General features: G+C 37.2%; 1 long non-coding RNA gene across 1 annotated transcript; it reads left to right on the top strand.

Moving 5' to 3' along the window:
• The first annotated feature begins 11,230 nt into the window (after window positions 1–11,230).
• LOC111183756 (uncharacterized) lies at window positions 11,231–118,611 on the top strand. The gene is made up of 3 exons (XR_002647104.2): window positions 11,231–15,137; window positions 63,266–63,348; window positions 110,493–118,611. It is a non-coding gene; the product is annotated as an uncharacterized LOC111183756 (long non-coding RNA).
• The last annotated feature ends 25,568 nt before the right edge of the window (window positions 118,612–144,179 follow it).

Here is a 144,179-nt window from a genome sequence, read left to right on the forward strand (position 1 = left end):
AATGAAATTCACAAATTATCTCCAAGCATCTTATTAAAACCATTTTCAAGTTACCCTATTTCCAAGCTTTAGCTAACATCATTACCTATTCCTTTTTTTTTAACTGAAGTGTAGTTGGTTTACAATATTAATTTAGTTTCAGGTATACAGCGATTCCGATTTTTTTGCAGATTATATTCCATTATAGGTTATTATAAGATATTGGGTATAATTCCCTGTGCTATACAGGAAATCCTTGTTGCTTATCTATTTTATGTATAGTAGTTTGTATCTGTTATTCCCACACCCTAATTTGTCCTTCTTCCCCTCCCTCTCCTCTTTAGTAACCATAAGTTTGTTTTCTATGTCTGAGTCAGTTTCTGTTTTGTATATAGATTCATTTGTATTATTTGTAAGATTCTACATATAAGTGATATCATACAGTATTTGTCTTTCTCTAACTTACTTCACTAAGCCTACTATTCTCTAGGTCCATCCACGTTGCTACTAATGGCTGAATAATATTCCATTTTATTTATATTTATATATATATATATATATATATATATATATATATATATATGCCACATCTTCTTAAGCCAATTGTCTGTTGATGGGCACTTTGGGTTACTTTCATGTCTTAGCTATTGTAAATAATGCTGCTATGAACATTGGGGGTGCATGTATCTTTTTGAATTAGTGTTTTTGTATTTTCTGGATATACACCTGGGATTGGAATTGCTGGATCATAAGGTGATTCTTTTTAGTTTTTTTTTTTTTTTTTAGCGGTACGCGGGCCTCTCACTGTTGTGGCCTCTCCTGTTGTAGAGCACAGGCTCCGGACGCGCAGGCTCAGCGGCCATGGCTCACGGGCCTAGCCGCTCCACAGCATGTGGGATCTTCCCGGACCGGGGCACGAACCCATGTCCCCTGCATTGGCAGGCGGACTCTCAACCACTGCGCCACCAGGGAAGCCCTCTTTTTAGTTTTTTAAGGAACCTCTATACTGTTTTCTTCAGTGGCTGCACCAATTTACATTCCCACCAACAGTGTAGGAGGGTTCCCTTTTGCCCACATCCTCCCCAACATTTGTTTTTAGTAGACTTTTTGGTGATAGCCATTCTGATAGATGTGAGGTGATGCCTCATTGTGGTTTTGATTTACATTCTGTAATAATTAGCAATGTTGAGCATCTTTTCACGTGCCTGTTGGCCATCTGTATGTCTTCTTTGGAAGAATGTCTGTTCAACTCTTCTGCCTGTTTTTTGATTGGATTTTTTTTTCTTTTTATATTGTGTCGTATGAGCAATTTGTGTATTTTGGATATTAACCCCTTGTCAGTCACATCATTTGCAAATATTTTCTCCCATTCCATAGGTTGTCTTTTTGTTTTGTTGATGGTTTCCTTTGCTGCGGAAAACTTTTAATTTTAATTAGGTCTCATTTGTTTTTATTCGCTTTTGTTTCACCTTTCCCTTTTTTTATCTACCCACTACTGCTAGGATAAGATGCCTCTAGCTCATGTGTAATCTAAAAAATGCTGCCATTACCCAGTCATTAACAAATCTCTGTAGAAAAAAAAAATGGATATTATACTGACACTGAAAACTTAAGGTCGAAATTGTTGCTAATGTATGTAACAAACTTCTACAAGAAAAAGACCAAGGTCATAAATGGCTGGTGGTTTGTTCCCATGTGGTAGGCTGAATATTGCCCCCCTTAAGATATCCATATGAATATGTTGCCTTACATGAAAAAGGGAACTGGCAGATGTAATTACATTAAGGCTCTTGAGATAGAGAGACTATCCTGGATTATTCATGTGGATCCAATGTAATCACAAGGGTCTTCATGAGAAGGAGTCAGGAGGGTCAGGGTTTTAAAAAAATGTAGGTATGATAATAGAAGGAGAGGTAGGAATGATGCAGGGTCATGAGCCAAAACAACAGATTTTCCCCCAGAGGCTCTAGAAAGAATGGAGTCCTTCCAACAACTTGATTCTAGCCCCTTGAGACAGACTTTGGACTTCTGCCTTCCGGAAGTCCAAAATTTGTGTTGTTTTAAGCCACTAAATTTTTTGTAATTTGTTACAGTAGCAATAAGACATAGGTGTATCTGTGAAGCCAGAATAAGTGCTTATGAAAATTTCCTTATAGAACACAGAGACATCTCTTTAAGAAGAGTGACAAAAATAGAAATATCAGAGACATTTAAATCAGTGGAAAATTAATTGAAAATGAAAAGACGACTTTGCATAACCAAGAGGTCATGTCAGTTTTTCTTTAGCATAATTCATGCTCTTTACTAGACAAAAACTTGCAGGAACAGACATATAGCACAAAAGAATATCCATCCGCAAAAGGAACCATATTTATACCATTCCTGTTTTATGTCTTTGAACAAGGACCATATATCTTTGTTCAGATATACAAAATATTCCTGATGTCAGTCCATCAGGTAGAGACTTATGGAGGGGTATAAATGATACTTGGGATCAAAGTCCCTACTTGAAGAAGATATTTGATGAGTTTTCTGGGAATTGATAACTGTCATTGTAAAGATGGCAGCCATATTGAGGGTAACATACATTTGAACTCTCTTTCCTTCTACCCCTTGTTTTTCAACCTTGGAAATTTATTTATACCAGGAGAGTAATGTCTAAATATTCAATAAGTCATCTCTGAATGACTGCTTTGGGAACATGCTTTCCTAAGAGATAAAATGCTAGTCTTTGAGAAACTGAATGCAATAAATTGTACTCTGATTTGCAACCTGAATATGCCTTATAATGTCAAGTTTTGCCTGTTGCTTATCACTCTGGCTCTCACAGTATGAACTGCAATTTACTTCTTGTCTTCTTTGCTAAGATTTTCATGTATGTTAGTCTTATTTCTCTCCTTAAAGATGCAGACCATATGTTCTGAGTCCTTAAGAAGCACTATAAATGTATGATCAGTTAAAAATAGACTGTTTCATTTAAACCATAGTTATAGCTGTGCTTTTGTTTAGGATAGGTCAGTCATCATTCTTTTGCCCTAATGATGTTGAGGTTAAGTGGCTGAAATGAGTAACATCTTCGGGATTAAGTTTCATAAGGTACTTTTTCTTCTGGATTTATATTAATTATTTTGACTTTTATCTCTCAAGAAAAGGATTTTACTGTATTAAGGAATAACGAATTCTAAAAATAAGTCTTATTCTTCCTTGAAAGGGAATTAGGTGTGTATTGTTCTTCTTAATCCTTATTTTAGTATTATTATGACATGAAACTGACACGTTGACTTCTAACACAATGGCTTCTGACCTTGAGTCATGGACTCCAGAAGATCTGTGAAAGGGTTGCATGCAAGTTTTGTAGATGCCCAGGGTGCCTGCAGGTTTGAGGGTATGAGCAGAAGCTATGGCTGGTGCCACAGAGTCCACAAGCCTCCCTTGCTTCTTGCTCCAGCCAGAATTGCACGGGTCACTTCATAATCCATGAGCCCTCATGCCACATACCAGTTACCTTGGTTAAGTTTGGTTGTGAGCTATATGCTTAATGAGGTTGTAAAGTATATATGATGTGATAGTCTCAGAATGTGTCCAGATAATGAAAGGGCCATATCTATGTATCCACGTGGCTACATTTAAGAAATTCAACATTATTCCTTAGTCTCTCTTCAGACCTTTAAATATGAGATTTCTTCCCATTTCATAGAAATTCTCCAATGAACAATAGCTACAGTCCCTGGGGTTGTTGTTTGGAGACACAGCAAGAATATAAGCTATCTATTTCACTGACCATGAATAAATAGGTACATACATAAATAATAAAAACAGGAACAAAAGCTGCATGGTTCTGTGTCAGCAGCAGTAACAGTGACTTCAGTGTTGCAGAAGCAGCAGCAGCTCTGTGGTTCACCACGCAATGTGGACGTGGGGTATATTTCTGTAGGATCAGGCTAAAGACTGTTTCCTTAGCCCTCCAAAGATTCTGTGAACTACTTACACCCTTTAGCTTCCATGGTCTGCCATGAAGAGCCCTGAATAACACACCATTTAATCCAGGGGAAAAATAAAGCTTACACAGCACAAAGAAAAGCAGGACAACAAAAGAATTAAACTTTTTTTGACAGTTGATTTTCTTCTGATCACAGTCATTAATTCTACTGTCAGCAGGAATAAAGATACTTCCTGAGCAAGGTGTAAAGCTGAATTCTTGTAATACTGAGCAGTGGTGACATGCAAATGAGAATAACCCTTCAGAGCATCTCACCTCCTTTTTGTTAACTTTGCTCCAAGCCTGTTTCAAAACTTCAGTAAAATAAGTTTTGTTGTTGTTTTTTCTTTTCTTTAAGTTACAGAAATTGTTAATCTTTTGGGAGACAATGAGGTCACAGAAAATCTAAAATATTTTTATTGACTGTCTTTAAAAAAAATGTTTATGGGAGAATATAATAGATTTTGTTAAGAAAATAATGAGGAATGAAGAAGAGAAAAGTTTACTTTAAGTCCCTTCAGTCTCAACCCCCTTTAGAACAACAAAACAACATATTTCCCACAGGTATTCCTTTATCCCCTCAGGACTGACTTATGCTTTGCCCAAATTCCCTATCTCTGCCTCTTTGCCCCAGCACTACTCAGATCTCTCTGCACTGTACAGGATGGCCATCTACCTCTACGATAGTCTTTGTCAGACTCAGTAACTAAGGCCACCCTCAAGTAGTTTGATTCTCACTAACAACTAACCACAGCTTCACTGCTGCTTCCTCCTTCACACCATCCCCGAAGATAATGCCAGGTGTGTGTCCAGGCCTTGTCCCCCACAATACCCACTTTAGCCTTCTTCCAGTATCAGTCTGAACTCATTGATGCTAATCTGAAAGCCATCTCGCAGCTGTCCACCCCTCCGCTCATGCCCTGTGATTCTCCCCATTATTCTTCCTCTTGGGTCACTGGAGTGAAACAGTGAGCTCTGAAACATACAAGCTCTTCTCGATTTCCAGCAGCCCCTACATCAGTCCGAATCAACACATTAACCACTGTTCTTTTCAGGCAAGTGCAGATTCAAAACAAATTCCCTAGTTGCTCTCTCTGACCAGACGGCTACTCGTAGGACTTTTCTTTCTAGATATTCTAAAGCCACTACCTAATTATATGTGAACTCCCAATCCAAGTGTCAGGCTATTCTTCCCAAACTCCCCACATTCAGTGACACTAATGTTTGATCAGTGCACATTCACCAGAGAGCCTTTTGCAAAAACCACTAAGTTGTGTATTTTGAGGGGATGGAAGCAGGAACACACACACAAAATAATCCTGACCTCAAGTCCCTGGCATGCATCTCTACAAAGGGAATTTTTTTCATGTGCCTGTGACCTGCCTTCTTTAACCCTGTGCTATCATACATGTTTAAATGTTGACTATCCTATTTAGAACAATTCCCCTCTCATCTGTCAACTCTCACTCATTCTGCTTCAGGTTAGCATAGATGAGTAGAAACTGTACAGTTTGGAATCAGGCAGACATAAGATCAAATTACGGCTGTTCTACCTATAAAATGTGTGATATTGAACCAATAATTTAACGTTGTATCTTAGTTTTCTCAAATGTAAAAGCAGAAGTGACATGTCATGATTTAGCTGACATTTTGATGAGAATTAAAATTTAAATGAGATAATGAACATATTACCTTCCATATTGCCATTATGCTCACATAAATAACTTATTATTTTTCTGTATTAATAAGAAATCAGCTTTACTCTCCTAGAGCTGGTATATTTCACCTAGGTAATAGAAGCTTGGGAACACAGGTGAATCATGATGAAAAACAGATAAAACACACATCCTGCTCAGTGCATCAATGAGCAGGAAAAGTCAAGTTAGCAAATTCTTCCACTTTCAGGTTGCAAATTTCCAAAATCCAAATTAATTAGGTTTATTTTAAATATGGGCAAACAGGGTGCCTAGGGTACAAGAAATGAATCACTTAAAACCAATAAATACTACAGTGGTATTTATTAGAACAAAAATGTCCAAGAATTAGCAGAATCTTCTACTTTCTTAGACACACTTAAACCTATGTGGCATATACCTTCTGGGAAGATCTCTGTTTATCATACCGGTTGATTTCCTGCTGTATTATTTTGTTTTCTCAACTATTTTAATCTAGTCCCTAAGTAAAATTGTTTCTTTCTCCTCTATATTTATTAGGATACAGAAATTTCCTCTATCATTTCACCTCCCACTCCCAATCCTCTTCCTCAAAGCAGTGTATGTCAAAAACCACTTTCTGCCTTAGTATTTGGGAGCCTCGTGTCACAGTAGAAAAATACCCACTGTCTGTTGCTGCTGTTGGCTGTAAATAAGGCTGATGTATTTTGGAAACTACCTGTCCAAAGCCACTGTAGTTTGGCTAATGGATCTGAACAGTGATGTCTGTCGTATTCTCTTCTTTGAAGATGCTCACTGGCAAAACAGTGGTTCCTTTTTCTGGGTAGCCCATGTAGTAAAATGCAGTCATCTAAAAGCAACTTGACATGGATACAACATTCTTTTTTCAGCTTTGGGCATCCCACGATCTAGAATGAATAAATTCATAAATTTGGAGTGTCAATATTTATTTTTTTAAATTATTTCTAATATATACAATGAAATGATCAAACCACTTACTGACCCACATGTGATTCACCTGTCTGGCCTAGAGAAGTGCATCAAAACTCCCTCCAGAGCTGCCAGCACCAGAAAAGTTTTCCTCTCTCTGCTTATTCTCCATCACTTGCTGGGCCCTACGGGATCCACCAGGCCACCCCCAGGGATTCATCCCATGACTGTGGTGGCTTGTTCTAGCTTATGAGTTTAATTTGTAAAAATATTTTGTTCGCTTGAATGTTGTGCTCCATAAGTGTTTTACATGCCTCAAATCTATACCAATTATCATAGCCCAGGAACAGAATGCATACTTGTTTTTCCTGGCCTGACCTAATGTTTTTTTAAATCAAATTAGTTACCAATACATAATAAACAGATGATTGTATGTTTAAGAAAAATATTGATAATTCTCATTACTTTTAAAAAAATCAGGAACGTTGCCCCATGTAAAGGGCATACGTTCTCCATTTCCTGAGTCTTTATGATCCTATTGTTTCTCTGAAAAAGAGGGTGAGTTTCAGTTGCCATTCGTCACTACACTGGCATTGGTGTTTTCCTTAGAGTTCAGCAACATGTCTCTGGACAAGTGTCTCTATCTGAGGTGAAAACTGAAGAGAAAGACAGGAGACGCTAAAGAAAGATGGGCAAGGATTTTTCTTCATGGAAGTGAGAGTATATCAGATGTCTCACTCACTTGCATCATTGCTCATTCCCTACAGATATTTCAGTTTGCAATGCCAGTTCTAAACCCTTCTGGATTTAGGAACACCAGACTTGCCTTACTAATCCATCACTTTCTCCACATAGATTACAGGTGCTGCTTGAAACTCCTTCCTAACTAAATCTTTTACATCTTGTTGCAGTCTCACAAAGTATCAATTTCTACTTAAACAGCTCTTTCAGAACTTTAAATAATAAGATAATGTTTGTACTGTTAGGAAAGCGGAGGCATATTATAGAGTAGCTAATTACTCTTAAGATCATCTGCCATCTCCCTAACCTTGTGCACTTGTATGAGTTGGTTTTCTTTGGTTGTAAACAATACAAACAAAGCCTGGCTAATTTAACTAAAAGAGAATTTATTAGAAGGGTATGAGGAGGTACTATAATTACTAAGAGGACTGAAGAGAACTAGGTCTGGCAGGGTGGGAACAGTTACAGCTCAGAGGAATTGGATGACAGGGGTGAGTGACAGTTTTATCCACATGCTGCTGATGACAAGTAACATCTCTAAAACGTTGTGATTTTTATTCTTCTATCCATGAACTCAAGACTCAAAGTTCAGATGTCCAGATGGCCTGAAGTGAATGACACTTGTCCCTAAGGGAAGTCAGTATACTACCCTGATTAACAGTTGCACCAAAACTACAAACAGTGGAGGAAAGATAATTTTGCAAAAGAAAGTCCAAATGCCTATGACCAGAAGAAAAAGAGAATGATTGCCAAAAGGACAAGAAAAGCCCACTCTAGGATCTGTTCACTATAAGCTAGCAGATAACTTCTAATGTCTTTAAGTTGTGCCATGTTTTGATAAAAAGAAAAATAAGATGACCCACTTTGTGCTTTTGACACATTCTGTACTTAATTTGTATTCTCAGTTTTATATTATTCTTCATAAAAATTCCCCCAAATTGGATAAGCTTTACGACTCACATACCTAGATCTCTCCTGAAGGAATTAAAACACTTCATTCAGAGTGCAGTTTTTCAAATCAAGGAGACATTAAGATAGACATAAGGTAAATCCTACATGGACTCTGTATCAAACATGTTTTCTCACTCCACCATCTTTCACCTTCTCTGCCACCTTCTATCTCTCTTTTTTACTCAAGAAACAGAGGTAGAGATAAGGGGAGGAGGTCAGTACAAGGCAGAGTAGAGTCAGAAAGCAAGGAAGAAGCCATGCTGGAGACAAAGAATTTGGGAGGATAGTAGAGAAAGAAAAGGAATTTTGAAGTATATTATAGGTTAAGCCTCTAGCAAATGTAGATGTTGCAGTTAAATTCATGTATTACAGTTTGCTGTGTTCCACATTTGAAACACCAGGATGGCAAGATGGTGGAGGGGTGGGGGAGGGTAGGCAGCCCACAGGGAGTGTGGTACAAAGAGGGCTGGAGAGAGGAAAGTGAAGTTGTGGTCAAGGTGCAAAATAAGAACGAAACTAGATTGAAAAGTCCTTCACCCAGCCCACAATCCATATCGCTGTTTTGGTCTTGCAACTAATTCTTCCTTGCCTTTTCTATCCCCCAGTTAGAGGACTTCCCTAAAAGTACAGCCTGTCCCTGATCAACACATTCCCCTCCTCCCACACTTCCCATCCTCACTCCCATCCCACTCCACACACAACTGAAAATCAGTTAGGAGATCTCTTCAGCTCTCCGTGACAGGCCCAACCTGCACATGGAATAGTTGCAGCCCACTACAGGATCTGTTCACTATAATTTAGCAGATGACTTCTAATGTCTTTAAATTCTGCAGTGCTTTGATATAAAGAAAAATAAGATGACTCACTTTGTGCTTTTGACAAATTCTCCACACACTGCCTTCATGGATATAAAGACATACACTGTCAGCCTGACTCCTTACATAGGTTTTGAATAGAAAATAGAAATAGGTGTGAATAGAAAAGGATCAGTCTTGGTACTTCAATACTGGAGAAAAAAAATTTTTTTGACTTGGGGAACAGTGCATGAAGGTTTATTATTATCAAGCATACATTGTATGACATACATCAGGACTGACTAAATTCAGATTAAGGAGGAAATGTGGCATGAGAGAGAGGGTAGTTTTTTTTTTTTAATTTAATTTAATTTAATTTATTTTCTTATACAGCAGGTTCTTATTAGTTATCTGTTTTATACATATTAGTGTATACATGTCAACCCCAATCTCCCAATTCATCCCACCACCACACCCCTCTCACGTCCCCCACTTGGTATCCATACGTTTGCTCTCTACATCTGTGTCTCTATTTCTGCCTTGCAAACCAATTCATCGGTACCATTTTAAACATTTATTTATTTTTGGCTGCATTGGGTCTCCGTTGCTGCGCACAGGCTCTTCTCTAGCTGTGGGGAGCGGTGGCTGCTCTTCGTTGCGGTGTGCAGGCTTCTTATTGCAGTGTCTTCTCTTGTTGCAGAGCACAGGCTCTAGGCACAGGGGCTTCAGTAGTTGTGGCACATGGGCTCAGTAGTTGTGGCTCATGGGCTGTAGAGCACAGGCTCAGTAGTTGTGGCACACAGACTTAGTTGCTCCGTGGCATATGGGATCTTTCTGGACCAGGGCTTGAACCAATATTCCTGCATTGGCAGGTGGATTCTGAACCACTGCGCCACCAGGGAAGCCTTTTACCATTTTTCTAGATTCCACATATGTGTTAATATACAATATTTGATTTTCTCTTTCTGACTTACTTCACTCTGTATGACAGTCTCTAGGTCCGTCCACATATCTACAAATGACCTAATTTCATTCCTTTTTATGGCTGAGCGATATTCCGTGGTATATACATACCACATCTTCTTTATCCATTCGTCTGTCGATGGGCATTTAGGTTGCTTCCATGACCTAGCTATCGTAAATAGTGTTGCAATGAACATTGGGGTGCATGTGTCTTTTTTCAATTATGGTTTTCTCTAGGTATATGCCCAGTAGTGGGATTGCGGGGTCATATGGTAATTCTATTTCTAATTTTTTAAGTAACCTCCATAGTGTTCTCCATAGTGGTTGTATCAATTTACATTGCCACCAACAGTGCAAGAGGGTTCCCTTTTCTCCACACCCTCTCCAGAATTCGTTGTTTGTAGATTTTCTGATGATGCCCATTGTAATGGGTGTGAGGTGATACCTCATTGTGCTTTTGATTTGCATTTCTCTAATAATTAGTGATGTTGAGCAGCGTTTCATGTGCTTCTCAGCCATCTGTATGTCTTCTTTGGAGAAATGTCTATTTAGGTCTTCTGCCCATTTTTGGATTGGGTTGTTTATTTTTTTAATATTGAGCTGCATGGGCTTTTTATATATTTTGGAGATTAATTCTTTGTCCATTGATTCATTTGCAAATATTTTCTCCCATTCTGAGTGTTGTCTTTTCGTCTTGTTTATGGTTTCCTCTGCTTTGCAAAAGCTTTTAAGTTTCATTAGGTCCCACTTGTTTATTTTTGTTTTTATTTCCATTACTCTAGGATGTGGGTCAAAAAAGATCTTGCTGTGATTTACGTCAAAGAGTGTTCTTCCTATGTTTTCCTCTAAGAGTTCTATAGTGTCTGGTCTTATATTTGGGTCTTTAATCCATTTTGAGTATTTTTGTGTGTATGGTGTTAGGGAGTGTTCTGATTTCATTCTTTTACGTGTAGCTGTCCAGTTTTCCCCGCACCACTTATTGAAGAGACTGTCTTTTCTCCATTACATATCATTGCCTCCTTTGTCATAGATAAGTTGACCATAGGTACATGCGTTTATCTCTGGACTTTCTATCCTGTTCCATTGATCTATATTTCTGTTTTGGTGCCAGTACCACACTATCTTGATTACTGTAGCCCTGTAGTATAGTCTGAAGTCAGGGAGCCTGATTTCTCCAGCTCCATTTTTCTTTCTCAAGATTGCTTTGGCTATTTAGGGTCTTTTGTGTTTCCATACAAATTGTAAAATTTTTTGTTCTAATTGTGTGAAAAATGCCACTGGAAATTTGATGGGGATTACATTGAATCTGTAGATTCCTGTGGGTAGTATAGTCATTTTCACCGTGTTGATTCTTCCAATCCAAGATCGTCGTATATCTCTCCATCTGTTTCTGTCATCTATGATTTCTTTCATCAGTGTTTTATAGTTTTCTGAGTACAGGTCTATTACCTCCTTAGGTAGGTTTACTCCTAGGTATTTTGTTCTTTTTGTTGAAATGGCAAATGGGAGTGTTTCCTTAATTTTTCTTTCTGATCTTTCATTATTAGTATATAGGAATGCAAGAGATTTCTGTGCATTAATTTTGTATTCTGCAACTTTACCAAATTCATTGATTAGCTCTAGTAGTTTTCTGGTGGCATCTTTAGGATTTTCTGTGTATAGTGTCATGTCATCAGCAAACAGAGACAGTTTTACTTCTTCTTTTCCAGTTTGTATTCCTTTTATTTCTTTCCCTTCTCTGATTGCTGTGGCTAAGACTTCCAAAACTATGTTGAATAATAGTGGCGAGAGTGGACATCCATGTCCTTTTCCTGATATTAGAGGAAATGCTTTCAGTTTTTCACCATTGAGAATATTGTTTGCTGTGGGTTTGTCATATATGGCCTTTATTATGTTCAGGTAGGTTCCCTCTATGCCCACTTTCTGGAGAGTTTTTATCATAAATGGGTGTTGAATTTTGTCAAAAGATTTTTCTGCATCTATTGAGATGATCATATGGTTTTAGTCTTCAGTTTGTTAAAAAGATGTATCACATTGATTGATTTGCATATATTGAAGAATCCTTGCATCCCTGGGATAAATCCCACTTGATATTGGAGTATGATCCTTTTAATGTATTGTTGGATTCTGTTTGCTAGTATTTTGTTGAGGATTTTTGCATCTACATTCATCAGTGATATTGGTTTGTAATTTTCTTTTTTCTGTGATATCTTTGGTTTTGGTATCAGGGTGATGGTGGCTTTGTAGAATGAGTTTGGGAGTGTTCCTTCCTCTGCAATTTTTTGGAAGTGTTCGAAAGCATGGGTATTAGCTCTTCTCTACATGTTTGAAAGAATTCACCTGTGAAGCCATCTGGTCCTGGACTTTTGTTTGTTGGAAGATTTTTAATCACAGTTTCAATTGCATTACTTGTGATTGGTCTGTTCATATTTTCTATTTCTTCGTGGTTCAGTCCTGGAAGAATGTACTTTTCTAAGAATTTGTCCATTTCTTCCAGTTTGTCCATTTCATAGGCATAGAGTTGCTTGTAGTAGTCTCCTATGATGCTTTGTATTTCTTTGGTGTCTGTTGTAACTTCCTTTTCATTTCTAATTTTATTGATTCAAGTCCTCTCCTTTTTCTTGATGTGTCTGGCAAAAGATTTATCAATTTTGTTTATCTTCTCAAAGAACCAGCTTTTAGTTTTATTGATCTTTGCTATTGTTTTCTTTGTTTCCATTTCATTTATTTCTGCTCTGATCTTTATGATTTCTTTCCTTCTACTAACTTTGTGTTTTGTTTTTCTTTTTTCTCTCGTTCCTTTAGGTATAAGGTTAGATTGTTTATTTGAGATTTTTCTTGTTTCTTGAGGCAGGGTTGTATTGCTATAAACTTCCCTCTTAGAACTGCATTTGCCGCATCCCATAGGTCTTGGATCATCATGTTTTCATTGTCATTTGTCTCTAGATATTTTTTGAGTTCCTCTTTGATTTCTTCAGTGATCTCTTGGTTATTTAGTAACGTATTGCTTAGCCTCTATGTGTTTGTGTTTTTTACATTTTTTCCTCTGTAATTGATTTTTAATCTGATAGCGTTGTGGTGGGAAAAGATGCTTGATAAGATTTCAGTTTTCTTAAATGTACTGAGCCTTGATTTGTGACCCAAGATGTTATCTATCCTGGAGAACGTTCCATGTGCACTTGAGAAGAAAGTGTAATCTGCTGTTTTCAGATGGAATGTCCTATAAATATCAATTCAATCTATCTGGTCGATTGTGTCATTTAAATGTTGTGTTTCCTTATTAGTTTTCTGTCTGGATGATCTGTCCATTGGTGTAAGCAAGGTCTTAAAGTCCCCCACTATTATTGTGTTACGAGCGATTTCCTCTTTTAGAGCTGTTAGCATTTGCCTTATGTATTGAGGTGCTCCTATGTTAGGTGCAGAAATATTTATAATTGTTATAACTTCTTCTTGAATTGATCCCTTGATCATTATGTAGTGTCCTTCCTTATCTCTTGTAACAGTCTTTATTTTTAAAGTCTATTTTATCTGATACGAGTATTGCTACTCCAGCTTTCTTTTGATTTCCATTTGCATGGAATATCTTTTTCCATCCCCTCACTTTCAGTCTGTATGTTTCCATAGGTCTGAAATGGGTTTCTTGTAGACAGCGTATATATGGGTCTTGTTTTTATATCCATTCAGCAAGCCTGTGTCTTTTGGTTGGAGCATTTAATGCCGTCACATTTAAGGTAATTATCGATATGTATGTTCCTATGACCATTTTCTTAATTGTTTTGGGTTTGTTTTTTTTAGGTCTTTTTCTTCTCTTGCTTTCCCACTTAGAGAAGTTCTTTTAGCATTTGTTGTAGAGCTGGTTTGGTGGTGCTGAATTCTCTTAGCTTTTGTTTGTCTGTAAAGCTTTTGATTTCTCCATCGAATCTGAATGAGATCCTTGCCGGGTAGAGTAATCTTAGTTGTAGGTTCTTCCCTTTCATCACTTTAAATATATCTTGCCACTCCCATCTGGCTTGTAGAGTTTCTGCTGAGAAATCAGCTGTTAACCTTATGGGAGATCTGTTGTATGTTATTTGTTGCTTTCCCTTGTTGCTTTTAATAATTTCTCTTTGTCTTTAATATTTGTCAGTTTGATTACCATATGTCTCGGCATATTTCTCCTTAGGTTTATCCTGCCTGGGACTCTCTGCCCTTCCTGGACCTGGGCTATTTCCTTTCTAGTTAGGTAAGTTTTCGACTATAATCTCTTCAAATATTTTCTCAGGTCCTTTCTCTCTCTTCTCCTTCTGGGACCCCTAAATGCGAATGTTGGTGCGTTTAATGTTGTCCTAGAGGTCTCTTAGGCTGTCTTCATTTCTTTTCATTCTTTTCTCTTTATTCTGTTCCACGGTAGTGAATTCCTCCGTTCTGTCTTCCAGGTTCACTTATCTGTTCTTCTGCCTCAGTTATTCTGTATTGATTCCTTCTGTGAATATTTTCATTTCACTTACTGTATTTTTCAACTCTGTTTGTTTGTTCTTTAATTCTTCTAGGTGTTTGTTAAACGTTTCTTGCATCTTCTCAATCTTTGCCTCCTTTCTTTTTCTGAGGGCCTGGATCATCTTCACTCTCATTATTCTGAATTCTTTTCCTGGAAGTTTGCCTATCTCCACTTCATTTAGTTGTGTTCCTGGGGTTTTATCTTGTTCCTTCATCTGGTTCATACTTCTCTGCCTTTTCATTTTGTCTGTCTTTCTGTGAATATGGTTTTTGTTCCACAGGCTGCAGGATTGTAGTTCTTCTTGCTTCTGCTGTCTGCCCTCTGATGAGGCTATCTAAGAGGCTTTTGAAAGCTTCCTGTTGGGAGGGACTGGTGTTGGGTATAGCTGGGTGTTGCTCTGTTGGGCAGAGCTCAGTAAAACTTTAATCTGCTTGTCTGCTGATGGGTGGGGCTGAGTTCCCTCCCTGTTGGTTGTTTGGCCTGAAGCAACTCAGCACTGGTGCCTACAGTCCCTTGGGTGGGGCTAATGGCAGACTCAGGAGAGCTCATACCAAGTAGTACTTACTAGAACTTCTGCTGCCAGCGTCTTTGTCCCCACAGTGAGCCACAGACATGCCCCACCTCTGCAGGAGACCCTCCAACACTAACAGGTAGGTCTGGTTCAGTCTCCTATAGGGTCACTGCTCCTTCCCCATGGGTTTTGATGTGCACACTACTTTGTGTGTACCTTCCAAGAGTGTAGTCTCTGTTTCCCCCAGTCCTGTCAAAGTCCTGTAGTCAAATCCTGCTAGCCTTCAAAGTCTGATTCTCTGGGAATTCCTCCTCCCATTGCCGTACCCCCAGGTTGGCAAGCCTGAAGTGGGGCTCAGAACCTTCAGTCTAGTGGGTGGACTTCTGTGGTATAATTGTTCTCCAGTTTGTGAGTCACCCACCCAGTGGTTATGGGATTTAATTTTATTGTGAATGTGCCCCTCCTACTGTCTCATTGAGGCTTCTCCTTTGTGTTTGGATATGGGATATCTTTTTTGGTGAGTTTCAGTGTCTTCCTGTCAATGATTGTTCAGCAATTAGTTGTGATTCTGGTGCTCTGGCAAGAGAGAGTGGGTGCATGTCTTTCTACTCCAGCATCTTGAACCAGTCCTTCTGGAGAAAATTTTATGTAATAAATCTCTTAGACTGTGAGCAGAATTAGACAGTCTACATAAACTACCATAAGGTAGAGAACTAGGTCTGAGTGTTAAAATCTTTTTGACAGTTTTCCCCCAATGTGAATGACTCTCTTTATCATTACTCTCAGCCAGACAAAACCTACTAATCTATGGTGGCGTTGGGATAGAACACTCGTTTTCCCCCTCAGGATTTTCTGGGATAACTAATGATGCCCCATATTCTTGTTTTGATCTGTAGTTTCAGCTCTCCATAGATTGTCTGAAGCTAAAACAGTTGCTTGGCAGAGAGCTGCCAGGGACCATTCATAGCTCAGGAGATTTAAAACTGATATCAGAGGATATCTAAAGCTTGTGAGCTGCAGACCTGCTACAAAGATTTGTTAAAAGTAGAGGAATTATTTATGCTGGAGGGAAGAATTACAATAGGAACACATAGGGATTTGAGCTAATGAATTCAAAACTGAGTTGAATTTTGTATATTCTAGGAACCTCTATTTCTTAATATAACCCAAAAGCCTTAAAAAAAACAGTAAACTGGAACTATTATTCTGTGTGCAGCTTGGGCCTGTCAGGGAGAGCTGAAGAGATCTCCTAACTGATTTTCAGTTGTGTGTGGAGTGGGATGGGAGGTGAGGACGGGAAGTGTGCGAGGAGGGGAATGTGTTGATCAGGGACAGGCTACAGGCTGTACCTTTAAGCAAGTCCTCTAACTGGGAGATAGGAAAGGCAAGGAAGAATTAGTTACAAGACCAAAACAGCGATATGGGTTGTGGGCTGGGTGAAGGACTTTTCAATCAAGTTTCGTTCTTATTTTGCACCTTGACCACAACTTCACCTTCCTCTCTCCAGCCCTCTTTCTACCACACTCCCTGTGGGCTGCCTACACTCCCCCTCCCCTCCACCACCTTGCTGTCTTGGAATTTCAAATGTGGAACACAACAAACTGTAATACATGAATTTAACTGCAACATCTACATTTGCTAGAGGCTTAACTTATAATATACCTCAAAATTATTTCTCTACTATCCTCCCAAATTCTTTGCCTCCAGCATGGCTTCTTCCTTGCTTTCTGACTCTACTCTGCCTTGTACTGACCTCCTCCCCTTATCTCTACCTCTGTTTCTTGAGTAAAAAAAAGAGAGATAGAACATGTCAGAGAAGGTGTTAGATGATGGAGTGAGGAAACATGTTTGATGCAGATTCCAGGGAGGATTTACCTTATGTCTATCTTAGTGTCTCCTTGATTTGAAAAACTGCACTCTGAATGAAGTGTTTTAATTATTTTAAGAGAGAGCTAGGTATGTGTGCCATAAGGCTTATTCAATTTGGGGTAATTTTTATAAAGAATAATATAAAACTGGGAATGCAATTTTAAGTTCAAAGGTAGATATTTAATTGACTTCTACTTCCAGTTTATATGGAGAATAACCAAAAATTTCCTTCCAAATCATGATAAGAACAACATCATCAACAAAGTGGATGAAATAAATATTATCTTCTAAGATGATAATGAGGATTAATAGATAAAATGGAGCCTTGATGAACTGAATTCCAGAGAAAAACAAGTGCTGCACAGATGGACAGAGTACCATATAAACTTCTCTACTTGAGGGATGGTTCTTTGTCTCAATGTGGATGGATGGAGAGGTGGGCCTGCCATAGATAAAGAGACTCTTCAGGGGCACAAAAAAGATATCTGAGTTTTCAAGGATCTCATTCAGATTCGATGGAGAAATCTAAAGCTTTAAAGACAAGCAAAAGCGAAGAGAATTCAGCACCACCAAACCAGTTCTACAACAAATGCTAAAGGAACTTCTCTAAATGGGAAGTACAAGAGAAGAAAAGGAACTACAAAAAAAACCCCCAGGGCTTCCCTGGTGGCGCGGTGTGAGAGGGAGAGTCCGCCTGCAGTGAGAGTCTGCCTGCTGATTGAGGGGACATGGGTTCGTGCCCCAGTCCGGGAAGATCCCACATGGTGCAGAGCAGCTAGGCCCATGAGCCATGGCCGCTGAGCCTGCGTATCCAGAGCCTGTGCTCCACAACGGGAGAGGCCGCAACAGTGAGAGGCCCGCGTACCACAAAAAAACAAAACAAAACAAAACAAAACCCAAAACAATTAAGAAAATGGTCATAGGAACATACATATCGATAATTACCTTAAATGTGATGGCATTAAATGCTCCAACCAAAAGACACAGGCTTGCTGAATGGATACAAAAAGAAGACCCATCTCTATGCTGTCTACAAGAGACCCACTTCAGACCTAAGGACACATTCAGACTGAAAGTGAGGGGATGGAAAAAGATATTCCATGCAAATGGAAATCAAAAGAAAGCTGGAGTAGCAATACTCATATCAGATAAAATAGACTGTAAAATAAAGACTGTTACAAGAGATGAGGAAGGACACTACATAATGATCAAGGGATCAATCCAAGAAGAAGTTATAACAACTATAAATATTTCTGCACCCAACATAGGAGAACCTCAATACATAAGGCAAATGCTAACAGCTCTAAAAGAGGAAATCAACAGTAACACAATAATAGTGGGGGACTTTAACACCTCACTTACACCAATGGACAGATCATCCAAAATGAAAATAAATAAGGAAACAGAAGGTTTAAATGACACAATAGACCAGAGAGATTTAATTGGTATTTATAGGACATTCCATCCAAAAACAACATATCACACTTTCTTCTCAAGTGTGCATGGAACATTCTCCAGGGTAGATCACATCTTGGGTCACAAATCAAGCCTCAGTACATTTAAGAAAATTGAAATCATATCAAGCATCTTTTCTGACCACAATGCTTTGAGATTAGAAATGAATTACAGGGGAAAAAAAGTAAAAAAACAGAAACACATGGAGGCTAAACAATACTTTATTAAATAACCAAGAGATCACTGAAGAAATCAAAGAGGAACTCAAAAAATACCTAGAGACAAATGACAATGAAAACACGATGATCCAAAACCTATGGGATGTGGCAAATGCAGTTCTAAGAGGGAAGTTTATAGTAAGAGAAAGAACAAACAAAACCCAAAGTTAGCAGAAGGAAAGAAATCATAAAGATTGGAGCAGAAATAAATGAAATGGAAACAAAGAAAACAATAGCAAAGATCAATAAAACTAAAATCTGGTTCTTTCAGAAGATAAACAAAATTGATAAATCTTTCACCAGACACATCAAGAAAAAGAAGGAGAGGACTCGAATCAATAAAATTAGAAATGAAAAAGCAGAAGTTACAACAGACACCAAAGAAATACAAAGCATCATAGGAGACTTCTACAAGTAATTCTATGCCTATGAAATGGACAACCTGGAAGAAATGGACAAATTCTTAGAAAAGTACATCCTTCCAGGACTGAACCAGGAAGCAATAGAAAGTATGAACAGACCAATCACAAGTACTGAAATTGAAACTGTGATAAAAAATCTTCCAACAAACAAAAGTCCAGGACGTGATGGCTTCACAGGTGAATTCTTTCAAACATTTAGAGAAGAGCTAACACCCATGCTTCTCAAGCTCTTCCAAAAAGTTGCAGAGGAAGGAACACTCCCAAACTCATTCTACAAAGCCACCATCACCCTGATACCAACACCAGACAAAGATACTACTAAAAAAGAAAATTACAGACCAATATCACTGATGAATATAGATGCAAAAATCCTCAACAGAATACTAGCAAACAGAATCCAACAACACATTAAAAGGATCGTACACCACGATCAAGTGGGATTTATCACAGGGATGCAAGGATTCTTCAATATACGCAAGTCAACCAATGTGATACACCATATTAACAAACTGAAGAATAAAAACCATATGATCATCTCAATAGATGTAGAAAAAGCTTTTGACAGAATTCAGCACCCATTTATGATAAAAACTCTGCAGAAAGTGGGCATAGAGCGTACCTACCTCAACATAATGAAGGCCATATACGACAAACCCACAGCAAACATCATTCTCCACGGTGAAAAACTGAAAGCATTTCCCCTAAGATCAGAAACAAGACAAAGATGTCCATTCTCACCACTGTTATTCAACATAGTTTTGGAAGTCCTAGCCGTGGCAATCAGAGAGCAAAAATAAATAAAAGGAATACAGATTGGAAAAGAAGAAGTAAAACTGTCACGTTTGCTGATGACATGATACTCTACATAGAGAATCCTAAAAATGCCAGCAGAAAACTACTAGAGCTAATCAGTGAATTTGGTAAAGTTTCAGGATACAAAATTAATGCACAGAAATCTCTTGCATTCCTATACAATAATGATGAAAAATCTAAAAGAGAAATTAAGGAAACACTCCCATTGACCACTGCAACAAAAAGAATAAAATACCTAGGAATAAACCTACCTAGGGAGACAAAAGACCTGTATGCAGAAAGCTATAAGACACTGATTAAAGAAAGTAAAGATGATACCAACATATGGAGAGATATACCATGTTCTTCAATTGGAAGGATCAATATTGTGAAAATGACTATAGTACCTAAAGCAATCTACAGATTCAATGCAATCCCTATCAAATTACCAATGGCATTTTTTATGGAACTAGAACAAAAAATCTTAAAATTTATATGAAACACAAAAGACCCTGAATAGCCAAAGCAGTCTTGAGGGAAAAAAACGGAGCTGGAGGAATCAGACTCCCTGACTTCAGACTATACTACAAAGCTACAGTAATCAAGACAATATGGTACTGGCACAAAAACAGAAGCATAGATCAATGAAACAGGATAGAAACCCAGAGATAAACCCACACACCTGTGGTCAACTAATCTATGACAAAGGAGGCAAGGATTTACAATGGAGAAAAGACAGTCTCTTCAATAAAGGGTGCTGGGAAAACTGGGCAGCTACATGTAAAAGAATGAAATTAGAACACTCCCTAACACAATACACAAAAATAAACTCAAAATGGAATAAAAATCTCAGTGTAAGGCTGGACACTATAGAACTCTTAGAGGAAAACATAGGAAGAACAGTCTTTGACATAAATCACAGCAAGATCTTTTCTGGTCCAATCCCCAGAGTAATGGAAATAAAAACAAAAATAAACAAATGGGACCTAATCAAACTACAAAGCTTTTGCACAGCAAAGGATGCCATAAACAAGATGAAAAGACAACCCTCAGAATGGGAGAAAATATTTGCAAATGAATCAATGGACAAAGGATTAGTCTCCAAAATATATAAACAGCTCATGCAGCTCAATATTAAAAAAACAAACATCCAATCCAAAAATGGGCAGAAGACCTAAATAGACATCTCTCCAAAGAAGACATACAGATGGCTGAGAAGCACATGAAACGCTGCTCAACATCACTAATTATTAGAGAAATGCAAATCAAAAGCACAATGAGGTATCACCTCACACCCATTACAATGGGCATCATCAGAAAATCTAAAAACAACAAATGCTAGAGAGGGTGTGGAGAAAAGGGAACCCTCTTGCACTGTTGATGGGAATGTAAATTGATACAGCCACTATGGAGAACAGTATGGAGGTTCCTTTAAAAAACTAAAAACAGAACTACCATATGACCCAGCAATCCCAGTACTGGGCATATACCCAGAGAAAACCATAATTCAAAAAGACACATGTACCCCAATGTTCATTGCAGAACTATTTACAATAGCCGGGTCATGGAAGCAACCTAAATGCCCATCGACAGTTGAATGGATAAAGAAGATGTGGTACATATATACAGGGGACTATTACTCAGCCACAAAAAGGAATGAAATTGGGTCATTTGTTGAGATGTGGCTGGATCTAGAGACTGTCACACAGAGTGAAGTAAGTCAGAAGGAGAAAAACAAATATCATATATTAGTGCATATATGTGGAACCTAGAAAAATGGTACAGATGAAGTAATTTGCAGGGCAGAAATTGAGACACAGATGTAGAGAACAAATATATGGACACCAAGGGGGAAAGCCGCAGGGGGATGGGGATGGTGGTGTGCTGAACTGGGTGATTGGGATTAACATGTATACACTGATGTGTATACAATTTTTGACTAATAATAACGTGCTGTATAAAAAAATAAAATAAAATTCAAAAGAAAAAAAAAGTAAAGTTAATTGTGTTTACATTTACATAACCAATTTGTATTGATGAGCTGTCTCAGTTTTACAGTTGATGTTGCCTTTGAAGGTCTTTGCCTTTTACATTTATGTGTTAATTGTATATCTCACATTTCCTATCAGAGGTTGGGATCCTCTCTATGATTTCAAATAATACATGGTTTTTAGAAAGATACAATGCCATTGTAAGCTAATAAAATGTTTATAATGACATTGCAGTTAGAATAAAAAAAAAAATCTGAGTTTAGGTGATACTGAGATGGCAGGAGATATCTAAGTCTAAAAGATTCCAAACAAAAAATAGATTGCGTAGTCAAATAAGTTTGCTCTACTTAAATACCATCAAGAAATCAGCCATGGAGGAGGGGCTGATAAGCAGAGAAAAATCACATATTCTTGTGTTACTTAGATCCCAGAGCACTGCCAAAGTTGAATCCAAAAGTGAAACAAAAAACCTTAAACTGAAAGTTAACCTTCTCCTGGCTCAAACATGGGCAAGATAAAAAAGACAGTAGTGACACAGAAAAATTGAGGAAGGACTAATTAATATAACTAAAGCTGTGCTATAGCACAAGTCCAGTTTGGCGCTACACAATGCCAGTGCCCTCACCTTAACTGCCAAACAGGGCAATGGCTTGCATTCTCTGGAACAATTTTATATTGTTATTTTATACACAATATTCAGCATATAATAAAACATTATGATATGTGATGAAGCAGGAAAGTATGTCTCGTTACCAAGAGAAAAAAATCAATATAAACAGAATTAGAAATTTCCCAGATACTAGAATTAGCAGCTCCACGACTTAACTATGAAAAATATGTTAAGAAACTAATGGAAAAGATGAATAAAATATTAAAGAGATGAACTATTTGGGGAGAGAAGTGGGAATTTGAAAATAAAAAAATCAAATTTCTACAATTGAAATGCATAATATTTGAAAACAAAATTTCATTGTATGGGCATTAAAATAAGTTGGATAGTATAAAAGAAAGACTCAGTAATTTTAAAGATATACCAATGGAAAATTTCCAAATGAAGGACACAGTGGGAAAAAAGGTAGGAAAAAAATAGAGCATCTGCAACTTCTGGGTATTATCAGGCTGTCTAATACATGTGTCTTTGGAGTTCTAAAAGGAGAAAACTGAAATTATGTGGAAGAAAACATGTTTTATGGCCAAAATGTTTAAAAATTTAACAAAAACTATCAATCCACAGGTTGCAAAGCTTAACAAATGCCAAGTAACAGGTCCTGAGTAGAATAAAGAAAGCCATATCTAGGCATATCATAGTCAATTTGCTGAAAGCCCAAAAGAAAGAGACAATCTTAAAGCAGAGGGGAGAAAAACACATTAAGTACAAAGGAATAACTAAGAATGATAGCTGACTTCTCATCAGAAACACTGCAGGCCAAAAGATGGTGGGATGACTCATTCATACAAATATTGGTGAAGATATGGAGCAAATAGAACCCTCATACATTGATGATGTGGGTGTAAAATGATACACCAACTATGGAAGTTTTTTTTGTTTAGTTCAACTTCTATTTATCTATAACCTAGACATTATACTACTAGTTGTCTACCTGGAAAAATGAAAATATTTGTCCACAAAACATCTTGTATGACAATGTCTAGTGCCCAAACTGGAAGCAATGATCAATAGGGGAATGTATAAATAAACTCTGATGTAATCACATAACATACAGAGCAGAAACAGAGACATCTAAGTAACTCCCACTTAGGCCAGCTGAACCCCAAATGACCTTCTGCTACATGCACATGATAAATGAGTTGTTTTAAACCACTGAGTTTTGCACTGATGTTATGCAACATTATTGTAGCAACAGGTAACCAATAAACTCAATAATAAAATGTTACACTAATTTCATCTACTTGTGCCTATCTTCCTGTTAAGATCCATAATTCACTTCGTTGTTACTTTGCAAACATTGAAGTTGTAGGTATTCTTCCAATAATGAACATTTGTTTCACTGACATCTAAGTTATGCCCTGCTGTTCTGTTTCTCTGTCTTCCTGCACACAAGCTAACTTGTTTCAGCTCCAAATCCTAGTGTTACCTTTTTGAAGACATTTTAACTAGCAATGCGATGCAACTTGTACAGAGCCAACAGCACACACAAGAGAAGAGGGGTTGGTGGTGAACAGCTACGATCAAGTTTGTGCCTGCGCAGGCATTGACAACCATGTCACAACTGTTTCTTGGCTGGTGGCCATTGTAAAGTATCATCAATTATAGGAAACAGTCCAATTTCAAGATGTTAAAATGTAAAATAAACGTGCTTTTAGAATCAGTGGGAAATGGTACATCTCCAGTCACCACATTCACAGCCTGAGTTGCTGTTGCTGGAGTTTGGTTTCTCTTTCTGGAAGAGGTTCATTCTTTTCAAAATGCCTGATTTTAAGAAAGGTATTAGAGATAACCTTATGTGTCACTTCCATTCCTCTATCTGTTGAATATCTTTTAGCCCCTACTGTATACTGTTTCTCTTTCAGGTTTGGGATGGCCTCTAACTTTGGACGATTTTTCTCTCTAGTTGTAATTGAGGGATTTGGAATCAGTTTCTGGTGCACATTGCCACTCACCAGTACAGGCAAGAAGAGCTCTTACTCTAGGCTGCAGGAGCAAACACTGCTCTGGTCTTCTGGCCAAGGTCTTCTCTATGGGGCAAGGAGTTGATTGTGCTAAAGCGATGTGTCCACCTAAAGCCCAGGCCCCTTCCCCAATTATACCATGCTTCAAGTACTGGGAGGGTGGCCCATGTAGCTGATGTCTATAACTCTTGGCCTGAGGAGTGTGCAAGGGGTGTCTGTTTACAAAGGTGTATGTAGATGGAGCTTGATGATGTGGCTGACAAAATGCATGTGCCTTAGGCCTCTTGCAGTACAGGTCAGAGACATATGGTGGGAAAGAAGGGGGTGGGTGAGAAGCAAGGGACAAGGCCTACTTTCTCTGCCCCACCAGGTTCTAGCATGGAACTGCATGCTAATTCTAAATTCAAGCCTGGCCTTCCAGTTCATTGTAAGTGTGTAGGTTTCAAACCAAAGATATAATAAAAATAGAATTAAAAGTTAAAATTAAAAAAAATCTTAAGTTTGTTAGCTTGATTTGTATCATTGAAATATTTATGCAGATGGCATACGGGCCTCTAGTTATAGCCTTCACCCAAATCCCACAAATATTAGGTGCAAGTACACAGATTAGGAACACTCAAGGACCCCATAAATAGTGGAATCAAAAATTTACTCACACTAAACTTAATGTACAAAAAATTAGCTTTTAATTTTTTTTTTTTATACCTGATTGTCTGTTTTCCCCTAACCCATGTTCACTTAGGTGGCAAAAGATGGAAGCTTTAGAATTGCCATGTGAAGGGGGGTGACTTAGTGTCTTTAAGCAGTGCTGACAAATATAGGTTTGATCACTCTCCTCCCATTCCCTTTTCAGTAATAATGATACTTGTAATAATTATAATAATAATAACTGACATTTTTGAGGACTGTGTGTCAAGTGTTGTGTGAGGATTTTCATGTGTACAAACTCATTAAATCCTAAGACAAAGTGAGGTGGGTATTATTTTTATTACTACATCTTAAGGAGTGAAACTAATGTACAGAGAAGTTAATTAACTTGTTGAGATTTACACAGCTAGAAGGTAGAGAAACCAGAAATTTAAAACAAGGTAGACTGGCTTCAGAATGCGTAGTCTTTCTTTATTGTGGTGCTGTTCTGCGTCTCTCAGGTGAAATCTGTAGGTACTGTTTCTTCGGACATCATTTTATCATCCTTTATGAAACCTTCTCAGCCTACAGGAACTTTTCGCACCCCTAGCCAGTCCCACACAAGAAAGAGAAATGAGATGGACACTCTCAATTCATCCATCCATCCAGCTACTTCCTTGCAGATGCTGCAATACCATTCCTGTGCCATGCTGGATAAAAAGGATGAGTTGTTTTCCTAAAGGCCTGTATCCTTCCTGTCTACCCCAGGGAAGTTTGCCCTGATGTTCCTAGCTCTTTCCGTACCCTTCCTGGATGTTTATGTCAGGTCACATCCCCAGAGAAGAAACAAGAACACATGTATAGGACCTCTCTTCATATCAATGCTTCTCTTTCTCTTTTCCAACTTTTCCAGGGTTCAGTGGTATAATGTCTACTTTCTTCATTTTTCTATCAGTAAGAGACATCCCCTTTCTTTCTCATTCTTGATATGATATTCACCATCTCGTCTCTTTAAATATATATATAGTGGTAGAATACATATAGCATAATATTTACCATCTCAATCATTTTTAAGTGTACAGCTCAGGAGTGTTAAGTATATTCACACTGATGTTCAACAAATCTCAGGAATTTTTTCATCTTACAAAACTAAAACTCTGTATACATTAAACAGCAGCTCCCTATTTCTTCCTCCCCTCAGGCACTGGCAAAATGCTATTCTACTTTGTTTCTATGAATCCAATTACTTTTTAATCTCATATAAGTGGAATCATACAGTATTTGTCTTTTGTGCCTGGCTTATTCACTTAGCATAATGTCCTCAAGGTTCGTCCATGTTGTAGCATATGACAGAATTCCCTTCCTTTTTAATGCTGAATACTATTCAATTAAATGTATAAACCATAGTTTGTTTAGTCATTCATCCATCAATGGACACTTGGGTTTCTTCCACCTTTTTACAATTGTGAATAATGCTGGTATAAAAAAGAGTGTTCCCTCTTCTCTTTGAGTACCATAATATTTAAATGATGATAAAGGAGCATGATATATGGGGGGAGAATAAAATCCACAATCTATTTACCTGAATACTTTCAAAATATTATTCTTGTTACATCTTGTGTCCCATCTCCTTAGTGCTTTGATCTCAGAACTCTTAAGAGCTTTGATCTCAAAGACACAGAAATAAATTGTCAAAAAGACCCACTCAGTTTTCAAGGATATTAATGCATACATGAGAAAGAATGGTATTTGTCAATTCTTCCCACAGAGGAATATAATTTTAACATTAAAAACGCAAGTCAATAGAAGAACCAATTACATTTGATGCTGGAGACATTGTTTTAAACTTCTTCCTACAGCAGGAAATAATTGGGAGTTCAACCCTGAACAATCCCATCTCTTGAAAATATTGTTAGAGGAAAACTGCTGCCAAATCCAACCAAACCTATTTTCTTTGCCATTGATATGGCAGCTACAAAGTGAATGGAAACCACGGAAACACCTACATGTATGCACTGTAAGAGCTCCACTGAGCCCCTATTTCAATTTCCACATCTCTGCTTGGGTTGAAGCAATCATGGCCATTGACATGTCGAATATGTGCTCTTCTTATTGAGAAGGAAAAAGAAAAATTAAGACTGCTGTATCAGCTTCACAGTAAAAATAAAGTGGCCAAACTCTTTCTTTTGAACAGAACAACAATAACAAGAAGCGTATCCTTCTGTAGCATAAAGCTATGTATATTTTTAATTATAATTCACCCTTTTCCAATAAAAGTTTAACACAGCTGAGAAAACTTTAAGAAGTTTTTGGTTTTTATTTTACTTTTAACAAGTCAGTTTCATACTTTCCATAAATTTCTGAATGTTTCCAATGGAAAGATACTTAGATCCATCCTTGTTTTATGTTATAAAGTATCTAAGGTATTAAGCTGAGATCCTTTCAGCTCCTAAATCACAGTTTTATAATTTGTTAAGTTCTAATCAAAGCATATTAAACTTCTGGTAAGCTGAATATCAGCTTCAAAAGAAAGAAATCATTACATTTTTTAACATAAGTTTCAAAGCATTACAGATTAGGCTAAGTGTGTGTGTTTGTTTCATCATCCCCTACAGTAGTTTCCCATCACTCTCAGTAAACTAAGTCCAAATCTGGAACCACGGCTCTCATAATTCTACCTGATCTGGCCCAAATTTACCTAATTTTATTTTCCTTCATATCCCTCTGGGATCTACTCTCCTACAGCCCCACAGATGCTTCCTTTTGTTTGAACAGACTAAACTGACTTCTCTCACACCAGGATAGGCTGTTATTCTGTAGTAATGAATTAACTCCAAAAATCTCAAATTCTTAAAACCTGAAGGCTTTGTCTTCTTGGGTCCATCATTTTTATTAAGAGAGTCAAGGGTGAGAGAGGACTCAGTATTTTTTTTTCTTTGTTTAGTTTTTATTTGGTTTATTTGTTTTAGATTAAGGGATTTCTTAAGGTTAGACATTATATTTCTCTATATCCATGTTTTGATCTGGTCTTTCCTTAGGTACCAATAAAATAGCTGTTTATAATGAGAGTTCTCTAAAATTTACCAGATTAGAAGTTTTTCCAATTTTAAAGGATCCATCATCTGGCCATTGATGACTGACATCTTTATTTTAATTCTTATTTTATATTGGAGTATAGTTGATTAACAATGTTGTGTTAGCTTCAGGTGTACAGCAGAGTGATTCAGTTATACATATACATGTATCCTATTTCAAATTATTTTCCGATTTAGGTTATTACAGAGTATTGAGCAGAGTTCCCTGTGCTATACAGTAGGTCCTTGTTAGTTATCTATTTTTTAAATTTTTATTGGAGTGTAGTTGATTTACAATGTTGTGTTACTTTGGTTATCTATTTTAAATATAGTTGTGTGTACATGTCAATGCCAAACTCCCAATTTATCCCTCACCCCACCTTTCACTTTTGGTGACCATAAGTTTGTTTTCCAAATGTGTGAGTCTTTCTGTTTTGTGAATAAGTGAATTTGTATTATTTTTCTTTAGATTCCGCATATAAGCAATATCATATGATATTTGTCTTTCACTGTCTGACTTACTTCACTTAGTATGATAATCTCCAGGTGCATTCATGTTGCTGCAAATGGCATTATTTCACTTTTTAATGGCTGAGTAATGTTCCATTGTATATATGTACCACATCTTCTTTATCCATTCATCTATCAATGGACATTTAGGTTGCTCCCATGTCTTGGCTATTGTAAACAGTGCTGCAATGAGCATTGGGGTTCATGTATTCTTTTGAACCACGACTTTCTCTGGATATATGTCCAGGAGTGGGATTGCTGGATCATATGGTGGCTCTATTTTTAGTTTCTTAGGAAGCTCCATACTGTTCTCCATAGTGGCTGTAACCAATTTACATTCCCACCAACAGTGTAGGAGGGTTCCCTCTTCTCCACACTCTCTCCATCATTTGTTGCTTCTAGATTTTTTGATGATGGCCATTCTGACAGGTGTGTGGTGATACCTCACTGTAGTTTTGATTTGCATTTCTCTAATAATTAGCAATGTTGAGCATCTTTTCATGTGCCTCTTAGACATCTTTATGTCTTCTTTGGAGAAATGTCTAGTTAGGTCTGGTGCCCATTTTTTTATTGGATTGTTTGTTTTTTGATATTGAGCCACATGTGATGTTTGTAAATTTGGGAGATTGATCCCTTGTCGGTAGCATCATTTGCAAATATTTTCTCCCATTCTGTTGGTTGTCTTTTCATTTTGTTTATGGTTTCCTTTGCTGTACAAAAGCTTTTGAGTTTAATTAGGTCCCATTTATTTATTTTTTGTTTTTATTTCCATTACTCTAGGAGACCGACTGAAAAAAAATATTGCTGCAATTGATGTCATAGAGTGTTTTGCCTATATTTTCCTCTAAGAGTTTCATAGTATCCAGTCTTTTTTTTTTACATGCAGCTGTTCAGTTTTCCCAGCACCCTTTATTGAAGAGACTGTCTTTCCTCCATTATATAGTCTTGCCTCCTTTGTCATAGATTAATTGACCATAGGGGCAAGGGTATATTTCTGGGCTTTCTACCCTCTTCCATTGATCTTTATTTCTGTTTTAGTGTCAGTACCATATCGTTTCGATGACTGTAGCTTTGTAGTATAGTTGGAAGTCAGGGAGTCTGATTCCTCCAGCCCCTTTTTTCTTTCTCAAGATTGCTTTGGTTATTTGAGGTCTTTTGTGTCTCTATACAAATTTTAAGATATTTGGTTCTAGTTCTGTGAAAAAAGCCATGGTAATTTGATAGGGATTATATTGAATCTGTAGAATGCCTTGGGTATTAGTCATTTTGACAATATTGATTCTTCCAGTCCAAGAACTTGGTATATCGATCCATCTGTTTCTGTTAACTTCAGTTTCTTTCATCAGTATCTTATAGTTTTCTGAGTACAGGGCTTTTGCCTCCTTAGGTAGGTTTATTCCTAGGTATTTTATTCTTTTTGATATGGTGGTGAATGGGATTGTTTCTTTAATTTCTCTTTCTGATTTTTTGTTGTTAATGTATAGAAATGCAACAGATTTCTATGTATTTATTTGTAGCCTGCAACTTTACTGAATTCACTGATGAACTCTAGGAATTTTCTAATAGCATCTTTAGGATTTTCTATGTATACTATCATGTCATCTGCAAACAGTGACAGTTTTACTTCTTCTTTTCCAATTTGGATTCCTTTTATTTCTTTTTCTTCTCTGATTGCCATGGCTAAAACTTCCAATACTATGTTAAATAAAAGTGGCAAGAGTGGACATCCTTGTCTTATTCCTGATCTTAGAGGAAATGCTCTCAGCTTTTCACCATTGAGTATGATGTTAGCTGTACGTTTGTCATATATGGCCTTTATTATGTTGAGGTAGGTTCCTTCTATGCCCACTTTCTGGAAGGTTTTTATCATAAATGGGTGTTGAATTTGTCAAAAGCTTTTTCTGCATCTATTGAGATGATCATATGGTTTTTATTCTTCAGTCTGTTGATGTGCTGTATCACACTGATTGATCTGCAGATATTGAAAAATCCTTGCATCCCTGGGATAAATCCCACTTGATCATGGTGTATGATCCTTTTAATGTGTTGTTGGATTCTGTTTGCTAGTATTTTGTTGAGGATTTTTGCGTCTTTGTTCATCAGTGATATTGGCCTGTAATTTTCTTTTATTGTGGTATCGTTTTCTGGTTTTGGCATCAGGTTGATAGTGGCCTCATAGAATGAGTTTGAGAGTGTTCCTTCCTCTGCAATCTTTGGAATAGTTTGAGAAGGATAGGTGATAACTCTTCCCTAAATGTTTGATAGAATTTGCCTGTGAAGCCATCTGGTCTTGGACTTTTGTTTGTTGGGAGTTTTTAAATCACAGTTTCAACTTCAGTACTTGTGGTTGGTCTGTTCATATTTTTTATTTCCTCCTGGTTTAGTTTTGGAAGTGTACGTTTCTAAGAATTTGTCCATTTCTTCTAGGATATCCATTTTATTGGCATATAGTTGCTTATAGTAGTCTCTCATGATCCTTTGTATTTCTGAGGTTTCAGTTGTAACTTCTCCTTTTTCCTTTCTAATTTTATAGATGTGAGCCCTCTCCCTCTTTTCCTTGATGAGTCTTGCTAAAGGTTTATCAATTTTATTTATCTTTTCAAAGAACCACTTTTAGTTTCATAGATCTTTTCTATTGTTTTCTTTTTCTCTATGTCATTTATTTCTGCTCTGATTTTTATGATTTTGTTTCTTCTACTAACTTTGGGGTTTGTTTGTTCTTCTTTCTCTAGTTACTTTAGGTATAAGGTTAGGTTGTTTGAGATTTTTCTTGTTTCCTGAGGTAAAATTGTATTGTTATAAACTTCCCTCTTAGAAATGCTTTTGCTGCATCCCATAGATTTTGGACCATCTTGCTTTTGTTTTCATTTGTCTCTAGGTATTTTTTTATTTTGTCTGATTTCTTCAGTGATCCATTGGCTGTTTAGTGGCATATTGTTTAGCCTCCACGTGTTTGTGTATTTTTTTTACAGTTTTTTTCTTGTAGTTGATTTTTAATCTCATATCATTGTGCTTGGAGGAGATGCTTGATATGATTTCAGTTTTCTTAAATTTACTGAGGCTCTCTTTGCAGCCCAGCATGTGATCTATCCTGGAGAATGTTCCATGTGCACTTGAGAAAAAAAGTGTGTTCTGCTGCTTTCAGACAAAATGACCTGTAACTAACAGTTAAGTCCATCTTGTCTAATGTGTCATTTAAGGCCTGTATTTCCTTATTGATTTTCTGTCTGGATGATCTGTCCATTGATGAAAGTGGGGTGTTAAAGTCTCCCACTATTATTGTGGTACTGCCTTCTCCTTTTACGGCTGTTAGTATTTGCCTTAAATATTGAGCTGCTCCTATGTTGGATGCATATATATTTACAAATGTTATATCTTCTTCTTGGATTGATCCCTTGATCATTATGTAGTGTCCGTCTTTGTCTCTTCTAACAGTCTTTATTTTAAAGTCTATTTTCCCTGATATGAGTATTGCTACTCCAGCTTTGTTTTTATTTCCATTTTCATGGAATACCTTTTTTCATTCCCTCACTTTCAGTCTATATGTGTCCCTAGAGCTGAAGGGGGTCTCTTGTAGGCAGCACATATACGGGTCTTGTTTTTGTATCCATTCAGCCAGTCTGTGTCCTTTGGTTGGAGCATTTAATTTAATTATTGATATATATGTTCTTTTTGCCATTTTGTTAATTGTTTGGGATTTGTTTTTGTAGCTCTTTTTTTTTTCGCGTCCTCCTTTATTCTTTTCCCCTGTGAGTTGATGACTAACTTCAGTGTTGTGTTTGGATTCCCTTTTCTTTTTGTGTGTGTATCTATTGTAGCTTTTCAGTTTGTGGTTACCATGAGGTTTTGACATATCAGTCTATATATAAACAAGATTGTTTTAAGTTGCTGGTCTTTTCATTTCAAGTGCATTTCCAATATCCTGCATTTGTGCTCTCCTCTTCTCACAATTGCTGGTTTTGATATCATATTTGTGTTTGGATGATTTCCTACCTTTATGTTTGCCTTTACTGCTGAGCTTTTCCATTCATAAGTTTCTTGTTTCTAGTTGTGGCCCTTTCTTTTCTTCCTAGAGAAATTCCTTTAGCATTTCTTGCACAGCTGATCTGGTGGTGCTGAATTCTCTTAGCTTTTGCTTGTTTGTAAAGCTTTTGATTTCTCCATTGAATCTCAATGAGAGCCTTGCTGGGTAGATTATTCTTGGTTGTAGGTTCTTCTCTTTCATCACCTTAAATATATGGTGCCACTACCTTATGGCCTGCAGAGTTTCTGATGAGAAATCAGCAGATAACTTTATGGAAATTCCCTTGTAGGTTATTTGTTGCTTTTCCCATGTTGCTTTTAATAGTTTTTCTTTATCTTTAGTTTTTGTCAGCTTGATTACTATGTGTCTCGGTATGTTCCTCCTTGGGTTATCCTGCTGAGACTCTCTGTCCTTCCTGGAGGTGGGTGACTGTTTCCTTTCCCATGTTAGGGGAGTTTTCAGCTATTATTTCTTCAAGTATTTTCTCAGACACTTACTCTTTCTCTTTTCCTTCTTACCATCTCGTTGTAGCTTCTTTGTCTTTGGATGTAGGGTACCTTTTTTGGTAGGTTCCAACATTTTTATGTCAGTGGTTGCTCAGCAGTTAATTGTGGTTTTGGTGTTTCCATAAGAAGGAGAGTACTCAATATCTTGAACATTGTTAACTATTGTTCTGAAGGGGGATAAAAGAAGCACTGTAAATTTTCAAGCCAATTACTACATGCTTTAGTCCAGAAATGACACACATCATTTTCTTTCACAGTCCGTTGGCCAGAATTTGCCATATGACCCACCACAACACAACTGTGCCACAAAAGTACAGTGATGCTATGTGCCTGGAAGGGGGAAGAAGCAGAAATATTTAGCAAAAAGCATGAATGACTACCCCAGGAATTTTGCATTTGCTATTAACACTGCCTGGAATGCTCTTTCCCCCAGAAATTCAGATGCCTCACTCTCTCTTCATTTCAATTTTGCTGAAATCCCTTGAAGGATCATCCCTAATGTCCCTTGCTAAAACAGTCCTTCCCTCCTCACTTTCTCCTTTGTTTTTATCCCTCACTTATCCCAATCTGAAACTATATCATATTTTGATACTGGTTTTATGCACACAGACACACATTATTTTTAATATGTAGAATGCTATATTTTCTGTCATGTTCATTGATTCTTTTATATAACCCCAGTGCCTAAAAGAGTATCTGGAACTCAGAAGGAAGTCAATAAATGTTAGTTGAATGAATGAATAAATGAAGGCATATATCAGATTGGTAATTAGCTGTTTAGACTGTCTATCTCTCCATCTATATCTGTGTGTTGAAATGTCTGTTTCATATCAGTGTTGCAAGGATTTTAATTTAAAGAGAAAAGTTAGTTTCTGAAGTTTCATAAATTGGATCATCTTCAATAAACCTCCTCTACTGGTTATCTTGGGGCAGGGCAAAGATGAAGCTCAGTCTAACTTAGTTTAAAAATTATCCAAATCTAGGAAATCAAGAGAGCATTTAAATATTAACTGGTTTCTTTTGGATAACTGCTTTGCATTATAGCTCCCCACCCCCGATTCTCTTTTCCAAGATGGTGTTTGACTATGTGGAGGAGAGAGGTATGACCTATGTAAGGCCGTAAAGGAAAGACTGGGACCTTAAATCTTCCCAGTGTCCTCTGGATCCTCTGTGGCTTCTACTGTAGAATGGGTGAACTGGTGTGCTTTCTGTACTAATGTTCCCTGATGTTGATTTAATCCTCTCTAGCAATTTGGGCTTAGTGTGCTAACTCCAGATACCTGGCTTCCCATCTCCACCCCATGATTGCATGTGTCATTGGAAATGGCTGCATACAACACCTCTCCCTTCAACTTACTGACTTACCAGTTCCCCAGCAGTGCAGGAGTTAATGCTACTAACCTGATGTGTGCAGGCTCTTTATCTATCTGGATGTTTATAACCACCTCCATCCCTTGATATAGGGGTGAGTATATCAAGCACCCTTAAATCTATCCCTTCTAACTCTCTTACTCTCCACACAATCTCTGCTTGGAATAGGGTTGGAACCTCTCTTCCTCAAGACCGTCCTTTCCTCTCCTCCAGGGCCATAAGTCTCATGACCTAGTGATCATGTTGGAGCATGTATACTTTGCAAGGAATTCTACTATATGTGTCCTCTAGCCATTGCTTTTTATTAGGATTCTTTTGATTGGAAAGCCACATGAAAATTTAGAGCTAGAGATGAATAGGATTAAATATATCTGTGTAACATAAAAAATATGCCATAACTTATAATCCCTATAAAAATTCATTTTCTAAAGGCTTCAGTATGCTCACAAGAATAACTTATATGTAAGGAAAAAATATAACAGACTCGGTTAATAAACCTGAAGTCAGGTAACTTGTGAATTGCATTGTTTTCTAATAGATGACCAAGATGATTCTTCTTTCTTGCAGCATTTTCCCCGCCCCTGCCCTGATTCCAGTATTATAAATACTGGCTTTTATGTCAGTTACAATGGGGCTAAACTACATTTTATTTTGTATATGTTATGTATGACGTACAAGCCTTTTGAATTTATAATAGCTATGTAAAGCAGTGAGCAGATGGTAAGCTCCATGAGAGCAGGGTCACCATTACAACCACAGCACAACAAAATGGACAAGTTTCTCTAAAAATGAGAGTTTAATTTTAATTTTTATTTTTATTTTACCCTAACCCTAACCCCATATATTTTTATATAAATATCTTAAGCACTCTTTAATATCATTCATTCATCCATTCATTCAATTATTTCAGAAACACATGTTGAGAGCTTGCTGTGGACTAGATACTCTTTTAAGTTCTGAGCAATACATAATTGAGTAATACAAAATTTTTGCTCTTAAGAGTTTAGTCTCGTTCTCTTCATCATCCTTGTGACTGTTACCATTTTCAATCTTAACTAAACATGCTAATATAATTGCATATTTACTGTCTTACAGTGCTCAGGAAGGCATGACTGGGAGTCAGATAAGGCAGGTTCAAAAAGCTTACTTACTAGCTGTTCAATTTTAAGCAAGTACATTGGCCTCTTCAAGCCTTAGATCCTCATTTATAAGAAGATAATAGTACATACACCCAGAGTTTCAAAAAGGTAATAATTAAATGAGAAGCATTAACACAGTATTTAGCCCAGAGTAGGGCATAAGGGTTCATTCAATACACATTGGCTTTTATCATCATCATCACTATCACCATCACCAAGTCGACATTTCTGCTTACTCTTTTCTTCTTTAAAATTGTTGCCATGTTATTCATTTATCCAGAGTAAGCTTAAGGTGACAAGTGAAGCAGGAAATACCTGTTTCAATTCCCAAAGGGTGTTTTGCCATCCCTGGAGGAACAGACAAGTCTTCATCTACAAGCTTGGCATTAATACTCTATTTCACCTTTCAGTGGCATGTTTTGTTTGTTTGTTTGTTTTGTTGTTTAAACAATAAAAATTTATTTTTCACAGATCTGGAGGCTGAGAAATCCAAGATCAAAGTGCCAGCAGATTGGGTGTCTGGGGAGAGCCCTCTTCCTGGTTTGCAGACAGCCATCTTCAAGTTACGGCTTCACATGGTGGCCAGGGGGTGGCAGTGGTGGCAGGAATATATTATTTAGGGATGTAAAAATAAGTTATAGCTAGAAATATTAAAATATTGTGGAACCACCTTTTCAACATCGTTGGGTAAAATGTGAATTCTGGAGATGCCTCTAAGGCAAAATATGACCAGATTATAATAAAGAACAAAGTTAACAACAGAATTTAAAATTTTTCACCTAAAAAAAGTAAATTACTGAAAAATGAAAAACTTGCAGAGTTAACATCTGAATGTTAAAATGTCTGTCTTGTCTAGAAATGTATTACTAGGCAGTAGCTACACAAAGGTAGCAATTAATGTGACAGCAGTTGAGCGTTAAGACCAAATTAGGGGGAATTATTTACTCTCATTACTATAATTGGAAGGGTACCCAGAAGCTATGATAAAGGGGATTATGGATAAACACATACTACTTTGTTTTTTCAGAACTTAAAATTTAATTATATATTGTGAAATACTGACAGGTTAGTGAAAAGCTGATACTAGCTTGAAAATGGAATTATGATTTTTGTTTGTTGGTTTAAACTTTTGCAATTCAGGAAGCAATGTCAAAAACAATAACATCAGACAAAGGGCCACTTGAGAGAGGCAAAGAATAAAATATGAATTTGAAAAGAAAAGGAGAAACTTCAAATATTAGAAAGGTAACAGTGATTATATTCACAATTATAAAAGTAATGATTAGTACTGAATGATCTTATAAAGTAGAAACTCAGCAGGTAAAAATGGGTTGTGCTTTTTTTTTAACATCTTTATTGGAGTATAATTGCTTTACAATGGTGTGTTACTTTCTGCTTTATAAGAAAGTGAATCAGCTATACATATAAATGTATCCCCATATCTCTTCCCTCTTGTGTCTCCCTCCCTCCCACGCTCCCTACCCCACCCCTCTAGGTGGTCACAAAGCACTGAGCTGATCTCCCTGTGCTGTGAGGCTGCTTCCCACTAGCTATCAATTTTACATTTGGTAGTGTATATATGTCCATGCCACTCTCTCAATTTGTCCCAGCTTACCCTTCCCCCTCCCCATGTCCTCAAGTCCATCCTCTAGTACATCTGTGTCTCTATTCCTGTCCTGCCCCTAGGTTCCTCAGAACCTTTTTTTTTTTTTTAGATACCTTATATATGTGTTAGCATACAGTTTTTCTTTTCCTCTTTCTGACTTACTTCACTCTGTATGACAGACTCTAGGTCTACCTCATTACAAATAACTCAATTTTGTTTCTTTTGATGGCTGAGTAATATTCCATTGTATATATGTGCCACATCTTCTTTATCCATTCATCTGTCGATGGACACTTAGGTTGTTTCCATGTCCTGGCTATTGTAAATAGAGCTGCAATGAACATTTTGGTACATGACTCTTTTTGAATTATGGTTTTCTCAGGGTATATGCCCAGTAGTGGGATTGCTGGGTCATATGGTAGTTCTATTTTTAGTTTTATAAGGAACATCCACACTGTTCTCCATAGTGGCTGTATCAATTTACATTCCCACCAACAGTGCAAGAGGGTTCCCTTTTCTCCACACCCTCTCCAGCATTTACTATTTCTAGATTTTTTGATGATGGCCATTCTAACTGGTGTGAGGTGATACCTCATTGTAGTTTTGATTTGCATTTCTCTAATGATTAATGATATTGAGCATTCTTTCATGTGTTTGTTGGCAATCTGTATATCTTCTTTGGAGAAATGTCTATTTAGGTCTTCTGCCCATTTTTGGATTGGGTTGTTTGTTTTTTTGATATTGAGCTGCATGAGCTGCTTGTAAATTTGGAGATTAATCCTTTGTCAGTTGCTTCATTTGCAAATATGGTCTCCCATTCTGAGGGTTGTCTTTTCGTCTTGTTTATGGTCTCCTTTGCTGTGCAAAAGCTTGTAGGCTTCATTAGGTCTCATTTGTTTATTTTTGTTTTTATTTCAGTTTCTCTAGGAGGTGGGTCAAAAAGGATCTTGCTGTGATTTATGTCATAGAGTGTTCTGCCTATGTTTTCCTCTAAGAGTTTTATAGTGTCTGGCCTTACATTTAGGTCTTTAATCCATTTTGTTTTTGTGTATGGTGTTAGGGAGTGTTCTAATTTCATTCTTCTACATGTCCATTCTTCTACATGTCCAGTTTTCCCAGCACCACTTATTGAAGAGGCTGTGTTTTTTCCGTTGTATATTCTTGCCTCCTTTATCAAAAATTAGGTGACCATATGTACGTGGGTTTATCTGGGCTTTCTATCGTGTTCCATTGATCTATATTTCTATTTTTGTGCCAGTACCATACTGTCTTGATCACTGTAGCTTTGTAGTGTAGTCTGAAGTCAGGGAGCCTGATTCCTCCAGCTCCATTTCTCTTTCTCAAGATTGCTTTGGCTATTTAGGGTCTTTTGTGTTTCCATACAAATTGTGAAATTTTTTGTTCTAGTTCTGTGAAAAATGCCACTGGTAGTTTGATAGGGATTGCATTGAATCTGTAAATTGCTTTGTGTACTATAGTTATTTTCACAATGTTGATTCTTCCAGTCAAGAACATGGTATATCTCTCCATCTGTGTCATCTTTGATTTCTTTCATCAATGTCTTATAGTTTTCTGCATACAGGTCTTTTGTCTCCTTAGGTAGGTTTATTCCTAGGTATTTTATGCTTTATGTTGCAGTGGTAAATGGGAATGTTTCCTTAATTTCTCTTTCAGATTTTTCATCAGTATATAGGAATGCAAGAGATTTCTGTGAATTAATTTTGTATCCTGCTACTTTACCAAATTCACTGATTAGCTCTAGTAGTTTTCTGGTAGCATCTTTAGGATTCTCAATATATAGTATCATGTCATCTGCAAACAGTGACAGCTTTATATCTTCTTTTCCGATTTGGAGTCCATTTATTTCTTTCTCTTCTCTGATTGCTGTGGCTAAAACTTCCAAAACAATGTTCAATAATAATGGTAAGAGTGGGCAACCTTGTCTTGTTCCTGATCTTAGTGGAAATGGTTTCAGTTTTTCACCATTGAGGATGATGTTGGCTGTGGGTTTGTCATATATGGCCTTTATTATGTTGAGGTAAGTTCCCTCTATGCCTACTTTTTGGAGGGTTTTTATCTAAATGGGTGTTGAATTTTGTTGAAAGCTTTCTCTGCATCTATTGAGATGATCATATGGTTTCTTTTCTTCAATTTGTTAATGTGGTATATCACATTGATTGATTTGCATATGTTGAAGAATCCTTGCATTCCTGGGATAAAACCTACTTGATCATGGTGTATGATCCTTTTAATGTGCTGTTGGATTCAGTTTGCTAGTGTTTTGTTGAGAATTTTTGCATCTGTGTTTTCATCAGTGATATTGGCCTGTAGTTTTCTTTCTTTGTGACATCTTTGTCTGGTTTTGGTATCAGGGTGATGGTAGCCATGTAGAATAAGTTTGGGAGTGTTCCTCCCTCTTCTATATTTTGGAAGAGTTTGAGAAGAATAGGTGTTAGCTGTTCTCTAAATGTTTGATAGAATTTGCCCGTGAAGCCATCTGGTCCTGGGTTTTGTTTGTTGGAAGATATTTAATCACAGTTTCAATTTCAGTGTTTCTGATTGGTCTGTTTATATTTTCTATTTCTATCTGGTTCAGTCTCAGGAGGTTGTGCTTTTCTAAGAATTTGTCCATTTTTTCCAGGTTGTCCATTTTCTTGGCATATAGTTGCTTGTAATAATCTCTCATGATCCTTTGTATTGTTGCAGTGTCAGTTGTTACTTCTCCCTTTTCATTTCTAATTCTATTGATTTGAGTGATCTCCCTTTCTTTTTGATGAGTCTGGCTAATGGTTTATCAATTTTGTTTATCTTCTCAAAGAACCAGCTTTTAGTTTTATTGATCTTTGCTATTGTTTCCTTCATTTATGTTTCATTATTTCTGATCTGATCTTTATGATTTCTTTCCTTCTGCTAACATTGGGGGCTTTTTGTTCTTCTTTCTCTAATTGCTTTCGGTGTAAGGTTAGGTTGTTTATTTGAGTTGTTTCTTAAGGTAGGCTTGTATTGCTATAAACTTCCCTCTTAGAATTGCTATTGCTGCATCCCATAGGTTTTGAGTCATTGTGTTTTCATTGTCATTTATTTCTAGGTACTTTTTGATTTCCTCTTTGATATCCTCAGTGATCTCTTGGTTATTAAGTAGTGTATTGTTTAGCCTCCATGTGTTTTTACATTTTACAGATTTTTTCCTGTAATTGGTATCTAGTCTCATAGCGTTGCGGTCAGAAAAGATACTTGATATGATTACAATTTTCTTAAATTTACCAAGGCTTTATTTGTGACCCAGGATATAATCTATCCTGCAGAATGTTCCATGAGGACTTGAAAAGAAAGTGTATTCTGTTGTTTTTGGGTGGAATGTCCTATAAATATCAATTAAGTCCATGTTGTTTAATGTGTCATTTAAAGCTTGTGTTTCCTTATTTATTTTCATTTTGGATGATCTGTCCATTGGTGAAAGTGGGGTGTTAAAGTCCCTCACTATTATTGTGTTAATGTCGATGTTCCCTTTTATGGCTGTTACCATTTTCCTTATGTATTGTGGTGCTCCTATGTTGGGTGCATAAATACTTACAATTGTTCTATCTTCCTCTTGGATTGATCCCTTGATCATTATGTAGTGTCCTTCTTTGTCTCTTGTAATAGTCTTTGTTTTAAAGTCTATTTTGCCTAATATGAGAATTGCTACTCCAGCTTTCTTTTGATTTGTATTTGCATGGAATATCTTTTTCCATCCCCTCACTTTCAGTCTGTATGTGTCCCTAGGTCTAAGGTGGGTCTCTTGTAAACAGCATATATATGGGTCTATTTTTGTATCCATTCAGCCAGTCTTTGTCTTTTGGTTGGAGCATTTAATCCATTTACATTTAAGGTAATTATCAATATGTATATTCCTATTACCATTACCTTAATTGTTTGGGGTTGCTTATTGTAGGTCTTTTCCTTCTCTTGTGCTTCCTGCCTAGAGAAGTTCCTTTAGCATTTGTTGTAAAGCTCATTTGTTGGCGCTGAATTCTCTTAGCTTTTTTTGCCTGTAAAGCTTTTGATTTCTCCATCGGATCTGAATGAGATCCTTGCTTGGTAGAGTAATCTTGGTTGTAGGTTTTTCCCTTTCATCACTTTAAGTATGTCCTGCCATTCACTTCTGGCTTGCAGAGTTTCTGCTGAAAGATCAGCTGTTAACCTTATGTGGATTCCCTTGTCTCTTATTTGTTGTTATTCCCTTGCTGCTTTTAATAATTTTTCTTTGTATTTAATTTTTGATATAGTTTGATTAATATGTGTCTTGGTGTGTTTCTCCTTGTAATTATCCTATATGGGCCTCTCTGCACTTCCTGGACTTGAGTTTTCAACTATAATCTCTTCAAATATTTTCTCAGTCCCTTTCTTTTCCTCTTCTTCTTCTGGGACCCCTATAATTCGAATAATTCAAAAGTGCATTTAATGTTGTCCCAGAGGACTCTTAGACGGTCCTCAATTCTTTTCATTCTTTCTTCTTTATTCTGCTCTGCAGTAGTTATTTCCACTGTTTTATCTTCCAGGTCACTTATCCGTTCTTCTGCTTCAGTTATTCTGATATTGATTCCTTCTAGAGAACTTTTAATTTCACTTATTGTGTTGTTCATCATTGTTTGTTTGCTCTTTAGTTCTTCTAGGTCCTTGTTAAACGTTTCTTGTATTTTCTCCATGCTATTTCCAAGATTTTGGATCATCTTTTCTATCATTACTCTGAATTCTTTTTCAGGTAGACTGCCTATTTCCTCTTCATTTGTTTGGTCTGGTGGGTTTTTAACTTGCCCCTTCATCTGCTGTGTGTTTCTCTGCTTTCTCATTTTGCTTACCATACTGTGTTTGGGGTCTCCTTTTCACCGGCTGCAGGTTCGTAGTTCCCGTTGTTTTTGGTGTCTGCCCCCAGTGGCTAAAGTTGGTTCAGTGGGTTGTGTAGGCTTCCTTGTGGAGGAGACTAGTGCCTGTGTTTTGGTGGATGATGCTGGATGTTGTCTTTCTGGTGGGTGGCTCTGCATCCGGTGGTGTGTTTTGGGGTGTCTGTGACCTTATTATGATATTAGGCAGCCTTTCTGCTAGTGGGTGGGGTTCTTCCTGTCTTGCTAGTTATTTGGCATAGGGTGTCCAAAACTATATCTTGCTGGTCATTTAGTGGAGCTGGGTCTTGGCGTTGAGATGGAGATCTCTGGGAGATTTTCACCATTTGATTTTACGTGGAGCTGCTAGTTCTCTGGTGGACCAATGTCTTGAACTCAGCTCTCCCACCTCACCCTCTCTTCCAGACGGGTCAGAATAAAAGGCAGAAAAGAAAGAAATAAAGGAGGGAAGGAAGGAAGAGAGAAAGAAAGAAAGAAAGAAAGAAAGAAAGAAAGAAAGAAAGAAAGAAAGAAAGAAAGAAAGAAAGAAAGAGAAAGAAAGGAAGAAAAGAAAGAAAGTTATTAAAGTAAAAAATAATTATTAAAAATTTTTAAAAAGTAATGAAAAAGAAAGAAAGAAGAGAGCAACCAAACCAAAAAACAAATCCACCAATGATAACAAGCACTAAAAGCTATACTAAAAACAAAACCCAAAAAACAGACAGACAGAACCCTAGGACAAATGGTAAAAGCTAAGCTATACAGACAAAATCATACAAAGAAGCATACACATACACACTCACAAAAAGAGAAAAAGAAAAAACAATATATATATCGTTGTTCCCCAAATCCACTGCCTCAATTTGGGATGATTTGTTGTCTATTCTTGTATTCCACAGATGCAGGGTACATCAAGTTGATTGTGGAGATTTAATCCACTGCTCTTGAGGCTGCTGGGAGAGATGTCCCTTTCTCTTTGTTCACACAGCTCCTGGGGTTCAGCTTTGGATTTGGCACCGCCTTTGCATGTGGGTCGCCTGAGGTTGTCTGTTCTGCACTCAGACAGGATGGGGTTAAAGGAGCAGCTGATTAGGGGCTCTGACTCACTCAGGCCGGGGGGAGGGAGGGGTACCGAATGCGGGGTGAGCCTGCAGTGGCAGAGGCTGGCGTGACGTTGCAACAGTCTGAGGCATTCCGTATGTTCTCCCGGGGAAACGGTCCCTGGATCAGGGGACCCTGGCTGTGGCGGGCTGCACAGGCTCCCGGGAGGGGTGGTGTGGATAGTGACTTGTGCTTGCACACAGGCTTCTTGGTGGCAGCAGCAGCAGCCTTAGCGTCTCATGCCAGTCTCTGGGGTCCGCGCTGATAGCTGTGGTTCGTGCCCATCTCTGGAGCTCCTTTAAGCAGTGCTCTTAATCCCCTCTCCTTGCGCACCACAAAACAAAGAGGCAAGAAAAGGTCTCTTGCTCAGCAGCTCCAGACTTTTTCCCGGACTCCCTCCTGGCTAGCTGTGGCGCACTAGCCCCTTCAGGCTGTGTTCACACCACCAACCCCAGTCCTCCCCCTGGGATCCGACGGAAGCCTGAGCCTCAGTTCCCAGCCCCCACCCACCCCAGCGGGTGAGCAGACAAGCCTTTTGGGCTGGTGAGTGCTGGTTGGCACTGATCCTCTGTGCAGGAATCTCTCCACTTTGCCCTCCGCACCCCTGTTGCTGCGCTCTCCTCCACGGCTCCGAAGCTCCCCCCACCCCCCCACCACCTGCAGTCTCCACCCAAGAAGGGCCTTCCTAGTGTGTGGAAAGTTTTCCTCCTTCACAGCTCCCTCGCAGAGGTGCAGGTCCCGTCCCTATTCTTTTGTCTCTGTTTTTTCTTTTGCCCTACCCAGGTACGTGGGGAGTTTCTTGCCTTTTGGGAGGTCTGAGGTCTTCTGCCAGCGTTCAGTAGGTGTTCTATATGAGGTGTTCCACATGTAGATGTATTTCTGATGTATTTGTGGGGAGGAAGGTGATCTTCACGTCTTACTCTTCCACTGTCTTGAAGGTCTCCCCCCCAGTGGCATGTTTTTAATAAAACCATCAGTGCTCTTGCAAAGTAAGGTGGTGCTAAAAATTACGTGTGTTATATTGATGTAGAATTGTTACAGACATAAGAATAGGAGCTTGGAAAGCTGAGTTAAAATCCTAGACTTGCCTTTTGAATTTTGGGGCCTTATATCTAGCTGCAATTATTACCAAAACCCTTTTTGAAAACTGATTTTCTCCAAGGTTCAAACACTATCTAGTTGACAAATACAATGACATGGACTCAAGGAATAGGGAACTAGCCTCCATTTGCCTGAATTGAATAACTCTGCAAGGACACAGAAATGGCACAACCAAAACTTTTCTCACTGGCTACACCTCCATTTCCCAGGCATAATTTACTCTTATCAAACCATCAAAATCATAACTGTAAAGTGGAATGAGTAGAGAGTAGCATCTTACTATATACACTCTTGAATGATTACTAAAAACAATCATGATTTCACATACATTTCATGAATTGTCAAATTTTTTAAGAACTTTAACTTTTCAATTCTTTTGAGAGCTCATCTAAAGCTGCACTATCAATTCAACTTTATATACTTCCATTTTTACTTCTGTATTGTTAGTGTATATTCATAAATGGCATTATATGTTTGGACAGATGAAGCCTCAGAATGGTATCATAGTATTGGCTGCAGAACGCCAAGAGCTGGGGCCCTGTGTAATATTCCTGATTGTCACTATTTTGCCAAATCTCTGAGGGACCATGGTGTGGTGCTTAAGAGCCCACAGACCCTCATCTTTTACTTAAATGACATTTTGGCACATTACTTAACCTCTAAAAACCTCTCTGTTTCCTCATGATTCAACAGAAATTATTGTACCTACATCATAGTTTAGTTGTATTGAATGAACTAATGAATATCTCATGTTTAACTTGTTGAATTTCAAGTGTTCAGTTTTCTCATCTGTAAAATGAGAGCATTAGATTATTAATTCTAAGATCTCTTCTAGGAGTAACATCTAATGAGCTATTTTATTCCTCTTGTCATCTCCCTATTCTCATGAGCAAGGGCTCTGTGTTGGCTCCAAGGGTTGTAACTGGTTTTCAAGTTTTTCTTCAAGGAACTTCAAACATTTATTATTTGGTAATTAAAGAACAACGGTTTTAGTTTTCTTTTCACCCTCCTCCCTCAACCAGGTATGGGGAATGACTGACAGTTGTTTAACTTAATTGAAAGACAATTTCTGAGCATTATATTTCTCTTTCTTTGACTTTTGGCTGAAGTGGGCCTACCAGGAAGATACCTATAATCAGTCTTCCTGAGAATTTAGCACTTGTTCAACTTCAATTTTCCAATGAAATAAAGCTATGAATGTCCTTAAAAAGAAACTTGAAAGTAAATGGTCAAAGCATCACTGGATTTCTAATAGGATGACTATGTATTTTAAAAGTTACACTGGCGGGCTTCCCTGGTGGCGCAGTGGTTGAGAGTCCACCTGCCGATGCAGGTACATGGGTTCGTGCCCCGGTCCGGGAAGATCCCACATGCCGTGGAGCGGCTGCGCCCGTGAGCCATGGCCGCTGAGCCTGTGCGTCCAGAGCTTGTGCTCCGCAACGGGAGAGGCCACAACAGTGAGAGGCCCGCGTACCGCAAAAAACAAAAAGTTACACTGGCGATTCTAAAATGTTTTACCTCCATCTTGTTCATTAATACATAAAAGAGGCTCTGCCTTTTCCAAAATAGCGTTGACTTGGGAAATTTCGCTAGAAAGTTGGATACCACAATGATCTTCCAACTAAAAAATGCTTTGGAAATGCATTTCTTTTTGTTTATTTTTGGCTTTGCAATGAAGCAGGAATAAATAAATAACAAGGCACTAGGTATTATGTAAATAGGTCCCTTAGCTAGAATGATTGGAGGAAAAAGTAAGCTCGAATAACATTAAAGCCAAATTATCCTTGAAATCTATGTCACTATGAAAAATGCATGTAGCTCAAAAGTAACCAAATCATCAACAAAATTTGCAAAACTATATAACTACATGAATTTATGTTATAGAAGATGATAATTTAAAATGACTTTTGCTCTAAGTTTCCAAACACATACTTCATGTCAGAGAAAATGGCTAGAATTAGTAAAAGGAGCCTTACAAACACTGTTAAGTCTCAAGTGACCAGCCTAAGGCTGAGAAGCACAGTGTGGGCTGAATTTATTACTAGATATGTCTTTTCTACATAGGCATTGGCAGAGCAGGTTTTCATAACTTCCTATCATTTTTGCTTTTATCCCACAGGGAACATGGTAAATATCATTGATTAATCACATAAAAAACAAACAGGGGTGCCCTTGTTCATGTTGCCACTTCAGCAAATGGAGACGTAAGGAGGGATAAAGAGGCTTCGTGAGACCCATGGTGATTTTAATTGAGAGTCACTGGCTGACCAAAAGTGAGAGCTTTTGTGACCAATTGTGTGAGTAGTGGACGAAATTTGGACGCAACCTGAAAGAAATTGCTAAGAAATTAACCTTGAAGTGGGGAAGTCAAGTTTAATTAAAGTATAGAACCTTTGTTCTTAACCAGGAGCGATTTTGTCCCTGGGGTACTTTTGGTTTTCAGGACTCATAGGGGACAAGGGATGGGGCTGCTATTGGTGTCTAGTGGTTACAGACCAGAGGTGCAGCCAAACAGCTTTTAATGCACAAAATGCCCCACCCCCATAGTAAATAACTCTCCAGCCCCAAATATTAAAAGCACTACTGTGATAAAACCCTGCTATAGACCCTTGTGGTATGAACTAAATGGGATGAATATGATGGTATATGGGAAAGAAAGAACTGTACTTACTAATTAAGGAGTTTTAAGCAATACAAGAATTTATAGATGATACACTAACTTTCTTTGGATTTTTTTGAATTGAAGTATAGTTGATTTACAATACTGTGTTAGTTTCAGGTATACAGCATAGTGATTCAAAGTGTAGTTTTATATCTATCTACATATATATATACATATATACACATATTTTTTAGATTATTTTCCCTTATAGCTTATTGCAAGGTATTGAATATAGTTCCCAGTTCTATACAGTAAATCCTTGTTGCTTAAGTATTTTATGTATAGTAGTTTGTATCTGTTATTCCCATACTCCTAATTTATCCCTCCCCTTTCCCTTTCCCCTTTGGTAACCATAGTTTGTTTTCTATGTCTGTGAGTCTGTTTCTGTTTTGTATATTGACTCATTTGTATTATTTTTTATTTTATTTTTATTGGAGTATAGTTGACTTACAATGTTGTGTTAGTTTCAGGTATACAGTAAAGTGAATCAGTTATACATATAACCACTTTTTTTTAGATTCCTTTCCCATATAGGTCATTACAGAGCACTGAGTAGAGTTCCTGTGCTATACAGTAGGTCCTTATTAGTTATTTATTTTGTGTATAGTAGTGTGTATATGTCAATCCAAATCTCCCAATTTTTCGCCCTCCCCTTTTCCCCCCAGTAACCATAAGTTTGTTTTCTACATCTGTGACTCTATTTGTTTTGTAAATAGGTTCATTTGTGTCATTTTCTTTTTAGATTCCACATATAAGTGATATCATACGATATTTGTCTTTCTCTGTCTGACTTCACTCAGTATGACAATCTCCAGGTCCATCCATGTTGCTGCAAATGGCATTTTTCATTCTTTTTATGGCTGAGTAATATTCCATTGTATATATATACCACATCTTCTTTATCCACTCTTCTGTTGGTGGACATTTAGTTTGCTTCCATGCCTTGGCTATTGTAAATAGTTCTGTAATGAATATTGGGGTGCATGTATCTTTTCAAATTATGGTTTTCTCCAGATATATGCCCAAGAGTGGGATGGCTGGATCATATGGTAACTCTATTTTTAGTTTTTTAAGGAACCTCCATACTGTTCTCCATAGTGGTTGTACCAAGTTACATTACCACCAACAGTGTAGGAGGGTTCTCTTTTCTCCACACCCTCTCCAGCATTTATTGTTTGTAGACTTTTTGATGATAACCATTCTTATTGGTGTGAGGTGATATCTCATTGTAGTTTTGATTTGCATTTTTCTAATAATTAGCAATGTTGAGCATCTTTTCATGTGCCTCTTGGCCAACTGTATGTCTTCTTTGGGGAAATGTCTAGCTAGGTCTTCTGCTCATTTTTTGATTGGGTTGTTAGTTTTTTTTGATATTGAGCTGTATGAGATGTTTGTATGTATTGGAAAGTAAGCCCTTGTAGGTCGCATCATTTGCAAATATTTTCTCCCAGTCTATAGGTTGTCTTTTCATTTTGTTTATTGTTTCCTTTGCTGTGTAAAGCTGTTAAGTTTAATTAGGTCCCATTTGTTTATTTCTGCTTTTATTTCTTTTGCCTTGGGAGACTGATCTAGGAAAATATTGCTATGATTTATGTCCAAGAATGTTTTGCCTATCTTGTCTTCTAGGAGTTTTGATGGTGTCATGTCTTAAATTTAGGACTTTAAACCATTTTGCATTTATTTTTGTATGTGGTATGAGGGAGTGTCTTAACTTTACTGATTTACATGTAGCTGTCCAGCTTTCTCAACAGCACTTGTTGAAGAAACTGTCTTTTCTCCATTTGTATATTCTTGCCTCCTATGTCACAGATTAATTGACCATAGGGGTGAGTGGGTTTATTTCTGGGCTCTCTATTCTATTTCATTGGTGTGTATGTATGTGTGTGTGTGTATATATATATATATATATATATATATATATATATATATAACGTATATCTATATAAATGTGTGTATATATATATATGGTTTTGTGCCAGTACCAGACTGTTTTGATTACCGTAGCTTTGTAGTATAGTCTGAAGTCTTTAAGGATTTTGCATCTAGCTTTGTTCTTTTTCCTCAGGATTGCTTTGGCAATTCTGGGTCTTTTGTGATTCCATATAATTTTAGGATTATTTGTTCTTGTTCTGCGAAAGATGTCATGGGTATTTTGATAGGGATTGCATTAAATTTGTAGACTGCTTTGGGTAGCAAACAATATTAATTCTTCCCATCCAAGAGCATGGAATATCCTTCAATTTCTTTGAATCATGTTTACATTCCTTAATGGATGTTTTATAGTTTTCAGCATATAGGTCTTTCACCTCCTGGGTTAAGATTAATCCTAGGTATTTTTTCTTTTCTTTTCTTTTCTTTTTTTTTTTTTTGTGGTACGTGGGCCTCTCACTGCTGTGGCCTCTCCCGTTGCGGAGCACAGGCTCCGGACGTGCAGGCTCAGCAGCCATGGTTCATGGGCCCAGCCACTCTGCGGTATGTGGGATCTTCCTGGACCGGGGCACGAACCCATGTCCCCTGCATCGGCAGGCGGACTCTCAACCACTGCACCGCCAGGGAAGCCCGATCCTAGGTATTTTTTTAATGTGATTTTAAATAGGATTGTTTTTTAAAATTTCTCTTTCTGATATTTCATTGTTAATGTAAAGAAATGCAACAGATTTCTGTATATTCATCTTGTATCCTGCTACCTTGCTGAATTCATTTATTAGTTCTAATATCTTTATGTGAAGACTTTAGGGTTCTCTGTATAGAGTAACAGGTCATCTGCAAATAGTGACAGTCTTACATCTTTCCTTCCAATTTGGATACTTGTTATTTCTCTTTTCTGATTGTTGTTGCTAGGACTTCCAATACTATGTTGAATAGAAGTGGTAAGAGTGGGCATCTTTATCTTGTTCATGAATTTAGTGGGAAGGATTTCAGCTATTCACTGTTGAGTATTATGTTGGCTGTGTGTTTGTCATAAAAGGTTTTTATTATGTTGAAATATGTTCCCTCTATTCCCATTTTGGTGAGAATTTTTATCATGAATGGATGTTGAATTTTGTCAGATGCTTTTTCTGCATCTCTTGATTATGAGGTTTTTTATCTTTCATTTTGTTAATGTGTTGTATCACACTGATTGATTTGTGTACATTGAACCATCCTTGTGACCCTGAAATGAATCCAACTTAATCACGGTTAATGATATATTGTTGGATTCAGTTTGCTTATATTTTGTTGAAAATTTTGCATCTATATTCATCAAAGATGTTGGCTTGTAATTTTCTTTTTTGTACTGTATTTTTCTGGTTTTGGTATTAGGGTGATGGTGGCTTCATAGAATGACTTTGGGAGTGTTCCTTTTTCTTCAATCTTTTGGAATAGTTTGAGAAGGATAGGTATAAATTACTCTTTGTATGTTTGGTAGAATTCCCCAGTGAAGCCATACAGTCCTGGATTATGTTTGAAGAAATAAAAAATTTATTACAGATTCTATTTCACTTCTAATGATCAGTCTGTTTAAATTATCTATTTCTTCTTGACTCAATTTTGGCAGGCTGTATGTTTCTAGAAACTTGTCCATTTCTTTCAGGTTGTCCAATTTGGTGGTGTGTAAGTGTTCATAGTATTCTCTGAGGATTTTTTGTATTTCTCTGGTGTCAGTTGTTATTTCTTCTTTCATTTCTTAATTTATTGGGTCCTCTCTCTTTTCTTCTTGGTGAGCCTGGCTAGAGCTTTACCAATTTTGTTTATATTTTCAAAAACCAGCTCTTGGTTTTATTGATCTCTTTTATTTTTTTGATCTCTTATTTATTTCCTCTCTGATCTTCATTATTTTCTTCCTTCTGTTGAATTTGGTTTTCGTTTGCTCTTCTTTTTCTCATTCTTTTAGATGGTAGGTTAAATTGTTAATTTGAGATTTTTCTTATTTTTTCTTAATTTATATTAAGCACTTATTTATTTTTAATGGAAGTATAGTAGATTTACAATGTTGTGTTACTTTCAGGTGTAGAGCAAAATGATTCAGTTTTTTATACCCAGATATATTCTTTTTCAGATTCTTTTCCCTTATAGGTTATTACAGAATTTTGAGTATAGTCCCCTGTGCTATACAGTAGGTCCTTGTTGATTATCTATTTTATATATAGTAGTAATTTCTTCTTTTTGTTTTTCCTTTTGTGTTTTGATGGTTTTCTTTTGTACTATGCTTGAGTTCTTTTTGGTTTGTGTGAATCTGTTGTATATTTTTGATTTGTGGTTACCCTGGATCTCAAGTATGTCAAGCCTTAACTATATCTGCTTGCTTTAAACTGATAGTCACACAAGTTCAAACACATTGTAAAAGCTCTACATTTTTATACTCCCCTCCCCCACATTTTGTGATTTTTTGATGTCCCATTTTACATCTTCATGCTTATTCTTTTGTTAATTGTAGTTATAAATGCTTTTACAATTTTTGATTGTTTTTAGATCTTTTTATTGGCCTATTTAAGTCATCTTTAATCCTTTCCTATTGTGATTTTCCCTTTCCTATAGATTCTTGCTTCTTTTCTATTTAGAGAAGAACTTTCAGTATTTGTCTTAGGGTAGGTTTGGTATTGCTGAATTACTTTGGTTTTTGCTTTTTCTGAGCAGTTCTTTATCTCTCCTTCTATTCTAAATGATAATCTTGCTGGGTAGAGTATCCTAGGTTGCAAGTTTTTCCCTTTCAGGACTTTGAATATATCTTGCCACTCCCTTCTAGCCTGCAAATTTTCTGCAGAGAAATCAGCTGATAGCCTTATGGGGGTTTGCTTGTAACTGACTCTGTTTTTCTCTTGCTGCCTTTAAAATCATCTCTTTAACTTTTGCCATTTTAATTGTGATATATTTTGGTGTGGGTCTGTTTGGGTTCATCTTGTTTGGGACCCTCTGTGCTTCCTGTACCTGGATATCTGTTTCCTTTCTTTAGGTGTCAGACTTTCAGCCATAATGTCTTCAAATACATTTTCAGTCCCCTTTTCTCTCTCTTCTCCTTCTGGAATTGCTATTATGTGTAGGTTGGCATGTTTTATATTATCCCTTAGATCATGTATGTTGTTTTTTTTCATTTTTCTTCCTGTCTGCTGTTGTGATTAGGTGATTTCCATTATTCTGTCTTCCAGATCACTTATTCTTTCTTCTGTGTCATTTAGTCTGCTATTCATTGCTTCTAGATTGGTTTTTATCTCAGCAGTTGAATTGTCTAATTTTGAATGGTTCCTCTTTATAGTTTCTAGTTCCTTGTTACAGCGATCTGCATTTCTATCAATAATCTTAATTCCTTTAGCATTTTTAGTGCCTCCTTTTTGAATTCAGGGTCTAGTAGATTGGTGAGGTCAGTTTCATTATTTGTTCTTTCAGGGGATTTCTCTTGTTCTTTTAATGGGGAGTAGTTCCTCTGCTTTTTCACTTGACTTCAGTTTCTCTGTCTCTGTGAATTTAGGAGAAACATTTATCTACTGTGGTCTCGAAGGGATGGTTTATGTGGGAGCATCCCTGTGTAGATTGTGTGAGTCCAGTATTTTTGGTTTGAAGGCTGGTTTTTGTATGGATTCCAGCTACATCTTTCCTCAGTGTGCTGGCCATTATCCCCTTCATAGGGGATGTGGTTGGTGTTGGGTGTCCAGATCTGGCACTGAAAGTGGGGTAGGGCCTTCTTTGCTCCATGCCTGTTACTGCCCTGTTGTGGGTGAGGTCTGCTCCCCAGTTACTGAAGTAGAAGCACTAAGGCTCTGTTGCCCTTGAGAGCATACCGTGCCATGCACTGAAGCACAAGGCCTATACAGTCACAGTGAACATTTATGCCGCCTTTGCAGGTGTCCACAGTTCCACCCAGAAGCAGCCCAAGGTTGCATCCCTCTCTCCATTGTGTTTATCCCAGACCTAGTGCTAGGCTGTGGCTACAGGAATTGAGGTGGCTGTGCTGCTGTTTGGGACCTGGGCTTGCTCTGTGGCAGACCTCTCCCAGAATCTGTCCACCCCAGATTTGGCTCCAAGCTTCAGTGTGGAGTGGGCAGAGCTGGAGTGCTCCCACTGGGGAACAAACAGCTGCATACTCCTGCCCATGGCCTGTCCATGCAAGACTCAGCACCCAGAAGCTGTGTTTCTGTGGCGTCCCCTGGTGCATGTGCCAGCAGTGTCTGCTGTGACTCACCCCTTGCTGTGTGTGCACTGACAGTGGTCTCCATGCTTCCCTGAGGACTATACCCCAAGCCCTCCAGTCTGTCTCCATGCACCTAGATTGAGTCTTCTCCCTGGGCCTGTCTGCCTGAGATTCAGAGCTTAGCTGCTTCGTGTACTTTTGTGCCACCAGTGCACATGCTGACAATGTCTACCCCATTCAATCAGTTGCCCCCATGTGTGTGCTGAATATGGTCTCCACAGCTTGGCCAGGATCATACCCCTGGCACCCCAGTCTGACTCTGCGCAGCTAGACTGATTCTCTGCCCTGATCTTGTGCCAGGCTACAATGTGGAGCAAGTGGGACTGGGGTTTTGCCCCTTTGGATTGGGAAGTGTGGCAAGGCACCAGTCTCTCTCTGCCCTGCATGTGCATACTCCTTGAGAATAGTCTAGGCTTCTCCAGCCCCTCTATTTGTCCCAGCGGATTTCCCTTCAGGCAAAGATGCTCCCCAGGTTGAGGGTCTACCTGTGTGGACCTTCTCTCCCTTACAGATCCCTCCCGGGGCACCAGTCTCGTCCTGATCCCTTTTTATTTTTTTTCTGTTCTACCTGGTTTCATGGAGATGTGTCTTGCATCTTTGGTTGTACAGCAGTTCTTCTGCCAGTTTCCAGGTGTTGTTCTGTGAGAATTGTTCCACATGTAGATGTATTTTTTATGTGTTTGTGGGTGGAGGTGAGCCCCACATCCTCCTACTCCAACCTCCTGATTCCTGTCCCCTTTGGATTTTTTTGATAATTAAAAAAAAAATTAGAACAGTCATTTAAAATCAACTAGTAGGCAGTTACAGTCATATGTCCCAGAAAGGATTTTTACAGGTAAGAGAAGAAGAATCAATTACTTGAATTGTAATTGCTAAACATTACCATAGAGTTTCTGAAATTGTTGCTGTGAGTTACTTTTTAAATTACCTATTACCTCTACATACCCCTTTCTCTCAAACACCCACTCACTGCTGTCAAAATTATTTGTTTTGGATATTTTCTTCCCTAAACTTTTTTTTGGTCATGCTCCACAAACCTTGTAAATCTTTTGATTTTCCTTTTTTAAATGCACTTAAAGAAATGCTTATTTTTATGTTTCTGTTACTCAGAATTTATTATTTGTCTTTTCTCTCTCCTCCCCTAATATATGTCTTTTAATTTCTAATACCCTAGTGAAACTAGCTAAAATTCCTATAAATATTTCATTCTCAATAAGGTAATATGAAGTAGTCTGTGTGATAAAGAAATTGTTTTGGTGGTTGCTAAGAGAAATCCTTTAGAGAATTTATAATAAATGAATGTAGAAAAACCTAGACTTGTTCTTTTAAAATAAAAGTCAGCAAAGAGCATAGAGTAGCATAGAAATAAGGTTTAGATAGAAAGAAATTCTGACCTGAGATAGGCTAACACTTCCAAATAGTAGACTCACTTAACGATGAATAAGAGTTGTAGGAGCTGTAAAGGGTAAATAGACATGGAGTACCTGTCTCATTCTCCTTCTTCTTTCTCACTTAAAGTGGGAAGACTGGAAAAATAAATGACTAAGGCTGAACAACATGAGAGGAGCTGAAAAAAATCCATCTGGTGTCCAACCCACCCTGAGACTCATAGAACCCTTTGTTAATGTTGAGGCAGAAATAATATTAAGAGTAAATTACAAAGAGTACCAGTTGAATTTGTGTTAAAGTAAGTACTTACCGGAAGAATTAAGGGTTAGTTAAAAAGACAAAATGTAGTAAAAGTTTCATTTTAAGCCATTTACATTAACTTAAAAGGGAAAGCTTACAGAAAAAGCAGAAAAGAGGACCAAAAAATGCAGTAGAAAAGAAGGAATAATTTTATTGCTTGGCCTAATAGATTCTAGGCATTGAGCTACACACTTTTCCAGTTATTTAACTAGTGTCCTTCAGCTCCAAACCCACCCTTCTTCTCTCTGCTCTGTGATGTTGGGGACAGGCACACTCCAGGAAGAGTTCTAGGATGGTGAAGAAGAAGGAGCTTGACTCCTCTTGTTGTCTTGCTCTTGGCACCCTGGTTTCAGCAAGAGACAGTTTGTTCCAGTGTCCTTTTTTTTTTTTCTTCTGTGCTCTCAAAACTACCTACCATGCCCCATCAGAGGTACTAGCAAGAGCTGGGCAGTGCTTCCCCTCAGAGGGCTGAGTCCCACTGTGTGTGGTGCTTTCTCCATGATTCTAGATTCTGATTATCCAACCCTCATCTCTCTGATCCTCTGGCCCTAGAGGTGGTAGTGGTCTCCTATTTCTGTATTATTTTTATGTTCCCTTTTCATTTTCTTAGTTCTCTAACACCTTTTAAAACAATTCTTTATGTTAAATTCTCTCTGTTAAAATGACTGGCATGTTTCTGTTTTTCTGATTAGCTTCTGACTGATAACACTCTTTATATAAATTGTAAATTTTTTTATAAGTGAGTAACTGAAGCTCAAATAGGTTCAGTAACGTGCTCAGTGTTTCATAGCTGCCAGGAGGCACAGCTAGAATGTGAACCCAGAGCTACAAGCCCCAGTCTTTGTTGATATCCCAGGACACAGGAGGAAATCCATGAGATGTGTGTTGCCAAATTTTAAGAATTTTAAAGAATAACCTAAGAATTTAAAAATTTTAAAGAATAATTTAAGAATAAAGGTATTTACCTATCTAGTTAATCAGAATCCTTATACCTTTATTCATATATAATCTTGAATTTATATATTCTTCATATATTTATTGCAAGTGAATATGTGTGTGTATATATATATATATATATATATATATTTTTAGCTCCTTTCCAAATCTCCACCACTATGATAGAAAAAGGATTATTTTTTAAAAAAAGATGTGAATCCATAAAGAGAACAGATAAAAGCACATCGGAAATACTAAGAAAACTGTGGAAGTTAGAAAGCAGGTGAACAAGTGGGAACAGACTAAGCAGAACAGGAAAAAAAACAAAACAAAACACCTAAGTCTGCAGTTTAGAAGCTTTAAGGCAGACTAGTCCTTGCCTCAGAACACCAGGATAGTTCTGATATTGCAGACATTGGGTTTCTAAAAGGTGGTTGTGATACAGCAGGATTTAAAAAAATTCTTATAAGTAGCAGTTAGATCTCCAGAGTCCTTTCCCCACAACTTACAGACCAGTGATTCCATCTCTTTACAACCCATATGAAAGATTATTACTTTAAAAGGCAGTTAGGGTTTGGTAACGCTGAGTAGTGTGGCTAGACGGATGGTACAAAATTGAGACCTCCTTGCATAGAAGTGAGGGACTTAAAGGGGGATAGTAAATAGTTGATGGAGGAAGAATTTGGATGGGATCAGATTCAGAGAAAAGGGGCTGGCTGGCCTTCTAGGGGAGAGGGTTCTTTTCACATGCGAGGAAAGCAAAGATTGATGAAAGTATTTGGAAAGGTGCATTGGGGGATATTATTTCTGAGAACTTACATATTCTCTGCATGAGAAGACAAGGATGGGTCAAAAGGTTTGGGAGCAGCAACATAAATTTGAATCAGCTCTGTAGGGAATCAAAAGAGGAACACCCTTCCCTGCTTCCATTTTTCTACCACACGTTATTGTTATCTTAAAGAATGGTACTGTAAATTCACATAATATAGGTCACAAACTTGTGGCCCACATGTCAAATTTAACCCAAAAGTATGTGGTTTTTTTTTTTAAATCGGTTGCCAACATTTTGAAATTTAGCAACTTTTATTTTTAAAAAGATTGAGGGCGGCTTCTTGAAAGACTAGATGATCCTACAGCACTGGACACACTGCAGAGTGTAGTGGAGTGGTGGGAAGTTTCTTTAGATGGAGTAGGTATTCTATAGCCCTTTCACTAATTTATGTGACCTTTTTGATCTGGAAGCCATTTGAATTTGACATAAAGTATCTGTCTCTTGTGTATCTGACTTGGCATAGATTGACTATGAAATGTGAATCCAAAGTGGGGGCCTTACCTCTTTTATTAGTATAATAGTATTATAGGAGTATCAGTTGATGTTCATTCCATTTTCAAGAAATAGTTCTTATTTGTGACTCATTAATAATTTGCAATTCATTTTCATCTAACTGTCCAATGAAAATCAATACTCTGAGAATCATTAAGTATGTGTATGATCACAAGATAAGAGTCAATTAGTTCTAGCCACGTTCTTGAAAACATTTATCTAGTAAAATACTTCACTCAAATGTGACTAAGTGCTAACTGTTAATTTGGGACTAAGATATGACTATTAAAGCATGTGCACCAGGATAAACTCCTTTCTAAGAAATGCTTTACAGTTAATTAAGGATTTTTTTCCTAGCCTGTAGCTATCTTGGTCTCTTTCATGCAATGAATTTCTGGCATATGGACCTCAGTTTTGGGGGCTCATTTTCTTTTCTAATGAAATTACTTCAGTCCTAGGAGGAAGCTCATAGGGTTTGGTTTGCTTGCATAGTTTCTCTTCTCTTCTCTTCATAATTTCTTGGAAGCAATTTTTTCCCTCTAACGCTTTATCTTTCCATTCTTCCGCCTCACATATTGCGTCTTCCTTTTGTCACATCTTTAGCTCTTCCTGCCACTGTTACAGAGAGAAAGTGTCATTTATATATGATTTTTCTTGAAAAAAAACATGAGTTTAGCTTCTCAAAATGCAGATTCTTATATCCAATTATTCTCTTAGTTTTTCTCACAGATATTCTTCATGAATTTACACTCTACCATACTGGAAAAACATAAAAGCCATCTGTTAGAAAGTGTATAACACCCACAAAAACCAGAATTCTCCCTTAGCATTTTTAATAATAATAAACCAACAATCCAAAAAAGAGATAATACGGTTTACATTTATATACACCAAAGGAATTTCCTTTCATCATCAATATTGGTATTTACATGATAGCATGGAATCCTAAAATGAAAAATCAAGCCAAAGCAAAATAAAAACCAAATTAAAGTGAAAGGCATAGTGATATTATTTATTACTTATGAGATTGAAAATGAAATTAATGGGCAAAGACTGATTTTGCAACAGACCAGTAAAAATACTACTAAGGAATTCATCTCAATTGACCACATTATTTCATGACAATAATACCATTCTCTGGAGGCAGGAATACTAGGAATAAGCAGTTGGAAGTAATGATGGTAAATCAACCAAATAATCATTTTTTTCCCCTTCTAATATCTTTAATGAGGGATGTGGCAAAAAGAGGTGGTAATCACCTCGTCAGGCCAGGTAAGAAGTTCAGGGCAGAATGACCCCTAGCATGAAATGTTAAAAATTCCTAAAGACACAGCCTATATTGATCATTTTGTCACCCTCAGCCCATGCACACTCACAAACAACAAGACTATGCTTAACAACCTATCAATTAATTTAAAATTACTATATACCAGTGCTGGGAATTATGACTGTGATTTTTCATCTGGGATATACAGATTATTCATAAGCAAAACTAAACCTCAGAATCCATCACTCAGCTTTCCAAAGGCAATAAATATTTTTTAAATGTCAACACACTCAGATTAAATATTAAAAAATCATATCTACTTTTTAAATTTCCAGTTAAGCTTTAAAGACATAATAGGAAAGTTTCCTGCACTTATCTTGAGAATGTTTCTACACACAGTTATTACTCATATAAGTGTCATTTCTCAGAAGCCATTTTTACATGAAATATCCAGAAAATTGAGGCAAAACTTTCAGAACATTCCAGCATAGGCTAAAATTCAGGCCTTGGTTTAGTCTACAATTCTATGATACCCATCTGTGACATACAATTTTTTCTCATATAATAAACTACGTAATAATATCAATTGTTTGAAAAAAACACCAATTTTATGTTATAACATAAAAGTAATAGTTGGTGTAATAATGATAGTACCTATAAACAAAGACATCTAATTTACCCTTTATGTACTTTACGACTTTGATCTTTACATTGTGAAAAATCAACAGAGGATTAATTCTTAAGAACTCTCAGTAAAATAGAATTCTTTGGTTTCCTGAACAGCATGTATAAAAGCAGTAATGGGGTACCATATTGCTAACCACCAGGAAGCAGCTCTTCCTCTTTTAGTTCCTTGTTAGAATTTGGCTTGGCTGGAATGCACCATAATGGTATAATCCTTCTTTTTGTTAGCCCCAGAAAAATGTAAACTTCTTTTTCCCATTTTTTTCTCTGTTGACTATGACAAATTCAATTTGGATAAATCATTGTCTTTACTTTTATTTCCCATTATTATCATCAATTGTGGCAACTAGGAGGTTGCAGATATGCTTGAAGTTGATGGGAAATAGAAGCACCATACTGCTTTATTCAGCCCATTCACTCAGGATTCAGTCATCACGCTATAGAGTACCAGCAGTGTAAAAGGTACAGTACCTTAATGTCTGCTGAACAATTAGGTATCTGCCCTATTCCTTGCATATCAGGGACACTTGGTAAAATTCAACAGGTACAGTTAAAACTGTAGCTGTGTGTTTTTGTTTCTTGTCAGTTCTACAGATTCCACCTTCCCACCCCCATTTAGGTTAGTAATTATAAGCCAAGAAATTGAGCAACTATGAAAAACTGAGAAGTAGATTTGAAGTCCAGGTAACTGGTTTTATATATAGACTCAGTCATTTACTAACTTTAAAACCTGGGACAATTAACTGAATTGTAAAGCTACATTCTTCTTACTGGTAAATGTTTTACAGAGTTGTTGTAAGGATTAAATTAACTAATGTAAGAGCATTTTGTAAAGTGTGAGATATAAGTACAAAGCACTATAGTTATAGCTATGTCAAAGGAAATAGTATATAGATGAATACTTTTTAAAATGTGATATCCAGAGAAACTTTCATAAACCTTCCCAAATCAATACTACTAAACTGCTAAGTATTTGATTAGGCTAGCCACAGATCAAACAATTTGGATCCTATCCATTCTCAAACATATTTGCAGAAAGGATTCCTTTACCCATCTGTATAAAGATTGATGGCAGTGATTGCTTAGATATTGCTTATACCCCTGGAAGGAGGAAAAGACGATGGCTTTTAGGAGGCATTTCCTAGCCTCTTCTCTGTCACTCAAAACACTGTCCTCTGTCTCTTTAGGCCAATGTGTTTAATCACAAAGTGATCAAGGTCTTTTGAAACTTTCAAGGGTAAAGAATGATAAGGCAAAAGATTTTTGTTCTGTTATTAAAACTACACTAAGTTATGTGTGTGTATATATACATTGGCAACCTGCTATCTTTTGTAATATATTCCAGATAAGTTAGTTGAAGTGAATGGTAAAATTATAGTTGTTGCAATTTATGAACCATTAGGAATTTTTTATAATGCCCTGTACATATGATATACTGGTTTAGCATGAATGTTATTAGTGAATAAAATAACAATACTATAGTTCTCATTTTGTGATTCCAGGGTATCATTAAGTTTCCAAACCCCAATACTTGTGGCCACTGCTAGGGTGGCTAAAATATTGACTATGTGATAAATAACTATTTAATGGGATCAGTAAATGAGATAATCACTTATTCTTTCTAAAAATATCACTAATTAAAAGGAATGTAAACCATGGGACTATAAATACAATCTGAGAAATAATACTGAACTGGTGATAAAAATAATTTAAACACATTCTATATGCGATTGAATCTATATTGTATTAAAAGAAAAGACAAAAATAAGTACTCTCTCTCCTACTCCAACTCTACTCCTAAAAAGAAGTAGTCATAAAATGATTTGGGGGCTTCCCTGGTGGCTCAGTGGTTGGGAGTCCGCCTGCCGATGCAGGGGACACGGGTTCATGCCCTGGTCCGGGAAGATCCCACATGCCGTGGAGCGGCTGGGCCTGTGAGCCATGGCCGCTGAGCCTGCGCGTCCGGAGCCTGTGCTCCGCAACGGGAGAGGCCACAACAGTGAGAGGCGTGCGTACCGCAAAAAAAAAAGAAAAAAAATATATAGCTTAGTGGATTAAAATATGTTAAGTAAATGGCCTTGTATTGTCACTGCTTATTTAACTGATACCAAGAACAGAATGATTAAAGTCTTTCTAATATTTCAGGGGTAAAGAATAGTCACTGAAAATTGAGTCAAAGGATTTTTATTCTGTTGTTAAAACTACACTACAGAAGAATTCAGTGTTCAGTGTTCAGTATCATATTCTTGTCACAAAAAAATCAGAACTAATTCAGGAAACAGGATAAGGCTAGTATTTTGTAAATGGCAGAAAGCCAAATTTTCTGTAACCCAATGAAGGCACTGAGGTATATAGATAGTACAGTGAGATATAATTCAGTTTGGCAAATCTCAATCATGGTTCTACTTTTGAGTTCCATGTATTAATGTTTCCATCTCAGAACTACACTTTCTGATTCAAAATGCCTTTAAAGAACAAAGCTTTTGCTTCTAGTTTAAGAAAGTCAATCTCACTTGATGGTCAATGATTCTTGCCAACTCTTTGTCTGCCTTGGTAAAAAAATCTGGATATGCAAACAAGGGGATTTCTGGCATAGAAGAATGTTCTCTTCAAAAGAGCACAAGAACAGATCCAATATTGGTATAGATAGTCTTCCTCCCTGGAATATATAGATTTACAAATCCTCATTATTAAGATTTTTGATTCTATATTGTTAACATAGAAAACTACTCTGTGTAGACTACTACATATTAGCTTTTAGTTTCTGTAAGCCATTTGGGTTCTTAAAACTGACATTTCTGAGGGTAGGGCATGACATACAGAATGAGAACTAGAAAATAATAAAAAGGCAATCTTCTCCTAGGAGATGTAAATACTACAGCTGGTCAGTAGCAAATGAGAGGCTAGAGTATGAAAGGCTTAAGGGAGCCTGAAGTAGACTATGCCCAACAGGGAGATGAAAGTGCCCATCGCTGTACACAGTCCCATGACCCTGGAAGTTCTGGTGGAATTCTAAGCCTAAGAATTTGATCTAAGATATATTAAAAAAGAAAAATAATGATGTGACTTCAATACTTCTCTCAAATAAGGGTGGAACTGTGGCAGAAAATTTAGCAACAGCTCAATGGAAGTGTTGGCAGTACAAAGCTGGGTCCTAAACTAGTGGAGATTTAGTATTAAACCATCCACATAATTATATTATTAAATTTATTATGAAGAAATTATTGTGAGCTCAGAAATATGTGATGCAACAAAATGGTGATAGAGAATATGGTTTTGAAGGAGAGAAAGTGGGTTTAAAAGAAAAGCTCTTAGGAAAGAGTCTTAAGGAGAGACAGAGCTGGTGAAAATTTCCATATTCAAAAAGTCTGATCAGTTTTTAAGACTATAGTGTCTAATATGCACTTTTTTCAAGTTGTTGTCTATACCCTTTTTGACATGCTTCTCTCATATCACTAGGTTGCTTTATGCTGCACTAAACACACCTCAAATCCTTCCATTTATCGTCATCTCCATCATCATTTTCCTAATCTACACCATCATCTCTTACCTGGATTAAGGCCTCCCTTTTTATAATCCCTGCATCCACCATGTCTTACCCTTTTTATTCTTGTCTCTATACAGTAGCCAGAATTTTTTTTTTCAAAATACAATGTGGATCATGTCAATCCCTGACTTCAAACTCTTCAGTAATTCCGCATTAACTTTAGGAGTAAGATTATATTCCTTGCTGAGGAAGCCTGAAGTAGACTGTGCATTTGTTTAAGTGGCTTGCGTGGCTTCTCCAGACTTACTTTTCTCCCTTCTGGGCCCAGGTCTATGTGTTCCTAACACATGGGCTTTCTTGCAGTTACTGTGATGTGCCTTGCTCCACCTGACTATTGTTTGTTTGCACATGCTGTCACCACCCCTTTCTCCAATGTCCTTCTCCTCCTCCTCTCTCTCTGCTGCAGGGCTGGTTAATGCTTACTTTTTCTTCAGCTTCTCAGTTCAAGCCCACTACCATAGCTCTCAATCCGCCATGGGCATTTCCTTCATCATACTTATCTCAATCATAACTTTACATTTATCTGTGAGCCTGTATGAAATTTTTTTTTCCTGACTAGAAATATGAGCTACATGATTGACTCCACAGTGACCTACACGGTGCCACTAGACACTGAATGAATGTGTGTATATTTGGTAAATTACTGAATGAATAAATGAAAGTTGTGATGTTTTAATCCCCTTTATATTCCAGGCCATCAAGAAGAGTCTACCACACAACACTCTTATGTCAGCAGAGCAGTGTCCAGTAGAGCAAGAAGACGACAATCTCAAGAGGTAGGTCGTTAGAGTGGAGCTAATAGCAGGGATTCAAAGCGAAATAACTCAAGTGACAGGTGACCAGGGAAAATATATGGAGCCCTCTCCTAACCCATAAGATTCACAAGTATTGTGGGGCGGAAGAGCAGTAAGCTTCCCACTGCATGTAGAATAGGGGCCCTAGCCATTCTATTGAAATATTAAAATGATTCTAGAATGCTGGGGAGTTAGGGGGCATCTGCGGCTGAGACTTGGGTTAACTATATTCATTCAACAAAATTTGGGCACTTCTGATATTCAAAGAATTGTGCTAAATGCTGTGAAAAGATAAATGAGACAAAACTTTTAAATTAGTTAAAGGTTAAAGGTGTTCAAGCAAGTTGCCTCAAATTCCTTCTTGAATTATAAAAGTTTAAGATAAAGACATGCATAACAATATACATAATGTTAGAAAGCCTTTAAAATGGGAAGATTAGATGGATATGCTTGTGCACCTGATTTCTAGCTATCTCAGTTGAATAGTTTGTACTGGAAAAGAAAAATGTATAAATAACTATAATACAACATGAGACATAAGAGAGATAAGTATTCAATGATATAAACAGAAAAATGTAGTAAAATGGTTAAGAAACAGGTTCTGGACTCAGATCTCTAAGCAAATTTTCATCCTGCCACTTAGTATTATTTATCACTCTGTTCCTTGCTGTCTCCATTTTTAATACAAAAAAATAATAGTACCTTCCTTGTTATGTATTTATAAAAATTAAAAAGGGATAAGACATAAATACCTTTGATGGAGCAAATACTAAACAAGTTTCACCTATACTATCCTTGTCATTATCATTATCAAAAAAATTCAGAGGGATACGCTATGACTTTTAGGTGGTACTAAAAGAGAAGAGAATAAGAGAAAAAGTAATGGAAGACAAAACAATTAAGATGAGGCTTAAATGAGATGTACAATTCTTATGTTTGGAATTAAATGGGAAGTAGAGAAAAATCTTCCCAGAAACATGGTATATTATAATCCTCGGTGTGCCATAACAAATTACCACAAATTGGTAGTCTTAAAAACCAGAAATCCATTTTCTCACAGTTCTAGAGGCCAGAAGTCCTAAATCAAGGTGTTGGCAGGGTTGGTTCCTCTGAAGGCTCTGGGGAGAATGCGTTCCAGGCTTCTCTTAGCTTCTAGTAGCTGTTGGAAATCCTTAGCATTCTTTGGCTTGTAGATACATCACTCCCATCTTTGTCTCTGTCTTCAAATGGCCTTCTCCTTCCATGTCTCTATGTCTGCTTCTTTTCTGTCTCTTACAAGGACACAAGGACACTGTGGATTTAAGGCCCATGTGACCAAGACAGCCTTAACTTTCCCTAAAGCTAAAGCTTGACTAAAGCTTAGACAGGCTTCTTCCTGACTCTAGGCACCTGATCTCCCTTGTCTTAGAGCTTTTACTGTAGAAAACTTGCAATTGTAAATTATTTCTCCTCCCCCAGCCTTTTGCCAGTTCTATTATCCAGGAACACTTTTCTCAAGGACCTGGGAGCCATCGCTTTAAAATAAAATCATCAAGAAAGATAGTGCTCCTATCTTCCAGTCTCAGTAGGAATCTCACTTAGGTGGCAATTAGCAAACACAATGACCTAATCACATTGACCAACCTCTCCTCTAACATCTTCCACTAGCTCACCTCAGCATCAAAAAACCTCCTGTCTTTTGTTTCAGGGGAGTTAAGTTCAATCTCTCTCCCCTATTGCAAGACTTGAGTAAAGTTTTCTTCACCTGTTTAATTTGTCTGGTGCAATTTCTCTTTGATACACCCTAATTTCAAGATGATCTCATCTTGAAATCCTTATCTTAGCTACCCAGATAAGGTCACATTTTATTCATTCATTTGCTCAAACATTTATTGCAGGAGGAATGTTATTATAAGGACTGAGAAGAGAAAAAAATTTAACTTAGATACTGCAGTCCAGAAATTCAAAGTTCACATGGGAGGGAGACATGTAAAGAGACATTTATAGTACACTGGAAAAATTGCTGTAAAACAGGGTTCTCTGGTGGACAAACATGGCAGATGACATAATTTAACTTAGTCTGAGAGTAAGAGAAAATTTCCTGAATGAGTTATGCATAGTTTTGTCCCAATAGGATGATTACAGACTGAAGAAAAGGCATTTAGGACATGTTCATTTTTTTTTAATATATCAAGGATAAGAAATATACAGAGATACTTACAAAAAGAAAAAACAACACACACAAAAAAACCAAAACAAGGGATAATACTGTTCCTTATAGAGTTATGGTTTTTCAAGTCCCCAAGCTCTTCTGAGGACGTAAAATATGGAGTGAACATGCTTTAGAAGGTATTCCCCAGGAACACATGAATAACCATGTCTCAGACCTCTTTAATCCTGCATCTCCCACTCTGACCTAATCAATTCAGCAGGTTCTGGACTCTGATCTCTAAGCAAATTTTCATCCTGCCACTTAGTATTATTTATCACTCTGTTCCTCTGTTTGCTTTTATCTCAGGCAGACTATAATAATCTTTGTAATTACCCAATGAGGGGAAGATACTGTATTATTTAAACAAACCACAGAATTATATCCTTGTTCAGCAATTGAATGACTTGATCCCTTATCCCACTTTTTTATGAGAGAAATTGAACACGCACAGACTCATTGGTTGGCATTTTCTCTAGTATACTTCATTTTCATTTTTGAGGTCCAGCATGCATGTATGATTCTCAAAAATGTCATGGATATATGACTTTTCACTGATTCTAAACTTAACTTATTCCAAATAATTGTAATTGAGTATAATGTTAGCTGTGGGCTTATCATTTATGTCCTTTGTTATCTTGAAGTATACCCCTTCTATACCCAATTTGTTGAGTTTTTATCATGAAAATGTGAAAATTTGAATTTTGTCAAATGCTTTTTCTGCATCTAGTGAGATAATCATATGGTTTCTATCTTTCATTCTATCAATGTGGTATATCACATTTATTGATTTAAATATGTTGAATCATCCTTGCATTCAAGAGGTAAATCCCACATGATCATGGTGTATGATCCTTCTAAGTGTCTGTTTTTTTAAACTATTTATTTTTAAATAAAAAAATTTATTGCAGTATATTTCATGTACATTATATAAGTAACAGGTGTACAATACAGTGATTTACAACTTTAAAGGTTATACTCCATTTATAGTTATTGTAAATATTGGCTCTATTTCCTCTTTTGGAATCCTTGTAGCTTACTTTATACATAATAGTTTATACCTCTTTGTTCACTACCCCTATCTTGCCCCTTCCTCTTCTCTCTTCCTACTGGTAACCACTAGTTCATTATATCTGTGAGTCTCTTTCTGCTTTGTTATATTCACTAGTTTGTTGTATTTTTTAGATTTCACATATAAGTGATATCATAAAGTTTTTCTGTCTGACTTATTTCACTTAGCATAAGATCCTTCAAGTCAATCCATGTAGCAAATGGCAAATTTTCATTCTTTTTCATGACTGAGTAGTAGTCCATTGTACATATATATACCACATCTTCTTTATCTATTCATCTGCTGATGAACACTTAGGTTGCTTCCACATCTTGGCAATTGTAAATAATGCTGCAGTGAACATTGGGATGCATGTTTGTTTGTTTTTTAAATTAGTGCTTCAAGTTTTTGTTTGTTTGTTGTTTTCTGTTTTCTTGGATATACACCCAGGAGTGGAATTGCTAGGTCATATGGTAGTTCTGTTTTTAGTTTTTTGAGAAACCTCCATACTGTTTTCCACAGTGGCTGCACCAGTTTACATTCCCAATAGCAGTGTACAAGAGGTCCCTTTTCTCTACATCCTTGCCAATGTTTGTTATATGGGTTCTTTTTGAAGAAAGCCATTCTGACAAGTGTGAGGTGATAGCTCATTGTGATCTTGATTTGCATTTTCCATATGATTAATGATGTAGAGTAGCTTTTCATGTGCCTGTTGGCTATCTGCATGTCCTTTTTGGAAAAATGTCTATTCAGATCTCCTTTCCATTTTAAAAATCAAGTTGTTTGTTTTCTTGGTGTTGAGTTGTATGAGGTGTTTATATCTTTTGGAGGTTAATCCCTTATTGGTCATACCATTTACAGATATTTTCTCCCATCCAGTAGGATGTCTTTCTGTTTTGTTCATGGTTGCCATTTTTTGTGCAAAAGCTCAAGTTTAAATAGGTCACATTTGTTTATTTCCTGTGCTTTAAGAGAAAATCCCCCCAAAAATGTCAGCCTATGTATTGCTCTAGGAGTTTTATGGGTTGTGGTCTTACATTTAGGTCTTTACATTTATTTACATTTAGGTCTTTAATCCATTTTGAGTTTATTTATGTATATGGTGTTAGAGAATGTTCTAATTTCATTCTTTTACATGTAGCTGTCCATTTGTCCCAGCACCACTTTTTAAAGAGACTGTTTTTTCTCCATTGTATATCCATGCCTCTTTGTCATAGATTAATTTACCATAAGTGTGTGACCATTTCTGGGCTCTCTATTCTGTTCCATTAATGTATGTGTCTGCTTTCGTGCCAGTACCATACTGATTTGTTTACTGAAGCTTTGGAGTATAGACTGAAGTCAGAGAGCATGATTCTTCCAGCTCTGTTCTTCTTTTCTCAAGATAGTTTCACCTATTCAGGGTCTTTTGTGTTTCTGTATACATTTGAAAATTATTTGTTCTAGTTCTATGAAAAATGCCCTTGGTATTTTGATAGGGATTGAACTGAATCTGTACACTGCCTTGGGTAGTTTGGCCCTTGTAACAATATTAATTCTTACAATCAAAGAACACGGTTTATCTTTCCATCTCTTTGTGTTGTCTTCAATTTCTTTCAGCAGTGTCTTACAGTTTTCTGAGTACAGGTCTTTTACCTCCTTAGGTAAATTTATGCCTAGGTATTTTATTTTATGATTTTTGATGTGATGGTAAATGGGTTGTTTCATTAATTTCTCTTTCTGGTAGTCTGTTAGTGTATATTAATGCAAGATATTTCTGTGTATTAATTTTGTATCCTGCAAACTTTACCAAATTCATTGATGAGCTCTAGTAGTTTTCTGGTGGCAACTTTAGGATTTTTTATATATAGTATCATGTCACCTGCAAACAGTGACAGTTTTACTTTTGCTTTCCAATGTGGATTCCTTTTATTTCTTTTTTATTCTCTGATTACTGTGGCTAGAACTTCCAATACCGTGTTGAATACAAGTAACAAAAGTGGGCAACCTTGTCTTATTCTTGATGTTAAAGGAAATGCTTTCAGCTTTTCACCATTGAGTATGATGTTAGCTATGGGTTTGTCATATATGGCCTTTATTATGTTGAGGTATGCTTCCTTTATGCACACTCTCTGGAGAACTTTTTAAATAAATGGATTTTGAAATTTGGCAGAAGTTTTTCCTGCATTTATTGAGATGATCATACTGTTTCTATTCTTCAGTTTGTTAATGTGGTGTGCCACACTGATTGATTTGCAGATATTAACAAATTCTTGCATCTCTGGGATAAGTCCCTTGTGATCATGGTGTCTGATCCTTTTTATTTTTTTCTCACACACACACACTGTATTTTATTTTTACAAGAGATAAATAAACTGACACCAAGCATTGTAAATGGATGACCACAACAAAAGCAACAATGATTGCAATTACCAAGCACAAAACACACTCATACTATGTCATAATATTGACATTCAGTCCAGTAATCCTCCACTGTAACAGCTCCTTTACTTTGCAGTGAAAATTGATTTGTATATTTTTTGCCTCTGAGTCCTTGTGGGATTTTTTTTTATTATTCAAACAGAAAGTCACAAAAATTATAATCATCCTCATCAGTTCACTCAGTCCCATGTAATTAATTTTTGTCTCATCTTGATCTTTTGTTAGCACTTTTATGAGTTCATCAGTTTTCCATTAGAGTTCTGAAAATGCTTATTCATGCAGTTCAGCAGTATAGTCAGTTACCAGAAACCTGTACTTGTCAGAGTCTTTTCCATGAATTCCTTGAAGATGAAACCCTATTATAGGAACACTTTTGCAGAAGCATCAGAGTACACCCAGAACTGTCTGTAAATGACAAAAGACTTAAAAATAACCACGGTTAAAGATTTTATGAAAGTTTATAATAATGCAATTGACAAGGAAATTTAGTTATTTCTGAGATATACATTTTAAAGTAATAATGAGTTTTATGACTTATAACATTATACCAGAATATATAAGATTTTTAGAAATTTCATGTAATGTCCGAAACATTTATATTAACATATTTCCATACAAATAACCCAAAGACAGTTTAGTATTAGTTGTTTTTTATATTTGTTTCTTTATACTGTAGGTTCTTATTAGTCATCAATGTTATGCACATCAGTGTATACATGGCAATCCCAATCACCCAATTCAACACACCACAATCCCCGCCCCACTGCAGTTTTTCCCCCCTTGGTGTCCATACATTTGTTCTCTACATCTGTGTCTCAATTTCTGCCCTTCAAACTGGTTCATCTGTACCATTTTTCTAGGTTCCACATACATGTGTTAATATACGATATATGTTTTTCTCTTTCTAACTTACTTCACTCTGTATGACAGTCTCTAGGTCCATCCACGTCTCAACAAATGACTGAATTTCATTCCTTTTTAGGGCTGAGTAATATTCCATTGTATATGTATACCATATCTTCTTTATCCATTCGTCTGTCGATTGGCATTTAGGTTGCTTCCATGACATGGCTATTGTAAATAGTGCTGCAATGAACATTGGGGTGCATGTGTCTTTTTGAATTATGGTTTTCTCTGAGAACATGGTATATCTCTCCATCTGTCGGTATCATCTTTAATTTCTTTCATCAGTGTCTTATAGTTTTCTGCATACACGTCTTTTGTCTCCCTAGGTACCTTTATTCCTAGGTATGTAATATTTTTTGTTGCAATGGCAAATGGGAGTGTTTCCTTAATTTCTCTTTCAGATTTTTCATCATTAGTGTATAGGAATGCAAGAGATTTCTGTGCATTAATTTTGTATCCTGCAACTTTAACAAATTCATTGATTAGCTCTAGTAGTTTTCTCCTGGCATTTTTAGGATTCTCTATGTATAGTATCATGTCATCTGCAAACAGTGACAGTTTTACTTTTTCTTTTCCAATTTGTATTCCTTTTATTTCTTTTCCTTCTCTGACTGCTGTGGCTAGGGCTTCCAAAACTATGCTGAATAATAGTGGTATGAGCGGACATCCTTGTCTCGTTCCTGATCTTAGAGGAAATGCTTTCAGTTTTTCAACATTAAGAATGATGTTTGCTGTAGGTTTGTCATATATGGCCTTTATTATGTTGAGGTAGGTTCCCTCTGTGCCCACTTTCTGGAGAGTTTTTATTATAAATGGGTGGTGAATTTTGTCAAAAGCTTTTTCTGCATCTATTGAGATGATCATATGATTTTTATTCTTCAGTTTGTTAATATGGTGTATCACATTGATTGATTTGCATATATTGAAGAATCCTTGCATCCCTGGGATAAATCCCACTTGATCATGGTGTATGATCCTTTTAATGTGTTGTTGGATTCTGTTTGCTAGTATTTTGTGGAGGATTTTTGCATCTATATTCATTAGTGATATTGGTCTGTAATTCTCTTTTTTTATAGTATCTTTGTCTGGTATTGGTATCAGGGTGGTGGTGGCCTCATAGAATGAGTTTGGGAGTGTTCCTTCCTCTGCAATATTTTGGGAGAGTTTGAGAAGGATGAGTGTTAGCTCTTCCCTAAATGTTTGATGGAATTTACCTGTGAAGCCGTCTGGTCCTGGACTTTTGTTTGTTGGAAGATTTTTAATCACAGTTTCAATTTCATTACTTTTGATTGGTCTGTTCATATTTTCTGTTTCTTCCTGGTTTGGTCTTGGAAGGTTTTACCTTTCTAAGAACTTGTCCATTTCTTCCAGGTTGTCCATTTTATTGGCATAGAGTTGCTTGTAATCTCTTTGGATGCTTAGTATTTCTGCGGTATCTGTTGTAGCTTCTTTTTCATTTCTAATTTTATTGATTTGAGTCCTCTCCCTCTTTTTCTGGATGTGTCTGGCTAATGGTTTATCAATTTTGTTTATCTTCTCAAAGAACCAGCTTTTAGTTTTATTGATCTTTGCTATTTTCTTTGTTTTTATTTCATTTATTTCTTCTCTGATCTTTATGCTTTCTTACCTTCTGCTACCTTTAGGTTTTGTTTGTTCTTCTTTCTCTAGTTCCTTTAGGTGTAAGGTTAGATTGTTTACTTGAGATTTTTTTTGTTTCTTGAGGTAGGCTTGTATAGCTGTAAACTTCCCTCTTAGAACTGCTTTTGCTGCATCCCATAGGTTTTGGATCGTTTTCTCATTGTCATTTGTCTCTAGGTATTTTTTGATTTCTTCAGTGATCTCTTGGTTGTTTAGTAATGTATTGTTTAGCCTCCATGTGTTTGTGTTTTTTATGTTTTTTTCCCTGTAATTCATTTCTAATCTCATAGCATTGTTGTCAGAAAAGATGCTTGATATGATTTCAATTTTCTGAGGCTTGATTTGTGACCCAAGATGTGATCTATCCTGGAGAATGTTCCATGTGCACTTGAGAATAAAGTGTAATATGCTGGTTATTGATGGAATATCCTATGAATATTAAATCTATCTGGTCTATTGTGTCATTTAAAGCTTGTTATTTATTTTCATTTTGGATGATCTGTCCATTTGTGTAAGTGAGGTGTTAAAGTCCCCCACTATTATGGTGTTACTGTTGATTTCCTCTTTTATAGCTGTTAGCAGTTGCCTTACGTATTGAGGTGCTCCTATGTTGAGGGCATATATATTTAAAATTGTTATATCTTTTTCTTGGATTGATTCCTTGATCATTATGTAGTGTCCTTTCTTGTCTCTTGTAACATTCTGTATTTTAAAGTCTATTTTATCTGATATGAGTATAGCTACTCCAGCTTTCTTTTGATTTCCATTTGCATGGAATATCTTTTTCCATCCCCTCACTTTCAGTCTGTATGTGTCCCTAGGTCTGAAGTGGGTCTCTTGTAGACAGCATATATATGGGTCTTGTTTTTGTATCCATTCAGCAAGCCTGTGTCCTTTGGCTGGAGCATTTAATACATTCCCGTTTAAGGTAATTATCGATATGTATGTTCCTATGACCATTTTCTTGTTTTGGGTTTGTTTTCGTAGATCCTTTTCTTCTCTTGTGTTTCCCACTTAGAGAAGTTCCTTTAGCGTTTGTTGTAGAGCTGGTTTGGTGGTTCTGAATTCTCTTAGCTTTTGCTTGTCTGTAAAGCTTTTGATTTCTCCATCGAATCTGAATGAGATCCTTGCCAGGTAGAGTAATCTTGGTTGTAGCTTCTTCCCTTTCATCACTTTAAGTATATCATGCCATTCCCTTCTGGCTTATAGACTTTCTGCTGAGAAATCAGCTGTTAACCTTATGGGAGTTCCCTTGTATGTTATTTGTCATTTTTCCCTTGCTGCTTTCAATAATTTTTCTTTGTCTTTAATTTTTGCCAATTTGATTACTATGTGTCTTGGCGTGTTTCTCCTTGGGTTTACACTGTATGGGACTGTCTGAGCTTCCTGGACTTGGGTGGCTATTTCCTTTCCTATGTTAGGGAAGTTTTCGACTATAATCTCTTCAAATATTTTCTGGGGTCCTTTCTCTTTCTCTTCTCCTTCTGGGACCCCTGTGATGCAAATGTTGTTGCGTTTAATGTTGTCCCAGAGGTCTCTTAGGCTGTCTTCATTCCTTTTCATTCTTTTTTCTTTATTCTATTCCGTAGCAGTGAATTCCACCATTCTGTCTTCCAGGTCACTTATCCGTTCTTCTGCCTCAGTTATTCTGCTATTGATTCTTTCTAGTGTAGCTTTCATTTCAGTTATTGTATTGTTCATCATTGTTTGTTTGTTCTTTAATTCTTCTAGGTCTTTGTTAAACATTTCTTGCATCTTCTCAATCTTTGCCTCCATTCTTTTTCTGAGGTCCTGGATCATCTTCACTATCATTATTCTGAATTCTTTTTCTGGAATGTTGCCTATCTCCACTTCATTTAGTTGTTTTAATGGGGTTTTATCTTGTCCCTTCATCTGGTACATAGCCCTCTGCCTTTTCTTCTTGTCTCTCTTTCTGTAAATGTGGTTTTTGTTCCACAGGCTGCAGGATTGTAGTTCTTCTTGCTTCTGCTGGCTGCCCTCTGGTCGATGAGGCTGTCTAAGAGGCTTGTGTAAGTTTCCTGATGGGAGGGACTGGTGGTGGGTACAGCTGACTGTTGCTCTGGTGGGCAGAGCTCAGTAAAACTTTAATCTGCTTGACTGCTGATGGGTGGGGCTGGGTTCCCTCCCTGTTGGTTGTTTGGCCTGAGGCAACCCAATACTGGAGCCTACCTGGGCTCTTTGGTGGGGCTAATGACAGACTCTGGGAGGGTTCACGCCAGGGTGTACTCCCCAGAACTTCTGTTGCCAGTGTCCTTGCCCCCACGGTGAGCCACAGCACCACCACCCCCGTCTCCACAGGAGACCCCCCAACACTAGCAGGTAGGTCTGGTTCCATCCCCCTGGGGTCATTGCTCCTTCCCCTGGGTCCCCATGCACACACTACATTGTGTGTGCCCTCCAAGAGTGGAGTCTGTTTCCCCCAGTCCTGTCGAAGTCCTGCAATCAATTCCCACTAGGCTTCAAAGTCTGATACTCTAGGAATTCCTCCTCCTGTTCCCAGACCCCCAGGTGGGGAAGCCTGACGTGGGGCTCAGAACCTTCAGTCCAGTGGGTGGACTTCTGTGGTGTAAGTGTTCTCCAGTCTGTGAGTCACCCACCCAACAGTTATGGGATTTGATTTTACTATGACTGCGCCCCTCCTACCATCTCACTGTGGCTTCTCCTTTGTCTTTGGATGTGGGGTATCTTTTTTGGTGAGTTCCAGTGTCTTCCTGTCGATGATTGTCCAGCAGCTAGTTGTGATTCTGGTATTCTCGCAAGAGGGAGTGAGAGCACATCCTTCTCCACCATCTTGGTTCCTCCCTGATCCTTTTAATGTATTGTTCAGTTTGCTAATATTTGGTTGAGGAGGTTTGTGTCTATATTCATCAGTGATACTGGCCTGTAATTTTCTTTTTTGTGACATCTTTATCTAGTTTTGGTATCAGGGTGATATTGGCCTCATAGAAAGCTTGGGAGTATTCCTTCCTCTGCAAATATTTTTCGAATAATTTGAGACGATAGGTGTTAATTCTTTAAATATTTAGTAGAATTTATCTGTGAAGACATCTGGTCCTGGACTTTTGTTTTTTGGGAGTTTCTAAATTACTGATTCAATTTCATTACAGGTAATTGGTCTGTTCACATTTTCTATTTATTCCTGGTTGAATCTTGGGAGATTGTACATTTCTAAGAATTTGTCCATTTCTTCTAGGCTGTCCATTTTATTGGCATATAGCTGTTCATAGTAATCTCTTATGATCTTTTGTAATTTGTGCTATCAGTTATAACTTCTTTTTCCTTCCTCATCTTATTGATTTGGGACCGCTTCCTGTTTTTCTTGATGAGCCTGGTTAAAGGTTTATCAATTTTGTTTATCTTTTCAAAGAACCAGTTTTTAGCTTCATTGATATTCTCTATTTTTTTTTAGTTGCTATTTCACTTATTTCCTCTCCAATCTTTATGATTTCTTTCCTTCTACTACTTTGGGCTTTGTACTCCTTCTCTAGTTCCTTTAGGTATAAAGTTAGGTTGTTTATTTGAGATTTTTCTTGTTTCCTAAGTGAGCTTGTTTAGCTATAAACTTTCCTCTTAGAATTGCTTTTGCTGCATGCCACAGGCTTTTGATCATCATGTTTTCATTTTCATTTGTCTCTAGGTATTTTTTGATTTTCTTTTTGATTTCTTCAGTGATCCATTGCTTGTTTAGTAGCATATTGTTTAGCTTCCATGTGTTTGTGCTTTTTACAATTTCTTTTTCTTGTAGTTGATTTTTTTAATAGATCTTTATTGGAATATAATTGCTTTACGATACTGTTAGTTTCTTTTGTACACCAAAGTGAGTCAGCCATATGCATACATAGGTCCTCATATGCTCTCCCTCTTGAGCCTCCCTCCCATCCTCCCTATCCCACCCATCTAGGTCATTGCAAGGCACCGAGCTGATCTCCCTGTGCTATGCTGCTGCTTCCCACTAGCTAACTATTTTACATTCAGTAGTGTACATACGCCAATGCTACTCTCACTTTGCCCCAGCTTTCCCCTCCCACCCTGTGTCCTCAAGTCCATTCTCAATGTCTACATTTTTATTCCTGCCCTGCATAAGTACCATTTTTTGTTTTTAGATTCCATATATATGCATTAACATACGGTATTTTTCTCTTTCTGACTTACTTCAATTTTTATGACAGACTCTAGGTCCATCCACCTCACTGCAAATAAATCAATTTCATTTCTTTTCATGGTTGAGAAATATTCCATTGTATATATGTGCCACATCTTCTTTATCCATTCATCTTTCAATGGATATTTAGGTTGGTTCCATGTCCTGGCTATTGTAAATAGTGCTGCAATGAACATTGTGGTATATGTCTCTTTTTGAATCATGGTATTTTCAGGGTATATGCCCAGTAGTGGGATTGCTGGGTCATATGATAATTCTATTTTTTAATTTTTTAAAGGAATCTCCATACTATTTTCCATAGTGGTTGTATCAATTTACATTCCCACCAACAGTGCAGGAGGGTTCCATTTTCACCACACCCTTTCCAGCATTTATTGTTTCTAGCTTTTTTGATAATGGCCATTCTGACCAGCATGAGGTGATACCTCACTGTAGTTTTGAGTTGCATTTCTCTAATAATTAGTGATGCTGAGCATCATTTCATGTGCTTCTTGGCCATCTGTATGTCTTCCTTGGTGAAATGTCTATTTAGGTCTTCTGCCCTTTTTTTAACTGGATTGTTTGGTTTTTTGATATTGAGCTCCACGGGCTGTCTGTATATTTTGGAGATTAATCCTTTGTTGTTTCATTTGCAAATATTTTCTCCCATTGTGAGGGTTGTCTTTTTGTTTTGTTTATGGTTTCCTTTGCTCTGCAAAAGCTTTGAAGTTTCATTAAGTCCCATTAGTTTCTTTTTGTTTTTATTTCCATTACTCTAGGAGGTGGGTCAAAAAAGATCTTGCTGTGGTTTATGTCAAAGAGTGTTTTTCCTATGTTTTCCTCTTAGAGTTTTATAGTGTCTGGCCTTACATTTAGGTCTTTAATCCATTTTGAGCTTATTTTTGTGTATAGTGTTAGGGAGTGTTCTAATTTCATTCTTTTACACGTAGCTGTCCAATTTTCCCAGCACCACTTATTGAACAGGCTGCCTTTTCTCTACTGTGCGTTGTTGCCTCCTTTTTTGTAAATTAGGTGACCTTATGTGCGTGGGTTTATCTCTGGGCATTCTATCCTATACCATTGATCTATATTTGTTTCTGTGGCAGTACCATACTGTCTTGAATACTGTAGCTTTGTGGTATAGTTTGAAGTCAGGGAGCCTGAAAACTCCATTTTTCCTTCTCAAGATTACTTTGGCTATTCAGGGTCTTTTGTGTTTCCATATGAGTTGCAAAAGTTTTTGCTCTAATTCTGTGAAGAATGCCATTGGTAGTTTGATAGGGATTGCATTGAGTCTGTAGGTTGCTTTGGGTAGTATAGTCATTTTCACAATGTTGATTCTTCCTACCCAAGAACATGGTATATCTCTCCATCTGTTTATGTCATCTTTGATTTCTTTCATCAGTGTTTTATACTTTTCTGCATACAAGTCTTTCGCCTCCTTAGGCAGGTTTATTCCTAGGTATTTTATTCTTTTTGTTGCAGTGGTAAATGGGAGTGTTTCCTTAATTTCTCTTTCTGACCTTTTGTTGTTGGTATGTAGGGATGCCAGAGATTTCTGTGCATTAATTTTGTATCCTGCAACCTTACCAAATTCATTGATTCGTTCTAGTAGTTTACTTGTGGCATCTTTAGAATTTACTATGCATAGTATCACGTCATCTGCAAACAGTGACAGTTTTACTTCTCCTTTTCCAATTTGTATCCCTTTTTTTTTCTTTTTCTTCTCTGATTGCCGTGGGTAGGACTTCCAAAACTATAAGAGTGGCAAGAGTAGACATCCTTGTCTTGTTACTGATCTTAGTGGAAATAGTTTGTTTTTCACCATTGAGAATGATGTTTGCTGTGGGTTTGTCATATATGGCCTTTATTATATTGAGGTAGGTTCCCTCTATGCCCATTTCCAGGAGAGTTTTTATCACAAATTGGTTTTGAATTCTGTCAAAAGCTTTTTCTGCATTAATTAAGATGATCATATGGTTTTTATTCCTTAATTTGTTAATGTGGTGTATCACACTGATTCATTTGCATATACTGAAGAATCCTTGCATAAATCCCACTTGATCATTGTGTATAATCCTTTTAATATGTTGTTGGATTCTGTTTGCTAGCATTTTGTTTAGGATTTTTGCATCTATGTTCATCAGTGATATTGGTCTATAATTTTCTTTTTTTCTGATATGTTTGTCTTGTTTTGGTATCAGGGTGATGGTGGCTTTGTAGAATGAATTTGGGAGTGTTCCTTCCTCTGCAATTTTTGGGAAGAGTTTGAGAAGGATCAGTGTTAGCTCTTCTCTAAATGTTTGATAGAATTCGCCTGTGAAGCCATCTGGTCCCAGACTTTTGTTTGTTGGAAGATTTTTAATTACAGTTTCAATTTCATTACTTGTGATAGGTCTGTTTATATTTTCTAATTCTTCCTGGTTCAGTCTTGGAAAATTGTACCATTCCAAGAATTTGTTTGTGGTTGTCCATTTTTTTGGCATATAATTATTTGTAGTAGTCTCTTATAATCCTTTGTATTTCTGCAGTGTCAGTTGTGGTTTCTCCTTTTTCATTTCTAATTTTATTGATTTGCATCCTCTACCTTTTTCCTTGATGAGTCTGGCTAAGGGTTTATCAATTTTGTTTATCTTCTCAAAGAACCAGCTTTTAGATTTATTGATTTTTGCTATTGTTTTCTTTGTTTCTATTTCATTTATTTCTGCTCTGATCTTTATGACTTCTTTCCTTCTACTGACTTTGGGGTTTTATTTTCTTCTTTCTCTAGTTGTTTTAAGTGTAGGGTTAGTTTGTTTGAGATTTTTCTTGTTTCTTGAGGTGAGATTCAATTGCTATAAACTTCCGTCTTAGAACTGCTTTTGCTGCATCCCATAGGTTTTGGGTCATCATGTTTTCATTGTCATTTGTTTTTATGTATTTTTAAATTTCTTCTTTGATTTCTTCAGTGATCTCTTGGTTATTTAGTAGCGCACTGTTTACCCTCCATGTATTTGTGTTTTTTACAGTATTTTTCCTGTAATTGATTTCCAATCTCATAGCATTGTGGTCAGAAAAGATGCTTGATATTTCAATTGTCTTAAAATTTCCGAGGCTTGATTTGTGACCCAAGATGTGATCTATCCTGGAGAGTGTTCCATGTGCACTTAAGAAGAAAGTGTATACTGCCACTTTGGGGTGGAATGTTCTAAAATATCAATTAAATGTTTCTGGTCTATTGTATCATTTAAAGCTTGTGTTTCCTTATTTATTTTGTTTGGATGAGTCCATTGGTGTAAGTGGGCTGTTTAAGTCCCCTACTATTATTGTGTTGCTGTCGATTTCTCCTTTCACGGTTATTAGCATTTGCCTCATGTATTGAGGTGCTCCTATGTTGGGTGCATAAATATTTACAATTGTTATATCTTCTTCTTGGATTGATCCCTTGATCATTATGTAGTGTCCCTCCTTATCTCTTGTAACAGTTTTTATTTTAAAGTCTATTTTATCTGATACTAGTATTGCTACTCCAGCTTTCTTTTGATTTCCATTTGCATGGAATATCTTTTCCCATCACCTCACTTTCAGTCTGTATGTGTCCCCAGGTCTGAAGTGGGTCTCTTGTAGACAGTGTATATATGGGTCTTGTTTTTGTATCCAGTCAGCCAGTCTGTGTCTTTTGGTTGGGGCATTTAATCCATTTACATTCAAGGTTACTATCAATATGTATGTTCCTATTACATTTTCCTAATTGTTTTGGATTTGGTTTTGTGGGTCTTTTCCTTCTCTTGTGTTTCCCCCCTAGAGAAGTTTCTTTAGCATTTGTTGTAAAGCTGGTTTGGTGGTGTTGAATTCTCTTATCTTTTGCTTGTCTGAAAAGCTTTTGATTTCTCTCTTGAACCTGAATGAGATCCTTGCTGGGTAGAGTAACCTTGGTTGTACGTTTTTCTGTTTCATCATTTTAAGTATCCTGCCACTTCCTTCTAGCCTGCAGAGTTTCTGCTGAAAAATCAGCTGATAACATACAAAGGAATCCCCATAAGGTCATTTTTTTGTTTTTTCCTTGCTGCTTTTAATATTTTTTCTTTGAATTTAATTTTTGTTAGTTTGATTAATATGTGTCTTGGTGTGTTTTTCCTAGGGTTTATCCTGTTTCGGACTCTCTGTGCTTCCTTGACTTGGGTGACTATTTCCTTTCCCATGTTAGGGAAGTTTTTGAGTATAATTTCTTCAAATATTTTCTCAGACCTGTTCTTTTTCTCTTCTTCTTCTGGGACCCCTATAATTAGAATGTTGGTGTGTTTAGTGTTGTTCCAGAGGTCTCTGAGATTGCCTTCAATTCTTTTCATTCTCTCTTCTTTATTCTGCTCCTCAGCAGTTATTTCCACCATTTTGTTTTCCAGCTCACTTATTTGTTTTTCTGCCTCAGTTATTCTGTTATTGATTCCTTCTAGTGTATTTTTCATTTCAGTTTTTGTGTTGTTCCTGTTTGTTTGTTCTTTAGTTCTTCTAGATCTTTGTTAAACATTTCTTGTATTTTCTCAATCCGTGCCTCCCTTCTATTTCCAAGATTCTGGATCATATTTACTATCATTACTCTGAATTCTTTTTCAGGTAGATTGCCTATTTCCTCTTCACTTATTTGTTCTTGTAGGTTTTTACCTTGCTCCTTCATCTGTGACATATTTTTTGCTGTCTCTTTCTTTTTGTTTTTTTGAGTGGGATTGTGTTCCTGTCTTACTGGTTGTTTGGTCTGAGGCTTCCAACATTGTAGTTTGTAGGCTGTGGGGTAGAGCTGGGTCTTGGTGCTGAGAAGAGGACCTCCATGAGACCTCACTTTGATGAATATTCCCTGGATTCTGCATTTCTCTGTTAGTCCAGTGGTTCGGACTTGGAGCTCCCACCGCAGGAGCTTCAGCCTGACCCCCGGCTCGTGAACCAAGATCCTGCAAGCTGTGTGGGGTGGTTTCTGCCTCTGGGTATACAGTTGACACTTGGTATTCATGGGGATTGTTTCCAGGGATCCCGAGAATACCAAAATCCTAGGATGCTCAAGTTCCTTAATCTGGCTTCCAAATCTGTGGGTTCCACAGCCTCAGATTCCTTGTAGTTGATTTTAGTCTCATAGCATTGTGATAGAAGAAGATGCTTGCTTGATATTATTTCAATTTTCCTAAATTTACCAAGTCTTCTTTTGTGGCCCAGCATGTGATCTATCCTGGAGAATGTTCTTTGTGCACTTGAAAAGAATGTGTATTCTTCAGTTTTCGGATGGAATGATCTATATATATCAGTTAAGAAGTCCATATGGACTAATGTGTCCTTTAAGGCCTGTGTTTCCTTATTGATTTTCTGTCTGGATGATCTATCCATTAATGTAAGTGGGGTGTCACAGTCCCCTACTATTATTGTGTTACTGTTGATTATTCCCTTTACGTCCATTAATTTTTGCTTTATGTATTTAGGTGCTCCTATGTTGGGGTGCATATATATTTACAATTGTTATAGCTTCTTCTAGTTTTATAACATAGTGTTTGGAAAAGTTACACTGTATGATTTCAGTCCTCTTAAATTTGCTAAGTTTTTTCTTTTTGTGGCCCAACATATGATCCATCCTGGAGAAGGTTCTATGTGCACTTGAGAAAAATGTGTATTCTGCTGCTATTGGGTGGAATGTTATATATATATATATATATATATATCCATTAAGTCCATTTGGTATAAATTATAATAAGTTCAATGTTTCTTTTTGTTTCTGCCAGAATGTTCTATCCATTGTTGAAAGTGAGGTATTGAAATTTCCTATTATTATTGTGCTGTCATTTTTTCCCTTCAGATCTTTTAGTATTTGCTTAATATATTTTGGTGCTCCAATGTTGGATGCATATATATTTACAATAGTTTTATCGTCTTAATGAATTGACCCCTTTGTTGTTATATAATGACCTTCTTTGACTCTTGTTAGTTTTTGACTTAAAATCTATTTTTTCAAATGTAAATATAGCTACTGTTCTCTTTTATATTTCATTTCCATGGAATATCTTTTTCTATCCCTTTATTTTGAGTTTCTATATGCCTTTAGAACTGAAGTAAGTCTCTTCTAGGCAGCATATAGTTGGGTCTTTTTTTTTAGTCCACTCAACTACTCCAATCTTTTGATAGGAGAATTTAGTACATTTTTACATTTAAAGCAAGTATTGTTAGGTAGGTATGTACTAATTCCATCTTTTGTTGTTCTTGGCTGTTTTATACTTCCTTTGTTCTTTTCCTCCTCTATTGCTGTCTTCCTTTGTGAACTGATGCAATTCTGTATTGGTATGCTTTGCTTCACTTCTCTTTATATTTTGGGTATCTACTGTAGGTTTTTGCTTTGTTGTTATCATGATGCTTGTATAAAACATATCATTAATATAACAGCTTAGTTAAGTTGATAACCTAACTTTGATTGCATACAAAATTAGATCTATCCATTAATACTTTGGTAGCAATTTTCCCCATTCCATTTTAATCCAGCATTCTTAGGAAACATGGTTCATTCTGGAAACTAAACATATCATATCCTTAGAATGACATTTAATCATAACTTTCACACTCAGAACCCTACCTGGTCATATTTAATGTCATACATCTTTAAAACAGGAGGTTTAAAAATAATTTTCTGGGCACATGAATGGAAAATTTTTATCTCAATTAAATAATGTTAATTGTCCATTTGAGAAGGGTGACTAGTCAGGAAGCAAATTATATCTGAGTATGCTTAGACCATTATTTTTATTTTCTTTAACCATAATTAGTTTGCCCAAATAACAGAACCTCGAGATCACAACTTCCTATAAGGGATAAGATTTAAAACACAGATATTTAAAAGAAAGTTGTCCAAAGTTAAAAAGAAAAAACGCTAACATCAAATAAATCTCCTTGGCTACTTTTAAAAAGTAGGTTAGTAGAGAAATAGTTTGTTCTCAACTTGACTATTTCCATTACTTAGTCCCACATAAAAAGTATCTGGAACCTATTTAATTACTATTGTATTGTAGTTCCTGCATTTTTAAATATCCTATGGATACTGTCTGCTCAGGGACAGTTAAAAAATTGTTCTGCTCTCACCCCTCCAACATCTTCAGCCTGGGCAGTGATCCCATTTCTTCCAGGCATGAAGAACTGCCAGTCAAGGAAGTCTCCAGGGTCCTTATGCTTCTGCCATTCCCAATGATCCCATGTGTCTCAGACACCAGCTTCTTCAGTTTCAGTCTCATTTTTCCTTGTCAGCCAGACTATTGATCGAGTGGTTCCCATATACCGTGCATGCTGGAAAGTCTCACATGTCACTTTCACATTGAATAGAACTTACAGAGCAACTAAGGAGCTCAAAGTCACGGATTTTTGAATTTTAATTTCTTTGCAGTCCATTGAGTTAAAATGGACATGTTTACTGAAACAATTCTTCCTGCATTTCCAGATACAATATTTTGCAGCCCGAAGCCAGGGATGGTCCTCTGCTACCCTAGCATTGTGGATTCATCTTCTATTTCAATTTGTCTATAATCTCCTAAATCAATTTAGTCACTAAAGTCTGGAGTCCTTTCATTAATCTAATTTTAGACACTTAATCTGTGTGGCTATCACAATAGGATTGTGATGTGATTGACTGAAAGATGCCAAAAGACATAGTAAAAGAAGGTTAAGTTTCTTTAAGGACAGCTTATTGAAACTTATGGAGATGGTTTCACAAGACAGGAAAAAACATAACATACCCCAAGGCAGAGGTATGGTTTCAGAAAAACCTTGAAACTTATGGAGATGGTTTCACAAGACAGGAAAAAACATAACATACCCCAAGGCAAAGGTATGGTTTCAGAAAAACCTTTAAAACAAACCTGGAAGGATGAGTATGAGTTAGTGTTGTGTTAGTGAGAATAAGGGTTCCTAAAACTTAACTGAGTACATGTATCAAAGAGCCCTTTCAGGGACACAGGTTGGATGGAGAGCAAGTGATAAGTTTAACATGTTCAAAACTGAAGTTAAGTGTTTTCTTACACCAATTGGAAACTGCTAGAACTGCTGCATCACTGTCATTCCTGGTCACTGTTCTCTGTTGGGGCCAGTGTTTTCTGAACTCACTGTTGTTTCTTTTTCTTGATTTATTCCTTAATTTGGGGAAGACTCTTAAGAAGACATGATGAATAGAAGGTAAATAATATGAAAATGTCTTTATTCTACCCTCGCATTTAATAAATTGAGGCAGGGATATATTCATATGTTATTGTTATCTGAACTCTACCCAAATTGAATAAAAGCATAGAGTTAGATAAAGTTTTATATGAACTCATCTATTTTCCAAAAGTTATAAGCCATATAAATTTAGATACCAATAGATACTTATTATTCTAGAGTGGATATTATTGTCCCTCAGTGCACTGAGGCAATTGCTCCACTGCCTTCTTGTTTCTGACGCTGGATTTGTGGCAGCTGATGCCATCCAGATTCCCAGGCATTTGTGTAGCCTGTTTATTCTCTCTGGAACTGTATTATTTGTTTATTGCTAATTCTCTCAGTAGACAAATGCTGAAATCACAATTAACAAAACAAATGCTTATTTCTTGCTTACATAAAATCTGATATAGTTCATTAGGAGTTCTCCATCTGGTGACCCAGGAATTCAGGCTCTTTCCATATTGTAATGCCACCATCTCAACATGTGTCTTTCAAGTTCACTTTGACAGAGGAAGAAAAACTTGGGAGGAAAGACTCTAGTTTTTGTTTGTTTTTGCGGTACACGGGCCTCTCACAGTTGTGGACTCTCCCGTTGCAGAGCACAGGCTCTGGACATGCAGGCTCAGCGGCCATGGCGCACGGGCCCAGCCGCTCCGCAGCATGTGGGATCTTCCCAGACTGGGGCACGAACCTGTGTCCCCTGCATCAGCAGGTGGACCCCCAACCACTGTGCCACCAGGGAATCCCAAGACTCTAGTTTTTAACTGCTTTGGCTCAGAAGTGCCATGTCACTTCTGCTCACGGTACTTGCCAAAAAACATCCATGATTCTAACCCAGGGTTTCTAAACTTTGGCCATATTGACATTTGGACTAGATTTTACTTTGCTGTTAACATTGCCAGGGTCTCCTGGGAGGCAAAATCAGTCCTGGTTAAAACCACTACTCATCTAACTGCAAGAAAGTCTTCTGGAAAAAAAAAAGAAACACATGAAATGTTTTAGGATTGCTAACAGTTTTCTTCACAGGAAGTTTTAAGCTTCCTTTTTCCTTAGCTTTTCAATTTTCACAAAGTGTGTGGTAGACATTTCCAAAATGGCCCCCAGTAGTCCGCACCTCCTAGTACTCATGCCCTGTGTATTTCTCTATTCTTGAGTATGTGCTGGCCCAGTGACTTGCTTCTAACCAACAGAATATGACAAAGGTAATGGGATATCACTTCCGTGATTAGATGTGACTTCTGCCTTGTTGGCAAACTCTCTTTTGCCTTTTTGGCATTTATGCTTTGACAAATCATGTTGCCATATTGGAGAAGTCTACAAGGCAAGTGACTAAGGATGCTCTATGTCCAAAAGCCTGCAAGTTGTTGAGATTATAGTCTAATAACCCACAAGGAATTAAATCCTGTCTAATTTGTGAGTAATTTTGGAAGCAGAGTCTTCCCTGGTTTGCCTTCACATGAGACACTAGTCTTGGCTAACACTTTGATTGCAGCCTTGTGAGAGACTCTGAAGCAGTGAGCCCAGCTAAGTTATGTCTGGATTCCAGACTCAATGAAACTATGAGATAATAAATATATGGGTTTTTTTTCTAGTTGCTATATTTTTTAGTCACTTATTACAGTGCAATGGATAACTAATACAAAATGCCTTATGGTAGATGTTTTCAAATTTATTTTTTAGCACTACTTGGGCCCCTTAAATGTATAAATGTGTGTTTAATTCTTCAAATTAAACTCCCCCTTTGTCTTCTTTTTATCCCCTTCATGCTCAGAATTCCCTATATTCAAATGTTAGACCTCCAGAACTGTGTCTCTAATTTTATCTTCTTGTTCCCATTTTTCTTCTCTTTGCTTTATTATACTTACCATAGATCCCTTAAACTTTAACTTCAAAACCTTCTTTTGAGTTTTTAGCTTCCATTATTATGTTTTTAATTTCTGAGAACTCTTTCTCATATTATTCTCTTCTATAGCTTCCCTTTTTCACAGATGAAAAAATTTTCATTTATTTCTCAAGATAATTATTATAGGTTTTTCTTTTTAACTTTTCTTCTAACCTTCTGCCCTGTTTCAGTATTCTTTGAATGACTTTACATTTTATTTATTTCAGTCCCTATTATATCGGAGTCTTTTTTCAAATATTTGGTTTATCTTATATCTCTATTCATATTTCAATAGCTTTATTGAAGTATAATTAGCAAATAATAAGCTGCATATGTTTAAAATAAATAATTTGATACACTATGACATATATATTATGCCCATGGAAATACCATTATTTTCAAGAAAATTAACATAACCATAATTTCCCAAATTTTCCTCATGCCCCTTTTCTCAGTTATCCATGATGAAAAGCAAAATAGTAAAATGGCAAAGGGAAGCTATGGGTGGATTGTTGGGGCTTATTGATTAATGGCCCTCATCATGGAGTGATTAGGTAGTGGTTATATTAATTATCTGTTACTGAATAACAAATTACCCATAAATAAGCAGCTTAAAACAACAAATATTCATCATTTCAGTTTTTCTAGGTCAGGAACTTGGGCCTGGCCTTTGGATCAGGGTCTCTCAAAAGGCTGATGATCAAGATGTTGGCAGAGGCTGCAAATATCTCAAAGCTCAAATGGTGGAGGATCCACTTTCAAGTTTATTCATGTGATGGTTGGTGAGCCTCATTCCTTGCTGCTGCTGGTTTCTTGCCACTCAAAACTCTTATTGGGACAACATGACAGATGATTTCCCTCAAAGTTAGTTATTGACTGAGAGTCTCTAAGACAGAAGCCACTGTCTTTTGTAGCCCAATCTTGGAAACGGCATCTCTTCACTTCTGTCATATTCTATTCTTTAGAAGTGAATCAAAAGTCCAGTCCATACTCAAAAAAAAAATTTAAAAAAGTAGGCACACTCATGGGCTCTAATGGTGGCTGCTGCATCTCCATATAGAGAGCTGGTTGCCACTGCGGCTGCCCAGAATTGTGGAAGTTGTGTCTGCCCCTCAACAGCCAGGTGGGAAGCCAAAGGTAAATTTTCAGATTCCAGGCACATGAATGTGATATCTTTGGAGGGCTACTATTCTGCCTATCAATCACACTGGGTGACTTTGGATTAAAGTCATTATAAGGAGAAATACCAAGAGGCAGGAGACAAGATTCACAGAAGGACTTGAGCTAACCTCCTCTCAGGAAAACACCAAAATCACAACTAACTTCTGAAGAACCATTGGCAAAAAAGACTTGAAACTACAAAAAAAGATATTCTACACCCAAAGAAAAGAAGCAGCAATGAGGTGGAGAATTCTGAGCTCCACATCAGGCTCCCCAGCCTGGTGATCTAGCATTGGGAAGAGGCACTGCCAGGACATTTGGCTTTGAAGACCAGCAGACCTTGAGTGCAGGAGCTCCACAGGACTGGGTGAAACAAAGACTCCACTCTTGGAGAGTGCACAAAATGTTTCACATACACTGGGACCCAGGGCAAAGCAGTGACTCTAAGGAGGCTGGGCTGAACTGACCTGAGGGTCTTGGAGGGTCTCCTGGGAATGCAGAAGTCAGCTGTGACTCACTGTGGAGGCAAGGATAATAGTGGCAGAAGCCCCAGGAAATATTCACCAGTGTAAGTTCTCCTGGAGGTCACCATTTTGGCACCAGGACCTGGCCCCAACCAAAAGCTCCAGTGCTGGGATGCCTCAGGCCAAACAACCAACATAGTGAAAACACAGCCCCACCCATCAGCATACAGGCTGCCTAAAGTCGTCCTGACCCCACAGCCACTTAAAAACACACCACTTGACACAGCCCTGCCCAACAGAGGAACAAGATGCTACTCCACCAACCAGAGGCAGGCACCAATCCTGCCCACCAGGAAGCCTGCACAAACCTCTGGAGCAACCTCATGTACCAGGGGGTAGACACCAGAAGCAAGAACTACAATCCTGCAGCCTGCAGAAAGGAGACCACAAACACAGAAAGTTAGACAAAGTGAGAAGGCAGAGAAATATGTTCCAGATGAGGAAAAAGATAAAACTCCAGAAGAACAACTAAGTGAAGTGGAGATAGGCAATCTACATGAAAAAGAATTCAGAGTAATGATACTAAAGATGATCCAAGATCTCAGAAAAAGAATGGAGGCAAAGACCAAGAGGTTACAAGAAATGTTTAACAAAGACCTAGAAGCTTTAAAGAACAAACAAACAGAGATGAACAATACAATAACAGAAATGAAAAATACACTAGAAGGAATCAATAGCAGAATAAATGAGGCAGAAGAACAAATAAGTTAGCTGGAAAATAGATTGATGGAAATCACTGCTGTGGGACAGAATAAAGAACAAAGAATGAGGACGGTCTCTGGGACAACATTAAACTCAACAACATTTGCATTATAGGGGTCCCAGAAATAGATGAGAGATAGAAAGAGCCTAAGAAAATATTTGAAGAGATAATAGATGAAAAAGTTCCCTAACATGGGAAAGGAAACACACATTCAAGCCCAGGACATGCAAGAGTTCCATACAGGATAAACCCAAGGAGGAACACACCGAGACACATATTAATCAAACTGACAAAAAGAAAAAATATTAAAAGCAACAATGGCACAGCAACAGGTAACATACAAGGGAATCGCCATAAGGTTATCAGCTGATTTCTCAGCAAAACTCTGCAGGCCAGAAAGGAGTGGCACAATATATTTCAAGTGAGGAATGGGAAAAAACTACAATCAAGAATACTCTTACCAGGCTTCCCTGGTGACGCAGTGGTTGAGAGTCCTCCTGCCAATGCAGGGGATACGGGTTCGTGCCCCGGTCCGGGAGGATCCCACATGCCGTGGAGCAGCTGGGCCCGTGAGCCATGGCCGCTGGGCCTGTGCGTCCAGAGCCTGTGCTCCGCAGTGGGAGAGGCCACAGCAGTGAGAGGCCCGTGTACTGCAAAAAAAAAAAAAGAATATTCTTACCAAGCAAGGCTCTCATTCACATTTGATGGAGAAATCAAAAGCTTTCCGGACAAGCAAAAGCTAAGAGAATTCAGCACCATCCAATACAATAAACACTAAAGGAACTTTACAATAAATGCTAAAGGAACTTGCCTAGGCAGAAGGGAAAAAGACACAACTAGAAACAAGAAAATTATGAATGGTAAAGGCAAACATAAAGTAAAGGTAGGAAGTCATCCACACACAAATATGATATCAAAACCTGCAATTGTGAGAAGAGGAGAATACAAATGCAGGATATTGGAAATGTATTGGAAATTAAGAGATGAGCAACTTAAAACATTATATATGTACACATGTGTACACACACACATATATATATATACACACACATACATACATATATATATATAACTGCTATATCAAAACCTTATGGGAACTGCAAATGAAAAATCTACAACAGGTACACTCACAAAAAAGAAAAAGCAATCCAAACACAACACTACAGTCATCAAAACATGAGAAGAGAAAAAAAGAGGAAGGGAAGAAAAAAGACCTGCAAAAAACAAATTCAAAACAATTAACAAAATGGCAAGAAGAACACAGATATTGATGATCACCTAAAATGTGAAGGGATTAAATGCTCCAACCAAACGACACTGGCTGCATGGATACAAAAACAAGTCCCCTATATATGCTATCTAGAAGACACCCACTTCAGATGTAGGGACACAAACAGATTGAAAGTGAGAGGATGCAAAATGTTATTCCATGAAAGTGGAAATCAAAAGAAAGCTGAAGTAGCAATACTCATATCAGACAAAACAGACTTTAAAATAAAGCACATTACAAGAGACAAAGAAGGACACTACATAATGATCAAGGGATCAATCTGAGAAGAAGATATAACATTTGTAAATATATATGCATCCAACATAGGAGCACCTCAAAATATAAGGCAAATGCTAACAGCCATAACAGAAGAAGTCAACAGTAAGACAATAACAGTGGGGGACTTTAATAACCCACTTACATCAATGAACAGATCATCCGGACAGAAAATCAATAAGGAAACACAGCCCTTAAATGACACATTAGACCAAATGGACTTATTTGAGATTTATAAAACATTCCATCTGAAAGCAGCAGAATACACTTTTTTCTCAGGTGTACATGGAACAGATCACAGGTGTACATGGAACATGTACATGTACATGTACACAGGTGTACATGGAACATGGACAGATCACACCTTGGGCCACAAAGCAAGCCTTGGTAGATTTAAGAAAACTGAAATGATATCAATCATCTTCTTCAACCACAACGCCATGAGATTAGAAATAAACTACAAGAAAAAGAGTTGTAAAAAACACAAACACGTGGAAGCTAAACAGTATGTTACTAAACAACCAATGGGTCACTGAAGAAATCAAAGAGGAAATCAGAAAATACCTAGTGACAAATGACACCAAAAACACAATGATCCAAAACCTATGGGATGCAGCAAAAACAGTTCTAAGAAGGAAGCTTATAGCAATACAATCTTACCTCATGAAACGAGAAAAATTTCAAATAAACAACCTAAACTTACACCTAAAGCAACTAGAGATGCAAGAACAAACAAAACCAAAGTTAGAAGGAAAGCAATCATAAAGGTCAGAGCAGAAGTAAATGAAATAGAGATAAAGAAAACAATAGATCAATGAAAATAAAAGTTGGTTCTTTGAAAAGATAAACAAAATTGATAAACCTTTAGCCAGACTCATCAAGAAAAAGGGAGGGAGAGGCCTCAAATCAATAAAATTAGAAATGAAAAAGGAAAAGTTACAATGGACACCACAGAAATAGAAAGGATTGTAAGACACTACTAAAAGCAACTATATGCCAATAAAAGGGATAACCTAGAGGAAATGGACAAATGGTACAAGCTTCCAAGACAGAATGAGGAAAAAATATAAAATATGAGCAGACCAATCACAAGTACTGAAGTTGCAACTGTGATTAAAAAATTTCCAACAAACAAAAGTCCAGGATCAGATGGCTTCACAGGTGAATTCTATCAAACATTTAGAGAAGAGTTAATCCCTATCCTTCTGAAACTATTCCAAAAATTTACATTGGAAGGAACAATCCCAAACTCATTCTATGAGGCCACCATCACCCTGATACCAAAACCAAAGACATCACAAAAGAGAAAATTACAGGCCAATGTCACCGATTAACATGGACACAAAAATCCTCAGCAAACCACAAGCAAACTGAGTCCAACAACACATTAAAAGGATCATACACCATGATCAAGTGGGATATATCTCAGGGATGTAAGGAGTTTTCAATAGCTGCATATAAATCAGCGTGATACACCACATTAACAAACTGAAGAATAAAAACCATATGATCATCTCAACAGATGCAGAAAAAGCTTTGAACAAAATTCAACACCCATTTATGATAAAAACTCTATAGAAAGTAGGCATAGAGGGAACCTACCTCAACATAATAAAGGCCATATATGACAAACCCACAACTAACATTATACTCAACAGTGAAAGATGAAGTATTTCCTCTAAGATCAGGAACAAGACAAGGATGTCCACTGTTGCACTTTCATTCAACAAATTTTGGAAGTCCTAGTCATGCCAATCACAGAAGAAAAAGAAATAATAGCAATCCAAATTGGAAAAGAAGTAAAACTGTTACTGTTTGCAGATTATATGATAATATACATAGAAAACAATAAAAAAGCTACCAGAAAACTACTATAGCTCATCAATGAAATCGGTAAAGTTGTAGGATACAAAATTAATACACAGAAATTTCTTGCATTCCTATACACATAATGAAATATCAGAAAGAGAAATTAAGGAAACAATCTCATTTGCTGTCTCACCAAAAAGAATAAAATACCTAGGAATAAACCTACCTAAGGAGGCAAAAGACCTGTGCTCTGAATACTAAAAGATGCTGATGAAAGAAGTCAAAGATGACAAAAACAGATGGAACGATATACCATGTTCTTGGATTAGAAGAATCAATATTGTTAAAATGTATATACTTCCCAAGGCAATCTACAGATTCAATGCAATCCCTATCAAATTACCAATGGCATTTTTCATAGAACTAGAATAAAATAATTTTAAATTTCTATGCAAACACAAAAGACCCTGAATAGCCGAAGTAATCCTGAGAAAGTAAAACAGAGCAGGAAGAATCAGGCTCCCTGACTTCAGACTATAATACAAAGCTACAGTAATCAAGACAATATGGTACTGGCACAAAAAATATATATATAGATCAATGGAACAGGAAAGAAAGCCCAGAAAAAAGGTCACACACCTATGGTCAATTAATCTACAACAAAGGAGGCCAGAATATACAATGGAGAAAAGACAGTCTCTTCAATAAATGCTGCTGGGAAAATTGGACAGCTACATGTTAAATTGGACAGCTGTATTAAAACATTCTCTAACACTATACAAAAAAGTAAAATAAAAATGGATTAAAGACCTAAATGTAAGGCCAGATACCATAAAACTGCAGAACACACTTTGATGTAAATCACAGCAACATATTTTTGAATCCATGTTGTAGAGTAATGAAAATAAAAACAAAAATAAACAAATGGACCTAATTAGACTTAAAAGCTTTTGTACCACAAAGGAAACTATAAAAATGAAAAGACAACGCACAGAATTGGAGAAAATATTTGCAAATGAAGCAACCGACAAGGGATTAATCTCCAATATATACAAACAGCTCATGCAGCTCTGTATCAAAACAAACAACCAAAAAAACAACCCAATCAAAAAATGGGCAGAAGATCTACACAGACATTTCTTCAAAGAAGATATACAGATGGCCAAGAGGCACATGAAAAGATGCTCAACATCACTAATTATTAGAGAAATGCAAATCAAAACTACAATGAGGTATCACATTACCCTGGTCAGAATGGCCACCATGAAAATGTCTACAAACAATAAATGCTGGAGAGGGTGTGGAGAAAAGGATCCCTCCTACACTGTTGGTGGGAATGTAAATTGATACTATGGAGAATAGTATGGAGGTTCCTTAAAGAACTAAAAATAGAACTACCATGTGATCGAGCAATCCTACTCCTGGGCATATATCTGGAGAAAACCAGAATTTGAAAAGATACATGCACCCCAATGTTCACTGCATCACTACTTAGAATAGCCAAGACATGGAAGCCACCTAAATGTGCATCAACAGATGAGTGGATAAAGAAGATGTGGTATACACACACACACACACACACACACACACACACACACACTGGAATATTACTTAGCCAAAAAATTAATGAAATAATGCCATTTGCAGCAACATGGTTGGACCTAGAGATTATCATACTAAGTGAAGTAAGTCAGAAAAGGACAAATATCCTATGATGTCACTTATATGTGGAATCTACAAATGATACATATCAACTTATTTACAAAAGAGAAACAAAGACTTAAAAAACAAACTTATGGTTACAAAAAGGGAAATTTGGTAGGGAGGGATAAATTAGGAGGTTGGGATTAACATATATAATTTACTATATATAAAATAGTCAACAAGGACCTACTGTATAGCTAATGTATAGTTCAGGGAATTCTACTCAGTACTCTGTAGTAACCTAGATGGGAAAAGAATCTGAAAAAGAATGGATATGTGTATATGTATAACTGAATCACTTTGCTGTACACCTGAAACTAACACAACATTGTAAATCAACTACAAAATAAAATAAAAACTAAATTAAAAACAAAAAAGGGAGTATGCAAGGGTGTAAATATCAAGAAGCAGGGATAATTGGAGGCCTTTTTAGGGGTTGCCTAGCACAGAAATGAAGCCATTTTCTTGGGGACCCCCCAAATATCAGTATCTATAGGCCTTTTCTTTAATACTAGACAGGGACATTGTCCAATCTCCTACCTGAGGTGTGTCACTCTGGCTCCCAGGGAGAGGAAGGAAACAGGGAAAGTGGAAACAACAGAGATGGAAAATAGGGGTTCCGAATTTGACTGTTCTATATGAAGACATTACCTTCATTCATTATAACACCCTTACAGTCTTTGAAGGCTTTTAAGCAGTGAAATAGTACGATCAAAATTCTGTTTCAAAAGCATTACTCTGACAGTTGTGCAGATTGAACAAGAAATACTTAATGATGTGGGACCATTTCAAGAGGTATTGAAACAGAACAGTGGCAGAGAATATGAACGATTGGAAGAGTTGTCTTACCAGAGGAGCAACTGATTGCCATAGCAACTATACAGATCTAGGGTGGGCTAAGGAGAAATATAAGATGTCATATTTTTTCCTGTCTTTTCTGCTCCTGAATGACTCAACTGTTTCTGGTTAGAGAACATAATAATATAGGACTTTAGGCTTGAGGCTAAACTACTGAGAATGCCTAAATATTAAGATTCCACCAGTGTTTTTCCAGTAGTTCTCAAATATGATTTCTTAACATGCTGGCATGTTTCCATAACTGTGAGGTATATTACAAGAAATTTGTTATTAATAGTAGCTAAGGACCAAATTCTGGAAATTAGTCATATTTTTAAAATACACTAATGCTAGGTTTGCAGTATCCATATAATAACACTCCCACTCATATCCATTATAATATGTTCTTGATTGGGATTTGATCAGGGGAGCATGCTGAAAAGTGGAGCATAACCCAGAATCTATATTTACTATGAGGCAATCTTTAGTGACACAGAAGTCACTGGAACTGGATTTCAAAATGGAATTGAGGACCCACCAGTACTCTTCAAACAGAAATGGGGAAAATGCTCTCATGAAAGTAGACAGTCCTCATTCTATAATGATTTGCTCCCAAGGTCTTTACCAGCCATCAATACAAGTACTGATTTTTGCAGCACTTAGAGAGTCACTTTCCCCCTCCCCTCATCAGCTCTTCCATACACACAGTTAGCTCCTGTAGGTCCTAAAAAGTAATTTAAAAATTGATGGGCAGGATTATATTGTATTCTACAAAGGTTACTCACCACAAATAAAATTCTGTTGGGGGAAGGGGGAGAAGAATCTTGCAGATTTAGGAAGGGCCCTGTTTCCCAAACAGACTGAGGATAATAGCACTGTTTAGAGATCTGAGATCCAGGTAGAATGGATAGGAAAATAATTTCCTCACATTCCAGTGTAGCCACATTAGATCAAAGCCTATTGGAGACTGGGAACCATGCTAGGCACTCTGGTTATCAGTGTGCCACCAAGCTATAGATCTTAGTAAGGGCTTCCACTTGCATGCAAATGTATAAAGAGGGACACAAGGACAATCCTTAAATCTTGTCTGCTGGGAAACACCAGTCGTATACAGAACTCTCTTTAATACATGGCAAGTAGAAGAGAACTTCCAAAAGAATCTCTAAACTACTGAAAGGCAAGAAGAATGATAGATCATCCCATATATCCAGAAGAAAATAGACTTAAATTATTTCCTGCAGGAATCTGAAAGAAGATACAGAAAACTACTTGGCACTCAATAGGATGTAAGATCTAATATCTATAAAATAGGAGCTGAAAATCATAAGGAAAGTCAGAAAAAAATGTGAGATGAGGAAGAATGGTATGAAAATATAAAGTGCCATTGTAAGAGATCAATACATGGTAAAAGCAGTTTAAAAAAATGGAATAGGGCTTCCCTGGTGGCGCAGTGGTTGAGAGTCCGCCTGCTGATGCAGGGGATATGGGTTCGTGCCCCGGTCCGGGAAGATCCCACAGGCCGCGGAGCGGCTAGGCCCGTGAGCCATGGCTGCTGAGCCTGCGCGTCTGGAACCTGTGCTCCGCAACGGGAGAGGCCACAACAGTGAGAGGCCCATGTACGGCAAAAAAAAAAAAAAAAAAAAAATGGAATAGACATTATAAAAAATGAATCACTGTTATGTAATTAATCAGCTAACTGGTTATTATCAATTCAAAAAGGTTTCCAAAGCTAAGAGAAAAATAAAGGAAGAGATAACTAAAAAGGAATAAATAAAATGTTATTCAACCCAAGAATTATTAATTTTTTAAAAAACCCAGAAAAATCAAAACTATTATAGAGCTGATAAATGTACCTGTACTAAAATGACTTTATATAGTAGTTTTTTAAAAAAGAAAATGAATAGAGACTCAAAAAAATAAGCTACAGGGATAAAAGCAAAATTCTACAAATATTGAGACAAAAACAAGTAAACGTAAATAAAGCCAGCCTTAAGATTTCTCCCCTACAATGTAAAAATGACAAAAATTAATTTTGCTCCCAAGAATTTTTAGATTTTTAAGAATAAATTCCTCCTTTATATGTTCTATACTTTATACTTTCTATAAAGTACTTAAATTAATAGATTAATAATGGAGGTAAATCGAAGTTTGGTAGTGCATTTAACCAAAAGAGAGAACAAGAATGAGTAATAGCAGCTCAATATCAAAAAACAACCCAATCAAAAAATGGGCAGAGATGGGCTTCCCTGGTGGCGCAGTGGTTGAGAGTCCACCTGCCGATGCAGGGGACATGGGTTTGTACCCTGGTCTAGGAAGATCCCACATGCTGCACAGCGGCTGGGCCCATGAGCCATGGCCGCTGAGCCTGCGCGTCAGGAGCCTGTGCTCCGCAACAGGAGAGGCCACAACAGTGAGAGGCCCGTGTACCACAAAAAAAAAAAAAAAAGGGCAGAGGACCTAAACAGACATTTCTCCAAAGAAGACATACAGATGGCCAAGAGGCACATGAAAAGATGCTCAACATCACTAATTATTAGAGAAATGCAAATCAAAACTACAATGAGGTATCACCCCACACCAATCAGAATGGCCATCATTAAAAAATCTACAAACAATAAATGCTAGAGAGGGTGTGCAGAAAAGGGAACCCTCTTGCACTGTGGGTGGGAATGTAAATTGATACAGCCACTATGGAGAACAGTTGGAGGTTCTTTAAAAAACTAAAAATAGAACTACCATATGACCCAGAAATCCTACTCCTGGGCATATACCCAGAGAAAACCATAATTAAAAAAGACACATGCACTCCAATGTTCATTACAGCACTATTTACAATAGCTAGGACATGGAAGCAACATAAATTGTCCATCAACAGATGAATGGATAAAGAAGATGTGGTACATATATACAATGGAATATTACTCAGCCATAAAAAGGAACAAAATTGGGTCATTTGTAGAGATATGATGAACCTAGAGACTGTTATACAGACTGAAGTCAGAAAGAGAAAAACAAATATCGTATATTAATGTATATATGTGGGATCTAGAAAAATGGTACAGATGATATTATTTGGAAAGGAGAAATAGAGACACAGACATAGAGAACAAACGTATGGACACCAAGGGGGGAAAGAGGTGGGTAGGATGAATTGGAATATTGGAATTGACATATATACACTCTTGATACTATGTATAAAATAGATAGCTAATAAGAACCTACTGTATAGCTCAAGAAGCTCTACTCAATGCTCTGTGGTGACCTAAATGGGAAGGAAATCCAAAAAAAGAGGGGATATAAGTATACATATAGCTGATTCACTTTGCTGTACAGTAGAAACTAACACAACATTGTAAAACAACTATACTCCAATAGAAATTAATTTAAAAAAAAAAGAATGAGTAATAGTATTGAGAAGAAGCCATTAGACTCTAAACTCTTTGAGGAAAATGATCTGTTATGTAGTTCCAGAAACTAACATCTAGTCAAGGACTAGCAGTGAACATTGAATCAAATCAAACACAAATTTCAGTCTAAATAATTGTTTTAAAGTTTATTTAAAAGTTGGAGAGTTAACAGTTCAATATGGTGCAGGAGTAGGACATGGAGCTCACCTTCTCTCACAAAAACATTAAAAATACATCTAAAAGTGGAACAATTCACACAGAACTTCTACTGAATGCCGGCAGAAGACTTCTGAAAGGGCAAGAAAACCTCCACGTAACTGGGTAGGACAAAAGGAAAAAGAAAAAGAAAGGAATCAGGATGGGTCCCGTGCCCCAGGGAGGGAACGGTAAAGGAGGAAAGGCTCCCACACCCAAGGAAGCCCCCTCACCAGTGGGGAGATCAGCCTGGATGGAGGGGGAGCTTTGGAGCCTAGGAGGAGGGGGCAGCAACTGGTTTGTAGAAGGCAAAATGGAGAGTAACCTTCACAGAAGGTTGGCACTGCCCCCCTGTGCTCACCAGCCTGAGACGTTCCTCCACTGGTGCAAGTTCAGGCTGGGTGCTGAAGCTCAGGCTTCAGAGGTCAGACCTGGGGAGAAGACCGGGGTTGGCTGCATAGAGACAGGCTGAAGAGGTTGGATTCTGGCAACTGAGGGTGTACTCGGAAGAAGTCTAGGCCCACCAGAGAGGCAAGGTGCTATTATTGGGGGGCATGGGAAAAGAGGGGTGGGAGCATCATAAGAGCTAATTTCTGTGTGAGTGCTCTCATGCAACAGGACACTGCCTAAAGGAGCTGTGGGGGCAAACACAAGTCTCTGCAGCTGCTGCCACTGCTACAAGACTCATGAGCAGGCACCAAGCACTACCCGCACTGTCCCAGAGGTGTGCAGGCTGCAGCCACCCTAGGAGATCCGAGAGCAGGTGCTAAGCTCTGCCCCCACTATCCCAGGAGTGCACTGGCTGCAGTCACTGCTACAAGATCTGCAAGCAGGTGCCAAGCACTGCCCCTGCCATCCCAGGAGCACAGAAGGGCCGTCACACCTGCACACCCCATGTCAAGGGGATAATGGCCAGCACAAACTGAGGAAAGAGGCAGAAAGCATTCAAACTAAAAGCAGCCCCTGGATTCTGGACAAGATGGCAGAGGGACTTAAGCTCACCATCTCACATGAAAACACCAAAATCACAACTAACTGCTGAACAACCATTGAAAACAAAGACTGGAACCTAACAAAAAGATGGTATATTTAAAGACAAAGAAGAAACCACAATGAGACGGTAGGAGGGTTGCTTTTGCAACATAATCAAATCCCATATCCACTGGGTGGTTGATCCACAAACTGGAAAATAATTTTATCACAGAGTTTCTCCCACAAGAGTGAGAGTTTTGAACCCCATGTCAGGCTCCCCAGCCTGAGGTTCTAGCATTGGGAAGAGGACCCCTGCCCCCATTAGAGCATTTGGCTTTGAAGACCAGCAGGTCTTGAGTGCAGGAGCTCCACAGGACTGGGGAAAACAGAGACTCCACTCTTGGCGAGTGCACACAAGGTTTCACATATATTAGGACCCAGGGCAAATCAGCAACTCCATAGGAGCCGGGGCTGGACCTACCTGCGGCTCTTGGAGGGTCTGCTGGGAGGCAAGGCTTGGCTGTGGCTCATTGGAGGAGCAAGGACACTGGTGTAAGAGGCCCCAGGTAATATTGATCAGCATGAGCTCTCCTGGAGGTCACCATTTGGCACCAAGACCTGGCCCTACCCAATGCAGGCTCCAATGCTGAGATGCCTCAGGGCAAAGAATCAACAGGGTGGAAACACAGCCCCACCCATCAGCAGACAGGCTGCCTAAAGTCGTTCTGACCCCACAGCCACCTATAAAAACACCACTTGACATGGCCCTGCCACACAGAGGGACAAGATGCAACTCCACCAACCAGTGGGCAGGCACCAGTCCCTCCCACCAGGAAGCCAGCACTAGCCCCAAGACCAACCTTACCCACAAGGGGGCAAACACCAGAAGCAACAGGAGCTACAATCCTGCAGACTGTGGAAGGGAGACCACAAACACAGAAAGGTAGACAAAATGACAGCATAAAAATATGTTCCAGATGAAGGAAAAAGATAAAACCCCAGAAAAACAACTAAGTGAAGTGGAGATAGGCAACCTACCTGAAAAGAATTTAGAGTAATGATAGTAGAGATAATCCAAGATCTCAGAAAAAAATGGAGGCACAGACTGAGAAGATACAAGAATTGTTTAACAAAGACCTATAAGCTATAAAGAACAGAGATAAACAGTACAATAACTGAAATGAAAAATACACTAGAAGGAATCAAAAGCAGAATAAATGACGCAGAAGAACGAATAAGTGAGCTGGAAGACAGAGTGCTGAAATCACTGCTATGAAACAGAAAAAAGAAAAAACAATGAAAAGAAATGAGGACAGTCTTGGAGACCTCTGGGACAACATTAAACACACCAACATTCAAATTATAGGGGTCCCAGAAAAAGAAGAGGACCTGAGAAAATACTTGAAGAGATATATGCTGAAAACTTCCCTAACATGGAAAAGGAAACACTCATTCGAGTCCAGGAAGCACAGAGAGTCCCATACAGGATAAATGGAAGGAGGAACACTCCAAGACACATATTAATCAAACTGACAAAAATTAAAAACAAAGAAAAAATATTAAAAGCAACAAGGGCAGGGCTTCCCTGGTGGAACAGTGGTTGAGAGTCCGCCTGCCGATGCAGGGTACATGGGTTCGTGCCCGGTCTGGGAAGATCCCACATGCCGCGGAGCGGCTGGGGCCATGAGCCATGGCCGCTGAGCCTGTGCGTCTGGAGCACTGCAACAGGAGAGGCCACAACAGTGAGAGGCCTGTGTACCGCAAAAGAAAAAAAAAAAAGCAACAAGGGCAAAGCAACACATAACATACAAGGGAATCCCCATAAGGTTATCAGCTGATTTTTTAGCAGAAATTCTGCAGGCCAGAAGGGAGTGGCACAATATATTTCAAGTGATGAAAGGGAAAAACCTACAACCAAGAATTCTCTTACCCAGCAAGGCACTCATTCAGATTTGGTGGAGGTATCAAAAGCTTTACAGACAACAAAAGCTAAGAGAATTCAGCACCATCCAACCAGCTCTACAACAAATCCTAAAGGAACTTCTCTAGGCAGAAAAAAAAAGGCCACAACTAGAAACAAGAAAATTACAAATGGGAAAGCTCACCAGCAAAGGCAAACATAAAGGTAGGAAATCATCCACACACAAATATGATATCAAAACCAGAAATTATGATTTACAAATGCAGGATATTGGAAATGCATCGGGAATTAAGAGAAGAGCAACTTAATCTTGTATTTATATAGACTGCTATATCAAAACCTCATGGGAATGGCAAACCAAAAATCTACAACAGATACAGACAGAAAAAAGAAAAAAACAATCCAAACACAGTACTAAATATAGTCATCAAGTCACAAGAGAAGTGAACAAAAGAGGAAGGGAAGAGAAAAGACCTACAAAAACAAATCCAAAACAATTAACAAAATTGCAATAAGAACATACATATCGATAATTACCTTAAATGTAAATGGATTAAATCCTCCAACCAAAAGAAATACACTGGCTGAAAGGATACAGAAACAAGACCCATATAATGCTTTCTACAAGAGATCCACTTCAGATCTAGGGACACATACAGATTGAAAGTGAGGGAATGGAAAAAGGTATTCCATGGAAATGGAAATCAAAAGAAAGCTGGAGTAGCAATACTCATATCAGTCAAAACAACTTTAAAATGAAGAATGTTATAAGAGACAAAGAAGGATACTATACAATGATCAAGGGATCAATTTAAGAAAAAATATAACAATTATAAATATACATGCACCCAACACAGGAGCACCTCAATATATAAGGCAAATGCTAACAGTATAAAAGGAGAAATCAACAGTAAGACAATAATAGTGGGGGACTTTAACAACCCGCTTATATCAATGGACAGATCATCCAGACAGAAAATCAATAAGGAAACGTAAGCCTTAAATGACACATTACACCAAATGGATTTATCTGATATTTTGAAACATTCCATCTGAAACCAGCAGAATACACTTACTTCTCAGGTGTACATGGAACATTCTCCAGGACAGATCACATCTTGGGCCAAAAAACAAGCCTCAGTAAATTTAAGAAAATTGAAATGATATCAAGCATCTTTTCCTACCATAACGCTATGATATTAGAAATCAACTACAAGAAAAATACTGTAAAAAAACAAACACATGGAAGCTAAACAATATGTTACTAGACAACCAATGGATCACTAAAGAAATAAAATATGAAATTAAAAATACCTAGAGACAAAAGACAACAAAAACACAATGATCCAAAACCTATGGGATGCAGCAAAAGCAGTTCTAAGAGGGAAGTTTATAGCAATACAATCTTACCTCAGGAAACAAGAAAAATCTCAAATAAACAACCTATCCTTACACCTAAAGCAACTAGAGAAAGAATACAAACAAAACCCAAAGTTAGTAGAAAGAAAGTAATCATAAATTTCAGAGCATAAATAAATGAAATATAGATGAAGAAAACAATAGAATAGATCAATGTAACTAAAAGCTGGTTCTTGAAAGAGATAAACAAAACTGATAAACCTCTAGCCAGACTCATCAAGAAAAAAAGGGAGAGGGCTCAAGTCAATAAAATGATTAGAACTGAAAAAGAAGACATTACAATGGACACCACAGAAATACAAGGGATCATAAGAGACTACTACAAGCAACTATATGCCAAAACAATGGACAACCTAGAAATGGACAAATTCTTAGAAAGGTACAACCTTCCAAGACTGAATCAGGAAGAAATTTAAAAATATGAACAGACCAATTAGAAGTACTGAAATTCAAACAGTGACTTAAGACTTCCAACAAACAAAAGTCCAGGACCAGATGTCTTCAGAGATGAATTCTATGAAACATTTAGAGAAGAGCTAACACCTATCCTTCTGAAACTCTTCCGAAAGATTGCAGAGGAAGGAACACTCCCAAGCTCACTCTATGAGGCCACCATCACCCTCACACCAAAAACAGACAAAGATACCACACAAAAAAAGAAAATTACAGTCCAATATCACTGATGAAGATAGACGCAAAAAATACTCAACAAGATACTAGCAAACTGAATCCAGCAGCACATTAAAAAAAATCATACACCATGATCAAGTGGGATTTATCTCAGGGATGCAAGGATTCTTCAGTATCTACAAATCAATCAGTGTGGTATACCACATTAACAAGCTGAAGAATAAAAACCATATGATCACCTCAATAGATGCAGAAAATGCTTTTGATAAAATTCAACACCCAGTTACAATAAAAACTCTCCAGAAAGTAGGCATAGAGGGAACCTACCTCAACATAATAAAGGTCACATATGACAAACCCACAGCTAACATCATTCTCAATGGTGAAAAGCTGAAAACTTTTTCTCTAAGATCAGGAACAAGACAAGGATATCAACTTTCACCACTTTTATGCAACATAGTTTTGGATGTCCTAGCCACAGCAATCAGAGAAGAAAAAGAAATAAAAGGAATCCAAATTGGAAAAGAAGTAAAACTGTCACTGTTTTTGGATGACATATTATACATAGAAAATATTAAAGAAGCTACCAGAAAACTACTAGAGCTCATCCATGAATTTGGTAAAGTTACAGGATACAAAATTAATACACAGAAATCTCTTACATTCCTATACACTAACAATGAAAAGATCAGAAACAGAAATTAAGGAAACAATCCCATTTACCACTGCATTAAAAAGAATAAAATGCCTAAAAATAAACCTACCTAAGGAGGCAAAAGCCCTGTACTCTGAAAACCATAACATGCTGATGAAAGAAATCAAAGATGACACGAACAGATGGAGAGATATACCGTGTTCTTGGATTGGAAGAATCAATACCGTCAAAATGACTATACTTCCCAAGGCAATCTACAGATTCAATGCAATCCCTATCAAATTACCAAGGCATTTTTTACAGAACTAGAATAAAATATTTTACAATTTGTATGGAAACACAAAAGACACCAAATAGCCAAGGCAACCCTGGGGGGAAAAAAGCGGACCTGAAGGAATCAGGCTCCCTGACTTCAGAAACTGACACGACATTGTAAAACAACTATACTCCAATAAATTTTTTTTAAAAGTTGGATAAAATTAGAATGTTGCTTAAAGAGAAAATATTTAATAAATTTAAATAGTATTATACGGATCTTAAAATACACATTATAGTTTTAAAATATGAGAAAATGGAGCAAAAAGAAGTAAAAATGTGTTACATTCCCTCTCTCATATGGAGTGGGGAAATGATCAAAAGGAGGATATGATGCAAAACATATATTTTATTATTGCCTTTGATAGTCTTTGACATATAGCATTTTTTAAGAACTGTGAATGTAATCATGAGAAAAATTAAAAACAATACATGCCTTCCTAATCACTGCAGTAAATCAAAATAGGAACACCAAATTCTAAATAGAAAATAAAAACAGTGAAAACAGTCATTCAAAACATAGCATATAAAACACAAAGGTAGAAGACACAAATTGTAACAATAAAAGTAAATGCCACTAGTTCTATAGAAGCTAAAGGAAAAATTAAACTAATGTAGCTGACAAGAGACTGTTGAAACCAAATGATATTAAAATTAAAAGAGAAAAGGAATAAAAATGATTTGTTAGGGAAATCCAAACATTAACATATCAGGAGTTGCAATCCTATTTTCAGACAAAGTAGAATTTAAGGCAAAAATCATTAAACAGTTCAACGAAGGTAATTTTATATTGCCAAATGGTGCATTTGACAACTGATGCATTTTCCACTGACTAGTTCCATATATTTAAAGTGACCTGAAGAAAATATGCCAAGTTTAACAGCAATAATTTCAAGGAGATGTGATCATAAACAATTTGTAATTTCATGATACATACTGTTGTGTTTTCAGGTCCAAAAAAATTTAAAAAGAGAAAAAAGTAATGAAAGAAAGAAAACCATTTACAAAATTAATGAAATATATAACTGATTTTTAACTTCGAATTGTGAAGTGAAATGATTGTTCTTTGTTCTTAACAAGTCCATGTCACAGAATATGCCTAACTACCCCATTTTAAAATTCTCTGTTCTGAGACATGTTTTCTTTCCATCTCTCCTCTTCCACCTGTGGTTGTGCCTTCCCTGAATTTTCTTCCCCTGTAGCTAAAGGGGTTGTTCCAAAGTTTTCTCTATTTGCTGTCACTCCATTCACTGTAATCATGTAGATTTAATTACTACCTTTCCCCAGGAGATTTTTATCACCTCCTTACTCTGCTTACACCTTTGCAACTACTGGGTGGTCATCTCTACCTGAACATCTTAGTGACACCAAAAGTGCAGTATATCTAAAACTGAAGTAATTTTTTTCATTTGTCATTAATTAAATGAATATCTCCAGAGCACCTACCATGTGCTCAGCTCTGTATCAGATTCTGGGACTATAAAGCAGATTCTTGCCTTCAAAATGGAAATAATCTAATGAATCCTTCTAAAATTTATCCCTTTTCCTTGTTCCCTATTTTGGTAAAAGCACTGTCAACCTCTCAACTATCTAGACTCAACATCCCTGGCTTGCTTTAGTTAGTTAGTTACTTTACTCTTCTCCCTCTCTTGCTTTTCACATCCAAATAGCTTCCTGAAGCTATGTTCAGTTTTCTGCCTGGTCTTCATCTTTACTGTATAATCTCTGGTCATGTTTCACACACGCACCTGTACCTTTGAAACAGCCTCCTAAATTATTACCTCCAAATCTCTGAACTTTTGGTCCATCTTATAACCTATTGCTTGATCAGCCTTGATAAAGTAGATCTCGTGGATTCACCCTCACTGTTTACCGTCACAAGTGTAGGTAAATTGTGGAAATTAATCAAAATATTTAACAGCTGAATGACATGAGCACTAGCCACTCAGAGCAGGTGACTGATACATTCTAACTGATCAGAACAAATGCCAGATGTAAGCAACCAAATACAACTATACCAGTGATTTCTATCATTCCTGGGCCTCCTCATTTCTACCCCATAGTCAGCTTTGTTCTCAGTCAGAGACTCCACTGTATTCACCAAAACCCACTGTATTGTCTCAGACACACAGCTAGACCACATTTCCAGTTCTATTAGTTCTCATCAGTGGAGTAAATATGAAGCTTTGGAGCCTAGTTAGGTAACTGTGTCTCTCTCTTGATTATCCTCACTAGTACAAATGACGTGGAAGACCTAGAGGAAGGTAAAATTACAAAATGAAAGAACCTAGGTAGGTCCTGAATGACCACACAGTAGGCCATCTGAAAAGGACCACCATATCTGGCTCTGATGGAACAAGAAATAAATACTTGCTGTGTTAAGCCACTGATAATTCTAGATTTATCTGTTTTTGGAACTAGAGTTGCCCTATGATATCATTTTCTCCTCTGCTTCCTTAGTACCCTGTATCTGTCAACCTATAATTCATGTTTTTTGTTTGTGCATCTACCTCTTCCTTTAAACTCAAAATTCTTTGAGAGCAAGGAATACTCCCCTTTATTTTATCTCCAGAACACAGCATATTTTCCTGAAGCTAAATACACCCTGAAAATATGCTTTTTAGATGTTGCTTTTATTAATAAATCCTGTTATTTTATGATGTGTTTCAATAGCCCTAAAACTGTGATGGTTCCTCATAGTTTAAAAAGGAAAGCTGGGGGGGTTGCAAGGATGACCATTATCTGGCCATAGCAATCATATTTTTTACCTCATCTTTCACTTTTTCCTCATTCAGTGCCTAAATCTTCTAATCACTGTTTTCAAAAATTCCCATAATTCTCTGCTTCTATGATTTGTTTATACTGTTCTTTTCACATAGAATTTTTTTCCCATGTTCAAAATCTATTTCCTCCTTAAGGCCTAACTTAAGTGACTTCCTATCAATTAAACATCTCCTAATTTTTTCCAGCATGAAGTTTCTTTCCCTTCTAGGAACTCTTATATCCCTTTACATTCCTTATAGTGTTTATTATTAATACTTAATAAGTATTTATGAACAGCATTTATTGCACATTTGGTATTTTAAAAGCCCAATAATGTAATATACTTCCAAGTATGAGATCTTTTTTGAAAATACAATGAGATATATAATCATTATCTTTTTATAGTTCAGCAGTCTACTGTCTACTTTGTTTACAAGTAAGTGCTAAAATACTGAGAGAAGTTCCAACTGTTTTTTTGTTGAATCTGGCTAAATAGCACAGCATGTTCTAGCAAATTAAACTACCACAGACCCTTTTCCTTCTCTTGTGTTTCCTGCCTAGAGACGTTTAGCATTTGTTGTAAAGCTGGTTTGGTGGTACTGAATTCTCTTAGCTTTTGCTTGTCTATAAAGGTTTTAATTTCTCTTTTGAATCTCAATGAGATCCTTGCTGGGTAGAATAATATTGGTTGTAGGTTTTTCTCTTTCATCACTTTAAATATGTCCTGCCACTCTCTTCTGGCTTGCAGAGTTTCTGCTGAAAGAGCAGCTGTTAACCTTATGGGGATTCCCTTGTATGTTATTTGTTGTTTTTCCCTTGCTGCTTTTAATATTTTTTCTTTGCATTTAATTTTTGATAGTTTGATTAATATGTGTCTTGGCATGTTTCTCCTTGGATTTATCCTGTATGGGACTCTCTGCACTTCCTGGACTTGATTGACTATTTCCTTTCCCATATTAGGGAAGTTTTCAACTATAATCTCTTCAAATATTTTCTCAGTCCCTTTCTTTTCCTCTTCTTCTTCTGGGACCCCTATAATTCGAATGTTAGTGTGTTTAATGTTGTCCCAGAGGACTCTTCAACGGTCCTCAATTCTTTTCATTCTTTCTTCTTTATTCTGCTCTGCAGTAGTTATTTCCACTGTTTTATCTTCCAGGTCACTTATCCGTTCTTCTGCTTCAGTTATTCTGCTATTGATTCCTTCTAGAGAATTTTTAATTTCATTTATTGTGTCGTTCATCATTGTTTGTTTGCTCTTTAGTTCTTCTGGGTCCTTGTTAAACGTTTCTTGTATTTTCTCCATGCTATTTCCAAGATTTTGGATCATCTTTACTATCATTACTCTGAGTTCTTTTTCAGGTAGACTGCCTATTTCCTCTTCCTTTGGTCTGGTCGGCTTTTATCTTGCTCCTTCATTACTGTGTGTTTCTCTGTCTTCTCATTTTGCTTAACTTACTGTGTTTGGGGTCTCCTTTTTGCAGGCTGCAGGTTCGTAGTTCCTGTTGTTTTTGGTGTCTGCCCCCAGTGGCTAAGGCTGGTTCAGTGGGTTGTGTAGGCTTCCCGGTGGAGGGGACTGGTGCCTGTGTTCTGGAGGATGAGGCTGGATCTTGTCTTTCTGGTGGGCAGGACCACGTCTGGTGGTGTGTTTTGGGGTATCTGTGACCTTATTATGATTTTAGGCCACCTCTGTGCTAATGGGTGGGGTTGTGCTCCTGTCTTGCTAGTTGTTTGGCATAGGGTGTCCAGCACTGTAGCTTGCTGGTCATTGAGTGGAGCTGGGTCTTAGCATTGAGATGGAGATCTCTGGGCGAGATCTTTTGCCGTTTGATATTACATGGAGCCAGGAGGTCTCTGGTGGACCAATGTCCTGAACTTAGCTCTCCCACCTCAGAGGCACAGGCCTGATACCTGGCTGGAGCACCAAGACCCTGTCATCCAAATGGCTCAGAAGAAAAGGGAGAAAAGATGAAAGAAAAAAATAAAATAAAATAGTTATTAAAATAAAAAATAATTATTAAAAATAAAAAAATTTTAAAGTAATAAAAATAAGAAAAAAAAAGAAAGAAAAGAGCAACCAAAACCAAAAAACAAATCCACCAATGATAACAAGCGCTAAAAGCTATACTAAAACAACAACAACAAAAACGGACAGACAGAACCCTAGGACAGATGGTAAAAGCAAAGCTATACAGACAAAATCACACAAAGAAGCATACACATTCACACTCACAAAAAGAGAAAAAGGAAAAAAATATATATATCATTGCTTCCAAAGTCCACCGCCTCAATTTTGGGATGATTCATTGTCTATTCAGGTATTCCACAGATACAGGGTACATCAAGTTGATTGTGGAGATTTAATCCGCTGCTCCTGAGGCTGCTGGGAGAGATTTCCCTTTCTCTTCTTTGTTCGCACAGCTCCTGGGGTTCAGCTTTGGATTTGACCCCGCCTCTGCGTGTAGGTCGCCTGTTCTTCACTCAGACAGGACGGGGTTAAAGGAGCGGCTGATTAGGGGGCTCTGGCTCACTCTGGCTGGGGGAGGGAGGGGTACGGATGCGGGGCGAGCCTGCGGCGGCAGAGGCCGGCATGACGTTGCAGCAGCCTGAGGCACACCACGTGTTCTCCCAGGGAAGTTGTCCCTGGATCACGGGACCCTGGACTAGCGGCGGGCTGCATAGGCTCCCAGGAGGGGAGGTGTGGATAGTGACCTGTGCTTGACACAGGCTTCCTGGTGGCTTCAGCAGCAGGCTTAGGGTTTCATGCTGTCTCTGGGGTCCGCACTGATAGCCGCGGCTCGTGCCCGTCTCTGGAGCTCATTTAGGCGGTGCTCTGAATCCCCTCTCCTCACGCACCCTGAAACAATGGTTTTCTTGCCTCTTAGGCAGGTCCAGACTTTTTCCCGGACTCCCGCCCAGCTAGCTACCACAGACCCTTATTTCAGTTTAGATTGCTTTTTTTTCACATCTCACTTCTAAAGTAAAGCTGGCTACAGAATCTTGGCTTTAAGAAATAACCTGGTACGACCTTTACAATTGTAGTAAAATAACAATTGTCCATCTTGCCACAAAAATATTTCATATAATCAAAAGAAATACAATGAAATGTTACATTTTATTGTATGTACAAATACAATAAAATGAATTGATTTTTGGCAATCACTTCAGATGGTAAAAAAAAAAAGTAATTATTAGACATTAGATGGGACAAAATGTATTTTGCATCACAGACAACTGATACAATTTTTGACTAGTTGGTTGGTTAAACTCTTCCAGCTTTATAGTTTCACCTCAGTGCCCCTCTCAATTTTGAACAGTACAACACAGAGTACACTTTTATTTGAAGAACCCATCCAGATTGCTTAAATTTCCTTGGTATTGATTTTGCAGTATCTGAAGCACAGGTGTCATTGGTTCTGTGTGCACACAGAAAAAATCCTTGAATTGATTTAAAATAAACCAGGTCAGTGTAGATCAATTTAGGCCATGACAGCCCACGAGATGTAAATTAGGATTCTCCTACTGAGACTGAAAATAGATTCCATCAAATCTTCTCTGAGAAGATTCTGAAACTGTATCTTAAAAGGGACAGCTATAAAAATCTCAAGATTCCTGTAGTATTTTGAGTAAGAGGAAATGGAAGAAAGGGCAGGAGATAAAATGCTATTTCAACAAAGGAATTTCCCAATATATAGCCTAGTGTTTTCATTTTCTGTATTAATCAGTTTTGGAGGAAAGACAACATTGGAAGAACAAATTAAAAAGCAATTTACTAATGACTTTATGCCAACTACACTTGTCAACCATAATCTCTCCTGCAAAAGTGATAAAGGGCAGTGATCATTTTCAAACAGAATGGAAAGTATTGTACCTGAATTCATTCATATACTCTTTTCAATCTGTGAGGTGCTTAATAAGACAGCTTTTTAGTGAAACACCTGGAAAACCAAAAAGTAATAGCTAATCCATGAAGCCACTGTGCCAAAAACTGGAGCTGAGTTTGAGGGTCACATTGCTATCACAAAGTGATTGCTTCATTGACGTCATGAGAAAATGCTATGCCTTATCAACAATTTCATCTTAGAAAGAGAATGTGGAAAATAACTTTACAACTTCTTTTGATCCAGTTTCCTGCAGCACAGTGAGCTGTTCCCTATAATTTCTTACCAAAGAGAAGTGGATTCCCCATTCTGAGGACCTCAGGAATAAGGTACCTGACTTTGTATCTCTACTGTATAACTTTAGAAATATTAGATTGTAAGGAGTTCATTCAGGGCAAATTCATTGGCAGAATGCTTTCAGTTTGGGTGAGACTAAAGATTACCCAGAGTAAGGATATTAGCCCTGGCTTTGCCACTAACTAGCTGAATGTCATACAGCCTCTTGGGGCTTCAGTTTCCTCATCTGAGCCTCTATTTCCTTGTCTGAACTCACTAAGCCTTGGTTTCCTTATCTGAGCTATTCATCATAGTCAGCCTGCTCAATTCTTTTATCATTTCACTTTATAACAACCAAGGCTCAGTTTTAATTCCATAAGCCAAGAAATAAAGGCCAATGTTATAAAACATAAACACCTTAGGCAGTGTGACATAGACTTCAGAACAAGGAATATTACCAGGGTTAAAAATAACATTACAAAATGATGAAAAAAATCGATTCACTAAGAATAAAAAACAATCCTGAATGTGTGTGGAGCTAAAAACTGTACTTGAAAATACATGTAGCAAAAAATAATGGAACTGAAAAGAGAAATAGACAAATCCATAATTTGGACTTGAAGTATCCATAATACTTGGATACTTCAACAATTCTCTTTCAGCAATTATAACAAGTAGACAGAAAATCAATAAGGATATCAAAGCCTGCAACAGCACTATCAACCAACTTTATATAATTAACATATTTAAAATAATAAAAATCATAAAAAATTTATTCTAAGACTATTAAAAAAACACCCTTAAATTAGAAAACAGTAACAAAGATACCTGGAAAATCTCCAAATACTTGGAATTAAACTATACACTTCTAAATAACCCATGAGTCAAAGAGGAAGTCACATGGGAAAATAGAAAATATTTTAAACTGAAAACAAAACAAAACAAAAAAAATGTGTAGAATGCAGTTAAAGCAGTGCTTAGAGGGAAATGTATAACATTAAATGTATACATCAGAAAGCAAAAACTGTCTCAAATTGATGAGCTAAGCTTTCACTTTAAGAAACTGATAAAAGAAAAGCAAATTAAACCCAAATTAAAAGCAAATTAGAGGTAAAAGAAAGTATAATAAGTATAGGCACAATAATCAATGAAATTGAAAGTGTAAATAACATGAGTAAAGGGAAACCAAATGCGTGTTCTTTGCAAAGATCAATAAAAATGATAAACCTCTAATCAGACTCACCAAACAAAAACTAAAACAAAAAAATGGAAGATACAAATTGGTAACATCAGAATGAAAAGGGAAACATCATTATGGATCCTACAACATTAAATAGATAATAATAAAGTATTACAAACAATGTAATGACCATAAATCCAACAGGTTAGATGCAACAGGCAAATTCTCTGAAGGTAAAAACTATCAAAGTTCACTCAAAAAGAAATAAGTATAATATGACTACTCTAATCAATATAAAGGAATTGAATTCACAGTTAAATTTCTTCCAAGAAAGAAAATACCAAGCCCAATGAATTCGATAATTAATTCTCCCAAAACTTTAAGGGAGAAATAATGCCAGTTCTATAGAAACTCTTCATGAAAGTAACATTTTGCAATTCATATTACAATGTTATGGCAGTGAGCCTGGATATGACCCCCCAACTTATGTGGGATGCTTTTATTTCCTGACACCTCCAGTGCCACTGAACCCATGGAAGTCTCTACCATGCTGAGCCTCACTCACTTCTGTTCATTTCTTTTGTGGGTTTGATTTATGAATATGCTTTTCTTGACTTTTTTGTACGACTATAAATTTTGAAAACTATTTTTATATCCCTCCTATATGTTTGGAGCAGTTAGGAGAGATGGCATGCTCTGGATCTTAAAACATAACCTTATTGTACTGGCTTGGTTAGAAGTCTTGTACATAAAAGATTCTAAATAAACATTTGCTAAACTGACTTGCATAAAGTTACATGTAATGTGAAACACTACAGTTATATTCTACTGAGTTATTTTTTCCCCCTTACTTTCAGTCTTATGTTTTGCAACAAATCAAAATGAATCTCTCTGTGAGAGTAATAAGAATTAATTTGGGGGATGATCTTCAGGCATCTTTGAGTAGACAGAACCACTTGATGGCATTTGCAGAAATTGATCTAGGCACGTTTCTTTTCCAGTCTTGTTATTTTGTTTACATACTTCCCTGTAGCAAACATAGATATTAAAGACCACGCTTTATGCTATGGCCTTGGAAATATCAACTTTCTCCTACTCTCAAGTGTATCAGTAGCATTTCTTGCCTCCTGATGCTAGGCAAAGTAGAACTCTCTTTAGACTACATAGCCAACTCTTATTGGCACTAAAGCTTTTTATTCTCTGATCTATTAGCAGGTTGACGTCTCTTAAGGTCAAAAGGTGCAAAAACTTCGAAATACATAGCACTGAGTTTGATCTTAAAAATACAAAATCAAAGGATTTTAAAATCTTAGGAATAAGTCCTGCTTTTTATCTAATGTTAGTGAATTAAAAACATTACCAGCTCATACCTACTGGCCATTGATATTAAAAATAAGTAGCTATGAAATTGGACTCCCAAGTATTTTTCAAAGTACTTGCCTTGGTAAGATACCAAGAGCCCTTGTTTTCTTAATGGTTTCTAAAGACAATTTTCCACTAAAAGAAACCAAGTTTCCTTGAATAAATAGCTGAATTCAGAATTGGGGCAGGAAAGATCTAAGACGAGAGCATTTTGTTCCAGAAAGTATGGAACCATTTTTAAAAAATTGGGATGTATCAAAATGATATAGGAGCCTAACTGAAAGGGCTCCCATTGGCAATACGTGGGACCAAGTAAGTAATGAGAATAACAGATTAAAACTGAAAAAAAAATTTTTGAAAAAATATAATAAATGAAACCATAGTAATACAAATAAGTAAACAAGATTGGAGGGAAGACATTTTTGGAGGAATGCTGACTCATAAATGCAGTAGAAATGATAGAGGTAGAAAATCACAATTTTGCAACCATGGTAGTTAGGCAAGAAATATCAATGGATACTAAAACTAGTGGGTAAAGGTTTCATAGGAAACAAGACATTTATATAGTATCAAAATGTTTTCCCATAAATTAAATAATTACTAATGGAATGTAGAGTAACTCTCTGGTAGAGAAATCTATTAGACACTCCCTTAACCAGGAGATGAAAATTAAAATCACCAATAATAGAATAAATTAATATCATCCTTGATGTGATACAGTGAGAAGGACACATCACTTCTGTGCTATTCTTGCTGAAGATAAATAACCTGAAGCTAATCATGAGTAAAAATTAAACTCAGGTTGAGTTTGGTTTTTCCACAATGTAATTTCCTGTAGTCTGTAAAAAAGTTAAGATAAAGAAACAAAGAATGGTTCCAGACTAAATGAGACAAAAGAGACATGACAATCAAACTGCAGCATGTGATCCTGGACTGGATCCTGGACCTAGGGGAAAAATAGCTATAAAAGAATTATCAGGACAATTGGAAAAATTTGAATATGAACTACAAATTATGAAATAGGGTTATATCAGTTTTAATTTCCTGATTTTGATAATTGTTCTATGTTTATATAAGAGAATGTTCTTGTTTCAGGAAATACACTGAAGCATTTAGGGATAAAGGGGCATGATGTCAGAAGTGCACCCTCAAATGCATTTAGTTTAGTAAAAATGTATATGTATGTGCAACATACATACATCATATGAGTGCTCATGTATGTGAATAGATTGATGGATAGGTAAATAAATAGATAGGGACTGAATGATAAAGTAAACACAGCAAAATGCTAATAATTCGTGATTCTGGGAAAAGGGTATATGGGTGCCCTTTGTACTACTCTTGCAGATTTTCTTATATTTGAAATTGTATCAAAACAAAAAGTTAACCCCCAAAATACTTGCATTAGGATGCTAAACATTTATTCCAAAAATGTTACAAATAAATCATTACTTTTGCTCAAATCATTTTTTAAATACTTTAAAATTTTATCTTTAAGGTTACTTTGCCACTTCACACACACACACACACACACACACGCTACTCTGCATATCATAATTGAATGTTTATTAGATATCTTAAACCTTGTATGTCACAAGTATATTATTTTTTGCCCATTTAGTCCTATCTTTTCTCTTGATCTCATTCCAAACCATTCTTACTTTAGTTAAATGACAAAATTCTTCCTGTTGCTGAGGTCAAACACATGCAGCTTATTCCTGTGACCTTTCTTCCCCACCTTTTCTGCATCCCCAGTTCATTAGTGTGTACTGTTAGTCCTACCTTCAAAACTCTCTAACTCCACTACTCCTTCCCTACTCCACTGCTGCATTTCACCTGCTCTACAGTCCTTCCCTGCCACCTGATCTCCCTGCCTCTGTGTTCTCCAGTCACTCTGGCCTTGCTTCTGCCCCTACACAGCCCAGGCTGATCAGTCCTCATCTGAGGCCCTGTGTGCTTGCTATCAGAAATAGTCATTCTCCAGGGACTCACATGGCTGTCTCTTTTCATCATCCAGGCCTTAGCTCAAATGTTACCTCCTCTGAGAAGCCTTTCCTGACCACCCTACATAAGGAAGGAAGCCACAGTATGCCTAATTTTTCAGGACGTTATTTGAACTTTCTTCCTAGAATTTACCACACATTGACTTATGATAATATGGATATTTTTATTCCCCCATTAAAAGAGCCATAGAGGAGGGACTTGCCTGTTCAATCACTCTCAGCAGAGTACAGGGCCTGATGAATTGTAGATGCTCAATAAGTATTTATCAAACAAGTGAAAAATGAACAAGAGCTACACAAGAAATATAGCCTTGTAATGTTGTTTCTACTAAACAAGGCTGTCTCACTACTCATCGCTGGGGTCAGCAACTTGGGACTATGTCGATGCTGGCTGAAGAATAAAGGAGCCAGGCAGAGGAGAGCAAGCGAAAAACTGCAAGGCTGGGTGAGCCATCAAGTGACCAGACTAAGTCTGAGATCTGGACATCCGCTGCCAGTTTGCTCAAAATGCCATTAATTGGTAGGTGGTTGCAAATGGAAGGATGCCACAAGTGTAAATGGATGCCTGGGAGTCTAGCCCTATCAGTATATGGGATGACCTTTAAGCTCAAATGTATTCAGGTGTACCACAAAGCATCAGTCAGAGAATATACAATTCTCATATTTAAAAACATCAAAAAAACCCCATCATTTTTATATAACAAGAGAAATCCCTGCATATAAAAATAACTGAACGAAAGAAATAACAGATCACCCGAATCACCATAGCATTTGGAAATACCTGGGAGTCAAACTTATATATGCCATGAACTAACTGTATCTTATATATCATGAACCTACTATAAAATTTCTTGCTTCCAAGATAACTAAATTCCAAATGTTTGCCAAGGACCTTGAGACAATAAATCAAAAGCAGAGCATGCTAACGCCTGTCCGGGTAATGCTCACACAGGAAGCGCTGGAAAGCCTGGGACGGGCTTCCCTAAGTCAGTACATCCTTACAAACAGACAATTTTCCTGAAGAAAATAGAGGCTATCTAACAAATCACACAAGAAAAGCACTACCAAAAGCCAAAGATTTTCATGTAGATACAGAGTGAAAGGCTGTCTTTTCTTTCTGCGACTGCATTAGCACACTGTCAAATGAATATGCTAATAAACAAAGACAGGAAAAACCAGGTCAAGAAGATCAGCTTGCTTGGGAAGCTGTCTTAATAAAATATATCAGTGAGGCATCAAACTGGAAGTTCCTCAGAGCTGCGGTCATGTCCAGCTTTCTATTTGTCACTGGGACCTCCATCTGACAAAGGTGTCGCATTCAACTTCTTAAGCCATTCCATCAGTGTCGTTTAAGATTGGTGGTTAACATCATATGATAAGGCAGAATCCATGAAAGGGTAGTCTGGAGCCCAGTCCCTTTACCAACACTGAAGTCAGAGTGCCTAATATTTTAGATGGGTTCCGTTTCAGTATAGGGGTCTGAATGTACCAGAATATTATTTTCTTATCCTCCCTAGTGTACCATTTATTTAATGAAGACTTCAATTTTAATTTGCTATTAATGCTATCATCTCAGTATTTTGGTATATAAACAAACATTTAAAATTTTGCTTTAGCAATCTGACAATTCCAAAGATTTAACACATATACACAACCATTAATTTAGGAACTTGAACTAAATAAATAATAAAATGTGCCCAACTATGTATCTACAAATTCACACATTACTGCACTATTAATAAAAGTAAAACATTTGGAAATTAACTAAATGACCAATAACAGAGAATTGATTAAATGAGCTATGACTCCTATACGCAATATGGTACACAATACTATTTACTGGTTACAAAAATAATAGTTCGCTTATTGACATATTTCCCCAATATTTACTGAGTATCTACCATGCATCAGCTTCTGCTCTAGTAATGCAATGCAGCAAAGAATAAGACAGAAAAATCCCTCCTCTCATGACATTTTCATTCTAGAGGGATCTGATGAGTTGGAAAAAACTTCACATTATAGAAATAACTGAAAAAAGCAGATTACAAAATTACATATACAAAATAATCTCAATTATGTAGAGTAAAAATATTTATTTGCTAAGTGAATACTGCTATTTGAATAGAAAGCCATTTGTGGAGAGATTGGGCGTTGCCTGAGAAAAGCCAATAGCTCCCCTGGTGGATTCCCACAATTTTATTACCTCGGTACTTCTGAGACAGAGCAAATTACAACAACGCAGGAAAGCAGATCACTCTCTCAGATAGACTCATATAAACCGAATTTTGCCAATATCTTGGCAAAAACAGAATGCCAAGATATTGATTTAGAAATAGAACTAATTTAGCAACATAATCTCTCCTTTTGGCAATTCCACACAGAGTATCAGTTTTTTTAAGTATGTATATGAGCAAAAGATCACAAACTAGATGGCAGTTGATTTCTTCAGTGCTCACTTTTCTCTGCTTCCACTGTTGATTGGCCTCCTGAATTTACACATTCTTTTTTTTAATTGAAGTATAGTTGATTTACAATATTATATGTTATAGGTGTACAATACAGTGATTCACAATTTTTAAAGATTATACTCCATTTATAGTTATTATAAAATACTGGCTATAATCCCCATGTTGTATAATATATCCTTGTAGCTTATTTTATACTTAATAGTTTGTACCTCTCAATATAGGGATAGGGGATTAAGAGGTACACATTCTTACTTTAGATGAGTTTATTCACTCAGTAGACTTAAATAACTTGATTGAATGGGGTTATTTAGGTATGTATAATCTCTCTCCTTATCCATTAATATGTACTTATTTCTAGGTTTTGAAGTTTGTAGGGCAACGGTGATACCTCAGTTGACAAAAGTATGGTATGTGTGTCTGTCTGTACTAGATAAACTACCTCCAAAAAATAGCTCTGGAAGGGAACATACTAAAGCACTAATAATGATTATCTAAAGTTGATGGGAATAGGGATAATTGATGGCATATTTCTTTTTCCCATTTTTTATGAAAAATATGTATTATGTTTATAACTAGAAAAACAGTTAAAGAAGGTGGGTGACAGAACAATATTCCCACCATGAAAATGGAGAAAACAAGCTTAATTCATTCACCTAGCTAAAGGTATCATAGTGCTGCTAAAACAACGAAGACTGGATAAGAAAGAAGAGGACCGTAGGGAGGCAGCCTGATGTTTCCTATATACTATTTCTTTAGGTAATTTGGCATCTGAGCACGGATGTAGAGACTAAAAATCTAGGTTTTGCCTGGGTAGAAGCGTACTGGTGGAGGGCAGAAAAACTAGGAGAACTTTTGGTGGTCTTCTAAGGCTGGAGAGATAAAACTGAATAATTGATAAGCTTCAAAATCCAGCCAGTTTTTCTCCAGAGGTATTGCCAAATTCCAAAGCCATGTAGCCTGGGAAGCTAATGCACTAACAGAAAGCCCAGAAAATCAAAGCAGCATTTGCAGCCTGGTTTCAAAACTATGAAAGGCCTCAGTTCCAAACCTCATGAAATATTTCAAAAAGCTTGCAAACAAAACAACTGCAAAGAAAACAATACACAGGCATATCTTATTAAAACTGGTGAAAACGAAAGATAAAAATCTTCAAATAAGATCTGTATTCATTTGCTAGGGTTGCTGTAAAAAGCCATCTGAGTGGTTTCAACGATATAAGTTTATTGTCTCACAGTTTGGGAGGTTAGAAGGCAAGATTAAGGTGTCAGTGGGATTGCTTTCTTCTGAGGGGTATGGGGGAGAAATATGTTCCATGCTTCTTTCCAAGCTTCTAGTGGTTTTCTGGCAATCTTTGGCATTCCTTGGATTTGGCTGCATCACCCTGATAGCTGCCTTTATCTTCACATGGCATTCTCCATGTGTGCATACCTGTGTCCAAATTCTCCCTTTTTATAAGAACATTAGCTATACTGGATTAGGGGCCCACTCTACTCCAGTATGAACTCATCCTAATTCCATCTGCAATATCCCTATTGTTAAATAAGGTCACATTCTGAGGTACTAAGGGTTAGGACTTCAACATATTAATTTTGGGGAGATACAACTGAACCTGTAACAAATTATTGCCTTAAATAAATATGTAACTTTAAATATTAATGTAAAAAATAAAGACTAAAAATTTAAAATATTCCTTATGAACAAGGATGTAATAATGCCAGTGAAACATTAGCAAACCTATTTGAGTGATATATAAGAACCATAATATATCATGGTCATATGGGTATAATATCAGGAATATACAAGTTTGATTGGTCAGAAGTCAAGCAATGTATTGAATAATTTTCCAATTTAACAGAAAAAAGAAAACTGTATGATTCTTTTGATACATGCATTAACATATTTGATAAAACCCAAGATCCTTTCACAGTAAAAAATAATCTTAGTAAATTAGGAATAGGAGTTACTTCTTAACTTGATAAAGATGATTTTTTTAAACCTGCAGCCAGTATTACACTTAATGGTGATGTATTGAAACCTTTTATCCATGGAACTGAGAATGACTCAGGAAATGCACACTATCATCACTTCTATTCAACTATAAACTGGAAGTCCTAGCCAGTGTAATGAGAAGAGACAAGTACATAAAAACCATAAGTGCTGGGACAGAGGAAAGGAAAAAAGCAGTATTATCCTCAGTGACTTTTTATTTTTTGGCTGCACTTCACAGCTTGAGGGATCTTAGTTCCCCTACCAGGAACTGAACCTGGGCCCACAGCAGTGAAAGCGCCAAGTCCTAACCACTGGGCCACCAAGGAACTCCTTCTCAGTGGCTTTTATACATAGAAGATAAAGATATTCACAGATTAATGTTTAGACTTAATATCTATATTTAACTAGGCTGCTGTATACACAGTTAATGTACAAAAGCACTGCCATTTCTTTATAATAACAGCAAATAAATAGCAAATGAAACTTTGAAAAAATACCATTTACAAACATCAAAAAAATCAAATGTCTAGTAATAATGCCAATAAAAAATATTTAAGGCTTGTATACTGAATATTATCAGAAATTAAGGAACATCTCAGTAAATTCGGGAATACACTATGCTCATTCTCAAATTAATTCCTATATTCAACATTCATAAACTGATGCTAAGGTTTGTATGAAAATTAAAAGGACCTGAAGAGCTTTAAGGCAATCCTGAAGTAGAAGAATAAATCTTTTAATCAAGATTTATTATACAGTTACAGAAATTAAGAGGATATTAGTTAAAGATATTGAAGTACACCAACGGAACAAAACGCAGTCCAGAAGAAGACCCACGTATAATCAGTTATTTGATTTATGACAAAGGTGACCCCACAGTGCAGTGAAGAAAAGCTATCTTTTTTCTTCTTTTTTCAATAACTGGGTTGGATCCATTGATATCCATAGAGAAGAAAAATTTTGATACTCGTGGCATCATTCACAAACTTCCTCTCTTTATAGACTGTAGTTTTTAATAAGCATGACAGCTTCTAGGCAAGATGAAGTAACGGGCCTTTACTATGCTCCTGTCTGAAAAATTGTTTTTTAAAACAGGAAAAAAGTGTATCTGTATCTATGGATAGATAGATAGATGTTTTTAAAACATGCACATCAAACTATGATGGACAGTCATCTCCAAAGATAGGAAAGAGATGAGGTCCAACTGTCATAACTTGCTGCCCAGAGAAAATCATCAACGTGTGGCTAGGGAGGGAGAATCCAGACATGACTTAGTGGTTTGCTGAATTGAGGAGATGGAGCTAGATGTCCATGAAGGCCAAAGCTGTTAGAGTCTGCAGGGCAAGATACCAGGGAGGAGAGAGCTTAATGGAGAGAAAACTCTGGAAATCTCCAGAGGCCCCATTTAGGTGAGTACTGAGCAGCACACACATTTGAGGGTATCATCAGGGACTGGAAAAAGAACTACTGGAAAAAAATTAGAGAAAACAATCCTTGGTGCTCATACTGGACAGATGGAAAACTCTCATATTTCATGAGCATCAGATAGAGCACTTAGAAGAATTTTGCCGCAGTAGTGGGACAAAATAAGCCCCAGGTTAAATGCAGCCCTTGTCTTGCCTAATAAAGCTTAAAACTGAGACCCAGGGGCTTCCCTGGTGGCGCAGTGGTTGAGAGTCCACCTGCCAATGCAGGGGACACGGGTTCGTGCCCCGGTCCACGAAGATCCCACATGCCGCGGAGCGTCTGGGCCCGTGAGCCATGGCCGCTGAGCCTGCGCATCCGGAGCCTGTGCTCCGCAACGGGAGAGGCCACAACAGTGAGAGGCCTGCGTACCGAAAACAAAAAACAAAAAACAAAAAAAACTGAGACCCAAAAGGATCAAACTCCAAGTAACTTAACAATGTACCAGAACAAAACTTAACAACAAGGTAAAATTTACAGTTTCTGGCATCAAATAAAAAAAAAAAATTATGAGGCATATAAACAAAAAGGAAAATATATCCCATTATAAGGAGAAAAATCAATCAAAGCTGATCCAATAATGAGATTACAGAATTAGTAGACAAGCACATTGAAAGTTATTATAATTATATTCCATATATTCAAGATGCTGCAGGAAAGACTGAACTACTGCAGAGAAACCTGAAAGGTATAAAAAAGACCCAATTTGCTGTAGCAGGACCTAGTTGAGACACCTCCATTATGCTAGCACTTATTCAACCCTTATTCTTTCCACCCATTCAATTGGTCTCCTACAGATGTTTTTTCCCCCTCTCTTTCTTGCTTAATTGCACTCTGAAAATGACTATCCTCTAGCAAAAGTTGTACTATGCACCTGATGTTTACTTCTCCAAGACAACAGTCCTTAACACTCCTTTCCTTTGTAAGCATCCTTCATTCCAGAAAGAAGGACACAGAGTGATAAACTAGAGGACCACCAGAACCTGTTCCAGAACTACCTGATGCCAGCCCTAATGATCTCAGTGTCTCCAGGAGGAAAGAAGAATGCAAGACTACGTCAGCCCTGATCCTTATCCACAGCCCTATTTTCCACTCTGAAACTATAAGACCCCTTCCTATTTCCCAGGAAGAGGGGCACAGTCTGGAGAGCGTTAGCCTGCTGTGGCCCCTTTGCCTGGCAAAGTAATAAAGCTACTCCTTTCTACTCCTCCAGGTCTCTGTCTCTGTGTTTCTATTTGGCCCCAATGAACAGAGGCCTGGTTTTTTGGCAACAAAATCAAGCTTCTAGAGGTAAAAAGTAAAATGATTTGAAAAAGTCATTTTCTGGGATTAGTGGGAGAATACACATTTCGAAAGAAAAGATTAGTAAACTTAAAGATATGTCAATAGAAATTTAAAATTGAAACCCAGAGGGAAAAAAAGACAAAATAAAATGAACACAGCATCAGTACACTGTGGAAAATTTTCAGATGGCTGAATATGCATATTGTTGGAGTCTCTGGAGAAAAGGGGAACTAGGGGAGAAACAAAAAAATAAAGAAATAATGGCCAGATGTTTTCCAAAATTGCTGAAAACTACAAATCCAGAGATCCAATAAGCTCAAGAAATCCTAAGCAAAGAAACATAAAATTTCACCAAGGCATATCATAATAAAATTACTGAAGAGCAGTGACAAAGAGACAAATATTAAAAGCAAAGAAAAAATATGCAGTATGTACAGAGAAACAGATAATGATGACAGCAATTTTACCTGTAATTATATAGCATTAGCAAAACAGAAAATAATGGAAGACAGAAGACAGTGGAGCAACATTTTTAAAGTATTAAAACAAAAAACAAAACCAAAACAAAACCCTATCAATAAAGATTTCTTTACCCACAGAAAATATCTTTCAAAATTTAAGGCAAAATAAATACTTCTTCAAACTTAAAACACTTTAAAGAATTCATTACCAGCAGGCTTGAATATTTTGCATCACAAGAAATGTAAAAGGAAGTTTTTCAGGTAAAAGGAAAAGGATGCCAGAGAGAATTCTGGATTATACAAGGGAATGCAGAGTACCAGAAATTGTAGCTGCATGGGTAAATGTTAAATCTTGTTGTCATATTATTTAAATCACTAGCACATTCTCTGCTTCTTTTCATTATCCCACCTGTATGGCTGGAACTGCAGCAAACAGTGAATGTTTCTTTTACTGTAAATTCAGTATTTACAGTAAAAATTATAATGTGTTGTGTGTGATTTACAGCCAATGTAGAAGTAAAATTCATGACAAAAATAACACAGAAGCCAGGATAAATAGAAGCACATTGTTCTTATACTAATGTGAAGTGTTATAACAGCACTGAAAAGTTGACTGTTAAGCTAAAGATGTATACTATCATGTAGCAACTACATAAATAACACAACAAAGAGCAATAGCTAATAAGCCAACAAAGGACATAAAACCAATCATAGAAATGTTTAATTAATTCAAAAGTAAGCACAAAAAGAACAAAAAAAGAGCAAAGAACAGACAGGATAAATAGAAAACAAACAGAAAGATTGTGTAATTAAACCAAATAATATCAGTGACTATATTCAACGTACATGGTCTGAACACCCCAATTCAATGGTAAAGATTGACAGACTGGCTAAAAAAGAAAGACTCAGGTACAAGCTGTTTACAAGAAACTCACTCCTAACCACAAATAGGTTAAAATTAGGACAGAAAACCATATACCATGTTAACACTAATTATATAAGCCACATTAATCAAAAGAATGCAGGAGTGGCTATATTAATGGCCATATGTGGGAAAAACCACAGAAAGGCTGCTTATGGCCTGGTTACAATGATCATAAGTAATCCTAACATCTAGACAAAAGCCAGTGTGAGATGAAAGATGTGACAGATGTGAGCCCATCAACCACATTCTTTCTCTCCTTTTCATTACTCCACTTTTCGTGGCTGGAACTGCAGCAAGCAGTGATTGTGTTTTTATCTTTTGTTATAACAAATGTTATATTTAGGCTATTGTTTATAAAGAGTATTCACCACTGATGGGGCAGGAGGCTCAGAACAGAGGTTCAAGAGGTCATTGTCTCCATGGCCACATCTAGTCTGGCTGCACCCAGTCCGCTCTATGTAAAACAATTATCCAAATATAATAGGATGCCGACATTTTACCAAGTTATTACCTGTCTATAAAATCTAACATGCTCTCTTTCAACAACCTTACCTTGAACAGAGAAAGAGGCTATTGTTATAATTTTTGTTGTAAGTAAATTACTTTATCTTGTTGATTGCCGGAAGACCTAGTTAGCACATCAAAGGATACATGAAAGCAAGTTTCTTAGTTAGAAGAAAGGTGTTTTTATTTAGAAAATACATTTCAGGACATGACCTTTTATTTTATAGCCTAAATAAGAATTTGGAATTATTAAAATGAAATTGGCTCTTGAGATAGAGAATTATTTTTCTCTAGAAATGCTGTTGAGTGTATAAATGCTTTCATCATAGGCACTATTGCATTTAATTATTGTATGGAATCCATAAGGCAGACAGAATTATTCCAATTTCATATTAAGAAACTGAGGCTCTGAGTAAATAGGTCCACTACTTAAATGTACATACCTAGTAAGTGACTGAACTATAACTGGAACTAAAGTTTTTCAATAACAAAGTATCATTAGTGCTATATTACAGCTACCTCATGATATATATTGCTAATGAATTTAACCTGAACAATTGACCTTTAAGTGAAAATTATTTTAAAAATTATAATCTCTTTAAATTTGAAGGAGAGTAATGAGGAAAATGCTGGCTTATTCAGTATTGATTAATGTCAGAACAAGGGTCTATATATTTAACTATCAAATTGACTATTTTAGTTTTCCAGACAAGTTAACCTAAATGAGTTGCCACCCATTAAGTTTAATCAAAAGCACTGGGAAAATATTTTTCGTTCTTGTAAAGACTGAAATCATGATTTAATCGCTCACTCTTTCAAACATATTTGCTCCAGTGTGATATGTCTCCTACTTTTTCAAAATAATATAAAGTACTTCAAATTATAATTACTTGTATCCTTAAAGGAACCATTTTTCCCAGGAGTCCCATTTTAGCCCTATTAATAAGTCAATTAGAAGGCTTGTTGAAATTTATTTTCAGGTTAACGCATAAAATATAGGAATAAAATATATTATTATCCTAGTTCTCAACAGGTTGACAATCTAGAGTTGGATATAACATAAGGGGAAACATTGGCTTAAAAGGGTAAGGAGAGGGCTTCCCTGGTGGCACAGTGGTTGAGAGTCTGCCTACCGATGCAGGGGACACGGGTTCGTGCCCCGGTCCGGGAAGATCCCACATGCCGCAGAGCGGCTGGGTCCGTGAGCCATGGCCACTGAGCCTGCGCGTCCGGAGCTTGTGCTCTGCAACGGGAGAGGCCATGACAGTGAGAGGCCCGTGTACCACAAAAAAAAAAAGGGGGTAAGGAGATAATGAAGAAAAATGAACTTTGAACAATGAGGAGTAATAATAAATAAAAGTAATAAAATTATTGGTATACAAACCATATTTTTTAAAAAAACATATTCTAGATCTAAACTATAGAACCATCATCTAAGTGCTATAAGGTTTCTGAGTTGGGAAAATTATGCAGGCTAGGAGTTCCAGGAACCATCATGAACTCCAAAAATTACTATTCAGATGGACATTACTCAGGAGACAGGTATATTAGAATATCTCCCTTGGATGGAGACATGCTTATTATCATTGTAGAGATCCATAATACATCAAGATGCCCTCTACTTCTCTACTCAGAATAAAGGGTGTCCTCATAGGTAAATTATTCACTCAGTGAGGTAAAATACTAGGTTAACAGTAAAGCACAGTCTGGTTTGATTATCAAGATGAAAGATGATGATGACTTGGACTTGGGAATAACAGTGGAGATGGACAAATATGGATGTATTCTAGTATATCTTTTACACAGAGCTCACAAAAGTGCTACTGAATTGAATATACTGCTGAGGAGAAGACGTGGAGGGGAAAACCAACATATATTATTTAGTTGTATTATTTGAGAAATGCAAGGTTCCTTCTTCAAATAGCAAAGACCCTCCTTTGTTTGTTCTTCATTTTTCTCCTTCCATTTGATTTACAAGTAAAGAAGACTGTTAATTACTATTAGTAGTTAAGACCAGAGACAACGTTTTAAATATCTTACAGCTAAGAAAGCTATAGAACACAAAAGTCAGGATTTGGACTATACTTAAAAAGTGGAAAATAAAAAAGGAGAAAAGACTCAGGATCAGCAATCCATCTTCAGACTGAACTATGTGAAAAAATAAAATTCATAAAACCTAAAGTTAATTTTAAATAATTTTAATGTACTTGCAAAAGCCAATATAGAAATGTTAAAATAATTATTTAGAAAAAATTAAAATTATGTAAAAATTAATGTCATTTCTGCTCAATTTTGCTGTGAATCTAAAACTGCTCTAAAAGTGTATTTCAAAAAAAATTAATAACGTGACCAGAATCTGAACAGCCAGGTTATTCCTAAAAAATATATATATATATATATATGGAGGGAGTGTTGGGAGAGGAAAATTAAAACAATTTAATTTTTTAATTGTATAAGTTGCAAATAGAATAGGTAATAGGTAGTTAAAATAGCTATCATTTATTGAGCGTTTATTATTTGGCAGGAACTATTCTAAACACTTAACCCTCTTAAGTAATAACCTGTTTTAAATATGTTCTTCAAAAATTTAAAGAAAAATATTTTAAATACTAAAAAAACTAAAGAAAAAAATCACTTAAACAATTTGGTTTAAAAAGTAAACAAAATAATAAGAAAGGTAACATATTTGATTCTCCTAAAAAATTAAAAAAAGATGTTGGTTACTTAGTTTTTCTATGTCTCTCTCATGTACACGTTATTAAATTTTATTTGATTTTCTCCTGTCTCATGTCATTTAATCCTTAGACCAGCCAGGAGAACATAGAAGGATAGAGGAAAATTGCTTCCTCCCCTACAACTGGCGATGAAAACGGGATGCAACTTTACTGGCTGGACACTACTTGCTCCAAGGCTGCTGCAGTTAAGAGATCCAGGGACATCTGACAAAAGCAGAAGGTGAGAATTCTTACCATGTCTGTCTCTGGGATCTGTGCCTGCAAGGTATGTTGGAAACGTGTAAGAGTCCTTTTTCCCTTTTCTAAATTTAGATTGGCAGGAGAAAATATTTGTAGGGCTAGCTCCTGGACTAATAAGCAACTCTTGGGAAATTCAGTAGAGTGCTCTTGGTTTGTTGATCCTTTACCTCCCAGAGATGGTTATTATTTTTCCTTATCTCTGTCTATTGTGTCATTTGTCATAGAAGGAAATTCCATAGGGTAAGATTCAGGCACAGGTCTTAAAAGCCTGTTGTGTCTGAGCCAGCCCCACAGACTGGTGAGTTTGTGGGCCTTAGCAGACCAGTTTGCTGTGGGTTAATATAACATGAGGTAAAAGCTATTCCTAAGGGATATGTTGGAAGCCACAGTAGCACTATTGGTGGGCATAGATATAGCATTTAACGGCCATTAGGGCACTTGCCACCTCAAAAAGGCACCCATGAAAGGACAACTTGGTCACAGAACAGGTTAGATCACACTAGATCACCCACCAACCTCAAGAAAATTTCCATGCAATGAGGTACTCTGTAAAGCAACACACAAGCCCCATCCTCACAGCACATCCCCCTTAGGTCTTAGTTTGGCTGTAAGAAACCCAAACTCAGGGCAGTTTGTCATAAGGGGCCCAGTCCTTAAGGGACCTTTTTTATCTCAACCTTCATTGCTTCTGCCCATTCAATGAAGGCCTTTACTTTCTTAGACTATCACTGGGAGTGAACTTTCCGGATCTTGTGAGGGTTGCATCCTTTCCACTCTCTTGCCTTCTGGCACCTTACTCATTTGAGTGCTATAAGATCCTATTTGTCAATACCCAGATGATGGATCCTTTGAATTGGACAAATGTCTAAACTGGCAAATTTTGAGAGAACTCTCATCCTAAACAATTGCACCTATTTTAATTGGTAGGCAGAAGCACCAAACAGCTTTTAACTTCCAAAATAGCTTCACTGAAGGATCTGTTGGGAAAACTTATGAAGAATTAAAAATATAAAAGGTACCTAAGACAAAACACTGTAAGACTAATGTAACTCCTACTGCTCTACTCTATCCTCCTTCATTTGGGTACCCATTCTAGTAATCCTCTGTCTGAATTGCCTTTCCATTCTGAAGAGATTATTAAACCACTGCCTTTGGAAACGGGATCACCTGAGGCTATAACCAATCCTATTCAGATTGAAGGCCAAATCAAGCATGATAATTAAAATTTTTCTTGGATTTTGCCAACAAGATAGCAGAGTAGAAGGATGTGAGCTCACCCCTCCTTACAAAAACACCAAAAACACAGCTAATTGATGAACAACCATCAACAACAACAACACAAAAAACGCTGGAACCCACCAAAAAAGATACCCTACATCCAAAGACAAAGAAGAAGCCAAAATGAGATGGTAGGAGGGGCACAATTCTGATAAAACCAAATCCCATACCTGCTAGGTGGGTGACCCACAAACTGGAAAATAATTACACCACAGAAGTACTCCCACAAGAGTGAAAGTCCTGAGCTCCATGTCAGGCTTCTCAGACTGGGGGTCTGGAAATGGAGGAGGAGCCCCCAGAGAATCTGGCTTTGAAGACCAGCAGGGTTTGATTGCAGGAATTCCACAGGACTGGGGGAAACAGAAACTCCACTTTTGAAGGGTGCACACAAGGTCTTGTGTGTAACAGGGCCCAGGGAAAAAAGCAGTGACATCATAAGGGCCTGGGACAGACATACCTGCTAGTACTGGAGGGTCTCCTGTGGAGGTGGGGTGCACCTGTGGCTCACTGCAGGGACAAAGACACTGGCAGCAGCAGTTCTGGTAATTACTCATTGATGTGAGCCTTCCTGAAGGCTGATATTTCCTCCCCAAGACCCAGCTCCACCCAACAGCCTGTGGGTTCCAGTGCTGGGACACCTCAGGCCAAACAACCAACAGGACAGGCTGTAAAAGTCTTCCTAAGCATGGCCCTTCCAACCAGAGGGACAAGACCCAGTTCCACCCACCATTGGGCAGGAACCAGACCCTCCTACCAGTAAGCCTGCACAAGCCTCTTAGCCTCATCCATGAGAGGGCAGAGAGCAGAAGCAAGAAAAACTACAACTCTGCAGCCTGAAGAATGGAAAACACACTCACAGAAAGTTAGACAGAATGAGACAGCAGAGGAATATGTCTGAGATGAACCCCAGAAGAACAACTAACCCCAGAAGAACAACTAAACCCCAGAAGAACAACTAAGTGAGGTGGAGATAGGCAACCTACTGAAAAAATGAATTCAGAGTAATTATAGTAAAGGTGATCCAAGATCTTGGAAAAAGAATGAAGGCACAGGGCTTCCCTGGTGGTGCAGTGGTTAAGAATCCGCCGGCCAGTGCAGGGGACACAGGTTCAAGCTCTGGTCCGGGAAGATCCCACATGCCGCGGAGCACCTAAGCCCGTGCGCCACGACTACTGAGCCTGCACACTAGAGCCCACGAGCCACAACTACTGAGCCTGCATGCCACAACTACTGAAGCCAGAGTGCCTAGAGCCTGTGCTCTGCAACAAGAGAAGCCACTGCAATGAGAAGCCCGCGTACCACAATGAAGAGTAGCCCCCGCTTGCTGCAACTAGAGAAAGCCTGCACACAGCAATGAAGACCCAACACAGCCAAAAATAAAATAATAAATAAATAAATAAATTTATAAAGAATGAAGGCACAGATCGAGAAGATGAAAGAAATGTTAAACAAAGATGTAGAAGCTTTAAAGAACAAACAAACAGAGATGAACAATAAATAACTGAAATAAAAAATACACTAGAAGGAATCAATAGCAGAGTAACTGAGTCAGAAGAATGGATAAGTGAGTTGGAACACAGAATGGTGGAAATCACTGCTGAGAAACAGAATAACGAAAAAAAGAATGAAAACATAATGAAGACAGTCTAAGAGACTTTGGGAACAACATTAAATGCACTAATATTCGCATAATAGGACTTCCAGAAGGCGAAGAGAGTGAGAGAAAGGACCTGAGAAAATATTTCAAAAGCTAATAGCTGAAAACTTCCCTAACATGGGAAAGGAAAACAGTCACCCAACTCCAGGAAGTGCAGAGTTCCAATAAGAATAAACCCAAGGAGGAACATGCAGAGACACATAGTAATCAAACTGACAAAAATTAAAGACAAAGGAAAAATGTTAAAAGCAACAAGGGGAAAGCAACAAATGATATGCAAGGGAATTCCCATAAGGTTATCAGCTGATTTTTCAGCAGAAACTCTGCAGGCCAGAAGGGAGTGGCACAATATATTTAAAGTGATGAAAGGGAAGAAACTACAACCAAGAATACTCTATGCAGCAAGGCTCTCACTGAAATTCGACAGAGAAATGAAAAGTTTTACAGACAAGCAAAAGCTAAGAGAATTCAGCACCACCAGACCAGTTTTACAACAAATGCTGAAGGAACTTCTCTAGGAGGAAAAGAAAAGGCCACTACTAGAAACAAGAAAATTACAAATGGAAAAGCTCACGTGTAAAGGCAAACATAAAGGTAGGAAATCATCTGCACATAAATATGATATCAAAACCAGCAACTGTGAGAAGAGGAGAGCACAAATGCAGGATATTGGAAATGCACTTGAAATTAAAAGATCAGCAATTAAAACAACTTTTTATATATAGAATGATATATCAAAACCTCATGGTAACTGCAAACTGAAAATTTACAATATATACAAACACAAAAAAGAAAACGGAGTACAAACACAACACAAATTAGTCATCAACTCGCAAGGGAAAAGAACAAAAGAGGAAGGGAAGAAAAAAAGACCTTCATAAGCAAATCAAATGCAATTAAGAAAATGACAATGGGAACATACATATTGATAACTACCTTAAATGGAAATGGATTAAATGCTCCAAAAAAAGACAGTGACTGGCTGAATGGATACAAAAACAAGACATCTATACATACTGTCTAGAAGAGACCCACTTCAGATGTAGGAATACATACAGACTGAAAGTGAGGGGATGGAAAAATGTATTCCATGCAAATGGAAATCAAAAGAAAACTGGAATAGCAATACTCACATCAGAGAAAATAGATTTTAAAATAAAGAATGTTACAAGAGACAAAGAAGGACACTACATAAGGATCAAGGGAACAATCCAAGAAAAAGATATAACAATTGTAAATATATATGCACTGAACACTGGAGCACCCTAATATATAAAGCAAATACTAACAGCCATAAAATGAGAAATCAACAGCAACTGAATAATAGTGGGGAACTTTAACACCCCACTTTCATCAATGGACAGATCATCCAGATAGAAGATCAATAAGGAAATACAGGCCTTAAATAACACATGTGACCAGATGGACTTAATTGATATTTACAAGCATTCCTTCCAAAAGCAGCAGAATACACATTCTTCTCAAGTGTACATGGAACATTCTCCAAGACTGACCACATAGCAACCCTCAGTAAATTTAAGAAAATTGAAATCACATCAAGCATCTTTTCCAACCACAACACTATGAGATTAGAAATCAACTACAAGAAAAAAAACTGCAAAAAAACACAAACACATGGAGGCTAAACAATATGGTACTAACAACCAACGGATTTCTTAAGAAATCAAAGAGGTGATCAATAAATACCTAGAGACAAATGAAAATGAAAGCATGATGACCCAAAACCTATGTGATGCAGCAAAAGCAATTCTAAGAGGGAAGTTTATAACAATACAATCTTACCACAGGAAACAAGAATCACAAATAAACAACTTAACCTTACACCTAATGCAGTTAGAGGAAAAGAACAAACAAAACCCAAAGTTAGTAAAAGGAAAGAAATCATAAAGATCAGAGGAAAAATAAATGAAATAGAAATTAAAAAATAGAAAAGATCAATGAAACTAAAAGCTGTTTCATGGAAAAGATAAACAAAATTGATAAAACTTTAGCCAGACTCATCAAGAATAAAAGGGACAGGGATCAAATCTATAAAATTAGAAATAAAGGAGAAGTTACAATATACAACACAGAAGTATAGAAGATCCTAAGAGACTATTACAAGCAACTATATGCAATAAAATGGACAAACCTGGAAGAACTGGACAAATTCTAGAAAGGTACAATCTCCCAAGAGGGAACCAAGAAGAAAGAGAAAAATGAACAGAACAATCAAAGTACTAAAAGTGAAAACGTGATTTAAAAACTACCAACAAACAAAAGTGCAGGACTAGATGGCTTCACAGGCAAATTCTATCAAACACTTAGAGAAGAGTTAACACCTATACTGCTGAAACTATTCCAAAAACTTGCAGAGAAAGGGATACTCCCAAACTCATTCTATGAGGCCACCATCAACCTGATATCAAAAACAGACAAAGATACCACAAAAAAAGAAAATTGTAGGCCAATATCACTGAGGAACATAGATGCAAAAATCCTCAACAAAATACTAGCAATCTGAATCCAGCAATACATTAAAAGGATCATATACCATGATCAAGTGGGATTTATCCCAGAGATGCAAGTATTCTTCAATATACACCAATCAATCAGTGCAATACACCACATCAACAAATTGAAGAATAAAAGCCATATGATTATCACAATAGAAGCAGAAAAGGCTTTTGACAAAATTCAACACTGATTTATGATAAGAACTCTCCAGCAAGTGGCAATAGAGGGAACATACCTCAACATAATAAAGGCCATATATGACAAACCTACAGCTAAAATCATACTCAATGGTGTAAAGCTGAAAGCATTCCCTCTAAGATCAGGAATAAGACAAGGATGTCCACTTTCACCACTTTTATCCAACATAGTTTTGGATGTCCTAGCTACGGCAATCAGAGAAGAAAAAAAAATGAAATTCAAATTGGAAAAGAAGAGTAAAACTGTCAGTGTTTGCAGATATGATGATACTATACATAGAAAATCCTAAAGGTGCTACCGGAAAACTACTAGAGCTCATCAATGAATATGGTAAAGTTTAAGGACACAAAATTAATACACAGAAATCCCTTGCATTCCTATACACTAACAATGAAAGATCAGAAACAGAAATTAAGGAAACAATCCCATTTACCACTGCATCAAAAAGAATAAAATGCCTAAAAATAAACCTACCTAAGGAGGCAAAAGACGTGCACCCAGAAAACTATAAGATATTGATGAAAGAAATAAAAGATGACAAAAATAGATGGAGAGATATACCATGTTCTTGGATTAGAAAAATCAATATTGTGAAAATGACTATACTACCCAAAAGAATACCTAGGAATAAACCTACCTAGGGAGACAAAAGACCTCTACTCTGAAAACTATAAGAAGCTGATGGAAGAAATTGGAGATGACACAAATGGATGGAGGGATATACCATGTTCTTGGATTGAAAGAATCAGTATTTTCCAAAAGACTATGCTTTCCAAGGCAATCTACAGATTCAATGCAATCCCTGTCAAATTACCAATGGCATTTTTCACAGAACTAGAACAAAAAAATTATAATTTGTATGGAAACACAAAAGATCCGGAATAGCCAAAGTAATCTTGAGAAAGAAAAACAAAGCTGGAGGAATCGGGCCCCTGGGCTTCAGACTATACTACAAAGCTACAGTCATCAAAACAGTATGGTACCAGCACAAAAACAGAAATATAGATCAATGGAATAGGATAGAAAGCCCAGAGATAAACCCATGCACCTGTGGTCACCTAATCTATGACAAAGGAGGCAAGACTATGCAATGGGGGAAAAACAGTCTGTTCAATAAATGGTCCTTAGAAAACTGGACAGCTACATGTAAAAAAATGAAATTAGAACATTTCTTAACACCATACATAAAAATAAACACAAAATGGATTAAAGACCTAAATGTAAGACCAGATACTATAAAACTCTTAGAGGAAAACATAGGCAGAACACTCTTTGACATTAATCGCAGCAATATCTTTTCCAAGCTGTCTCCTAGAGTAATGAAAATAAAAACAAAAATAAACAAATGGGACCTAATTGAACTCAAAAGCTTTTGCACAGCAAAGGAAACCATAAACAAAACAAAAAGACAACCCAGAGAATGGGAAAAAAATATTTGCAAACGATGTGACTGACCAAGGGATTAGCCTCCAGAATTTACAAATAACACATGCAGCTCAATATCAAAAAAACAAACCACCTAATCAAAAAATGGGCAGAAGATCTAAATAGACATTTCTTCAAAGAAGACATACAGATGGCCAAGAGGACATGAAAAGATGCTCAACATCACTAATTATTAGAGAAATGCCAATCAAAACTACAATTAGATATCACCTTACACCAGTCAGAATGGCCATCATCAAAAAAATCTACTAAAAATAAATGCTGGAAAGGGTGTGGAGAAAAAGAAACCATCCTACACTGTTGGTGGGAATGTAAATTGGTACAGCCACTATGGCGAACTGTATGAAGGTTCCTTAGGAAACTAAAAATAGAGCTACCAGATGATCCAACAATCCCACTCCTGGGCATATAACCAGAGAAAACCATGGTTTGAAAGGATACAGGCCCCCACCCCAATGTTCACTGAAGCACTGTTTACAATAGCCAAGACATGGAAGCAACCTAAATGTCCATCAACAGATGAATGGATAAAGAAGATGTGGTACACATATACAATGGAATATTACTCAGCCATTAAAAGGAATGAAATAATGCCATTTGTAGCAACATGGATGGACCTGGAGATTATCATACTAAGAGAAGAGTCAGAGAAAGACAAATATTATGCGATACTGCTTATATGTGGAATCTAATAAAAAGAAAAAATGATACAAATGAGCTTATTTACAAAACAAACTCACAGACTTAGAGAATGAATTTATGGTTAGTGGGGGGAAGAGTTCAGGGTAGGGCTACATTGGGAGTTTGGGACTGACAAGTACACACTGCTAGATCAGAACCTACTGTATAGCACAGGGAACGCTGCTCAACATTATGTACCTAAATGGGAAAAGAATGTGAAAAAGAATAGATACATGTATAACTGAATCACCCTGTTGTACACCTGAAACTAACACAACATTGTTAATCAACTATGCTCTGATATAAAATACAAATTTAAAAATTTTAAATTAGTCTAAATTAAATTAAAAAAAATAATTTCTTAAACTCAGGGAGGATCCTCAAACGTTTTTGTAAATGGATGTCCTGCTGAGACAGTAGATAGATACGAAAATAAACTGAGATGCCATATGATCTGACTGAACTTATGAACATAGCTGATATTAGGAGTCTGCTAGGAATTTTTTAAGGCCTTTTTCCCCAAGCTAAATGTATCAAGAGGGAAAGAAAACCATAAGAGCATAGGTAGATGAGTTTGGCAATCCTCTGATTTCATTTAGGTGGCAACCTAATCTTTGGGGAATTAAAAACAGGCTTTCTATGTCTTTACAGATTGTCTTACAGGACCAGATTGGTGGCTCCAGAAACAATTCAAAGCCCACCAATCTTTTTTTTTTTTTTTTAACCACTCCCCAAATCTCCCATATTTATCTTAAAAGTCTTGTATTAAGAAGAAAAATCTGGCTATAAGGGAACAAAAGTCCTCTTAGAAGGAACTTGTATTTCCCTCCCTTTGCCTTTGAGATGCAAATATTCTACAGGGTCTACTCCAGGAACTCTTATCTAGGCCATCACTTTAAAATGCACATTTCAGGAGTTTCCTCCTATTTAAAAGAAAAAACAAAAGGGGAAGGTCATTGAAACTCGACTTGTTAAGGACAAATATAAATCTTAAGTGTCTTCTCCACAAATATTAGTAAAAAGGGTTTAGCCATCTGAACAGCTGACCTTGATTTATTTTATCTGCTGGGAACCCAGTTTGAATCCAACTTCTTTTGTGACTGGTGGGTTTTAAATGATCATACCTGATCCATGGCTTAAATTTTAGAATGGGAGCTATGAGGTTTCTGTTTGTATTTGTATGTGTCTATAAATATATGTGTTATAGATGTGTGGTATTTTCTACCTTTAAGTGGTGTTGCCAAAATTAATTTGTAAAAGAGCTCTATTTAGTTAGCTGAAAGAAAATTAAGCACATATATAAATACTCAGAAATATATAATAGAAACTAAACCAAATAATTTTCAGCTTGAAATTATTTTCTTTTTTTTTTTTGCGGTACACGGGCCTCTCACTGTTGTGGCCTCTCCCGTTGTGGAGCGCAGGCTCCGGACGTGCAGGCTCAGTGGCCATGGCTCACGGGCCTAGCTGCTCTGCGGCATGTGGGATCTTCCCGGACCAGGGCATGAACCCATGTCCCCTGCATTGGCAGGTGGACTCTCAACCACTGTGCCACCAGGGAAGCCCTTTTTTTTTTTTTTTTATACCGTCAATCTTTTTATTTTTAGCCATTCTGATAGGAGTGCAGTGTTCTCTCATTTTTATTTTTTTTACATCTTTATTGGAGTATAATTGCTTTACAATGGTGTGTTAGTTTCTGCTTTATAACAAAGTGAATCAGTTATACATATACATATATTCCCATATCTCTTCCCTCTTGCATCTCCCTCCCTCCCACCCTCCCTATCCCACCCCTCTAGGTGGTCACAAAGCACCGAGCTGATCTCCCTGTGCTATGCGGCTGCTTCACACTAGCTATCTACCTTACGTTTGGTAGTATATATATGTTCATGCCTCTCTCTCGCTTTGTCACAGCTCACCCTTCCCCCTCCCCATATCCTCAAGTCCGTTCTCTAGTAGGTCTGTGTCTTTATTCCGGTCTTACCCCTAGGTTCTTCATGACATTTTTTTTTTCTTAGATTCCATATATATGTGTTAGCATATGGTATTTGTCTTTCTCTTTCTGACTTACTTCATTCTGTATGACAGACTCTAGGTCCATCCACCTCACTACAAATAACTCAATTTTGTTTCTTTTTATGGCTGAGTAATATTCCATTGTATATATGTGCCACATCTTCTTTATCCATTCATCCGATGATGGACACTTAGGTTGCTTCCATGTCCTGGCTATTGTAAACAGAGCTGCAATGAACATTTTGGTACATGACTCTTTTTGAATTATGGTTTTCTCAGGGTATATGCCCAGTAGTGGGATTGCTGGGTCATATGGTAGTTCTATTTGTAGTTTTTTAAGGAACCTCCATACTGTTCTCCATAGTGGCTGTACCAATTCACATTCCCACCAGCAGTGCAAGAGTGTTCCCTTTTCTCCACACCCTCTCCAGCATTTATTGTTTCTAGATTTTTTGATGATGGCCATTCTGATCGGTGTGAGATGATATCTCATTGTAGTTTTGATTTGCATTTCTCTAATGATTAATGATGTTGAGCATTCTTTCATGTGTTTGTTGGCAATATGTAGCTTGAAATTCTCGATCTGGGAAAATATTCAGTATTAAAGCTAGTTTATGTTTATTGGCTTAATTAATATAGATATGTCTTTAGAGTTTTCAACATTAAGTAAAATTCCTTTATTGTACCTAGTGAAACTGAGCGGGACCCTGTGGGGCTCCTGGGCACAGACTGTGTCCCCCATTTCTTGTTTGTAGCCTCCATGACGTTTCCTGAGTTCCAAAGGGCAGATTCAAACATGTGCTGATCAGGGAAGGGAGGGGATGAAGAGACAAAGAAGGAGCAGTCAAGAAACAATAGTGCAGCCTTGGGGCAGGGTCCTGGTTCTGCCTCAAGGCATACCATAACAATATCTTTGAGCTTTTCTGCAGAAATAAAACCCCCAACAAATGGAAGATGTTAACCACTTGAGGAAGCATTCTTCATTCCAGAGATAAGGTCACAGTTTGATAACCCTGAGAACCACAGAAGCTCATCAGGAGACTGTCTGAGCCCAGATTATAGGAATGCAGGCCCTGCACACATCCTGATCCTTATCAGCAACCCCACCCTTGAACCATAGCTAGAAAACTCCTCACCAAATCCCACAGGGTTGGGACACACAGTTTTTGAGGGCATGAGCCTGCTGTGTCCCTCTTTGCCTGGCAAAGCAATAAAGCTATTCTTTTCTACTTCACCCAAAACTCTGTCTCCGAGATTTGATTTGGCACCAGTGCACAGAGGCCAAGTTTTTGGCATCACTAGGTTTACTGAAAGTCAAATAAGTTCATGTTATCTCAGTAACAAAATTTTTCAGCAAGAAAAATAGCTTGGGACGATGGCTCAGTTTGTCTAATATCTCATGAAGTTTTCATGGGTAATCTAAACATACTTTTCGGTAACAAATGATTTAGATAGATGTAAGTGGGCTAAGACTTAAAAATACCTTCCAAAATACTTTGGTAATTTAAACCTTTACAGTTTTGCTACGTTAAGTTAAATGATGGGAATTCATTGAATGTCTAGATCATTTCCAAGTAAGATAAAATACTGAAACACTAATTGCTAAACAAGTCTAAGTTTACCTACTTTTGTCTTCCTGTTACAGAAAAACTAAAGATATTTGGGTTTATTAGAAATATGTCTTTTACCACATTGAAAAAAAATGTGCTATGAGGAAATGTATGTTTTTAGAAATTATGATATGTATTCATAAAGTTTGTCAGTCAAAAAATACTGGTGTAATAGTTTACAATTGCTTATGCCTTAGTTTTCACTAGAAATTAATGTTTCTAAGGATTAAGAATTCTGATTAAGAATTCTAATTGATGTATGTAATTAAAATTACTAAAATTAATATTAAAAATAAAGAATGGAAATGCATTTTGTTAAAAGAAAATACTTTTGTCCTAAAATGAGTTTTAAAAAAGGGAGCGATAAAAGGTTTGTGGAAAAGGAACATTGAGAAAAGAGTTATGTATGGTCAAGCTGGCAAAGATTGGAATGAATTTAATTGAGTGAACGAATTTTAATAGCAAAAGTAAGGCAGTGAGAAGCCAGAATTTGGTTTTCTCTGTTGAGAGGACAAAGTTTTCTTGAACTACTGATTTGCCTTTGATAACAGAGTGTATAAGTTTCTTTACCTTTTAAGTAATCTGTTGTAACTTTCTATATTTGCTTTTGAAATCTTCTGTCACTTTGGTTGGGTGGATAACTAAGTGTTGATTCACAGTGACCTATGATCCTCCCTGACCAAGTGTTTTAAAACCTTGATATATTTGACAAACTTCCCCCAAAACAAATACTAAATGAAGTGTTACTGATGTGGAAATAATTTTGGTGTTTTCTACAAGGTCCCCGAAACACTTCAAGAGATTTATTTTCTCTCCTTATTAAAGATATGTTAACTAATTAGGTTTAATATGTATGTTAAATTACATGGGAAGCGTTGTCAAATGAGTAATGATAAATTTCTTTAGTTATATTGTATGGGTAAATGTTACTAATATAAACTTCTAGAAATTATAGGAAATTCCTAAAATTCAGATATGTTCTGGTATAATGTTTTCAGTCATAATTCTAGTTATTTTCTTAAAATGTGTGCCACAGAAATAACCAAATTTCCTGTCAACTGCTTTGTATTCAGATCTTTAACCATGTCATCTTAAGTCTTTTGTCATTTACAGAGAGCTATTATTTTGCTCTAATGGTTTTGCAAAAATGCTTCCTCTTCAAGAAGATTCATAGGACTTTTTGAAATACAGGCCTCTGATAATTTTTAGATCTGAACTGGGTAAGAAATTACAGAACCCCAGTGGAGAACATGATGGCTTCATAAAACTGCTAACAGAAGATCAAGATCAACAAGAATTAGTTACATAGGACTGAATGAGCTGATGAATATGATCATAATTTTTATGAATTTTTGTCTGTAATATTACTGGCTTTTAATCTTTGTGTTCCAGATATAAGGAAACCTTTCCTCTTAAGCTAACTATGATTTACAGCAATTTGGTAAATTATACATTTGTAAGCAGAATGGAAACATTTATCTTTTTCTCTCTACCTGATCCCTCCAGAATTTGGAAGCTCTTCATGAATATTCTCATTTTCATGGCAGTAGAGTTATTTACATAATTTCACTAAAAATCTGATCTCCTTGTTAGAGGAAACAACTAGAAACACAGGTTATATTACCAAAGCTTTGGCTGGAATGTCGTATTTGAGAATGTGCATAGACTCAGATACGACCAGACACCTTTAAGAAACAAAGATTAACTTTATGAAAGAGCCATAAAGCCCCTTGAAAATACAGCCTGGTACCTTGCTCATGGGGTTACCAGCAGCCTTACAGGTGAGGAAGGGAAGTCACTTCCTGGCAGGTACAGAAACCTCAGGATATTTTGGAGACCTCAAGAAGAGAGGAATTCACCCAAATCTCTAGGTATTACAGGGGAGTCTGATAGCAAGTTCTTGGTGTGGCCTCCTGGCCTCAAGAGGCATTTAAAAGTTCAATCTGGAGATTCCTTATAAACAGTGGCAGCAAAGCAGATTCGAAAGGGCCTAAATGGTCATTTGCTATCTTGCTGAACTGTAAATTTTCAGGCCAAGTTTAATGAAACTAACCTTATTTTGCAAACATATTAGTCTCAACTTGACTACCTTTGTTAGAAATGAGGGTGATTTTAGAGAGAAAAAACTGTTTCAGTAGAAACTTAATACACAATTATGGATATCAGATTGTAGTTCTGTTAATTGTCTTTGAGGTTCTGTTTTTCTGCAAACTGGACTGGATCCTGAATTCTTCAAGTCTCCTCAAATATTTGGCTGTAGCTCTTGAAATTAACATTTCCAGCTTTTCTCCCACTTCTGACTTGGAATCATTGAGAATAAAAGCTGCCCTGTCTATGGAATCCTGCAAACTGAAGTTGAACAACTTGATATAAACTTAAGAGAGATGACAATAGCCCATCATTAGACAATCTTCATTCCTGTTGCTCTATGAGCCACTCAGAAAGCTTACCTGCACACCCAATGACATCACCAGAGATATTTCAAACTCTATAAGATGCTTTGACCCTGAAATTTAGAAATATTTTCAAATGGCAGCTCTCAGGACTCAGACACTGGGTTTATAATTTGTTCCAGTCATTAACTTTTGTTTCTCTTTTGTTTTCTTAGAAATGCCTTATTAAATACCTGATTTCTCACACAATATAGAACTAACTTTGAGAGTGTAGCCCCATTACCACCTCCTGAAATAAAACACACTTAACTGAACTAAGTAACTCATTCAAAGAGATAAGGAGTAATCTATCACATTAGATCCTTAGGCTCTGAAAATTTCAAAGGTGGGACTTAAGGGAGCAGAATCTGCCACCCCAAAATGTGTCTCTTTGAAATATTATTTTGAGCTGGTTATTTTCTAAGAAAGAGCAGAAATCAAAAGCACTCTGAAATCAAAAACACTCACCGCCTCTAATGGGCACACTAAAGTCACAACCATTTGCAGAATAACCACCAATGAAAAAAACTGGAACCTACAAGAAAAGATCTTCTACAACTAAAGACACAAAGAAGGAACCACAATGAGACAGGTTGGAGGGGAAGACCTGTAATATAGTCAAGTCCCATACCCCCGAGGGGGAGACCCACAAACTGGAGAATAATTACATTGCAGAGGTTCTCCCACAGGAGTGAGAGTTCTGAGCCCCACATCAGACCCCCCAGGCTGGGAGTCCTGCACTGAGAAGATGAGCACCCAGAACATTTGGCTTTGGAGGCCAAGGGGCTTAATTTTGGTAGAGCCAGGGGGCTGGGAAAATAGAGACTTCATTGTTACAGGTGCAACAAAATCACCCATGCTACAGAACCCAGGACAGAAGCAGTAATTTGATAGGATCCTGGGTGAGACCTACCTGCTGAACCTGGAGAGTCTCCTGGAGAGGCAGAAGGCAACTGCAGCTCACCCTGGGGACATAGACACTGGTGGCAGCCATTTTGGGGAGTGTTCTCTACCACATGGACACTGGTGTTGGTGGACGCTATTGTGGAACCCTCCCTCTACTCACTAGCATCAATAACTGGCTCCACTCAACAGCCTGTAGGTGCCAGTGCTGGGCCACCTCAGGCCAAGCAATTAACTGTGTGGGGACCTGCCTCACCCATCAGCAGACAGGCTGCATTAAGACTCCCTGAGCCCACAGCCACCTCTGGACACAGCCATGCCCACCAGAGGGCCCAGAAACCAGCTCCACCAACCACTGGGCAGAAACCAGTCCTAGAATCCCTTGGGCCCTTGTCCTGCCCTCCAGGGAGCTTGCTCTAGCTTAGTGACCAACTTCAACTACCAGGGGTCAGACACCAGAGGCAAGAAAGCTACAGACCTGCAGCCTGCAGACCCAGGAAGCCCACCAGCAGGCCAGACCCTGCCCTGGGACCACCTGGGCACCAGCCGTGCTTACTAGGAGGCACCACCAGTGAGTGGGCAACAGCACTGAAGTCTTGTGGACCCTGACTCTGCCCAGCAGTGAGCCAGTACTAGCCCTGGGGTGTCCTGGGGTTCTGCAGTCAGCCACCTTGTGACCCAGTCTCACCAATCAGCATCCAGCAGCCTCTGCATGAAGCAGGACCTAGCAACCAAATGGACTGGGGAAGAGCCAACCTACCAGACCTTCCGCATAGTTAGTCTGCCACAAAATAAAGACCCGAGCAGCCCTCAAAGGGGGAACCACTAGGGCATATAGTTCAGGTGATGAAAGGGGAATGTGCTACTGGGATGCCCAGGACATCTCCTACAAAAGTTCACTCCTCCGAGGTCAGGAAATGTAAACAACCTACCATATACATAAAAATAAAAACAGCAACTTAGGCAAAATGAGATGACACGGGAACATGTTCCAAATGAAGAAACAATATAAAACCCCAGAAGAGCTAAGGAAACTGGAGGTAGTCAAACTACCCAAGATAGAGTTCAGGGTAGTGATCGTAAAGATGATCAAAGAACTTGGGAGAAGAATGGATGCACAGAGTGAGAACTTAAAGAGTTAGAAAATATAAAGAACAACCAAACAGAGATGAAGAAAACAATAAATGAAATGAAAAATGCACTAGAAGGACTCAATAGTAGAGTAAATGCTACAGAGGAACGGATCAGTTAGCTAGAAGACAATGTAGTGGAAATCACTGCTGCTGAACAGAAAAAAGACTGAAAAGAAAAGAGGATAGTTTAAGAGACCTCTGGGACAACATCAAGCACAATAATATTCACATTAGAGGGGTCCCAGTAGGAGAAGAGAGACAGAGAAAGGGGCTGAGAACATTTTGGAAGACATAACAGCTGAAAATGTCCCCAACCTGGGAAAGGAAAGAGAAATCCAAGTCCAGGACGCCTAAAGAGGACCATACAGGATTAACCCAAAGAAGAACACACCAAGACACACAGTAATTGAAATGACACAAATTAAAAATAAAGAGAGAATATTAGAAACAGCAAGGAAAAGGCAACAAATAACATAAAAGGGAACTCCCATAAAGCTATCAGATGATTTTTCAGCAGAAACTCTGCAGGCCACAAGGCAGTGGGACAATATACTTAAAGTGATGAAAGGGACAAAAACTACAACCAAGAATACTTTACCCAGCAAGGCTCTCATTCAGATTTGATGGAGAGATCAAAAGCTTTATAGACAAGTAAAACCTAAAAGAGTTCAGCACCACCAGACCATCTTTACAACAAATGTAAGAGTAACTTCTCTAGGTGAAAAAGAAAAGATCACAACTAGAAACAAGAAAATTACCAAAAAAAGAAAGCTCACTGGCAATGGCAAACATATAGTAAATGTAGGAAATCACCCATGCACAAACCTAGTAGGAAGGTTAGAAGACAAAAGTAGTAAAATCATCTATAACCACAATAAGCAGTTAAGGGATACACAAAACCATTAGATGTAAAATATGATATCAAAAACAGTATTTGTGAGGGAAGGAGAATACAAATGCAGGGGTTTTAAAATGCATTTGAAAGTAAGAAATCAGCAACTTAAAAACAATCAGGCATGTATATCGATTGCTATATAAACACATCATGGTAACCACAAACCAAAAACCTATATTAGATATATGCACAAAAAAGAAAAAGGAATCCAAGTGTAACACTAGTCACCAAATCACAAGGGAAGAGAACAAAAGAAGAAACAAAAAAGACTTAAGA

Source organism: Delphinapterus leucas, chromosome 3 (genome assembly GCF_059928025.1).
Source record: "Delphinapterus leucas isolate spDelLeu-1000000601 "Yukka" chromosome 3, BTC_Dleu_Yukka2, whole genome shotgun sequence".
NCBI classification, from domain to species: Eukaryota; Metazoa; Chordata; class Mammalia; order Artiodactyla; family Monodontidae; genus Delphinapterus; species Delphinapterus leucas.